General features: G+C 42.5%; 5 protein-coding genes across 6 annotated transcripts; 3 read left to right on the forward strand and 2 right to left on the reverse strand.

Moving 5' to 3' along the window:
- Positions 1-1,491: 1,491 nt before the first annotated feature.
- Positions 1,492-15,089, reverse strand: nid1a (nidogen 1a; the record flags this gene model as incomplete). The annotated part of the gene is made up of 20 exons (XM_079230209.1): positions 1,492-2,088; positions 2,709-2,821; positions 3,681-3,804; positions 3,883-4,040; positions 4,490-4,661; positions 4,774-4,900; positions 5,580-5,752; positions 5,941-6,168; positions 6,636-6,755; positions 8,352-8,495; positions 8,958-9,086; positions 9,604-9,741; positions 9,916-10,149; positions 10,328-10,528; positions 10,836-11,087; positions 12,095-12,235; positions 12,353-12,657; positions 12,748-12,977; positions 13,055-13,357; positions 14,886-15,089. The coding sequence occupies 20 exons, from the start codon at positions 15,087-15,089 to the stop codon at positions 1,958-1,960; spliced, it is 3,627 nt and encodes a 1,208-aa protein (XP_079086335.1). The 3' UTR covers positions 1,492-1,957.
- Positions 15,090-19,384: 4,295 nt separating this feature from the next.
- On the forward strand, positions 19,385-22,953 carry gpr137ba (G protein-coupled receptor 137Ba; the record flags this gene model as incomplete). Its single annotated transcript, XM_079229880.1, has 7 exons — positions 19,385-19,765; positions 20,700-20,749; positions 20,876-21,098; positions 21,509-21,655; positions 21,879-22,007; positions 22,259-22,380; positions 22,466-22,953. The coding sequence occupies 7 exons, from the start codon at positions 19,385-19,387 to the stop codon at positions 22,581-22,583; spliced, it is 1,170 nt and encodes a 389-aa protein (XP_079086006.1). The 3' UTR covers positions 22,584-22,953.
- A 1,154-nt stretch (positions 22,954-24,107) lies between these two features.
- egln1a (egl-9 family hypoxia-inducible factor 1a) lies at positions 24,108-41,943 on the reverse strand. Its single transcript, XM_079230180.1, has 5 exons — positions 41,084-41,943; positions 31,061-31,180; positions 24,979-25,115; positions 24,827-24,894; positions 24,108-24,708 (listed from the first exon to the last, which is right to left on the reverse strand). The coding sequence occupies exons 1-5, from the start codon at positions 41,786-41,788 to the stop codon at positions 24,632-24,634; spliced, it is 1,107 nt and encodes a 368-aa protein (XP_079086306.1). The 5' UTR covers positions 41,789-41,943; the 3' UTR covers positions 24,108-24,631.
- Positions 41,944-44,248: 2,305 nt separating this feature from the next.
- tsnax (translin-associated factor X) lies at positions 44,249-50,652 on the forward strand. Of its 2 annotated transcripts, XM_079229544.1 has the most exons (6): positions 44,249-44,336; positions 45,313-45,384; positions 45,498-45,612; positions 45,893-46,023; positions 49,550-49,671; positions 50,018-50,652. In XM_079229544.1, the coding sequence occupies exons 1-6, from the start codon at positions 44,321-44,323 to the stop codon at positions 50,393-50,395; spliced, it is 834 nt and encodes a 277-aa protein (XP_079085670.1). In that variant the 5' UTR covers positions 44,249-44,320; the 3' UTR covers positions 50,396-50,652. The 2 variants fall into 2 exon arrangements, with proteins under 2 accessions (XP_079085670.1, XP_079085671.1); XM_079229545.1 differs by lacking the exon at positions 45,498-45,612.
- A 4,979-nt stretch (positions 50,653-55,631) lies between these two features.
- On the forward strand, positions 55,632-94,573 carry disc1 (DISC1 scaffold protein; the record flags this gene model as incomplete). The annotated part of the gene is made up of 14 exons (XM_079229569.1): positions 55,632-55,701; positions 60,184-61,043; positions 62,163-62,232; positions 63,640-63,796; positions 65,001-65,085; positions 65,259-65,491; positions 68,024-68,078; positions 69,663-69,765; positions 69,942-70,130; positions 78,095-78,155; positions 84,290-84,524; positions 86,917-86,961; positions 92,315-92,434; positions 94,343-94,573. 14 exons carry the CDS (start codon positions 55,632-55,634, stop codon positions 94,571-94,573), a joined length of 2,514 nt encoding a protein of 837 aa, XP_079085695.1.
- Between the last annotated feature and the right edge of the window lie 27,783 nt (positions 94,574-122,356).

Below are 122,356 nucleotides of genomic sequence, written 5' to 3' on the forward strand. Positions count from 1 at the left end.
AATTTCCATACATACCTTCGTTTCCCATAAATTAAAGCCAGCTAACGCTAGCCTTCGTCCAGCAGAGATGGTTAATTTGCCCTCAGCTGTGACTGCGAGGCAGTCCCTCACAGTCCCGCCCCTTTCCCGTCGACGGCGAAGTGAGGGACTTCACTCTCGTAACGATGGTTAACATGCAGACATCTCACGTTCATTTCTATTGGTGACATGTTTTCCATTTGCAAAGTCTACAAGTAACTAACGTTGTACCTAGTCTATAAAACAACTCATCCAAAAGACTGATTTATCCGTTTCTATCTGTGTTGACCAGGGCATAAATAATCCTAGCAGACAAGTCACGGGGTTACACGGCACAACACAGCCGGTGACATGCCCACTGACTTCTATTGTGTCTCCTATTGGATAACAAACAAATAAATCCCCCATCAATCAGAGATTTTCTATCAGTAATGGTCGTGCGTTTGATACATTTCAGTAAATCCGCAAAGGGTAGGTTGTAAACACCAGCAGATTCTTGTTATGTCAAGTATAATTTGCCTAATTTACATAGATAAACCCCACCACACAATATTAATGGGTATTTAGAAATTCCCCTCGTGTAGCTAAAGTATAAGCAAGTTTCGACTTCCATCTGACAGATAAATAACTTTTTTGCTAATTGATTAATCATTTAAGGCATTTTTCATGGAAGTATTCCCTAAATCCACTCGTCAATAGTGAGGATGTACTGCTTTTATCTGTTTTACTTAATTGTATGACTTTGATCGAATATTATAGGCGAGAATAACAAGCAGAATGATAAATAATAATAATTTAAAAAACCCTAATATGAATATTGTGGTTTCAATAAGGTTGCAAAAGATTTGAGAAATATCCCATATTCCGAATTTATCAAAGGGTCCGTTAACGCACCATTGACGTAGGCATGTGTCTCCCTCTCTAGCACAGTTGGGGTGGCAGCATTTGGTTTCCTTTGTCAACAAAGCAGAAACGTCATCCCACTGCCACACTGCTTTTTGGAAATAGGCCGCAAGAGCACAACAACCCAAACGTCTCCTTTTCAGCACTTAAAAGGCAGGTTACAGGTTTCAGTATTCGTTGAAGAACGTGATCCCTTATTAGTCCCACAAGGAAATGTATTCTCTGCATTTAAACCCATCCTTAGTAATTGTAAAGCGCTGTCTCTTTTGCAAAGTTCAAGTAAACTTCCATTTAATGAATTAGAAATGCACGATAATGTGGGAAATGGATATACAATAAATACATTTTAAAAGTAATTCATGATAATTCTCAAGGCCAACATTACTACTGTAGGAATATTTTCAGAATAAACCACAAATGTGACATGTCATTTGTTCAACCACTGGACATGATATGGTTTACTCTGGCGCCACCTACTGCAGCACAACACCAACTGTGTATTTGTAATTAACCCGACCTAACACACGGTGTCACCATTCTTGCACTCGGACCTCACAAAGCAGCACAACATGTTAGAAAAATGTTTATTCTTTTGCTGCCCAGCATTTAAACTCATCCCACCAGCTTGTACAGACACTCGTCCTATTCCACAGTAACACTTCAAGGAGATAAACTAATCCGAGCATGCCACAGTGTAACACAGCCGACACGAGATGACGTCATGCATCGCTGTGATGAATTTCACATTAAATTATGTATCCCTTGAGCTTCATTCTCAATCTATGTGCACTCGGGAAAAGACAAAATAATAGTGTTTATATTTACAATTTTCAATTTTCCGCAGTAGTGATTTTGTAAAGGGAAATGTAAAAAAAAATGCAGATAAGCATAACACTGAGCAATAAAAGGCACAGTAAGTTCACCTCTGGTTTTCAGTGGCATTTTCAGCAGCTATAGTTTAGTAATGCTGAGTGGCTCCTAAATTTGCGGTCAAACATCCAAACAGTGTCAACGCTCAGAGCACAGCCGTCCCCTTTCAGTAACCGCTGTCTCTCTCCACGCAGCCCACGCCCACTGCGTTGCTTGGACATTTGCAGGAGCGGCCGCTCGGCGTCGCTAAACAGAGGTGGGTACAGCCCCCGTTGTTCACAGCACAGTAGTTTTGTCCTGGAGGAAAAGGAAAAAACATACAAACTCTTACTAATGTGGGACATTCCAGCGCATTTGTATAAATCATAAGCCAGCGTAGCGAGGAACGGCAGGAAACTGTGTCTTCACTGTTTGTTCAATAGATATACACACACTTCGAGGAAACACATAGCAAACTCCAGATGTTGGAGGCCCCTCTCCCTTGACTCCACATTCCCTGGCTTTACGCATGCAGCCTTATCTAGAAGAGACGAAGGGGGCCTGGTGCTGCACGGTAACATCCGTCATCCCTTCACTTCATGATGAAAACTAGCTGCAGAATGCCTCCCGTTTGCTTTCAGAAGCTGCAGTTCTTCCTTTTTTCCGTGTTCAGAGTCCTTTACAGAGGTCACAACACTGGGCTGGTATGTCCGAAAGAATGGAGGGAATGGATAACAAGGCCGACTCACAGGTAGCCCCCGAATGTACAAGGGTCAAACTATTTCTAGGAATGGCTCTTCATGGGACTGGGAGTGTTTTCTCACAAATTGCTAAGTAAATATTACAATCAGTAAACATTTTTTAAGGCGTCAAGAGCAAAACATTTTCAGGGGAATTCCCAGGGAGTCTGTGGCCCTGTTCCCAGCGGGAATGTTTACCTGACGGACACTGGGCGTAGGCTGTGGCGATCCCATATATCTTGGTCCGTTTCTGAGGCTGGAACTCGTCTGACTCCTTGCTGGAATGGCGATCCACTGCAACCACGGCATCCCTGTTGGAAACACAATAAGCGCCAGAGTTTAGCCATCCGGGCGAATCCCAGCATTGAGAAACGTGAGCATCCTTGCATCCCGGTGTTTCTTGTAAAGTCTGTCAAGAATGAGTAAGGGTTAGTGTAGCTTTCTTCGCCATAACCGGCATAGTTTGAGTGCCTCCCCCACCGCCACCTCTCAACCTTCTCCAGCGAGGTTACAGCCTTGCAAGATCAGAGGGAGGCCCTGGGCAGGTCACTCACAGACGCTGGAGGTGGAGAAATTGCAAGCAGCTGCCACTTTTTAGGATGCTTCCTCACCCTGCACACACACACACACACACACACACACACACACACACACACACACACACACACACACACACACACACACACACAAATAGACACCCCAACCCCCGCATTTTTGTGCAGTGGCCAACATACAGAATCAGCCGCATAGGAAGAAAGAAAGCTCCACAGTCTTCAGAGAGGTCTGGAAGAACATCAAGGGCCGGTGCTTGAAGGGTGGGGAGCTTTTTAACCTCTGACTTAACCTCTCCTTCCTCTACCTCGATAGATCTGAGTTCTTACATTGCACAGTGGGCCGTGGATGAAGGCTGGATTATTACCGTCATTCTATGAATTCCAATGTCTGCTAATTTAAAACTATCCACACTACATCAAGGTAGACGAGAACTGGCTAAACACCAACCACTAAATATGTGTGTAACAACCTTTCATTATAATGTCGGCTTTAACATACAAACATAAAGCATTGTAGGGTTGAATTCAGTGGAATACTTAAAGAAGTATATTTGAGTTACATACCATATTAGATAAAAAGCTAAACAAGTGTTCACGACTATAGAAAAAGTCAAACCTCCGCCAGTCAGTGTAGTAGATGTTCTTCCCGAATGACGTCATCCCGAAAGGGTACTGAAGCCCCTCCATAACCATTCTGCGGTCGCCGTGGCCCGGATGTGTGCACTCCATTTTATGTGTGCCTACGGGCGAGAGATTAATCCTGATGAGAAGCCAGACATCATTTCACAGATGAGTCATGTGTCTGAAATGTACAGTACCTGCGTCTGCCCAGCAAAGCAGAGAGCTCTGAGAGTCGTAAGTCAAGCCATTCGGCAGGCCGAGATCGTCTTTAACCAGCACCCTCCTGTTGGATCCGTCCATGTGAGAGGTCTCGATCTTGGGGGCGTCGCGGTTCCAATCGGCCCAGTAAAGATTTCTGTAAGGACAGGTGTTAAATTACTGTTTTAACGCATTACTAATCAAATCATTATGTTATTCTTCTGCTTGTAAATCAGTTTCTTTAATAGCAAAGTTGTTGCTCAGCTCCCCGGGAGTGTCAGTGTTTGATTAATGTAGTAATATTTAAAAAGGCATAGTTTAACCCTATGGGACGTATGCTTATTTGCTTTCTTCCTGTGAGTTAGATTAGGGGATCAAAACCGCTCTCACATTTGTCCTTTCGATATAAAACTACAGGCAGCAACCGGTTAGCTTAGTTTATAATAAAAACTACAAGCAGGGCTCTGTTCAGAGTTAACAACAACGCGTACCTCCAAATCGGAAAAGACAATTTGACTTTCAAAGGTTCCTCAGCGATTGGTATCTCACTTTTAGTTTGTTAACAAGCAGGTAAAGGGGAAAAGCTTTATGTGAAACAACACCCACCCATTGGGAGGGTCGGTGATAATAGCGCGAGGGTTGACGAGATCCGAATCTATAATGACACGACGCTGAGATCCGTCCAAAGAGGCCACCTCGATGTGATCCTTCACCGAGTCCGTCCAGAACATCGTTCGTCCCAAGTGGTCGATGGCGATGCCCTCTGGGCTGTCCAGGTCTGTTGAGAGGATACATTTTGCACATTGGTTTTTATTTGTCTTATGAAAACAGCCTCCTTGATTCCCAGCTGGCTGGAAGTGAAAGAGAGAAGTATAAAAGAGAAGCGTCACCTGATCTGATGACGGTGGTGGGCTCTCCCCCCTGGATGCTGGCCTTGCTGATTGAGGGGGATGTGATTTCAGTCCAGTAGACCATTTTCTCCACACAGTCATAGGCCACTCCGATGATTACCTTCCCCTGCGGAGGGGAGAGCAAGCAACGATTTTTGTGTGTTCAAACAAGAGCGGTCAGAGATAAAAACACAAAGCAGATGGGTTTGTAGTTTTTTTTTTTACGTTCATGTCTAGACAGAAATCCAAACAACCAGAGCCACACACACCGAGTGTGAGCAGCTCGTCCAGGCTTCAGACCAGCTGCTTTGGAAATGAGCGCAACAAGAAGTGCAGATTGCAATTCCAAAGATGTCAGACTGATGTTAGTAATTAGTGTGAATGTCACCATGTGCCTCCAACAAAGTGCAAGCAGCGAATGCATGAAGCAGATGGAGAAATGGCAACGCTCAGATTCACATGTTTTTACCACCAAGGGAGCGGCTTGTGTGAGAGGCTAAGCGAGAATGAGAAACCCAAACTTACTGTGGCTTTTTGGATTGTTTTCTCCAGTATCATACCAATGATGACTCGACATTGTGCCCAACTTAAGAGTCTCTATCCTCTTAAACGTACATATTCACTTTGAAAGATTTCCTTCATCGGAACTGCTGATTGTACAGCTGTGAGCTTCTCAGATTGAATCAACATTTGGTTGTCACGAACAGACATAAAGCCAGTAAAATAGATTGTCATAACACATTTTCATGAACAGAAAAGCCAATTAAAAAGTCTCCAAAAAAAGTTGGTAATTTAGAAACACTTACAGGGAGATGGAGGACGGCCTTGGCGTCGTCTTTTTTCATCTCATAACCTTCCAGCGGGATGTGCTCTATCCTGCCGCTCTGGGCGAACAGCAGGTGTGTTCCTTGAGGCACCGGGTGGACGTCAGGTCGGGTGGTGGGTCCAACGGGTGGTGACACACCGCCATGGTCGATGCCTACCGGAGAGACAAACGCGGAAAAATCAAGCTTTGTGGAAGAGGAACTAACCCCAAATCAGTTTAACAATCCTCTCCAAAAGTGTAGCTGTAGATAGTTTGTGGCTGCTCATTGGTCATGCATGTTTGGTCTTTCAATACACACTGTGGTCTCCTTGTTGTCAAGCGTTGACATGAGATGTACTCACACATTGGTCTGCTGCCAGCCCCAGAGCGAGTCCCAGGGATCTCCTGCCCGTTCCGGTCCACGCACCAGCAGTAGCCCGTGCTGCCGTGGCACTGCATGGGTTCATAGGCCCCGTTCTCGTCACACGTGGGGATGAACTGTCCGACGGGCGGTCGGGGGCCCCGCGGGCCAAACTCCGTCGTACCCTGGATGCTGTCTCTGTGGGTCACGCATCGCGTTTTCGTTCTCTCTGAAGTGGAAAAGACCTTCAGAGTGAGCACAGCTACACTGCAACAATGCCGCAAACTTATTCATAGGCTCATTTATATCTCCTTTTGTCTCCTGCAGCTACAATAATCCCTCGTAAGGCATGACATGTTTCCTTTGCTACCCAGGAGAAAATGAAAAACAGGTTCCAGCTGGCACCAATATACTCTGTGGGGGGGAGTAGCACTCCTCATGCCCAAATGGGAGGAATAAACAATGCTTTGAATGAAAATGATCCGTCTTTTACTATTATTGAGTCTGCAACTTATTTAAAGAAAACCATTACCAAAACCGTCTGAACTCCCACAATCGATTTCCCCAAAATAAACTAGCAGCAGCAGCAGCAGAGGCTGAATGTTAGCAGGCCGGATATGAAACCCAGTCGACCGATAACGATGCACTGTTTGAGGCAGACGTTGGGTTTGCTTAAGCGTACCAAAAAAAACGTACCTGGAGAGCAGGAGAAGCCGTCGCCATAGTAACCCGGCCTGCACTGGCAGGTAAATGATCCCTGGTTGTTGTAACACTCAGCGTCCTGATGACACCTTCCAGGCTGGCACTCATCTATGTCTTTAGGCAGGAGAGAGAGAGAAAGAGAGAGAGAGAGAGAGAGAGAGAGAGAGAGAGAGAGAGAGAGAGAGAGAGAGAGAGAGAGAGAGTCAGTCATAAACCGTATAAAATATGTTCCGCGTGTCCAATTGTGTCGTGTCCTTTTACAGTCAGGGGTCTGCATTATGATCTGGGTCAGTCTGTGCACAACAACTTAGAGAGGCAGAGGCATGGGAAGAATGGAAACTATGAATGAGTGCTCCTGAGGACCAGCCAAAAAAAACTACACGCCGACTCAGGACCGCCATCTGCTTTTCATGTTTCACTGCTCAAACGCTGCAGAAGTATTTTGTAAGCAATCTCACTTCCCCCAGTCCTGAGCAGATGGTTTAACAATTGTAGCCTCCAGGTGATGGATTTGAAATCTGGACTACTGGATTGGATTTTCCATTGAGCCTGTTGACTCCAAATCCTTCACATTATTAACGTGAACATTTTCAAAACAAGTCATATGATTTGGGAGTTTGAACCACACCGTGCAGGCAGCCTTAGGTTCCGTTAGATTCTTGTTTTTTGTTGGTCATCATCACATGATGGGCACCGAGGGGGAGAGTTTTCAAAAGTCTCCTTGTGAGCGTAACAGAAGATGCTCTGACACTCGATAACCTCAAGATGAATTTCCAACAACATTTTCATTGCCAGAAGCTACTATAATCTATGTACTACATCCTTGTCAGTTTATGTGTTATCTTCCTCTGCGATGATTCTCTGAGTGACAACATCGCTTATGATTGCAAAGCTTTTTGGCAGCAAACTCTGAAATCTCTGGATTAACATTTTCCTTGCAGACACCAACAAGTACAAAGCCTGTAGTGTCTCACAGGTTCAGTTACAGACTTTTACAGTTTAATTATAATCAGTTAATAATTCAGTTGTTAAATTAGCATTTTCAATCATCCATTAATAAACTGCAAGATCATTACATGAAGTAAATAATACTTTGATTATAATCCTTTGCTTAAATGATAACTCAATAATTAGATTTTTTAGAATGTCTGGCCAATCAGAGCTGCTGCTTTGTGCGTTGGATGTCATGTCATTTTTAGGCACACTGCTATCACATCTGTGTAAGTTTTAAGATCAGTCTAAAAACCTACATAGCTCAAAGTACTGTTATCTGTTTTGTCTGTGCACTTTATCTTAATTTTATATTCTATTGTAGATTTAATTGTACATTTCATGCTCCCATTTCTTGCACTCTGTTTATTGTTTAATGTTTAATGGTATGCACCTACCGCCAGGACAAATTCCTTGTATGTGAAAACATACATGGCAATAAATGGTTCTGATTCTGACGGCTACAACAATAAGTCATTGACAGGTTAAAATGTGCAAAACCATGTATACCGTTCTGTAGGTGTAATGTCATGATGATAGTTGCTAAAGCTATGTGCTACGATTAATTGGTTCTAATTTATCATCAGCACTGTAATTTACTGTGTTTGAATTAGATGCAATAATGAATCATTCATGTTGTGTATTCCGTAACATTGGAATGAGTCCCATTTTATAGATATTCTGTCACAAAAGCATACACCCAGTGTCGCTCTGCAGTACCTTGGCAGACTCTTCCATCTCCTATGAACCCGGGCAGGCAGGAGCAGATGTAGGCCGAGCCTCCGGTGTAGCTGCACTGAGCGCGCTCAGGAATGTCACAGTTATGGGTCCCTTCCTCACAGGCGTCCAAAGCTCGATAAACCTCTGAGGAGAAGAAGAAATACTCTGATATGTTACAGCATGTCACAAAATGACCAGACATCACATTCAACGCTGAACAGTTTAACGTTTGCTCGATTTAGCCACAATGCTTTTTTGTAATTGTCATCTTAGTAAAGTTATTTTAGGAATAGTTCAATATTTCGGCCTATATATAGGCCTATATTTCGGCCTGACGAACGCACACACACACAGACACACAGTGTGGACCTAAAACCCAAGCACACTTTCTCAGAGATAATCTCTGAAATGATATTGCCAGTTCAACGAGTTCAAAGCTGTATGTGTGTCATTGTGTTGACATGTGTTTTCTCTGGCTCACCCTGGCCTACTTGATATCTTCACGCATTGCATTACAGTTTATGTCTGAACCTGTACATCTACAAACTACCAGGTGAGATTTCTGAAATATGTAATTGTACCCGGCAGTGCACAAACAATACTTACCAACGCAGGTCTGGCCATCGTTGGCGAACTGATAACCTTCTTCACATTCACAGCGGAAGGTCCCGGGCTGGTTGTTGCAGTAAGCGTGGGAGCCACAGATCTGAGGATTCTCTCTGCACTCGTCGTTGTCTGATAAAGAGGAGAGTCAATTATCATTTGCTAATAACGGCAACCATGTTTGAGTTTGAGGCTCTGAAGTCTGGATCTATCAGTGTCCTTCATTATCAGATGGAGATCAGAGGAGAGAGCTTGATTAGGTTTCTTAATTACAAATGTTTCAAGATAACATCTGTCTGAGATACTTCCTCCCTCTTTTTATGTGCCTCAGAGCTCTTCCTGTCTGGTCTTGCATACACAAGACTCATGTTTGCATCGAGCATGGACTGCAGTATGTATATATGTTAACCTGATCTGGGAGTATGGGAGACTTAGTTTCCGATGTGACACTCCCTCTGCTAATTGCTTAGATTGCCCAGTTCCCCAGGAAGGAAGGCTTTACAAAGTCTGGGTTAATCAAATGATGGCACTGAACAGATGTGGAAACTGTTTGATTTACTTGAAAGCAGAAAATACATTAATGCTGAGAATCTGCATTGCCACAAACAATGGTCCTTTTTTTTCATGTGACATCATGTGTCATTCTTACCATAACATGTGCGGCCATCCCCATTGAAGCCACTAGCACACTCGCAGGTGAACCTGTTTCCCTCTCCAGGCCGGCACACAGCGTTGGTGTCACAGCCGTGTCTTCCAGTGAAACATGGGTTCTCCTCTGGTTGCCCTCCTGGGAATTAAGGGTGAATTATAGGCCAATCTTACCATTATAGTATCAACATGACGAAATAAGCCACAACTTATTGTAAAACCATTCCTTGGTCAGGATGTTATATGTCGCACTGCAGGAAGGAAGTGTGCGCAGACCAAAACAGGAAGACACAAATAATCTGCATGACCTCACCGTTGATATCCCCGATCTTGTTGCTCATGGCGAACCGGATGAGTGCACCGTTCTCATTGTACAGGACGAAGACTTGGTCCACGCTGAGCATCTGAGTTGGTTTCATGTCTCTCAAAGAATCGCCATGCTGGCAGCTCTGGAAGGTAATGGTCTGACGCCACTGGTACGTCCTGGTGGCGGTGGAGCCGTCGGGCAAGCTCACTTCGTAGTCCCGAGTGGAGGAGGAGGTGATCACTGGAAGGTGTGATAGGCAGGTAAGAAGCAAGTAGATGACTCATTAGTCTTCTACATGGTTTAGTTATGATTATGAAAGCAGAAAAGAGTGTTGGACAAGTGCAAAACAACAGGAGAAACAAGCCACTGACATTTTCATTAAAAAACAAAGTGAGTCTCTGTTCAAACTGTATCTCACAGTTGTTGCTGTACTGGTAGACCTCAGAATAAGGGCCGATCTTCACGGTGGAGCCACGAGGCACCTCAGGGACCCGGCCTTCCATGTTGGTGCTCACCACCAGGTGGTCGTGCTCATCGATGCCTTTGAACTCCTGCCTGATGGTCAGCTTCTCATTCCCTGGCAGAAAGGTCACTTCAGCCTGCCGTGTGAACTCCCCCCCTACAGACGGCAGAGAAGAGGAGGTTAACTTTAAGACCCTGGCCCTGGATGAACTTTGGCTCCCCGCCTTCCTTCACAGCTGAAGTAACCTGAGGGGAATTCAGCTGGACAGAGTGAGAAAAACTGCAGCTGTATGGCAAACTGCTTGTAACATAATTTACATTTGTTTACAGAGCTTTAGACTTCCTGCATATTCACTTTTGTCCTTTTCTAACCAAGTGAAGCATGAGAAAAACACACGAAAAGCTTCTACAGGCGTCACATTATCAGATACTATTTGGTCCAGTTGTAGAAATATTTCCCTCACCAATAATACTGAAGCCATTCCTGAAGCCAGGCTGCTCCAAAGCAAACGCCCACCCAATCACACCACCAAGGGCCGACAGGGGCAGCAGTGATGGCCCAATGGTGTTCGGGATGTCACTGATGGCCACGTAGGAGCGGCCGTCGTTTACCACAACGTATGAGTGGAGGTCGTTGCTGCTGAACTCCACTGGAGAAGCAGAGTCGCCCACATACACTTTTCCATACACTTTACCATTCATCCTCTGTGGCTTTCCTGCAAAAAACAAACCCAACACCAGAGATTAACATATCAAATGTTCCCAGTTTGCTGTAACGTTAATGTAATGGTCAATTATGGAACATTTCTGAACACAAGAAGAGAAATAGCTAAACTGCCAAAAGATGTTCCCCCATCACCTCCACATCTGCCAGCTACTAACAAGAACAATGGACACAACAAATGCTTTTTGGAAAATGTCTTTACAAATAGTTCATGCAGTTAGTTTTTAAAAGCGTGTTTTCAGACTAATGCTGTGAATATCCTGTGTTGAACACCAGCTAGTCCATGGCATAAATATGCTTTTATCATCGACAATTTAAAAAAAATCTGCTTCAGAGCAATGTTATTTTTGTAATGGTCTTAAGTGTAATTTAATTTGCAAGAAAAGCTAGAAGATTTTTTTATCTATGTTAGTTAGCCACACTAACTAATGGTTTTTCTTTAAATAACAAGCCACTTAGATTAGCTACCTGAGATGCAATTTCACAAAATAGGAGAAGCTTTGTTGGTACATTGGTAAATGTCCAGTGGACAAACAAGGGTCTCCACAATGTTCCCATGGTCCTCATTTTAAGATATTGGTCAGGGCTAGTTTCACAGTTAAAATGGCAAAAGGACAAAGGTAGATGGACTTGTCAAATGGTTGATCAAATAATCAGTGTAGGTTTTAAGGATCTGCCTATAGGCTAACATAAGTAGACAATAATAAGTTGTAGAAGATTTCAACATATTGATGCAGGGTAAAAAACATTGAACATTTAAATTAGGAACATAAAGCACAGCTGACAATATAAGATATTTTAAAGGTGTCTTAATCGTGTCACATAAATAGGATATTGCGCTGAGAACACAGACAATAACCGCATCGCAATGTGTCATAGTATTTTATGTTTACTGTTATCTCAGCTCATAATTCATAACATTAGCTCATTGAACCCATTTCTCTCCATTTTCTTGAAGCAGTAAAGAATGACAACACTCAAAATAAAAAGGGGCGTTACCCTCCGCCACACACTGTATCCCATTGCCATAGAAGCCAGGTCTGCAGTTGCAGCAGTATCCACTGGAGTGGTCCTTGCAGTCAGCAAACTGGGAGCACTTATTCCTTTTGCTTGCACACGCCCCCAGGTTGTATGAGAACACTGAAAACATGGAGAAACATGGTAAGAATGCGTCAGGAACGGCTAGTTGATTAAACACCTAGAATTTTCCAACTATGATCAGCGAAGAGCCTTAGAGTCTTTCTCCTGTTGACTCACCATCTACATTTATATCTGTGTCGTCCACCACCACGACCTCTGGGTTGTTGGGCTGATGTGGCTGGTACTGAATTTTGTGGACTTCGATCTGCTCCCCCTCTGGCTCATAAGGAGGGTCCTGCGATTCCTGTCCGTTAGTATACACAGTCCTCCTTGCGTCAGTGTCCTCGTCATCCCGCACAGTGGGCGTCTGTGGCGGGGCCTCCGAGGGCAGGTCGGTGACCTCACCTGGTGCCACATTGGTGAAATAGGGAGAAGTTCCAATCTCGTACACGAATAAACCCCGCACGCCAGAGTTGGTCTTTCTATAAGGAGAAAAGAGACGTATACACATTATCCAAACAGCAACACTACACTAGTGAGGAAATGGTTATTCCTGCTGTTGGTTGACTTACTCTGCTAAAGCCCTGATGGATGCCTCGTCATCAGTCGTGGTGCGGTAGTATGGCCCCGCACTGGAAAACCGGAAGAAACCCCGGACCAAACCCTTACTGAAGCCAGCGTGCATGACGGCGCTGCTGCCTTGTACGGACGTGGAGGAAAACTGTATCCCGTCCCTTGCATACAGGACAATAGCGTACGACGCAGTCTCCAGGGACGCAATAACCAGCTGGAAGGTGTTTCTCTGTGTGATGAAACATTGGAGAGCAAGTAAATGACAAGTTACAACACAGATCACTTGAATCACCATGTGATGCTCACCTTCTTGTCAACGCCATCTCCTCTGCTGGGAGGTTCATGGGTGGTGACATTAACCCAGGTGATCACCACAGCATTGGTGGGATTGACTTCGTCATCCTCGGGGAGGGCCCCGTTGATGAGCCGGGCCGCCCGAATTAGAACTTCAGGACTGGAGTCTTGACGGAAGAAAACCTTCCCCACACCATCACTTGTGTCCAGGTCTCCCTGCAGAGCTGCAATCATGCCGAATTTTGGGGGCATATTGCCAAGATATGTCGACTCGCCTGTTGGCTCTGCTGTGGCAACGAAACCATTGGTGTTGATCTGAAATTGAAAGCTCAAGTTGGTAATGGGGTTATCAAGGAATTGGATGACTGTTACACTCTTTATAGTAACTAGGATACCAACACATGAAGAACTGTTTCACATCAGAAGTGAACCCGGTCCAGTCTGACCCACTTTGATCTTTATTCTACACTCATTAGACTAATGATCCGAGTCAGCTGCCCTGTCCTACAAAAGCCATAATGAACAAAGAAGATGCCATTTAACACAGATTTCACACACTTAAGGTTTAACATGAACACATGCAGGGATTGTCAATAAAGAAAAGCTGGGCTCATGTGAAAAACACACACACTGCAAATGGGGCTCGGTTCCAGAGCAAAACAAGAGCACTATTGCTGGCCCGGGCCACACTGTTTCCTGTCCCTGCCCCTTGACGAGCCGCCCCAGAGAGCCCAAAGATTGCTCACTAATCTTCATTACAAAAACTTCCTGACAAAATGGAAGATCAAGCTGGGAAACTGATCAGTGAGTCTGATCTCGCAGACATGGTGCAGAGGGAGATCTTTAAGGTCAGTTACCGGCTTTGTGGGACATGAATCACACTCAGACGGCGACGGTGATTTTTTTTCTTCTATAACCATGTCTGGTGTTAAAGGCATTACTGTTCCCCTTTAGGGCATAGACAGTTCAGGGGCTGTCTCATAAATGAAAAGCAATAATATTTAGGCCACATTGCCACACAGTAGAAACATGTTGGGGGTGAATGATGTCTGGATAACTTATTAGTAGTCATCGGTGGGGAAACCAGACTGATTTACTCTCAACCTCAGGCTCACATATTAACCACAACTTCTCGCATCTACTCATCTCCTCTAATAAATCTGCTCCTCGGGTGAGATCACTGATCAAAGATGAAGTTGTTATCAAAACAGAAATAATGATTACTATGTCATCAAGTAGAGGCTAAAGTGACTTAATTAAAAATAAAACACCAACAAAGTTGAGGCAAATGTTGAGTTTCATGCCTTTCAAAGTAAACACCGTTTGTATATAATTAAAGCACTTTCTTTTACATTTTTCTTTTAGTCTGTTAACTAATGAATCCTCTAAGAATGAATTAGGGAACAGACTAACCTCCAACGTCACTCTTTTGCACAGTTTATTAACTAGATATTGCAGGATGTCAATATTTTAAACATAGATGTTTGCTTCATATAAGCATCTCTTAGTTATAAGAGATACTCACAGTTATGTGACATCGACAATACTCTGGTCATTGTGTCAACGGTGCCATTATTATCTCAGGAGAAGCTGTATAGATACAGCAGCCTCTGTGATCAGTCAATCAATATTAACAAATATGCCTGAGCATACTCCGCCCCAGATATATTTTGCAACTTCCATGTATTGTTTAAGGTTACTGAACCCTTTTCACCACAACCACCCGGGTTTTCTAGGATATGCGCAATTGCGCAAGATCGTCAGACAGTCCACCCTGACCACAGCTCCCGCGCGTTTGTGTTAAAATGACAATGCTGGTGTCCCAGACTGTGGTTTGACTTACGAAGATGCTGTCGAAAGTGCCATCATAAAACAACACTGGCGTATCCAGTGCAAGTCGGTGCGTCTGGTCATTCCCTGCGTCCAGTAACTGGTCCCGTGCGCTCGGACCAAAGGGGAAAAGCTCTGCCCGCGTTATGCTCTGCACCGACGCCACGAATCCGAGAAAACTCGCACAGACGAGCCATCCTTGCTGCTGCCAACCCATTGTTCGTGTTCCAGGAGCAGTTGAGCGGTCCTGTGGTCTGTCCGAGCCAGGGTTGTGTGAGAGTGACGCACGGGATCCTCGGAAGAAAGTTCAGTCAAAGTTTGGAGAAACGTGGGGCGGAGTTGAGAGGAGGGCTGAGAGCTGCTTTTATGAAACCACCAACACGGAGAGTGAGAGGCGAGAGGTAGCCTGTACTTTTCTTTTCATGCTGTTATTTACACAAATTCCTGAAGTGATGTGGTAATGAGTGTAGGCTCTGGGTCAGTGTATTGAGATATTTTACCCACTTTAAAAAGATGAAAATTAAAAACAATCATTGCTGTTATAAAGGTTGGTTGAGGACAGAAGTGGACAATGAGGTCACTTTCACATCACATCACTTGATATAAAACTCTGACTTTGAACCATCAGTGTTTCAGTATTGCCAAAACAGCAGAGTGCAGCCCTCAGTGTTTGGATGATAAGGTCTAAAACACAGGGGCCACTGAGTGGGAGGTCACAGTGTCTCCAGAGGGACAACACTGGACTGTATTAGCAGATCTGGACACAGGCCAAGGGGCCATCAGAGCATGGACCAGTTACCAGCAACAGAGCCCCATGGCCGGTTTGATTGAAACATTATGTAAAGGACAATATCACAGAGCACTGTACCATACGCTAATCATTTGAGGCACCCCGCTGTGGCTATCAGACTGGACTCCAGCTGGGATAATGAGGGGCATGCTGGTAATATGGTTCTGTTTCGGCCCCGCTAACGGATGCTCAGTCATCCGTCCAACACTTTGGTCCACACATCTGAACAACTGTTGGCCACATTGGCATCACATTTTAATACGGGCATTCATGGTTCCCATGATTCCTATTGATTTGTTGGGACCCTCTGACCTTTTGTTTGGCGCTATCATCAGCCGTAAATAGCTTTTGCCAACACATTGGGCCGTAACAATGTGCTTTGAAAATGAAATTAGGTAAAAAATGACCTCTGAATGAAAGACAATATTCCCCTCTAGATTGAGTATGGACAATCGTGATCCCCAGAATTAATAATAACGTTTTGACCAAGATTTAATTTCACAAGAGATATCAAAACTGAAAATACAGATTGTGCATCATGGATTCTTCCATTCTTCCAGTGAATAACATGATGTGTAAGATTGCCAAAGTGCCCCTATAAAGTTGTGAGAATGAAAATGTATTGAGTTTATAATTCATGTTTTTGCTTTTGAATAGTGGATATGTTAACCTCCGGCCTTGGAATTTTCTTTTGTGAAAGTTTTTATTAAGTGTTCTAAAATGAAGAGATTTAAATAAATCTCACAACCAGGCGGAAGACATAACTTGCAACAAAGGGTCCAGTAGACATTAGTTAGTTTTAGGGGATCACAAGGCAAATAGTTTGGAAACCACAAAGGATGATAGTTTCGTGTACACTTTTGTGGAGCTACTCTCTTGCACCCCCTTCAGGTCAAAGTATATGATGTCCATATTGCTGTGAAACGTATTGGGTACATTTATGTTTTTCTTTCGCATCACCCTCAGGGCAAAACTTCTGTTTTAAGCCTCTCTGCTAGTGGAGCTTTGAGATGAGCTTTTCAGCCACAAAGGCTGACATCATAAGTAATCTGAAGACATATCACTATAAACCAGTTCATTATTGAAAAGAGATCAGTTATATGCAGAAACATCCATCTGGATGCTGTTGATGGTATTTTAAATGCTAAGCTGGAAATCATAGTGTTTTGGAAAGAGACCATTCATAAGATAATTACACATTGCATATGTATTTGCATTGGTTTTCATTTATTTTGAATTGTCTCTTCTGATTCTATGTCACATTATTTCTCCCACTTTGAATCCCTCCCATCCTTTCCACCTTTAGATGGTTTAAAGGCGCCACCTTCTGATCATTTGTATGAAGTTTGCATTTGTGGCTTCTGAACATATTCTCCAGAGAATTAAAAGGTTTTTAGAGATTAATACAGATTGATTTACATACAGCAGGAACATCAACACCATATATGTATATGCATTTGTTTATTGTATTATTGAATAGCGAGGACCAATTTGTTTGAAACATTATGAGCACAGGAAACAGATTCATGACGGCAGAACTTGCCAACATCGCTTCGATGCACGAAACTAAATGTAGTCCCAAACCAGCAATACCTGTCTCCATATAAATACATCTGTCAATATCCACTGCACTGATGATGATGCACGTCGAGCCCTTGTTGGACACTTAGTGGCTGATGGGATATTTTCCTCGGGGCCAGTGATGTGTTTGAGTGAGTCTGTTTTCTCTGAGCGTGTTGCCTGGGAACCAGCAGTGCACTTGGATCTGATCGGCTTGATAATCAGGATGAAGTGCCATTTTGAACACCACTCTTATCTACTCTTTTTTTATACAGACAAAACTGGAGATGTGGGCGTTTTAAAGGGCTGGACCTGGGCTGAGGAAACTCTGGGAACAAACACATTAAATGTTTTGTATTTCTTTGCATTTTTTGACTAAATATTTTGCTTACATAGCCATTATTAAATAATGTGTGTTTACTGAAAAACAAAGATGTAAAAGGAAGTAATTTAAGGAATTTCTCCATATCACACATTAGAGGCCAACGTTTAAAAGGATATTTAATAATGTGGGAAGTGAAGAGGGAGGTGCTGGAGCCGGCAGCATCCTGCCTGGTGGTGGTGTCCCCGTGTGCAAAAAGATTAACGTTTCACTGCAGTCAAAGGTGAGCTGGAGTGACCTCCATCCGTGGCCTTCCTCATGTTCACATGCCCCAGCCCTGTGAAACAAAACAAAAACTACTACTAACCATAACAAGCTTCACTGAGGTTTAATGATTAAACTTCTTCTCTGATCATAAACCAAATTCTGCTTCTCTAAACAGTCCTGGAGTACTCTGGGTTTTAATTAAAGAGGAACTCTGGTGATTTTACACATTGGGATCAGTATATTTGTCATGAGGAGATCTCATGCTACTCACTGCTACAACTGGAGGAGTTTTCTAAAGTCCAAGAAAACAAACCCTGGTGTTTCACAGGCACAGAGGGGTCCAATTACAAATGCTACTGATTTGGATTTGTAGGATTTTTATCTGAATGTCTGAATGTGTTGACTTCTGCCGCATTAATGTGACCATCGTTTGACCATTTAACTGCTCCTTGTTCTGGTCGCTGCTCAGGCCGACCATGCTCGCTCCTTCTCAATCTATTCAAACACACTTTGACCCTCAGGACTCCGGGTTCACTTTGTGGCAATTACATTGTGAAAATGAGATGAATTAATCAATAAACTTCAACACAGTAATAAAAAGCTAGGTACAACTTTAATGTATACAATTGGATGATTATGGATATTGTATGAACTAATAATGTGAAAATAATACAAACACTTAATTAAATGTTCAATTCTGTCTATAATTTAATTTTACAGCTACCAGTGCTTTTTTGTTGTGCTTTTATGTCCAATTCTAATATAGTATTTCAGTATTTTGTTTCTTAGAACTTGAATATAATACGATTAATATTGATATAGTACTTGTATTATTTAACACTAACTGTATCTTTCGCAGCAATTTCTGCAACAATACATGCTATCTTCTTTTTAAAGGGATTTTAGTGTTCTTCACCAATTAAACGAATCAACTGTTTTACTGTATGCCTGCGCATACAGCTCGTGAATAAGTTATATAGATTGTTTATTAACTCACTCAGTGTTGAGTGATGATGATGATGATGATGATGATGATGATGATGAAGATGTGATATTCTTTCACGCACCTTGATAACATGAGATTAAACGTGAGAGGCTCTCGTGGGATCACAGCAGCGGTGGGAAGCCCCGCCACAGGGTTAAAGGTACAGGCGCGTGCGTCAGCTGATGCGTCGCGTCACGTAACGAGCGCGAGGAGGCGGAGGCTGGTCCTCCTCCTGTCCTCGCGCTGAGCTCCGGGCTGCAGGCGGCTCTCAGCAGCTTCCTGCCCGCTGCCGTGCTGACAAACGTCTCATTCTCATCCCTGATCATGTGCCTCGCTCTCTGGCTGTCCGCGGCTCCGCAGCAGGAAGTTCGCTTTGTTTTCTTCCCTTTGCGTTTCTCCTCTCCGTGCACTTGACAGCCACATTCACAGCATATATCACTTCCCTCTTTTTCTATCTTATTTGTTTTGTCTTCCTTTGGCCGCGGCTCTGCGAAGACAGAGACCGGCGGCCAACACCGGCAGAGGCCCCCGCTCCGCCGCGCTCCTCCCCCGGGCAGGGAGAGCAGGTCCTCGGAGGAGAGCAGGTCCATGGAGGCCCCGCTGGAGGAGAAGGAGCCGTCGCCGATGGAGAGGTCTCTGCCGCTGCCTACCTTGAGTCCGGCCGTGCCCCCCTACGTCACGTTGGGCCTGACGGTGGCCTACACCGTCTTCTACTCCCTCCTCTTCATCTTCGTCTACGTGCAGCTCTGGCTGGTGCTGCGCTACCGACACAAGCGCTTCAGCTACCAGACCGCGTTCCTGTCGCTGTGCCTGCTGTGGGCGGCCCTGCGCGCGGTGCTCTTCTCCTTCTACTTCGACAGCTTCGTGACGGCCAACAGCTTGGGCCCGTTCTCCTTCTGGCTGCTGTACTGCTTCCCCGTGTGCCTCCAGTTCTTCACGCTCAGTCTCATGAACCTCTACCTGGCACAGGTGAGTTACAGGTGGTGTAGCAGCAGAGTCAATGGACTAGTTTGGAAGTCACTATGCAATGTATGTATGTGTGTGTGTGGGAAACACAAGAGACGCCTTACATCCAGCAATTCAACTTTTTTAACTTTCTGTATTTTTCAACAAAGCCAAAAAGTAGAGTTAGTTAGCCCCTTTCAACAAGTTCATTATTATTTATAGTTAGACATTCCTTATTATCCCAGGGTGTTTTTAAAGGTCCTCATGTCTGAAGGGGGTCATTATACAAACGCTGACCTCATGTGAACCAGTGCCTGAAACCAAAGTATAAAATGGCTCCTGGTATATACAATACAATACAATCATCATTTAGAGTTACATTAAAAACCTTTAAACTAGGACTGAGCACTTTGTTTAAATTCATACCACAATATTAAGACAAGTTTATAACTAATGATTATTTCCTGCTATTGATAATTCTTTTTTTTATTATGTTTTTTAATTACATATCACAAGCTCACTGATATCAATGTAGTGCTTTCAAATGTCTGATTTCGTCCCGTCAACAGTCCATGCTTCTCTAACAAACCAGCAATTGTTTGCCTGATTATCAAGATTAATTTTCTGTTAATCAACTTAATAATTGTGTGAATACATAACTATTTAGGTATGTATGTATTGAATTATATAATGATCAACTTGTTGTTCAGAGCAATGAACTGTATCTCCATTCCTCTGCCTGCTGCAGTGAATACGTCTGACGTGACGCTCTAATAGTCACTGTGACAGCGCTCCTGTGCTGTGTGAACGCTGTGCATCCAATGACCAGAACTCTGCTGTTTTCAACTGCGAGGTTCCTGTTTCAGAAGAATATATTTTGTTGTTCTCTGAGCGAGAATACAGAAGTGAAAGTGGGCTGCCTACACAGCTTGACGCAGTAACTGATGTCTTTTCACAGGTTGTTTTCAAGGCAAAGTCAAAATATGCACCTGAGCTTTTGAGATATAGGTAAGATTAAATGCCTTACCATTCAATTATATTTGTGATTTTATTTTGACTAAGAATAAAAAACATCTTGGCTAAAGTACTTAAAAATAAACTTTGAAGGTTGATAGTGTTTTTCCTGATCCGCAGGCTGCCGCTGTACCTGCTCTTCCTGTTCATTAGCCTGGTGTTTCTAGTGGTGAACTTCGTGTGCGCCCTGCTGGTGAGGATGTCCTCTGCAGAAGCCCACACCATCGTGCTCGTGAGGGTCGCCATCAACGACTCGCTCTTTGTCCTGTGTGCCATCTCCCTCTCCTTGTGTCTCTACAAGCTCGCGAAGATGTCACTGGCCAACATTTACCTGGAATCCAAAGTAAGACACACATCCCTGTCCTGTGTGGCCCAGAGAGGAGCATTTGAAATGAAATACAAGTAGAGCTGTAGTTGCACCCTCTGGGATCAATGGAATAAAAGTGACTTGTGAGTTGTGTGTCGGGCACGGCTCATCCTCGTGTGAAGATGCACGACTCCATATCATTTATGCTCTGTACGTAGTGATTGTTTCCTAGCAACTCTGTATCGCTCTTGCGACGGACCGGTTGCACTTCACAAACCAGTAAAACGCTAATTAGCGCCTTGATTGCAAAATGTATCGCAGCTGCTCTCACCTTCAGTTTCCCTGTAGTTTAAAATAAAATATGATTTCATAAAATATTTGATAGGTTCTCATTTCCTCCTTAAGGTAGATGGTAATTTGTTATCAACTCCTCATTACTTGTGCAGGGGACGTCGGTGTGCCAGGTGACCGTCATTGGAGCCATCGTCATCCTCCTGTACTCCTCCAGGGCCTGCTACAATCTGGTCGTCCTGGGACTCTCAAACAAGAGCATCAACTCCTTTGACTACGACTGGTACAACGTTTCAGACCAGGTGAACCGCCACAGGTCCCAATGCCTTTTGATTTGTGAGCTCGTGTGGAAAAAGCAGGCTTTTGTTCTCTACGAGCATCAGTAGTAATAGTTTTTGTTGCCTTATTGATCGTGGTTTCCCTTGTGAGGACTTTGATTATACACTTTGAGATACAGTTGCTTCCGTCTCCGGCTCAAAGAGAGTTTCAATAGATGAACGTGTTGCATTCTGGGTTTTTTTCCAGGCAGATTTACGGTCGACTCTGGGCGACGCCGGCTACATCGTCTTCGGGGTGATCTTGTTCGTATGGGAGCTGCTCCCCACTTCGCTCATGGTCTTCTTCTTCAGAGTTCGGCAGCCAGACCAAGACAGGGTGAGCACCCAAACAGTGTTTTACAACTTGGGGGGAGGGAATACTCCCTGGGGTCACAAGATTGTTTATGGAAAGCAGATAAATCATACTGTAGTTCAGGCCCGTTTCTGCCTTGTTGCTTGAGGCCTTCAACATGTAGTCAAGTTAAAAAAGGAGGCAAACGGGTTGGGAACTGTCCTGCGCTACAAGTGAGTGCTGTGTAATACGGTTTTCTAATATAAGAAGATATCTTACCTTTATTGTTTCGTCAGAGCGGCTCGGGGCTTCCCGGTCACATCTTCTCCTCCAGGGCTTATTTCTTCGACAACCCGCGGCGATACGACAGCGACGACGACCTGGCGTGGAGCGTCATGCCTCAGAACATCCAAGCCAGGTAAACGCCGCGATCCGATCACCGAAATAATGTACATGAAGTGGGAACGAGAAGCCAAACGGCGTTGTTGAATTTGACCCTCCAGTCTGGCTGCCGACAATTACGATTGGGGGAGCGAGAGCAGCAGCAGCATCGGCGCCTACATCGGAGGAGACGACGGTCACCTCCTCCCGCCTCCTCCAGAGGAGCTCAGCCATTACTGACCGGCGCTCACGGCGGCTCCTGCCGACTTCTGGCTCTTATTCGTATACTCTGGCACAGTCTCTCTTGGTGTCGGAGGCACATGGGTCGCCCTCTACGCAATACATTTAGTCTTCTATTTTGTCTAGAGAAGAAGAATTAATCAGCATATGAAGGTCCACTGATGGGACATTAATTTTGCACACTCCTTGTACAAAGTGATCTAATTTCAAACTGCTTTTAAACATTTTCAGTGAATAGTTTGTATTGAATACTGTTTAATATATTTTCTGACTTTTGTAATATGAACTCTTACTATTTTATGTACCATGTTCTTTTTCATATATATTTGTTTATATAGAGGATGTATTCATTTAATTAATATTAAAACAGTTTAAATGCTGTGAAAGATGCAGTTCATTTCTCATAATACACCAACACTTTATAGATGAACTGACAGTAGGTCGCTCATGCTTTACTTTAAGTGTTTTTTTGGATCCTTATTTTTTCCCCCACAAGCCTTCTAGCCCAACCGTAAGAGCATTTTACTACACAGATTACTTCTGTACGTGAAATACATCTTTGAATCCAAGGTTTACATTTTATATGACATGATTACTCTGCTGATAACTGGATAGTAATAAAGACTTTGGCAAAATGAACATACAGGTATGAAATCACCGGTTCTAGCTGAGGACAGCTGAACCTGTGGCTCAGAGTTGTACATTAAAAGCTCAAATCTCCTTCTGATAAACTAAAGGAACATTTTTAGGATTAGTGGCAGAATATCAAGACAAGCAGGCCGGACACTTTCGCACCATAGGAACATTCTCACTGTATTTCTTAGGCTTAAGTTTAGATATCGTCTTAGAAAAGGTCTGTATTGGTTTTAAAATAATTAAAAGACTAATTAGATTAGAGACTAATTTTATTCAAGCTCTGATTTGTTTAACATCAAATGCATAAAGTATAAATATAAAGCAATGGATAAATTAAATGAAGGCTATTGCAGGACATTAAATAACCGTGGGAAATAAAATCTAAAAGCCTTTTATGCAATAGTTCACCGTTTGATATTTACCACTTGATCAATATACTAAAATATTATAATGGTCATTTGAATATTTAAATCACATTTTCAGATTTAGTGATAATCACAGACATGCTGTAGTTTACAGAGCAATAAAGGCAACGCTACAGATATTGATTTTTAAATAGAAGGGAGAGTTGAATTTGCTGATGGTTAAACCTGTTTCTCCTAAATAAAGTTATTCACATCTCAGTGTGAATAACTTTATTTCCATCATAGGTAATCATTAATGCTGCGGTCCAGAAAGTTAGAACAGCTAGGTGTGTACACTGTCGGCCTGCAGAGGGCAGCATGAAACCGCATATAGTGCAAGCAGGACTGCAGGAGAGAGGCCGTTATCCTGGCGTCAGGTGTGCTCCTGAAATCTGTGCATATTGATTTTGTTTGAATTACTGTGCTGCAAATGATTGGATTCAAACCAAGACCAAACAATTTCTGTCAGAAAAAGGATGTTTTTAATTCAGATCATTCCTCATATTATTGCAACCTCAAGTACATTTAGCAATACAGTAGCTTATAACAGCTGATTCCATGTGAAAAGCATAACACATTAAGCATATGCAGAACACTGTACCTTTAAGGAATTGACTGCAAAAACCAATATGCAAAAGCTGTAGATTCTCTGGGAGAAGTTTAATTCCTGGGGATTTTCTGAAAATGTCAGCTGTAACGTGAGTGCTTTCCACCGACGAGACTTTCATTTCACCCAAGAGGTGAAAGGGCAAAAAACAAGACACAATCCCTTTCAACAATGTACAATGTCATGACATTCAAGGTCCTCTGGGCTTCCCCGGTTTGCTGAAAACGAACAGATATCACTGTTTGTGTTTATTTTGTCTCCATAAGAATGGATCTTTCACCCACTCACGCAAAAAGTCTGCTGCTTTGCCATGTAAAACACACACGCACACACACACACACACACACGCGCACACGCACACGCACATGCTCTCTATAGGCCACGTTCTGAGGACAGAGCACTTAAAGGCTGTTTGCAGGGGACGCAGGCCGCCCACTATCTGATGCTTTGCCAAGTTCAACCTTTTCTCCTTTTTCTCCTGCACACAGACAAAAAACAAAAACACACAAGAGATGATATAGAAGAGCGTAAAACAAACACACGGAGGGCCTGAAACTATATAAACAGGTTTGTGTAGCTTTAACATCAAAACCTACCCGTTAAGTATTTTTCTTTAGCTCTGGCTCGCTCATCTGCGTCAAAATACCACACCGTTATAGCATACCTGGGGAGACAATCAGAGCACTGAGTCATTGCGCAACAAACCGGATCACCTGGGCGTATGCAGCGGACGGATTTGGATGCTGACCTGGTGGCGAAGGCGGGCTGAACCTCGTGAGGGTTCCGTCTGTCGGACCAGAACAGCAGCAGGCGGTCAAATCTGGGCTCTATGTCGGCAAACTGTGCCTTTCCTTCAGGGAAGATTCGAAGAAGGCCACCGTGTTCCTGGAAGAGCAGAACCAGAAGGAACAACCCCGTTATTGTATACAAATCAGGACAAAGCAATCGCAGGAAGGTAAGGAGAGACTGTAGGAAGCAAACACTAAGAGAAGGAGTGGACATTTTCGGATCCTGTCGCGTTCATCTGTATTTAAAATCGTAAACATTCAGGGAACGTGTCCTAAAACTGCATTTATTACTGTTACAGAAGATCTACTGTCAGGCTTTTTAAATTACAAACGTAGGAGGATAATGTTCAGGAAATTTGCTGTCCAACTCAGAGGGCTAGAGGAGGAAAGCTCCGGATCGGAAGCGGCGGCGGGGGGAAGGTTTTCCTGTGGAGGGATAGGAAGAATAACCCACAGGAAAACTGCTCCGGCTGGATAAAGGACCTGGAGAGTGAAAAAGCAGATTGCTGCAAGCGTGCCGCTGAAACTCTCACACAGCTGATATGATAGGCCCCTCTCTTCACACGCAAACTAGCAGGACAGAAAGGTTCACACCCTCCGCCCGAGAAGTAAAGCTATTCTCATTTACACTACTTTGAATGAAGGGGAATGCCGGTGGTGTGACTAAAATAAATAAAGCACAATAGGGTCAGAGAAGATAGGAGAAAGGTTTTCCCCCTTGAAACACGTAAGCAGCTAAAGCACCACTGATTTGAACTATTGTTTGACGGCATGATATATATATCCAAATTGTGGCCTGAAGAAAAAGTGAACACAGGATGACCCTCGCAGGACATCAGCTTCTGACCTATATCAAGCTGAGTAATCATTTTCATCTCCGGTGCAGCCTTTTAGGTGGGAACTGCTTTGGACATCACAGCAGGTTTTATTTTTGGAAAATACTGCTGTGCACTGGATACAGAGCACAATGACAGAGAGTTATACAATTCACAATACATCCCATTTCACTAAAATCCAATCTATGGATTTTTTTCCTGCAATGTATTTACATCTATTAATCAGAGTGTTTTCTGTAGTATAATAAAAAATGTTCGGATCAAGACAAACATATTGTACGTTATTCATGGAGAATTACTTCAGTACGAGTAGACCGTGAAGGTCCTACATAGTGCTAAGGCTACTATCAAACTAGCAATATGGCCTATTAATTAATCAGCTTAATTAATTGTTACAAATTGCAAAAGTCTCAATACTTTTTTAACGGTGAAATACGTGTCAAAATAACAATTTAAACTTTAGACAATCTTGCGATGTGATCCCACCGGCCATGATGTCAAATCAGTCCACAGGCATTAACTTCCAACCCTCAGACCACCCATCTTTGAACTCTTTGAGCTCAACTACACACCTGTAAACGTTGGTGACTGCATCGTATACGGTTGCAACGCTATTGCAGTGACAAAACCTGTTCACAGACAGACCGACCACACCGTACTGAAAACCGCCTCTCAAAGTGAAAACAATACTTTTTAAAAATGTATGTCTGACAACCTGCCAAAGATGATGAATGAAGGAATAAAATCTAGCCAAACCTGCCGCCCCCGTGCTCGCTGAGAGCATGTTACACAAAAGGAAGTCATGTGGTGTCCCCTCACATACCAGTATGACTAAGTTGGAGGCAACCAAATTCAAACCTTTACATGTGTGTGGTGTACAAGTGTTGGTGTAACTATGTAAGCATCTGTACTTTCAACAATGTGATTCATGTCAAGAGTGAGTGGGTAGGCGGAGTGGCTCTGGAAGAAATGACAGGAAGGACGGCGCTGTGTGTGACCCTGACTTGTTAACGCACGTCATAAAGAGCGCTGTGAACGTGTCGGCAAGTCTCTACAGTATGAGTTTATATTTATACATCTTGGCGCAGCAAAGCTGTTTAGCACTTTTGTATCTGAACATACACTATCTTATTACACGTATTTCACTCAGTGCAAAGTTCCTCAAAATAGAAGCAGTTACAGTCACTATGTCTTATCAGGCTTATTAACCGAATAGGATGTCTTTTTTTGGGGGGGGTGGGGGGGGGGGTTCAGTTAAAAGTATACCTTGCAGAGAATCTGCACTTACTTATACTGAAAGGTATTTCCAGTGGATGATTCATTCCCTCCCACGTTGACTTCCGCTTGCCTCTATCTTTTTCCTCCCACCAGAGTGGCTCGTTTCTTATATTTTTGTCACATAGGTGAACGGAGAACATTCAAAAGCAGCGACTGGTCATACATAACTGAAACATGATGTACCACGCTGGGATCTTCAGGAGAATTGAACAAATACTTCTGCACCGCAGACTTTAATGACTCTGAAATGTTGATACTTCATACAATGAGTAATCTGAGCAGAAATGTTTTTATAATGACTTTGTACCGACGTTAAGCAGTTGAAGGGACGCAACGTTGAAAATTGGGGGTAAATAACTGGAGCAACTGAACCTGAACATTCCGAAGCCATGTCATTCTCTCACGTAGCCCGAGTATCCAGGCAACCACATTCTATAAAACACAGCTAATCACATGCCAAATAAACAGCCAATCAGGGACAAGATTTGAATCATTCATGTGTCCACGGGGTCCCAGAATATGACTCGTTTGAGTAATTGAAGCATCATGAACATGACAATAGAAATCATGCAACAGCTTAGCCGATTAACAAACGAGCAGTCGGACCCACCTGACAAAAGATTTAGTGTACACATAAAAAACTGGGATTGTGTTGAGAGTGCTAGGGCAAACACGGGATGGATTATAAAACCCAAAACACAGCTGCAAAAGTGGGTCACAGGTTGGGTTGAATGCCAATTAATTGGCATCTGTTGGCTATAAATAGCTACGACGTGGTGACATGTTTTTATAGCAACACGAGACACCTAACGTGCTCCAAACTGTCATTTCTCCCCAATTTATAGGTACGGTGGTCAACAAAGGAGGTGTTCAGATATTATTTCTTCCTTCTCGAAAACGATTCCCGAACTTGCGTATCGGCCGATACAGAGCATTGATCCGATTCCAGTGAGTTCAAAACTAAAAAGAGTTTAACAAGTCATAATTACCTTTCTACTATCCGTTTAATATTTCTGTGAGAACATCTTTAAACTGTAATAATTAAAGTTTCTCGCTGGTTACATTTGAACATGTTATGTACACAACATGGTATAATTATAATTTAGCTTCGCCAAATATACATTTTTACTGAATGGAGCTTGAATGCATCATATGTGAAACTCAACACAACCTCAAACGGTTAGCCAATCTGGTGGGATGTACAGATTGGGTAGCGACTAGCAAGCGACACATGTTGTTGTTGTTGTTCTTGTGTCGCGTTAATTAGCTGATAAATGATATGATGACGTGATATTGTGTCGGTGCACAGAACTGCATACTCGCCAATACCCGTTCCAGCATTTTAGGATGGATCGTAGGCAGTTCCGATACCAGTATTGGAATGGCTCTACAAAAAAACAAACCCTGATGCAATATGTCAAGAATAGTCATAACAAATGTTAAACAAAGTTCATCAATAAATAGGAACAGCAGTCACATGCTTGAACGAGTCAACTGGGACATGGTTGACATGGACTGTAAATTAGGTGCTTGGTATCTTGTCTACCCTCTCAGAGCAGAAGACGGGTCCCTGGTACATATGTATTCAACTTGCCTTATTGCTTGTTTGAAGACTATTAATGGTCAGCTTCCGTCATAGCCAGAAGACGGACTTGTGCACGGCCAGCATTCTACCACTATTTAGCATTTCCTGTAATTACGTAATTTTCATATGCAGGTCAAGTATGTGAGGAATTCTGGAAGACAATCTCTTGTCTACTCATGTGTCTTAGTCAGTGAATCATGAAAGCCACCCTCTTGTTCTAAAGAGTGTTGTTCCTTCCTGGTGTGCAGCATCCTGTTTATCTGTCTCATATTTGAGAGGCGAGTAAACTCGTTGTTTAATGTCATTCACCGCTGAACACTTAAGCATGTTACAGTGGAGCCTGTGTCAGGGGTTCTCAACCTTTTGAAACTCAACGCCCACATCAGTTTGTTTTTGTAGAAGCAAAACATGACAAAACCAGAATTGCCGCCTAACAGTTGTACCATATCCACTGACATTTATGTGAACATTTCAGAATTAAAATAAATAGAATAAAAAATATAAGAAAAGATGGCCAAAAGGTTTTTTTGTGAGGTCAGTGACCTTTGACCTCCTCGACCTAATTAGTTCATCCTTGAGTCCAAGTGGATGTTTGTACTACATTTGTAGAAATTCCCTCCAGGCTTAGCTGTGATATCGAGGTTCACAAGAAAGGAACGAATGAATGAAAAACAAAGTCTTCCGTTGCGGGCGCCGAGGCTTTTAAGCGTGAAAAACAATCCTTTTGTGTTTTAGCTAGACAACAGTGGCAAATCACGTGTCTCTACTTGTACTCATTGTCTCTACTTCATGATGATGCCGTGGTTATATTCAAACGTAACGGCTGATTGATGTTGTAAATTGAATTACCCCCAAAAAATAATTTGTAATTTAATATGCATGAATTAAATCGCCTGCTGATTGAAACCGGAGGGTTTCAGCCGGTATGTGTCATAGGCGTTTTCCGCCGCCAGGTGATAGTTTTACGTCGGCACAGACCGCAACGTCTCAGCCACACAAACACAACTTGTGGCGGTGAGTGAAGATGACATTGAGCTCACAATTAGTCACAACAGAAAGGCCAAAATAAGCCTGGGAGGAACAACGTTAAAACTATTTAACTAACTTAATCAGACCTGTATTATATTGTAATTCATTCCCATGCACGTTGTTTGGAGTAATCACAGTAACTGGCCCGTCTGCCGGCAGTGGGGAGTCTCTCTCTAGCACGTTCCTGCTGATAACAGAGCAAACAGATAACGGTAATGGACGTTGCATAGACTTGTATTATGGTGTGTTCAAGATCTACTCAATAAGACTGAGTAGTGGATGAAGGTAAATTATAACGCTATCATCATGATTAAAATTAATCTTGTAAAATGTAGTTTTTGGTGGGAAACTGTTGTTTGAGGAGTTTTCACAGCAATAGAAAATTAGAGAAGGAATGATGACCTGCTTAACTTCCTCCAAGCATTTAATATACATCATTAAAATAACTAATGCCATACATTTTTTTTATTAAAAATACAATAATTTCTTTCCTATTAATTTGAAATGTGTGTTCTATGCAAATAACCAATATAGAGGACAATAACAATCTAAACGGAAATCATTTAGATGTTTTAAGGTTTACACTAAAGTTTGACGGTTGAAATTATTTTTTGGGAAAGTTATTCTGGAGCTTTGCTGTCAATCAACTGATTCATATAACTATATGAATTATATGAATGTTCCTTCAGCTAAACCAAACTCAAAACAATGTGCAAAACACCAGAATGGTTTGAAATGCTTGTTTGATCCATATGATGCAAGTAATAAACCACCGCAGTAATAAACGACTTCAGTAACTCCTCCGTCTCTTTCTTCCGTCTGCCTGTGCATCTACTCTCCTGCAGGAGTACCAGTGGAAAATAGCATGGGGGCGCTCTTCTCCCCGATCGGGTGTAGCTGGATTAGCAGGATCTCCGCATTTTAATGGGATTATAAACAGGGAGAGTGGCCGAACGGCACGTACCGACACGTAACCTCTACCACTGACTCTACTCGGGTGTCGAGAGGAAGAAAGCAGGACGGAGGGAGACGACCTCAGCATGAAAAAAAGAACTACGCTGACTTGTCATAAACTTGTCCAACAGGAAGTCCAACATGAATATGGACACCAGACACATGGCCTTTTTTGCTAATCATTTTAGTTTTGATTATTATTTCAGTGAAATTTGAAGTGATCATTTCAAATGACAATTGAATCAATGTTATAACAAAAAAAGCAAATGAGGAATAAGAATAAATTACGGCACAGTTTAGTTCATGATGAAGTCATCTGGTTCTCATTGACATTATTTCCTCCGTACATCTCTCACATACCTTGGCAGTCCAATCTTTATTAAGGTAATATATGCATGTGACACAGCGCCCATCGCCGTTGGGGTTATCCACATGGCGCACGTATCCTGTACCCTTTCCAGGGTAACACGCCACCATTGCCTGAAGACAGGACAGGAAGATGAAAAAGCGTGATTAGTAAAAGCAGATACACATTTAGCATAAACATATGCATTAGATCTCATGTGCAATTAAACAAGTCAGAGGTACTGCATGAATACAAAAGGAGGTTAAGCCTGCATTAAGCCAAATGACACTGGCCTTGCCTCACCTGCACTTTGACTCACACAAGCAGAGAACGATTACAACACAGCTGCCTCATTATAAACTTTAAACTCGCGAGAAAATAAACCGGAGATATCGTGCAGCACGTCAACTTCCCCTTGCCTTTTCCTGCTCTATTAAGAGTCGCATGATCTGCTTGGGTGTTGGCAGCGAACCCCTATGAGTTCTTGTAAACTTCTTGATGTAAACAGCGTAGAAAGTCCCTTGGAAATGAGATACGCACACAAGCGGTAACTCTCACACTGCCGGGAAGAACTGCGAATGAAACACTTGAATTTTCTTCAGACAGGACTTCCCATGGAAGACGCGAGACAAAAAACATCCATCTGACAGTTTTAAAACTGCCGGCAATATCAAACTGCATATAGTGTTTCAGATATCAGACCTTGAGTACTGGAAATTGCAGCCAACACTTTGGGACAACGTGCAACTGCGTGCTTTTTGACTTGAAAGGGGAGCCGAGTGGCGAACGTGCATAAACCCACAGGGAAGATTCAGCCCTCATGCACCGTGTCTAAGCAGTGATATGACAAACAAAAGGCAAGTTCTTCCATGCACTTGGGTCAACATAAACCATAACATTATTATAAACACTGACAGCAGACTAACCCTTCATTTGCTCTCGTAACAAGTGAAGTATTCATATGTTTCAATGTTTGACTCAAATCTTTCATGTCTGCCGGGGAATGATAAGATACTTTTCAAAAATATTTGGACTTTGAGGTGTTGAACTGAATCAATTAATTAAAAATATGGAAGTCTGTCGGTCCACGTACTTCTGGAAAGATACATTTTACTTTACTACGTCGTAACCGTATTTAAAAATCTGTGTGTGCAAATTCTTGTATGTGTGAGGTGCATCTACATCACACATAAGTCTGAATCTTGTTTTCCTACGCATCTGACCATAGTGGTTCACAGCGTGCTCACATCTACAGAGTGAATCATGTTACCACTGCAATGCACAGTTATCAGGGCCTTCAAAGCAAAAAAGCAACAAACTCCAACATAGCAAATGAAGGGGGTGGGGAGTCAAACTGACAAAGGGCTTCCTGTCGGTAAGATGCAATACAGTGAGCTTCTGTGTGTGTGTGTGTGTGTGTGTGTGTGTGTGTGTGTGTGTGTGTGTGTGTGTGTGAGTAAGAGAGGGAGGGGGGAATAAGGACACAGACAGAGAGAGCAGAGGGGTGGGGCTGGACCAGAAGAGAGGAGTGAACTGCTGTAAACTTTGACTCCTGGCCTCCCTCCAGAGGGAGCAGTATTTTAATGGTTGTGCTACGTGCAGAGCGTGAGGAAGGTTGGCTGATCCTCTGCTATGTCGCCCCTCCCACCCTTTACTGCATGCTGCAAGGCCGGAGATGGGTAAATAGTCTTGGCTAGGAAATGTGTGTTTGTGTGTATTCAAAAGTGTGAGAGTGGTGTGTATTTGTGTGTTGGCTGACTGAAGGTGCGAGAACCTTGACACGCCGCATTAACCCAGACACAGCAGTTTCGTCTTTCTTTTCCTTCGACTGGACAGCTATAGAAAGTCTATGAGAGGTTCATTTACAGTGTGAAAACTCAAAACCAGCTCAAGCTCAATTATGCACATGGGAAAACACAGAGAACGCATGAGACTGGAATGCAGAAAAGCCCGTATCTGCAAATGCCGACCTTGTATGAAGTGCTATCTAACTCCAATTTGACGTTCATGTGATCTGGTCATGAGGGCCCAGCAATCTGAGCTGCAGCACAAGAGACACGACCACTCGTGGTTAAATCTTTGGTCAGAGAACCACGGATGGCTTGTGGCTAGGACATTGATTTAAAAAAAAAAAAAAAAAAAAAATGCAATATGCAGCAGCTATACAGACAGAGTGCAGCAAATGTGGAGGGAAAGCGCAGACTCTGCGATAAATACATGGTTTACTACAAGACATGTGCATGGCATTCCCCAATATTTTCCTTTATTATATATTGATGGCAGAACCTGGCAGAACTTAATATCTTAATATGACCTGGTCTAAATGAACTACAAGTACCAGAAACTGTCATTATTTCCACATCCCAACATGGCAACTTATACACCGCTTCCTTCCTCGCCATCGTCACCTCTGACCTGAATCCCCATTAAACTTCACGTTGATCTCGGTCGCTTATGCTCCTGCATTACTCGGTGGCTGTCATTAGGAGGCTGACCTCACTTGCCATGTGGTTTGTATACATTCCTCAGGCACAGCTTCAGAGGCCTACTGGCATTCACAGGTAAGAGTGAACTGATGTACATTTCAGACAATTACTTTCATATCTATTTTTTTTAATAAGACAACGGCACAGCTGACAGACAGATTATGTGACAATGACATTCTGTTTCGTTAAGACTAATCTTTTGCACACAACTTGAGATGACGTTTATTTTTCTTCCTCATCCTCAATTAGTCTCAGACAACTGCAACTCAAAGCTCAAATAAATCAAGCATAAACTGCTTGGCGAAGGGTCAATTCTGACCTGATCACTTGGAGGGATACACTGATCTGCTATCAGCAATGAACTGGGGTGGAACGAAAAGGAAGCGCTACAAGGGGTCTGCTCACTTCACAGAAGAGATGCTTATCCAAACATGAGTACAAACAGTTGGGATGGAGACCTTGTAGACCAGGGGAGTGTGGGAAATGAGCCCGGGATAGCTCCTTGTTTTATCTGTCAGACAGTGGTGCTGCCTCAAGAGGAAATCCCCGTTTAAAGTAATGACCTAGTTTATTCTTTTCTTCTTTACTGTAGGCTGTAAACAATAGGACGTATACAGCAGCGGCGCTACCCTTCACCCTCGACATGTTGCAGCGGAAACACAAGCACAGTTTTTGGGATCATTACGCAAATACTCTGAAGGGGATATAGTTGGCCTTGTGGAATTCGGCACGCTCTGCTGGTGTCTCATTGACAAACAAAAGATAAACGCACGGGCTGAACTGTGAGCTGCTTAAAGCTTCAGGCCTCCTGCTTCTACTCTCACACAAGTCATGAAATCACATCGGATAAGGCAGCACGTTTCACAGAAACGGCGAGCAACAGCATATCTTTTTTTTTTTTAAATGCCAAGAGAGCCAATATCTACAGTATCTGTTTAGTGCAGTAACTGCTGAATGGCTCCATCGCGCCTGTGTGTGAGCCAAGCAAGCTCACTCGGTAATTGGATCAGTCACTGATACTTTCTCGTTGCCAGTGGTAAAAGACTGGGCACAGTCAGCAAATAATATAAAAATCCATCACAGTTGCAGTTAAAAAAAAAGTTGTGTAAGAAAGAAAAGAGGTGTGGGTTTGAATAAAGTACTAGAGGCAGGTAATTACATTTCTATATCAACAATCAGCATATAGTTCCCTCCTTCTGCAGGCAGGAGTGGCACGGGAATAATCGTACTTAGTAAAGTGACTTATGATTATTATTAAACTTAAAAAAAAAAAACTTTCCTTATAACCTTATACATAGTATTTTTTTAAAGCACAATATCTGCTCCATCCAACATAAATCCTCCCCATCCTCAACTCGACTGCTGCGAACAGTTAAAAACAGAAGACGTCTTTCTCGAAGCCCCACTTGGATCGCAGCCAGATGCTCCTTGGACAGTCTCGGCATAGCAAAAGGGAGAGATAAACATGTGCTCACCCAGGGGAGTGCTGTGTCGAATTCGGTGTAATTTAGACACGCGTCACATTCAGTATTAATAAACTTTGAATAAACAGCGCTCTGTCCAGCCGTGGGGGCGGGGCTTCATGGCTCTGCAGGCTCGAGGATGTCGTCGGCAGCGACCGTTAAAGTTACTGTGAGGAACTTTTAAGGTTATTGTGAAATTTAATGGTGACGCCTCTATATGACCACCTCTATATGACCAACCTAAGTAAATGAGAACATCAGAGAAGATTGTGACTATTTCTATTGTTCTTAATGTTTGTCAACGGTGCCACCCGGTCAGATTCTGCGTGAGATCAGATGCAATCTGTGCAGGTTCACCAGAAACTCCTTCAGCTCAGACTCCAGTGGGGCCTCCAGCAACGACAGCCCAGGGACGCATCCAGATACGTCCAGACTGCAACTGTGGACCTGCAGACAGCAGTGAATAGAAACTGTGCTGCGTCGCTCGCGGCTATTTAGGTGACAGAGTCATGGACATTATGTGTATTATTTGTTACATTTTTTCAAATAAAATCCCATAAAATAACTTGCAGGTTTTACACAATTTGTTTGTGTACATTGTATTTCTATCGAATGGTATATGAGAAATAAAAGGCAGCTTCATATGCAACAGGCCAGTAAAGTTATTCTTGAAGTCACTGAGAAATACTCAAACAAGTGTTGCAATTTTCAAGTTTAGCATGAATACACCGATCAAATCCTCATGACCCAAAGAATCTAAATCAAATTGAATCACAAGACACCGAAAGATTCACATCCCTAGTCAGACATTCATCCATTCTAAAGACAACATTTTAAACTTTTCTTTGGGTTAATGAACAGTAGACGAGGGCTGAAAACAATTTTGTCTCATAATGAACAACGATCTTGCCGTAAGGTAATAACGTTCCACCAATGCAAGGACCTCTACAGGTCAATAAAGACGAGATCAATGATTAAGACTCTGGATTTGAGGTGTAAAATACTTTTCAACATTATACCAACAACAGACGTACAGTTGCCAACTTTCCTATATCAACAAACTTGTGCTCAGTTTATAGTGTTTATACAACTATCTTAAAATATTTAATTTGGGAAATAAAGTTGTTGACATATCCAACTGCTAATGAAGCTGTAAATATGCCAGAGGGTCAGATGTGCTTTGGTTTTAGGGCCACGTCGGGAGATGTCAGCTCAACATTTACGCTTCCCATCTTGGTGAGACTCAACGAACTCTGGATGCAGTTCGCCCGTTATTACATATGTGAAGTTTTGAGCTTATGCACATTGCGTGAAACATTGATGCCACACACACGAACAACAAGATGCTAATCTTGTTGTCCGTGTTTTTATTTTATTTAAAAGGGTTCACTTTTGCTGTGAGCACCTGTTCATATTACAACCATACAGCATGTCACATCCAACAATGGCCTTCATTTAACATGAGATTAGCAAAAGGTGTTATGAGCATTATTAGAAAACCACAGATGATTACAAAGATATTTTCCCCCAAAGTAAAACAAAAAAAAAGGGGATCAAGTCCAAAATGGCCCAGTCCCCTCTTACAAGGGTCTGAGGGCAACCAAAAGCAAGTCCAATTAGCCCCACACAAAAAAAACTACGAAACACAAATAGTCTTAAAAACATTAAGGAATAAATCAAATGTAAAATCAATAACTACCAAATGAAACAATAACCTGGTTGACCCAGCTGACCTCGACAGCAACGAGTGGACGGGGGCTTGTTGTTATAGTGTATAAGTCTTATCAGTTGAATACTGAATACTATTAAGATAATGAATATTACTTTGATTGTATTCACTTATTTATTAATGTCCTTTCCTATGCTTTCCCATACTCAGACACGCACATCAACATCAGCCTGTTCTCTCGTCCACTGACTACATGTTAACTGGATTGTATTCATTGTTCTTGTCGTCCCACTGTTGTTCTGTTGGTGTATTGTCATCGTCTTACAATAAACAAAGGGGCTTTAAGAAAGGCCTGGTGGCAAGTTGGCTCAAACTTGACCATGGATGATGAGTGAGCCTGTGCTCCGACAAACTCGCTAACGATTACATGTATTGCTAACTGTGTGATGGCTAAACGATAAGCCAAAGGAGGCTGCATGCAGGTACGGTAGGCGGACGGAACGAGAGACTTGCACCGCCTCGATAGCTAACTGTAGAGCTGTACCGCCACATGACTTCCTCTAGCCTGCTTATTCTATAGAGCTTTAAGATTTAGGTCAACGGTCAACTTCCTTATGAAAGCACACATGTCCACAGTCGGTCTGTGACATTACAAATGACGCAACAAATAACTCAACATGCATTACAAAAGCCCAGTTGCTCATTATCAAACACAACGCTGGGGAGGAGACGGGATGGATTGTGTCCAGATTGATCTTGTTTACGTGGAACTGCTTCTTAACAGCTGTCAGCAGTTTTCCCTGAAAATGAGAGGCCTGGCTAGCTGTGAGTTTGGGTTGACTTACATGACAATATGCTTGTATACTGGGAGACAATAAAGATTTTGAGATACTGGTAGCGAGGCCATTGAGGGAAATGTTGCAAATCAGTGCAGGGCTGTTGTAAGGCAATAAAGGGTTTACAGTATTTTTCTCAGTAACAGCTTTTCCAATGGAATTTGCAAAACAAATACTTTTTCCTCAATCACTTCTTGCTATTGCAATATAAAAACTAAAGATCTTTGAAAGATGAAGCAACATATTTTAAAATCGACAGTCCACAAACGGAAATAACGAATTGAACGATCACGTAAGGCAAAGAAATACAGGAAATCTTCACATTTGAGAAACTAGCATAAGGGAATGTTGTTGCATTAAAAAATGTAACTTATTAATTATTTGATTATCAATATAGTTGCAGATTGATTTTCCGTTGATTGACTAATCGATTAATTTGGCTATGGTTCTAGTTTTCGTCTATAAACTCCAGAAACTGGTTTTCTATAATCACAGACTGTCATTTTCACTTCGGAAGGGATCGTGCAACATGGCACACAATACATGTGTCTTGTTATGCTTATTGGAGGAGAATATATTTTCATGAATGTTCTTCTGTGTTTCACACTGGAGAGACAGTGCGAGACAATTTTGCAGCTTTTACCAAATGTGTGAAATGCTGTCTTATAAGACTGGGTATACTTGCAAATGTACTGTGCATCAGGTGCACAAAATGAGGCAACATTTTGCTGTTTGATTGGATTCCAATATAGTTTGCGGTCCTGACCCTGAAGAACCAAACAACAGTATATCTAAATTAGGGCTGAAACTGAGAAATTTGAGTAACTCGATTACTAAAAGCAGGTTTCGTCTTAACCCCCCTGCCCACATCAACTCTGGGGGCGTGGGTTTGCGATGCTGCAGATTAAATTAAAACACCAAATCCGTGTTGAAATCATCAGGGGGAGAGCCGGTAACGTTAGCCGTTAGCAGCCGGTGGGCTTCACAGTCCTACTTGGCTAAATAACAGAGCAAACGGTTAATGTTAAGGAGGTTTCACTGTTTCTAAGTTTGATGCATTCAAGTTCTGTTGAGTAAAAATGTCTATTCGACTATGATAAATTATAACGTTATCATGAAGGGGATATGTGCTTTAGCTCAAAAGAGATAAACAAAATTTGGTGGAAACTGCAGAAATGCAGTAAAAAAAAAAGATGTTTTCACAGCTATATAAAATAGATATTAGAAAGGTAATTATGACCCCCTTAACTTCCCAACACTAGCACTAAGAAGTTTACAATAAAAATCAATCAATGAAATAATCGTTAGAATACTCGATGATTTAAATAGTCGATAGCTGCGACCTTTATCTAATCCCAGTATTTGAACTCTATACTGACCCACGAAATGGCATGCTAGTCAGAGTTATCATGTTTCACGTTCAACAACATAACCGCATAACACTGGCTTAGTACACATATTTATAATGCAGCCGTGGCTTAATAAAGATAGTTTAACATGCTGGACACTAACATTGAAGGGGGACAGTGCGTCAGTGACGGGACAATCGTGTTGTTGCTACGAACTTTTTAATGTTCCCCGATTATGCTACAAAGGCCTCAGCAAGCAGTCGACATGCTGGAGCTGCCGAGAAACAAACACGTCCCGCTGCCTGCGACTTCCCGCATTGTTATCAAGTGAAAAGGGGAAATGAGAACAATGACATTAAATAATTATTTGGGCAAAATCTTTTCCCCTCTATCTTTCCCAATGCGAACTGTGCTTACATTGTGTTATATCCTTTTGAGTCATTGATACTGGCGGACTTCCATTTGTGCAAGTCATGCTGATTTCCCCTGGTCACAGTCCAGGCGTGTGTTTGCCAGGGCAACTAGGGCAGTAGGTGTTTTGACTCAGCGGCCAGCTGCGTGGAGCTGTTTTAAGGCAATATGCGCTTTCTGAAAAACATTTCATGTCTACTCTACCAAGAACCAGCCAGAGATAAACGTAGCTTGACAGGAGACGCAGCCTAAAAATAACAGCGTTGTGCGATCAGAGCTCTGTGCAAGCACACACACAAAAAGTACCTGAAGCAGGTTCACTGCTAGATCCCTTAAATGTCAACCGAACCGATGGTAAAGTGACAAATATAAAACAGTGAATAGCTTAAGAAAGGTTAGTTCAGTGTTCAGGAGAATCATTTGTATGATCTGAACCTTACTTTGAACTGTGACCTTCTACACTGACCACGTCTAAGGGCTTCAACAACCACCTCTTACACTACAGTTGCAAAAATTGCGATAAATTTAGAAAGAAAAAGAAAAAAAAAAAAAACAAGGAGCGGCTCATCTCCTCATGAGTCATTCTCATGTCACGGTGACCAGATCTGGGCGAAAGGAGAGTCGCATGTCACACACTACCCAACATCTGGGCTGAGAAAAGAAGGACATTGATGCTTTTTAACTGCACAAGCAAACAGCAGTGAGAGGACAGTCACAGTTAGAAATGTCTACCAAAGTCTGAAAACAACTTTTGAACAAAAACTTGGTGCTGATCATTATTTCAGAGGAACCAGCCTTAAAAAAAGGAAAAGAAAGAAAACGCATGTCAGTGAGACAGACAGAAGCTGCCCACAGTTCTCTCCCCCACACTGCCAACCTTGAGAATGCAGGCCTTCCTCTTTCCCAGAACCCAAGATGACGTCCTCAAATGTCTTGTTTTGTCCACAACTCAATTATATAAGTCATATAGGAGAAAAGAAACAAGAAAATATTCACATTAAGAAGCTAGAATCTAGATCACTCAACCCGATTAATGGAACAGTTGACAACCAAAATCGATAAATTGTTGCAGCTCTACTTTGTTTGCCACCTCTTTACAGCGAGGTCAGGGGTCGGCTACAGAACAGCATCCCTGGAGACGATCCAGCAGCAGTTAGGCTTCATGCTGCCTCTGACATGGCGAGGATCGTCCCACTGTTTGCCAAATGGCTGCAGCTCCTTCACACACGTCTAATTATTTTTTACCATAAGCAACGATGACATAAATGTGATATGCACAATTTTGATTGGTCTCAGCAGGGTGTCCTCCTCGTTTCTGTGTGTGCATTTTGCAGCAGCACGTGTCTAATAGAGCTGCATGGGGAACATGTGCGTTGTGTTATACAGCCTCAAGTACATGAACAAATGTATTGGGCTAACAGTACAATACTATGTGTGTATGTATGTGTGGGGGGTGGGAGGGGATATATTGATATTGGAGAGAATATCTTTGGATTGTGTGCTGTTGTTGGGACAAAGCAAGCGATATGGAGATAAATAAACTGTACTTGTACAACGCAATGACAGAATTGATGCGTCGTATAGCTCCCAGCTCTACTTCTGCAACACAGTCAGATGCCTGCAAACCGTACATTTCATGTAGTCCTCTGGAGCCAGAGCCCTGCTGGTTTTAACCCACCTCGTTGCGACAGGTGTAACTCGGCAGACCAGCAGGGCTCTAGCTCCTGGGGGACGAGCTGCAAGCCGCTGTCTGACTTTCATGCACGACACACACCCGACATCCAGAGTGCCGGTCGTGTCTTACCACGTGCTGCAATACTTACTTTTGTCCTTCCATTTATTTTGTAGTTTCCCAGTTTGCCGTTACAATGTCTTATCAGATCGTCCATGCGACTCATTAAAATGCGGATCTCCTCGCAGCCGGCCTCCCTCCCCTCTATCCACGTGATTTTGTCCCCTCGTATGTCTTTAGTGGAGTCGCTTTTTTGACTGACCAACTGACCGTCTGTGAACTTGCCCGTTTTGTGCAGCGCTTGGACATTATCCAAAGTGCCGAGCCCGGTTTCGGCTCCTAAAAAGTTGTCCACCACACAGATGCCGTGCTTGTTCATGCACGGGACGATGTACTCCATGGCAAGTTTCTGAGGGGATGAGCTGGTCTGTCCGTTAGGTGTGGCGGTGTTGTTGGACCGGTCCTCTCGCGGCGCGTCATCGTCCCCCGACACGTCTGTGTTTGTAGTTTGTGGTAAAGATGGACCGTCCACCTGCTCGGGACTGGTCTTTTCCCGGCATTTCTCCGGTGCCTTGTCGGCGTCCCCCGACGGCGGAGGCTGCTGCTCGGGCTTCTGTTTGGGAAGCTGCGCCTTGTCCGTCTCCTTGCAAATGAGCTTGTGCTTCTTCCAGTGCTGTTTCTGGTGCTCCTTGCTGCAGTAAAAGGAGCTCCGGCACCTACCACACTTGAGGAGGTTCTCCATTTTCCCACAAAGTTCACAGTACTGCTGGTCCCGGTCCAAATCGCTCTGCTCCATGTTTGCGGCTACAACGGGTGCACTGCGCCTTTAAGTCCGATCCTTCACACGCGCCCTGCTAACCGACAACTTTGGAAACGATCCTCTGCCTCTGCCACGCTACCCCGAGCGAGACGGAAAAGTAAGACTCAAAACCCCGCCATTTTAACATTCCTTCTCCCTCTCCATACCTCGTATCAGTGAAATGATGCACCAACGTGCGCCCTGGACCGAGCATTTCGGGCTTGGTCGAGGACTTCTGCGGGCTAGCTGTCGGTCCAAGGGTAGTGCATGGCGCCTCTCCGTGTGTGCTCAGCCTGTCTGTGGGCCAGCCTGCTCTGACGTCACCACACAAGCACCGCCCCTCTCGCGCTGCCATCATGTACTGTCGGACAAATGAGTGTTCGGAAAGGGGGCTTGAAATCTGCGCGAAATACGTGGAAGTAGTTTATTTTAAGCGAATAGGGAGCATGTACATGATCTGGTCATTTAATAAAATAATACACACAATAATATAGTACTATATGTCATATTTACCGGAGCCCTCAGCTCCAACCTTATTGAGTATTCTCTTTATTAATCATGTTCACAAAAAAATGATGTAGCGTACTGTGCTTAAGTACAATTTTGAGGTATTTTTACTTTACTTAAATATTATGCTACTTACCCAACAGGAAATTACTTCACCGGTAGCCACCTCACTACTTTCAGATGAATGCAGCTGTCCAATAATATAAAGCAATATTCCTAATGTATATAATTATATGAAATGTAATATTCTGCATGATAAGTACTTTCATCTGAAGAAATAATTAATATATACTTATACTTAAGTTAACTTTTGAATACAACACTTTTACTTGTAATGAAGCATATTTACAATCTGGTGTTGCTACTTTTTACTGAGGTAAAATACTTCTTGAACCACCGCTGCATAGAAGTTAGAAGAAATAACATGAATGGCAAAATAAAGGAAGCACTTTTTTTATTTACACGTAATCCGTAGATACGTGCAGGAATATTGTTTGGGGTAAATATATAAAGTGTGTGCACAGCAGCTCAAGGATAACGGATGTAGGCTATTACCGTTTTGGCTTCGAGCATCACTGACAAGTGTTCTTCCTGCAGTAGCACAAATTAGCTACTAGTAGTATATATATATATATATATATATATATATATATATATATATATATATATATATATATATATATATATATATATTAAAACATCAATGTATTTTCAATAAGAGAGTAATTGGGAAAACCCAGCAGGTTAAAAGCTCAAATGTAAGAGCTTGCAGGGAGCCCCTGAAGGCATCGTGACTGAACGTCAGTGTTTTGCTCTCATTCCTGGCTTGCATGTGTGAAATTCCTTTCACACAACAAAAGAATATTTTGCATAAAGATGTAGCTGGTGTTTTGAAAGACTGATTCATGCGTTAGTGGGCGGTTATGGCGCTCATGATTGCGCTTCATAGGGATTTAAAATCAACCATCGGAATGCATATAGTAACACATTTTGATTAGATTTTTTATGAAGCACCCACGTACATTCATCTGAATACACCATTATTTACACTGGTGATGTCCATCCCTCGTCAAATAACAGAAACCGGTGTTTGAATGACAGGGAGTGTGCTGTGCAGAGGCAAGGCGCGAGCTGAAGTAGGCACCAGTCGTGTGGCACGTACACAGTCTGCAGGAGTCCCTGGAGGAGGGGTTACAGTAGAGAAGCGAGTAATCTGATCAAGAAAGGTTGGATGAAACATACTTTAATAGCAACAAATGACACAAGACAATCTAGGGTGGCAGTCTGGAGATGTCTGGCTGCTTAATCAGTTTTTTTTACTTGAAAACGAGAGTATTTAAGGAGCCAGGCTGGGCACGTGCCACTCTATTACATGCATTTTACATAGGAGCATGACAATAATGTGTAAATGTAGTATCTACAACAATCAATCACACCCTGAATGCTTCATAAAAAATAGTAACAAGCACAAACACATACTTGGTTATATTCCAGAACAACCAAAACTTAAAATGAACAATTAAGTGTGGTCGGCCAATAATTTCATTTATTTGTACCTACTTTGAATTATAAAAAATAAATAAAAAATCCTGCAAATATGATACGAGTGGTCATAAAAAGCAGTAATAAAATAAATAGCACATGCTGATGTGACTACATCTCCCACAATGCATTTTCCACTTCCTGCTACGTCTGCATACTGCGCAGAAGCCCCGCGAATAATGGCGACCACACGGATGCCTGTTGTTAAAAACAAGTAAACACGATTTCTTTCGTATTGTAGGATATTTAGACTTCATTCAGCGATTGTAACGTTCACGTGTAGACGCAGCTGTTTTGTGTGGTGATGTTTTATAATCCCTGCTGGACGTAAAGCACCACTTTACGTTGCTCTGCCTCGTTTCAGTTGGTCGGCAGCGCGCGGGCTTGTGTCGCTGAAACACTTCCAGTAAAATACTTAAAACCTTGGGCGAGCTTATAATTGTTCCGTTTATCTAAAGAAGACATTGCAACACCGCCGGCATGAACAGGCGAGAAGGTGAGTCCAGTTTTGAGACTCGACTAAGAGAAGCAACGTTTTCCAGCACGTTGTTGTTGGTTTGTTGTCATCGGGGATAACTGGAGTGAAGCGTTAAAGTCACGTTAACATTAAGTCTTACTGGAGGGACATCATTACTGTATCGCTCCTCTCTCTTTGCATCACTGCTTGCCGAGTGTCTTTGTGTGTTAGTATTGGTCATAGCACCATAGGGGCTGCAATTATCAATTATTTTCATTATTGATGAAACGGCCCGCTGTTTTCTCGTTTAATTCACTAATAAATTGGGCCACACAATTGTGAGATTAGAAGAAAATGCTGCAAACCCAAAGTTATGTCTCCAAATAGGGAAGTTAGATGGTCTCTTAATTACCATTAGAAAACTAATAAACTAGGCAGATGTAACGTTACATAGTTGAGAAGCTGGAACCAGTGATCTTTGGGGGGGAGGGGATTTTTGTTAATTTAAAACTGCATTAAATTATGAAACCATGATCAAAATGATTTCAATTATTACATTTGCTTCAGTTCTAGAGGTTTTCCAGTATCACCCATTGAAGTTGCAGATTTACAGAGGAGACAGCTTTAAAATGGTCCAAGTATCCTAATTTTAAGTCCCACAAATGGGTCAAGCTAAAAAAAAAAAGCCAGATTCTACACTTACCACCCACAACCTATCTCTATACTGGTGTCTTTTGTTAGTCGCCCATGCTGGATGCACCATATGCATTTCAAAGCTTCACATCCACAGTTTGTAACAAAGGCCATTAAATATGTAGTCCTTAAATCTACAGCTCAAGTCTAAATATTGCTGTTTAACATCAGGGTAAATGACTAAACTGATCTTCATGGACCAAATCGGTGGAGTGCCTCTTTGGTTTAGCCACGGCCAGTTTAGAAAAAGTGACAACAACCAGAGGCCTTTATTAATGAAGACGAGCTGAAGCATCGCCTGACTTTTTCTGCCCCGTGTCAGGCGAAGGATGTCCCCGGAGAAATGCCGATGCAGCGCAGGAGTCATCCTCACCTGTCATCGCTGCTTTCAAAGGTAACTGCATCCTCAACATTTTGACCGTATTCTCCACCTAAATATTTGCTGTATTTCTTTTGTGTGAAGGCACTATCCCTCAAAGTAAGCGGTGTTTTTTCTTGTCTGTTAAGCTTTCCAACATGAGCTCGACATCAAACACGACAAACATGAGCGCCTTGTTAAGATCAGTCGGGACGTCACCATTGAAAGCAAGAGGACCATTTTTCTTTTACATAGAGTGACCAGGTATTTACTATTGTAACACGGCGTCATGTTAGTTGGTGCAGTTGAGTTTGGAACGTGTTCTAGGATTTCTCGCTTTATTCAGATTGAATCTGAGCATACCGCTCCATTTGACGATTTACATGTTATTACAGTGGCTACGTTTTTTCCAGTTTCAAAAGAGTTGTTTGTCTTTGGAATAACACAATTTAACTTCTCCTTTAGGGAGTATTTTAAAGCAAAGTGTGTCTTGCAGACCTTGCATTTCTAATTTGTATTCTGTGTTTTCTCCCGGGGTTGGTAGTGTCCCTAATGCGGACGATATTCTGAACGAAGCAGAAGTGAAACTGGACGCAGTCCGGCAGAAAATTGGTCAAATTGCTGAAGAACTCCGAGGAGAGGACATCTTTCAGTTTCACAGAGCTTTCACAGCAGGTGAGTTTCTGTTGACCTTTTCTGTTTAGGAATCCCTGAAACAAAATGTACATGATTGTCATTATCTTTATGATATTGCAGTTTTTTTATGAGAGTGCATGTAAAAAAGGTTAAGTTTTCAGAAGAAAAAAAAAAACCTGTTGCGTATAGATACCACTCTGTCAACTTAAAAATGACCAGAAAATACGTTTGGTGCTTTCAAAAATCTTTGATAGGTTTATATCCAGTAAATGGGCATGAATTTGCAGCTAGTAGCAGGGATATAGAGCCATGTACACTTTTTTTTTTTTGCCGTTCTAGTGGTGTAGCTCTCGGGATGGGTGTGTGTCCACTTGAGTACAGACTGAAATATCTCAATGACATTTTGCAGTATGCAAGCCGGCATGCTTTCCTGGCTATTCTGACCCACAATCCTGTGCCAGCAATATATGAGCAAGAGGGTCAAAGGTCAAGATGCCATGTTATGAAGTAGCATGTCCAAATCCAATGTATACTGCATGCAACGGTTCGTACTTGGCAAGGGCAGCAGCAGAACTTACTAAAAGTAAAACGACAAAAGTATGTAAAGAGTGTCTTGTTTGCCTTTTGATTGAATGCCCCATATTATGCCATTTCTTTCAATATATATTTTGTGATTAGTTTTTTAAATGTTACTCTATGAAGTAACATAGAAACGATCGAGTAAGAAAATCATATGGTAACTATATAGCCAAAAACATAAACACACCATATATTATATGCATGCGTATTGTACGTTCTTGTGCCCATACTTAACTCCTCTCATTTACAAACCTAGACATAAACTTATATACAGTACATTTAGAGTTATTAACATTCAGTATAGTACACATGTATCCTCAAAGCTGCATACAAATATATCCTTCTTTCCATAAATCTGTCTGTTTTTTATACAGTAATTCTCATCTTATTTGCCTTCAGTGCAAATAGTCCTACAGTCGAATCTCCCATTGGCACATACTTTTATGATGATGACTTGATCACGTTGATTTACATTTGATCATTCAATCCTATCTCCAACAAGGATACCTTGTTTAGATTAAATTATTGTCATAGTACATACTTTTACATACATGAAATGTATTCTCTGCATTTGACCCATCGTTAGTAATTAAGGAGCTGTGGGCGGCCCTGATCGGAGCCCGGGGAGCAATTTAGGGTTGGGTGTCTTGCTCAGGGACACTTTGACATGTGACCCATGGGGAGGCAGGACGACCACTCATCCCCATGAGCTACAGCCGCCCGTTTAGCAGAGTAATGTATAAAGTCTGGCGATAATCTCTTTAAATATAATAATAAATTCCTTATTTAACAAACAAGCTCAACTAAAGGGCTGTAGTCCAAAACTGAAATGGGTTATACCAGCCCAGCAGACCTTAGTCGTCCTATTTGTGCTTTCGGTTTATTGCAAAGTCACTGATAGTGTGAGAGCGTGACCTTGATGCAGGCTTGGATATGACAGACACGCCCTGATAAAACTCTGATAAAGTTGTTTTCCCACTAGCATCAATGTCAGTTCTTGTTAGCGTAGCCAAAGTGTCTGCAGTGTTTGGAGAAAAGCATTACAGGGAGCGAGGGTGAGCTGTTATCTGGCAGCTAGGGAAGTCATTTTTAGATTGTGGTCACTCAAGAATCACCACTGCAACATCCGCGACGTGACTAGTGGCAGTTCCCACCAATTAGACGCTACGTTTTTTCCTCCCATTTTTATCGTTTTTATTAGATTGAGACTGGGCTCGCTGCTCGGCCTCTCCAGATAATCTGGGCTGGACCAGAAGTCTCCAGGCATGTGTAATGGGTCTGCTTTTGATCATCAACGTTGTTGTGGGCTCAATCTGAACTCCAGGGCAGCGCGCTCTGTGATGAGCGCTTTAGCTTGACACAAATGTACTGGCAGGGCTTCTTCCCAGAGTTCACCTGCAACTCGGTGGTCAAACATTGAACTCCATTAATCTGTACATAATCTGTGGCCATTCATAAATGTTTGTTGAATTATTATTATTGTTATTATTCTATTAAACCTACTAATCCAGTAAGGCCTCAACTTTTCCAACAGCTGTGCCAATGAAATCCCTCTGGTTTCCAGTTGGTTTTCCTTGAGTCATTGTTTATACGTCTACTTGTTTCGGGGTGTAGTGACCAAAAGGTAACCGCTGCTTCTGACTAAATAACACAAACCGCTCCTGGCAGGAAACTCAGGAACTGAACTCCGCCTGCCTGCCTCAAAGCCTGTGTCACCTTTTCATGTCATTTCCTGTCCCACTTTATTTACTCTCAGCACAGTGTCAAAGCTGTGAGGCCACTGGCAATGTTTAGATGTTTGTTTTTTGTTGATAAAGGTTGTCAGAAATGTGTCCAGACTGTTAGTACTTTCTACTTGAGAAATAAGATTTGGTCCCTAAATGAAGCGGTTTATTTAAAGCCCTTGACTACATCAATATTAACAAAGTACATATGAGTACAGTACTCATTGTACATATGAATGACTAAATAAGCAAAAACACAAAGTTCCCGAGAAAAAAAGAAGAAAAAAAAAAGATAATCAACATTTTAGAAGTTGGTTAATAACTTCATTCATAATAAAGTGCTGCTCAATTAGTATATGAAACTGGCACCACACAACGTAACGTTGTGATGTAAACATTGACACGCATATATTATGGTTCGTGAAATAATAAAACAACATACCTCACTCGACCTATCGAGGGCGCATCGGGTGCAGTGCAGTATTGCCCGAGCCAAAAATAGCACACGGATGCTGCGGATGTAAAACGCAGTCCGTTCACAGGCAGTCGGCAGGAATGTAAACACGCGTGTCCACACAATGTTGATTTGCATTGACAGAAATCTCCCGTTTGAAACAACCAAACTTTTCCAAGTTTGGCAGAAACTGTTTTTTAAGTAGGACTCCATTGATCAGAGTAAGACCCAGATTGAGATCAGTGTTTTTGTGGGTCCTTTAAACAACACAAAAAAGAAAGAATTCATCATGAGTAAACTACTGAAATCAAGTCAGGGCAAATGAAGTGGAGGTGAACCACATTCTCCTCTCGCCTCTCTGGAGCAAACTGAGGCTCGCCGTGCGGAGATGCGACGCCCTTTGAAGTTCAAGTGCCGTTCCAAAAGTAAACCTCTGACACAAAGTCTTCCGTCCTGTGATTATTTGATAGTTGTTTACACGGGGCTAGAAAACAAATAAGGGGTCATCTTAACTCGCGACAGAAATAAAGACCACAATCAAAAGACAGCGACAGGAAACAGGTTTTATTTGAGTCATTATCTACATCTAGGATCTCCAGTGTGCAGATACCATGGAGTGTTTATACACACTCTACGTGCTGTGCTCATCTGATACACAATTCACCCTCCTCTTCTTTTTCTTTTTGTAATGGGGATTATTTGTAAATCACAAACGCATTTAGATTCAACAGCTGGAGCAGTGAAATATCTGGATGAATCCCCCAATGTTGTGTGGCGGCTCATCTCATTGTCATTTTAATGCATTTAGGAATCCAGGAGTATGTGGAGGCCGTCTCCTTCCTGCACTATATCCGCCATCGCAGCCTCATCAGCCTGGAGGAGATCAACGCCAGCCTGGTGTTCATGAGAGCAGAGAAGGAAGAGCCGAAGGTAGGTGACATTGGGTGTTATAATGAGCCACAATTATAAGCATTATGTGTGTCTATGTCATTTTATCCACTCGGCCTGCTGTTTTTGAAGACCTGTCAATGGAGTCAAAATAGCTTAAACCTCAATATTTTGGAGTTAAAGAAGCATCATCGTCGCGCTTGAGATAAATTGGACTTTGCTTATTTGAAGCCTAGCGCTTCTTCTAGAAGCAGAGCTAGATAACATAATCACATTTGGCAAATATTGCTGCGGGGATAATAATTCCTCTGCACAGTCTGTCTAAAAGCCATCATCCCCAACAGTGTTCGTAATCTCTTGTCTTTTTTAAATATTCTTTTCATCTCAGGGTTTGGCCGAAGCGCCGCAGACGGGCGGTCAGGTCCTGACCTTTCAGGTGACGCCCTCCGACTACCTGCTGGGCATCGCCGACCTGACCGGAGAGCTGATGCGGATGTGCATCAGCAGCGTGGGCAACGGCGACATCGACACGCCCTTCCAGCTGAGTCAGTTCCTGCGACAGATCCACGACGGCTTCTCCTACATCGGCAACACGGGGCCGTACGAGGTGTCCAAGAAGCTGCACACGCTGCGACAGAGCCTGGGCAAAGTGGAGGACGCCTGCTACGCCCTGCGCGTCCGCGGCTCGGAAATCCCCAAACACATGTTGGCCGACGTGTTCTCCAGTAGGACCACACTCCCCGACCCCGAGGAAGGAATGGTTTAAGCCCCGACAACATTGTTCATGTCCTCTACGCCGTCATTGTCCGCTTTAGTTCCAGTTCCAGCTCCAGTTTGATGTTTGTATGTATTTTTAACAGGGTTTTGACGGATGTTTGATATGGTTCGTGACATGCTTGTTAATTCTGTTTTTATTATTAGAATAAAAGCGGTGTTTCAATAGACAATGGATTATTTTTCTTTTGATAAAGATTCGATGACTTCAGTTGTTTTGCATGAATAAAAAGTTCTGTGCCAAATATGCCAAGCGCTCCCAGTCTTTTAGCTGCTTTGATAATGTGTGTTTATTTTATTTTGCTTTCTGCCCTCCCCTCGCTCTATCACACACAGATAATCTAAGGTAGAACCATTGGCTGCTTGCACACACACTGCATACTCTGTGGAGGAGGATCATGTGACCTTTATACGTCGTACGTGCCTGTTCTCTGGCAGACACACACACACACACACACACACACACACACACACACACACACACACACAGAAAACAAACTCATTACTTCCTTATTCTACCCTCTCTTAACAGTCCTCAATACTGCAATGACATAAATGCATAATAAGGTTTTGAGCACGCTGAGAAATATCCTCCTGCTATTTTCGCATCCGCTCGTGGTAATTACTTCCATCCTGATAGACAATGCTGCTGTGTTCATAGCTGGCCTGGCATAGTCTATAAAGAGTCCAATTTAACTTAATAGAAAGTGTAATTAGTGAGTCAAAAGATTTTCCTTTCTATTCTGAAGCAGCTTTTGTGCTTCACGGCCTGCAATCGCTCATAACATGGAGCTTTAGGATGAAACATATCTTTCTCTTGATTATTTCTGCTGTATGTATAAAATGTAACTCATATTTGGTATTCATCCACACAAAAAGATCATCTGACATTTCTCTGCTCTTGGTGTTTTTTCTATAGACATTGAGAAAAAGGGTTTTAATTTAATTCAACTCTGCCACCCGGTGGCTATTATCAGTACTACATATGGGTGACGTCTCCATCCTCAACTGTTTCCTTTTCTGAACTGTTGCTGCTGGAACCCATTTCATTCCTGATGTTTCCAGTATTTCCCACAACTACTGGGTTCATCTGGCGTTTACGTGCATTATCTATTTCTGTGCATTATCTGGTGTTGGAGCAGAGGCATCTTGGCATTTTCTCCTTTGCGCGCGTGTCGCAAGTGGCTGTGGCTTCGAGAAAGGAAAGCCATCGACTCGGAGGGGTGAGGGGAGTCAGTCTGCTCAGTGATGATGGATCCTCAGGCGTATGACATACGCAAACAGATATATCAAATAAAACCAGAATTTACCCGAGATTTGACTCGATCGCGTGACATGTTGCAATAATCAAACATATCTGTTAATGTAATTAATCTTCAAAATGAGCTATATAGCACTTTAACAAGTGCTAAGTTATGTGCATCCTGTTATAGATTGCACATCATCTTTTCGTACCACATTAGCACACAGATGCTCTGGCCTATTACTGATGTCTGTATTAGACAATAAAGTGCTCATGCTCTGTGAGTATTCAAATGTATTCTATAATAAAAAAAAGTATTATAATCTATTGTCCTCAGACCTGCTTTATAAATGATGAGCACCTTTTCATCGTAGTAAACCAGTCTTCATGCTCGTGCTTTATACTTGAACAAGGAGTTGGTATTAAAGCTCATTTCAAAATTCTGAAATATGAATGAAAGGCAATGAATTTGAATGGAAGGCTTAGCAGGCAGGCCTGCTAAGGAGAGCTTTTTATCCAATCAGATTTCACCTCCTATGTCTCTATGGAAGCAGAGCGCCTAGCTGGTCTTCAGGCAGGCCTGCTAAGCCTTCCCTGCTAGCCTAAATAGAATCACAAAGTTATAGCTATTTTATAATTGAATTGTTTTTCAAAAATACACTAGTATTTTATAATATTCTATTATAAAATACTTCGTCTATTTTAGAATAGTTTTCTACCTATTAGCTTATTTTCTCATTGCACAGCTCCTGTCTTCCTCTGTTGCTCTGCTTCCAGCCTGCACCGCTGCTTCCAGTGCAGCTTGTTTTAAGGAGAGCTTTTTATCCAATCAGATTTCACCTCCTATGTCTCTATGGAAGCAGAGCGCCTAGCTGGTCTTTGACGATTAAAGTACACAGGGACGTTGTCGTGATTGTCATAGTCTTCAACCAATCAGATCTTTAGTTTGACATGCTGGGCGTATTCTTTGACGTAAAAGCGCCTGCGAGGTGGCGTCAGCATAACATGCGCTGTGATTGGTCAGTGGGCCAGCGTGACTTTAGTCAACAGAAAGCTACCTAGCTGAGGACGCTTTTCTCCCGGAAGGTTATGGACATGTTTGGCGGTGACAATCCTAATATCGACTGCCACTGTCGACTGTCAAAAATAAAATCCACATTTTATTTTGCAATCAGTAACTATTGTAACATATGATGCCCTACATCTTGCAGTGGACTCAACCACCACCACAAACACTCGTTTTCTGTTGGCCTTAGCCATACTATTTTTTTCAGGTCCAAGTCCACTCTCAAACATGGCCTCATGCAGTGGGATGTGACAACAAAGAAGGAGACTTGAATTATAGTGAATCCCCATTCATTGGACACCATTTCTAATCACAGCAACATGAGGACGGTGTTGTTTACGGTGCAAGATCGGGAGATTGGAAGCATTTTGACACGTCGACACCAAGCCAGCAGCTCGTAGTTCATGATGCTGACGCCGCTAACATCACAAACAATGGCAGAAGTTTGAAGAAAAGTTTACCTGAGGGAAAGCGGAGTTGTTTTTTTTACAATTCCGCGGCATTGGTGTCGGCACTAACATGCACTAAACGCATGCATGACCTGCCCTATGTCAACAAAGCAAGAAGAAGCTCAGATTACAACACAACTTTATTCACTGCTCAGGCAGACATTACTCCACTATATATTTACTTAGAGAGTAGTTGTTTGCGGCTGTATTGACGTTCAGCGTGTTATGCAGCTCCTGTAATTTACAAACACCAGATAAGTAATAACTTGTTGTAGCAGTAACATATTTATCCTCCATAATCACATTTGGGAAGGTCCTCTAAAAGTTAGTGTTAACCATTTTACTTAGACGAAACACAATTAAAACACCAAGCAACCAAATGAGCACACATTATAAACACAGATTTTACTGGTGGTTACTTACATCTCATCACCAAAATTCACTTTACCTGCAGCTGAACACAGCCTATGTCTCCATCTGGTGGATAAACGTGGTACTGCACTCATCCTAAAGAAACAAATGTATGCCTGAAACATGAACTTTAGATCTGTAAATGTCAATAAATGAAACGCCAGGCAGTCTTCAAAGGTATCTGTGAACTAAAGAGCTCAGAGAGATATTTTCTTTGCATATCTTATCTGTTCTTTGCTATCGAGGTGAGAAATAAATGACGGTGGCCACTAATTTCTAGCATTAAGTGTGTGTCATATGTGCCCAACAACGGAAATCACACAAAGTCACGTGACTGAATCCCTATTCCAGTTCATTTCAAAACTTGAAGTCAAAATGTCTACTACTGTGTAATAGTTTTGAAAAACCTCAAATTTGAGACATGCTGATTTATTTCCAATTATTAATACTGGACAGGTGGATGCACTAGATCGAACACATGCAACACATCTCTCTCACCCTCGACAGTGGAGCCTCACTCAGTATAAAGACTGCCCTCTTGTTGAGTCGGCTGAACTGAGCTCTTTATCGTGAGTCTTGTCCATCAGCAGCTGAATGAAAGGAGCATTTGGATGTGTGGGAAGGAGGATGAAAAGACTCGGCTCTATGTGGGGTCTCTTCTCAGTCATTCCCTCCTGGCATAAACAAAGGAAGACTGTTGTGTTTACGTCAGGGTGTTTAGGGCGTCTAAAAATTTGCAAAAATAACATGCATTTCTGTGGACACAAACAATTTCTTGACATACATATTTTAAATACACGTCTGTTAACATTGTGCCAACAGTGCAGGGACATTATGTTTCCAAATATATGTTGAGTTATTGCATTTAGACATAAGAGAAATACACATGAATTATATGTTGACATAATGATGCAGAACAACAAAAAGTCATTAAACAATCATTTGTAATGACTCTCCTTGCAAAACAACTTTGTGTTGTTATTTCTCACTACTGCTTTGTATTTCTTAAACTGCACTGCAACTTTTATTCAACTTTTTTATTTTTATTTTTGACTTTTAATGTTTTATTGTTTTCTTAACTGTTTTTAAATCCTGTTTTCTTCTGCATTATGTTTTGATGCTTTTAATGGTTTTATGTGAAGCACTTTGAAACGCCTTGTTGTTGAAATGTGCTATACAAATAAACGTGTCTTGCCTTTCTAGCCAATTTTAGATTTATTTAGATTTTTAGATGTTTTATTCAATTTAAATGTGAAAGCTCTAATAGCTACCTTTACACTTTTAACATGCTAAACAAAACACAGTAATGACAAAATAATAAGGGTCATTACAACATCCCAACTAGTTTGTGACTTTAACAGAGTTGGAGGTCGTATGACAGCATGTTTTTATATTTAAATACGATGTGTTCCTTCACCAGCTGTAGTTGTAATGTTGTTAAAACACATAAAGTGTGCATACACATGGAAACAGCAGCCCGCTGCCTTATAGGCTGACTGCTGTGTCTCTGAGGCGGGCTGAAGGATCTGGAGTCAGATTCCTGAACACGTAGGAGCTCCTCGCGGCTCCAGCACGACGCGCGGCGCAGCGGCGCAGCGGATAACGGATTACGGATCGCTCTTCGATAAGACACACATTCAATTAATGTGGAATTATCTGCCATTATGCTGCTGCAAACCGTGGGATGTCTTTTTGTTTTCCATTCCTCCACAAGAAACATGACATGAGGATCTTTTTGTTCTCTCCAGACCGTCTGTTCATGCGCAACCCACTTGTTTGCCGCAGAGAAGAACTGTAAGAATCTAAAGTACGAAGAGGCTGTCAATACTTTCGGGAGATGTTTGTTATGGACAAAGGAGCGCGTGTGAAAAGCCGGTTTCACACGTCATTCTAAAGTGGGGGAAAAAAAATTACAGCCCATGGGTTCATTTTTCCACAACGGAAATGAGATCAGTGCCATCGGCTGGCTCCACTTCTTCTCCAACATGGTCGGTGTAGCTCCATGTTCATCTGCTGCTCGCTGACTTCTGCCCACCAGCAGCGGGTTGTTCATGGGAAGATGTTTGCTGGACTGATGGGGCTGGAATGTCGGAGCAACTCTCTGCTTCACCACTGCGAAGTCATGGAAGGTAAAAGGGGCATTTTATCTGTGTGTGTGTGTGTGTGTGTGTGTGTGTGTGTGTGTGTGTGTGTGTGTGTGTGTGTGTGTGTGTGTGTGTCTAAACTATCAATATCAACAATCATCTGGCTTTCCTGCAGAAGGAACGACGATGAAGGCTGGTTTGAATTCCCACCAGGAGCTATACACATTACTTAAGAATACTATACAGACTTAATGATTAGGAAGTGAAATAAGGCACAAGTCACATACAATAAACTAAGCCAAGGCAAGTTTATTTGTATAGCACATTTTAAAAAAGTTCTTCACATAAAACCATTAAAAGCATCAAAATTTAATGTAGAAGAAAACAAGATTGAAACAAAATTAAGAACATTCATTGAAACATTAAAAACATTAAAAAAGCAAAAAAAATAGAATACAAGTTAAGAAATAAAATGCAGTAGTGAGATGCAGAAATTGATTAATATCCTTGAATCTGGTTCAATTAAAGGCAACAGCAAACAGAAAGAAAACTGAACTAGATACTACATAGACGAAATACATAGCAGAGTCCTTACATGAGAGCGTGCAGTGGGTCTACATATTGTAACAGTCCAAGTTCTCCAAAACAAGACTTTGTTATTTGCACTGTAAAGCTGAGTGTCACTGAGTCCTCCACTGACATTCAGTCAGGTCAGAAAAGATGAGGGATCCCATCAGTCCATATAGGTCTCTATCCTCGTGGAAGATTTGTTTTCCCTCTGAATATACAAACAATGTAGAGACAGATGATGACATTCCCTTGCATATGATCTATCTATATAATGAATCCATGTATGAAATGGTCAAAACTCTTAAGAAGCATTGGGTGATAAGGCCATCTCATGTGACAATTACTCAATCAGTATAATTGACGTGAACATGTCCGGTATGTTAGCATTTAACTGTACTACCAACAAATTAAGAAGTATTTTAGGTTTGTTGGGTGTATTCATTCTCACAGTGTCAGCCTCCCGCTGCTGTACTGTGTCTTCACTCTCAGCCCAAATATATTCAGCTGGTTTATAATCCTCGGGTGACCATACAGGAAGTGGGGAGCTGTTTTCCTATACAAGTATCACCAGAGCAACGACTCAAAATCTGGACTATCATACATTATAGTTCAGTTTCCTGTCAGCCATTAGAGGCGTTTTGTTTTTCCAGAAACATAGATTCACTTCTAGGTCACTATTGGTCAAAGAACTTTCATTTCCCTATTTCTGTTGCCGTGGTTGGTCACAAGTGGCGAGAAGTCGCACATCTGCCGAGCACTGCTGCTTCTCAGGAGGCCGCTGACATGCAGATCTGCTGGTGTGTGTGTGTGTGTGTGTGTGAATGTGTGTGTGTGTGTTCGAGGGTGCTGAGCTTGTTCCTCAAACGTTTGTGTTTTTAATGAGATCCTCTGCATTCCTCTGCTCTTTGGCCGAAGCACTTTCAGCAGCCAATGGGATGCAGCGTTTAACCTACGGCCTCCGAGGAGGGCCTGTTTTAATCTACAAAGGTAAATAATCGAGCCTCCTCTGGCTGAGACGCTTTTAGCTTTCCCACACTTTGTGCTGAGGCTCCTCAACGAGAAAGCTGTTATTGTCGCAGTGGGATCGTTCGGCCCACAGCGTTGAACCGCTGTAGGTCTCCTCTTTGCTTATTTGCCGTTTCTGACGGAATTCCTGGCAAACTATTTTAGCACAGAGCCTGGCAGGAAGCCGCAAATGACATACCTCGTAGGGGCTTCAACTGAGATGTCAATGACCCCCCCCCCCCCCCGACACACACACACACACACACACACACACACACACACACACACACACACACACACACACACACACACACACACAATGGGCCTTGAGGCATTTCCTTCCCCTTAACTGAGAAGAGCCGTCTTTGTGTAATCGAAGCATGACGAGGGTACAGTACCACTTTCTATCAACGAGTGCTTCCCCTTTCGTTCTCTGGCTCTCTTGAGGGGCTCCATACTGTATCTTGACCCCACCAGATGGTGGACGGTTGTGTTTGGTACCTGCGTAGAGTGTTGGGTTTCTTGAATAGGTTATGGAACAGTGGCCACGTCTGTAAAGAAACAGTAACGGAGTTGTATGCAACCTGAGCTTTAGTGCGGCGGTCCCAGTGGACAGAAGCCATGCAGCAGCTCAGGCGCAATGGGAACACCCTCTATGCTGCTCTCACTGCTAATCAACTGAATCTAACGTCCCAACGCTCCCTTAAAGTTGTGTCTCTCCCTCTCCAGTCACATGGGCGGCTTTAGTAATGACATCACTGTGGGATCACTGGGGGATAGTGGTCATGGTTTGTTTGATGCCCTGAATATAGCTCGGAACAGAATAACTGAGCTCCCATTGAGGAGAAAAGTGTCAATACAGTGTGATGTCCTGACAAGGTACATGTGTGTTTGATTGTAACTAATGCATAACTGTGTCATTAAGTGCAACAGAGTTTTACAATGACAGTAGTATGAATGCGCCCCAGTGTTCTCAGCACAAAAGTCTATGTGTCAGTGTGTCTCTCTCTCTCTCTCTCTCTGTGTACGTGTGTGTGTGTGTGTGTGTGTGTGTGGGAAGAGAAAATTGAGAGCCAGAAGTGAAAGAGGGCGCGACGCAGCTGTACACAAAGGGGCTGTTGATCCCCAACATTTCAGCCCGTCTCCATCTCTGCATCCTACACGTTCCATGTCTTGGTCACGTGGAGCTGCAGCAGGTGTCCAGTTTTAAACACAAACCTCATCATTCTGCTCTACCTTCAGAGCTGGTGCTGTTTACGCTGATGTTTGATCACTTCTTGGGTTGGTCACGTCTGTCTGCAGTGGTTCTCTAACTATTTGTGTCCATACAAACCCTTCAGTGTCTTTCGAGCAGTAACAATATGAGGTAAATCAGTAACCTTATTAGGGACGGGGGCTGCATGTTTCTTTTCACCTTTCTGTGTGTTTGTTGCAAACACACATGTTTTTACACACTAAAGATAAGGACTCTCCCACTACGTTGACAGTGGACCCGAGAGAAAGATAGGCTTATTGATTTCTGCTTGATCAGTTTTTCCTGGTCTTCCTTGTCACTACTCTGTCCACCTTTTATTTAAAGCTGCACTATGCAATATCAAATGAATGAATAATGAATCAAATGCCGACATGTACACATGTGGAAGGAGTTGCTTACCCAAACCCAAAGAGAAGTATCCCCTGACTAAGTTCTCTCTCGTTCCTCTCAGATCTATGAAGTGTTTTAGCATCTTTCAGCTCATTGTTCATATTGTACAGCCATGTTCTTTACGGTTTATATTTTTTTGGTTGATTCTGCCTGCTCTCATCAACTTTGTTTAAAAGCAACAAAAAGCTCCGGCACCGTACACTACTTTCTCAGCTACAGAGCCAGATATTTCCTTCAAGAGATCAGACTCATGATTTCATGAAGTGGACACTAACGCGACTTCAAATGAATGCTAATGTTGCTCCGTATCCACTGGATGTGGAGTAACGGATGGCTTATAATTAACCATATCAACTTCATAGGGTGATTCATCATTATGTCAATTATGTTAATAAAGCTTGTTTCATTATCCCAAGTGGCAAAAAATATAAAAAATATAATCTTGCTATAATCACATTGATATTACATGACGTGTTTTCGCAAGGCGTCTTTCCTTCCCTGTCAAAAATGTGTCCAACCTGTACTAAACACGTCAAACGGACTTGTGATTTTCTTATTTAAATCTTAGTAGCCTTGTTAGCATCTAAAGTTGTCCTTGACTTATTCTATTTGGTTGAATAATCGATTAGTTGACTTTAATTGACAGATCGGTAAAACTGTGTTTTCTCCACAAAGAATCACACAAAAGCACCACTTTAAATCTTGTGTTTACCAGAGATGCGCTCACAGATTTCTTGGAAATCACATTGTTCAGCATGAAAAAAAGAAATTCGACTCAGAGGGTCTGTAAGGCATCAGAGCAGTTGTGTTTGTTTTTTGTTCCAACATGAAACAGATTCATTCAGCTTTACTTCCACTCCACCTCTGCCGCACAGCCTGCCCCTCAGTTTGAGAAGCTGTCCTTCAACGTGGCTGTTTTCAAAGAGAAACCGATTCAAATGTAACAAGGTATTGTTCATGCAGTCCACTCCTTCGCTGAGAGGCGGGCCTGAACTCAAAATGACAGTGTGGCTTTGGTATTTCAAAACAGCTGGAGCAGAACTCTGGGAAATGTCTGACATCTGTTTGTCTTTCCGTTATAGCAACGCTAGCTCTGAGGGCAGAGGGGTGGGGAAAGTCATTGTGGTTCAGTTAGATCACAATCGAAACACTTACAATTTTAAAGTCTTGGGTAACTGGCACATTTAGCATAACATTTCCATGATGACTTCATGCATGCACAGCTAATCCTACCAGTTCTATGAGCTCACTTGTTATCTTCCTCATGACCGTGTGTCCATCTTAATGGTTGATCTCTGCATCGACAGGTGGCAGAGCATCAGGGACAGCTGGCGGCTCCGCTCGTAAGAGGCTTCACCGAAGACCGGGGTACATGAGAGGAGAGCAGTCCAGACTTCAGAGCACCACTTATGGGCGGGAAGAAGAGGAGGAGGAAGGGAGGTCCACTTGTATTAGGAACGGAAAAAACGGACGTCACACTGACACCACTGAGGGAACCAGCGCTCAGAATGAGCAACATCCTGATAAACTCGCATGTGGCTCCTGGAAGAGTTTTCTCCGCTCTGTTTCCCATCCTCTTCCTCATGTGGACTACAGTGCCTGTAATGGTGCATCCGGCCACCGGGGTCCGTCCTCTCTGCCTCAGAATGAACTCCGGTTAAGCCAGAGCTCGGCCTCTCGGTCCTCACCAGAGGACTCCTTTAGCTCCAGTTTTAGTTTTATCCGGAAGTCTCTTCACTCCAGTCAGAAGACTGACTGGGAACCAGAACCACTAAGTCAATCAACTGAAGCACTTCGTTCGCCTCGGACAAAACCGGCATCCTTATCCACTGTGCACAATGTCTCAAAACAGTCCGCTCTTGTCCAATCACTGCCCTCCTGCACCCCAAGCAGCCAGGCGGAGAGAGAGGAGCCGTCATCGGGCGGGAGGTCTTGGCGGGAGTGTCTGTGGGAGGTCAGGCCGGACCTGCCCGACTGTGACTCGCGATCTCTGGACATCGAGATCACCTCCTCGCTGTCTGTGGACTCGGACACCGCCTCCGCCTCCTCCGTCACCTCTGGCTACGAGAGCGCCACGCCCGCCTCCGACCAAGGCTGGGACAACCTGGTGAAGAAGTACGAGGGTGTGCTGCAAGACTGCCTCCAGAACAACCGCACTCACACCAAGGTGGGCACGACTGGCTTCTGATGAGGAGGAGAGGCGGGGCTGTTGTCACACTCGCCTTTATTGGGTTTAGGTCAATCCACAAATATGTTCTTTTTAAAAGGAATAGTTTGACATATTGGGAAACACATATATTTGCTGTCCTGCCAAGAGTTAGAGAAGATTGATACCTCTCATGAGAGCTCATCTAACTCTCAGCAAGAAACAAAATAAGCATGCTTCTGCAAAATGTCAGACTATTTCTTTAAGAGCAAGAGCAAAATAGAGCATCTGAGTGTTACCACACAGCTTTCTGAGCACCTAAAGATGAACATACATGTAGCTCCATCTGCCCTCTGCTATCTCACTGCGCTACACTATATATAGACTTTGACGTGACGGGGTCTCATTACAGGAACTTCCTCAGCCTCAAATCCTGTCTTATCTCAGTTTAGGATGACATTTAGGATTTTTGGCATTCCAGAAACATAATTTAAAAATAAATAATTTGGCAAAATATCCTATCTTATCTTAGAAAAGGAATATAGCTATCACAGAACCTTTCTAACGTCCTTAGGTCCTACGAGTTACCCCGTCCTAACTTAATAACTGCTAGAAATTGCAGGAGCTGCTGGGTCTGTCTGACAATGACGATGGAGGACAACATGAATATTAGGAAATATAATTATTAAAAGTAAATTAAAACAATGTGGTGACGTTTAAATTTCCCAGACCATGTATTATTGGGTATTTAATACTGCCAAGGCGATCCATTTTAAATTTGATCGAAAGTGAAAGTTTTTGTCCATGATGGCAAAGCCAGTGACTTGTGAGAGCCGATGATATTATGGCCTGTCCATCACGAGTAGCCTGCCGCTATATTCTAACTAGCTGCAGGCATGACAGGACGAGTGCCGACAGAAGAAGAATATAATTTACAGTTATAGTGTAGTAAGGTCAATGTTCTAAACTCCATATCCAGTCCTCAACTTGCTCACTCTGTGTCACTTTGGAATGACGGTCATTGCACCCACAATACTTTATATTTATTTTGGGCCTGTGGCGACTGTTTGAAGTGCGTTGCCCTCTGGACTGCTGGGTAATCATCAGCTGTGTCTTCTGCCTACCGTGTCTCCCTTTCAGATTGAATCCATGATGTTGAAGCTGCAGAGGCTCCAGCAGAAAGCCATTCTGGATGACGACTATGACGCAGGTGAGCCGCTGCTTTAACAACAAGTCGTCTCAGCTGCCACATACTGTGGATGGATTGGAGAACGCTTCATCTTTCTTTCTGACGTCTTATGCCTTAAAAAAAAAAAAATACTAGTCTAATTTTTTCATCTAGTATAATTTAAAGAGGGACAGAGATGCAGCCAGTGTAACATGCAGTAACTCTCTGAAGTTCAGTCAGGACCCAGACTCAGTTTGAGGTTTAGGATGCGGGAAGTGCCCCAGTTGTCTTTATTGTATCTCTTGCTAACTGAATTAGCTGTGGATGTTTGATAAAGCACGTGCGGCTGCGCATTAATTAGAGCTTAATGGTTTGTCGTTTACTGGCTCTGACATTTCAAATCAAACTTACTGGAGAGTTTAGTGACTTTTGCTGTGATTAATAAATAATTAAATGTTAATTTGTTTTATATTTAGTGTCTAAATGATACCTGTTGTGTTGATGATTAGTTTGTCAGTTGAGTTTCTTTTGGTATCACAAGTTTTTTCTGTTTTCTGCTGATGTCTTTTGTTGCACTCTCCATTTTGCTGCTGTAGTCCTGCACATTTTTACTATCTAATCTTATGTTATCTTATCAGATCAATCAGCCAAGTTCAACTAAAACCTGGACATTGTGAAACTATAGTGAAACTATTGAGAGGCAAAGCTGAAACAAAATCCACATTTAATTACGAACACTAGCTTTTGATGTTTTTAACTTTGAAGACTGCATGGGAAAGTCTTCAAACCAAACAAATGAAATCTGTAATTTTCAATCTGTCTCCAGAAAAATCGACCGCTTTCTGGCTGGTCTGAGAAGAGTGTATTTTCTTTATTCTGACCCATTTCTTGGACCTTGTGACAAGAATAAAGGCCAACATCTGCTGTAGACCTTGAAATATTTAAGTGGAGTGATTATTTGGGTCAATGTGTCTTTTCAGGTTTTGTGTTTGCTTTTTGATATTGTGCTTCACTCTCTCTCTCTCTCATTTTTAACTCTGACAGTTATTTTCCATCCATGTTAACGTCTGTTGCAGTGTTTATGTTAGCAGCTCTCTGTAAAATGCTGTAAACTAATAAGGTTTGATTTGATTTTCTTGTCGATGAACATCTAAATGAAGGATTCTTAACATTTAAATAATTGCGAATGTGTCTTTAACAGCAAGCTGAGAATTGTTCAGTATTGACAGAAGTTGTATCTCTCTGAGTTCCTTCTAATTAAAGTATAATTTGGTAATTGAATAAGGAGTGACGTCTGTTTCAGTGAATGTAGTCTACGTCGACATTATGACCTAGAAACCATCTGGTTTCTGTAAAGTTTCTTCATAACCGTAACTTTTCAGTAAATATGTGTGTGTGTGTGTGTGTGTGTGTGTGTGTGTGTGTGTGTGTGTGTGTGTGTGTTTTCAGCTGAGCGTTTTGGGAAAAAGCTGGAGGAGCTGTGCAGTGAGCGCTGTGCTCTGAAGCTGGGTTTGCCCTCCCGACAGCCCGGCGTGGCTCTGTTCCTGGAGCGGCTCATGCGGGTGGTGCACAGCGCCCTCCAGAGGGCAGACTGCGGTCAGTGCAGGTCAGTCACATCAGTGGATACACAACTCACACTCTGTTGAGGAAATAAGTAACACCATATCCTGTGATTACTGCCATGAGCCCTTTTTCCCCCTGATATATCAAATGAATACCACAGTAATCAAAAGCTATACTGTTTTAATAATGAAGTAGATTTTTTCTCCCTGATTGACATTTGGAGAACCAAATGTTTTAAACGTCAAGTGAAAAGATCAAATTAAATATAAAATGTATTTATAAAAATAAAAAGATGACCTATTTTGTTTCAGGTTTCATTTAATGGCATTATTTATATATAGTGTATTCATTTTGATAACAATATTTTACTAGCGTTAAATTGTTAATGATAATGTGATACTATTACATGGTGGTTGACAATATAAAAGTGTTGCTGCACTGCCCTCGTTGTATTATTGTAGTCAGACTGCTTTATGTGGTTAAATTGAGTTAATTAGCTTTGTCCTGTGATCGTGATCTATCCATCATTATAATGGATGGAACAAGTAGGAAAGGGTGATTAAAAATAGCTTTTGTAACAGGAAGGAAATCAGGTGGCGCTCCAGAGGGAATCCTGAAAAAATGCAGCAATGTGTTTTTTAAATGCTAAAAGAAAGTCTACTTATACATTTACCCGACAGAGGGATGTTAGCGGTTGTGTTGCAGATTCAGACGCAACTTACAAAATATTACAATTATAATATGATGAATTATTATTCATAAACTATCCAGCATCACAGCATTGAAAGCACCACCTTAAATAGGCGTTAAGTCAACTTTAGCAGGACTTTTTACTGTGGGGTACTGATTTAATTCTTAACTGTTAATAGTTTTACTTCAGATTTTTTTGTTTTGAGTAGCCTTCTTCTTCTACCACCACCAATACCAACATTCCCAGTAAGAGAAAGGGTAAAAAGTAAAGCTAGACGGCGTTTTCCTGCGGTCCCAAATCACTAAATCCACCCCTGAAAAACACACTCAGGGTGGAGTCACGCGCAGTCAGACACTTTGGTGAAATACACTGAACACACGTCATTTCCAAATAGAAATACTAGAAACCACTGTCCCAGTACACAGATTATTTGTACTGCTTCCTATATAAGCTTGATTGAAAGGGACCAAAAGGACCCTGCAATGTGAATGAACAAATAGAAACGCTTTAATTGAAGTACACCATTGCCGAGGCTTTTGATGTGACTGGTTGTCAGGGAGACTGTGGAGCCGGATGCACGGGAGCAGCTGGGCTCACTACAGCGAAGAGATCGTCTGATCCAAGAGAAACAGCTAGTGGAGGTAAATTCAGCTCACATGATGTAATCACAGCTTACAAAGGTAATTTCTGCCACTTTGGGTCACGTGTGTGTGTGTAATATAATAGTGACAAATATGAATTATTGAAAGAAAGACAGTCCTCTTCTTCGACACCCGATAATTAACGCAAAGATCATAAATATAAACCTGTGCAGGAGGAGATAGAAGAGCTGCAGCGGCGGCTGGCGGAGCTGAAGGACCACGGCCGATGCCTGGAGCAGCAGATCCAGGTGGAGGAGACGCAGGTGGAGGCCGAGGAGCTGGAGGGCTCCGTGCTGAGGAGCTGCTCCGTGGCCCAGCTCCGCGACATGAGCCGGACCCTGCAGGACCTCGTCACCTCGGAAAACCACGCGCAGATCTCCGTCTCTCCTTCGCCCTCCTTGCTCAGGTGGGCGCCACATACGTGCAGAATATTTAATGCCATCGCACGACAAGTGTACCATCTGGGGGGAAAAAGTGGCACAGGAATTGATTTGGGGAAATTTACTGATTTGTCGGGAGCAGGTGCATAAAGAGATCTTTGCACACACATTTGCACTTGTAGTATACTTTATAATTAATTGATTGATTTCATTATTATATTATGCTCTAAATATATACTCTATGCAATATGGATCCTGTGAGGCATAGAAGATGAACCTCAAATAGTTGCTCACAGTCCAGGTGAGAGTTCTTTTTACAATAAATGGCAGAAAACTCCCGGCTCTCACAGTTCCTGCAGTACTGTCAGTCACCAGGTGGGGCTGCTGGAGAGCTGTGAGAGGTCGTGACACTACAACGTCCAACATCAGTCCATGAATGTTTTCCCTGTATCAAGTCACGTATTTTCTTATCATTAAATGAGCTTGTTTAGAGGAGGATGTGTTGGAGCAGATTCTCTATTTCACGAAGTCTTTGCCTCCCAGCTTCATTCGTCCTCCGACAGACAAAGTGCCATTTTGCATAAATCTTGCAGCGGGACCATGTTGTCTCGTACTAAGAAAGTACAACCGAGTCAGAAGCACACCGTCATGTTTTCAACCCAATTAACATCTCAAGTAGTTGTAGTTTGACAATGCAGATATCGTATTCCCACATCCCCAAAAATTGCTTAAATTGTGCTAAAAAGCAATTATAGTGAGTCGCTTTGAACAAAAGCGGCAGCCAATTGCATGTAATGAAATGCAATAATTGTGCAAGACTTCACGAGGAAGGATTTGTTTATTTTCAGGTTCAGAGAGGACGCATCAAGCAGCCTCAACTACGTCTTTATTCCTCAAATCCCCCTGTGCTGTCAATCCTCTGCTCTCACACCTGCTTGAACCTGCTTTGAATTTTAATGGTTTTTCTCAGATGCAAATGATTACTTTGCATAGTATCCTCTGAAGTTAACAGCTTGCGACAGAGCACCGTGGAAAGCCTCTCTGTCTTGCCACTCATTAGAAAGACATGTAAATTGTACTTATCGCCTTCTCGGTGGCGTGACCCGCCATCACTGGGATAATTTGATACCTGACGTATTCTCACCCCGACTGGAACGCATTTATTCTCGCTGCTGATTGAAATTGCAACCTCAGATTGGATATTCAGCTGCACATCTCCAGGTGATGTGCTTTGGGTCATCATGATGATTGTGTTGCTAGCGGTTCCCTTCCCCAAATAACACAGGCCATTTCGTTCTCATCTCAAGATTTATTTCCTTACTGGAATATAGAAATACTGTTTCTGCGTCCCTTAAAAAAAAAAAGGGTGCAGTAAAATCAATTTTACCCGGACTAACCCTAAACATCAGATGGAATAGCATGAAAGGAGCTTACTGATTTTTGTGATATGAGACCATCTCAAGGTGACTGTGTTGTGCATAATGGATTTTATGCTCATTTTGTTTTCGTCTACTAATTGATTTATATCTCTGTCACTGAATAATGTGACCTTGTCCTTTTTGCATGTTTACATACATGCGCAGTAGTAACATTACTGACATCACCCTCGATATACGAAATTATCATCAAGACAGTGAAGTCTAATAAAAAACATTATTGTAAGAATAACGTGTAAGCAAACTAAATACTCTAGTAAAGTTTGAAAATGCCAGATTTGAGCTGCTACGAGGAAACAAATCATATCACAGCTCATGTTTTGAGCTCAGCTGCTTTTCCCACTTGCTTTCAAAATATAAACAACTGCCACTATTCATTTTCTTATATGACCATTTACATGAAAGAAATCCCCCCACCCCCAAAAAAAAATATTTTATGGATTTCTATAACACAGTGTTAAGTAGTGAGCTTCCGAGATGCTGGAGGACAGATTTTGGGAACAGCTTCCTCCCGTTTCCAGCCTTTATGCTAAGAAGCTTACTGGTAGCTGGATTTAGCTTCATAGTTAACGGAGATGTATGACAGTAGAATCAATCTTTTGAAGCGCATTTACCAAAATATTAAACTGTAATGGATTATCTGATCCTTGATTGCTATAATTGATAAATCGTTTGTAAAAACAATTTAAGCAAAAATGATTACAATCGCTGCTCAGAGTTTTGGTTCCAAATGTGAAATTCAAAATACAGGCCTCATGCATTCATAATGCACACAATATAGCATCATTGATATCAGTCTAAATCAACTTCACTAGGCAGTATGTAAACCTCTTAATCTGGTTGTGTAAGTATGTTTTTGCTGCGGATGCAATAATCTAGATTTACCAGGGAATGATAAGAGTCTACTGTTTTGCTCTCATTCCGTCATACAAGTTATAAACAATTTAGTAACTCTCTTCATACTTGAGAAAAACACTGTTTAGCAGCCAGATGGGTGGATTATAGTGAACTTGTGGATTTTTAATCCCGTCATTGACATCTATTGCTTTCACTCGAATCACCCAAAATAAATAAATTACCTTTTAGTACTGCACTGTAACGCGTGTATTTCCTTTTTTGCAGACTCCAGGAGCAGGAGCAGGCTTTGAATCTGTCCATCAAGGAAGCCACTGCTAAAGTAAGTCACTGTTACTCTGACCCGTTTAGTACAAAACAGCCCCGCTTCCCCTCAGCATGCCAGCAATGACTGAATGTGTGTAATTGTGTCAGAAGTCAAACTGGAACGCATGTCCTGTGAGCCAGCGTAGACATGCATCCCACATGTCACTGTCTGTATTCATGCTCTTGAGCGGGCAGTGAATTGTCCATGAGAAACGTACGTAAAAAATGCCCTTTTAGAAATCCAATATTGCTTTTTTTAGCAGCTCTTGGATAGATAGATATTTCACATAGTTCACATCTATGAATCTGTTTGGCCAGCGTGGCTTTGTTGGCTTTTCTATGCGTGTCAGTGTTGTATATTCCTGCGTGTGTACGGCTTTGCATGTTTCCCTTTGAATGTGTCGTGTCTCTGGAGTTGCCTTTTGCTTCTCAGCGGTTTGCTTTCCCGCTCACTGATCTCAATTCATTGATCTCTGCAGCTGAAAAAAGCCAAAAGCGGCAGAAATCCATAAAAAGTGGTGGTTTCAGGAAGGAGAGAGAAAATGCAGTGGAAAGGACCTCTTACTGTGTTCTTTAGAAAGCCAAAGGAATATGTGGGCTTTCCACAAGGACACACTTTTACCTCAATCACAAGATTGAAGACCATTGTTACGTTGAAATTAAGAAGTTTTGTTCCTAAACGAGGTAGCCACCATGTGGAAAATGGCACACCTGCTGTGACAAAATGATTGCTGGCGTGAAAGTAACTGATGCTTTCTCTGTTGATTTTTTTTTAAAGATTGAAGAACAGCCTGATGTTTTGAAATTCAATTGCCAATATCATATTTTCAGTTTTAAAGCACTCAAGAGCAGTTTCCAGTTTGTGTAATGCCAAATAAAGTGAAATAAAATTATGCAATCCTGTTTTCTGTATTTCTGTGGGAAGAGAGCTCCCTGGAGATGTTCTGCCTCAGAAATACCAACTTATTTGACAGCCTTTTCAAAGTGTTGCACAAAAATGCGTCAGATTCAAGACGAAAATGCGTCAGAAAATCCGTCTCCACATCCCTTTTGAGTGGTGAGAATGGTTCCTCAAAAGAAGGAGACGCATCATGGGTATTGCATCTGGCTGTTACTCAAAGTGAATACATTGGAAAGAACAGAGGTTTAAAGGGCAGAGTACGGGCAGATGAGGAGCTAGACAGGCAGTATCTGAACCATCGACTCCTCTGTGGATACAGCTAAGGCGCTGCATCCCCATCAGCCTCGTGACATTCTGGGCCATTTTCCTCCCTGACATTCTAATGGCATCTTTTATGGAGATTTCCTATTCCCCGTGTCTGTCCACGTGAAAGGAGGCACATTCTCTTTCTTTCCAAAGGTTATAGACAAGGTAACAGACCGGCGTTGATGCTCTGCTGTGTATTCAAAGCAGGGCGCGCACAGAGGGGCGGAAATGAATCTGTAAGGTCTTGTAAGAGTGAGTGTCAAAAAGAGGATGAAAGCGGAATTGGAAATGAGCTCTGCATCCTGTGGGATCCATGTGTCTGCAAAGGTTTTGTTAGTTACCCCCCCCCCCCTCGCTCTCTCCTCAGCCTCTTCTTGTCCTTCTTTTCCCCAGGTGGTCATGAGTCAGAGGCTGGGCAGCAGCCTGAGGAGGAAAGTCAGCGAGACTGAAACTCAGCTTTTGGCGCTGCATGAAGCCAAACTGGCAGCTATCTCGGGTAACTCTCCGCTCAACCACACCCCAGTTCAACACTTTCCACATTTCACGTCGTCTATTTACCTCATTGGCTTGGATCGCCCACCATTAGCCTCACTTAATTACGCTATTAATGATCGAGGCGCTCATTAATGGGCGGCGTAGGCCTTAATGTCTTCCTGTGGTGCACCGGTGCAGGTAATGACTTCAGCAGTGCCAAGGAGCTGAAGGCTGAGATGAAGGCGGTGTACCTGGAGCGGGACCGGCTGGACGCTCTGGCCAAGAGGCTGCACAGCCTCAGCTCGGGGAGCAGCCAGGAGCTGGGCAGGATGAAGGAGCAGCGGCAGCAGCTCAGGGAGGAGCTGGAGCAGCGGGAGGCCCAGCACGGTGAGTCACTGAGGCCGGTCCTCATCAAGAAAAGGAGAAACTATACGATCCCTTTCTTGCCCTAAATCTCAAAATATCTCAAATATGGAAGAACTAGATTTGTCTTTACAACTGGAGTGTTCCTATTTATCCTTACCAGGCAGCCGTAATGTTGAGTATTTGCCAACTTTCTAGCCATTTATGAGGCAATCAATTATTGATATTCGCCCCCTTTAAACCTGCATTGTCAGGTTTTTCGGCCACCTTTGGGCTTTGTAAACCAGCTGTAAACACAACACTGACATACAAGTTGATGTGGCTATGGCGGCGTTAACAAAAAACTGCCCGTTGACATGAAGCATCATCATTCATCTGAAGTCCAATACTGATTCTACTTTTAGCTCGGTTTTGGGATCAGCTGAGGAAAGGAAAATATGAAACTAGAAAAGGTGCACTCAGGAGAGTCAGATTTCCACCAGGTGTGTCTGCAATGACCACTGCTGTATTGTGAGAATAAATACATCCCACATTTGTCTAACGCTCCATCTATACTTTAATGCAGTGGTTCTCAACCTTTTTTCAGTGATCTACCCCGTGTGAAATATTTCTTTCAGCCAAGTACCCCCTAACTAGCGCAAAGCATTTTTGGTTGAAAAAAAGATGTAATACACAGCGCTGTGCCATCAGTGTCTGATATACAGAATATATACAATTAATAACAATTTTTAAAGGATTTTTGAATGGATGGTAATTTCAAATATATATATTTTTTAAATCTCACATACCCCCTGGAGTGCCTTCACGTACGCCATGGGGTACACGTACCCGCATTTGAGATCCACTGCTCTAATGGGCTCTAAGGCTTCGTAAAATTAGCTGTGGACAGGTGCAACAGTGTGTGTGCTGGTAGTTTCGGTAGCTGTTAGCCAAACACACCGTAAACCGGTATCCCCCCACCGTGGGGACTCGGTCACGGACACACACACACACACACACACACACACACACACACACACACACACACACGGCCGCTCGCATGATCCTCCCGGGGGGGATGGTGAAATAAACGCACCATTAGCGACTGGAAAGCGTTTGTTGTATTTCTGAAAGGTGCCTCTCTCTGTCTTTCAATACACCTTTTAAAATATCAATTTAAATGTGCACCGTGAGAGTTCTTTGAAAGAGAAGTCCTCTCTTGATGTCGCTCCATGCTGGGAGGACATCAATGGACGATGACTTTTCTCCCAAATGAAGGAGAAGTGATCTGCTGTCAGTGGGGAGTCGGCATCAAATGAGTTACCAGCAGGACTGGCAGTTGTTGAGAGGAAGGGGAGGGGGTGGTGTGTGTGTGTGTGTGTGTGTGTGTGTGTGTGTGTGTGTGTGTGTGTGTGTGTGTGTGTGTGTGTGTGCAGGGGAAATGAGCTTTAGATTGTGTGAAGTAGCCAATTACCTCCAAGCTACTCAGTGTAGACATGATGTATCAGCGCTGGCACACTCTCCAACTAGAGGAGATCCGAATGCTGCTGAAAGAAAGGACTCACTTTTTTTGGGTGTGTAGGGTTGGGTAGACTGGTTTGGCCTTCTGGCACTGGCAGAGACATAAATGGACTTTGACAGCACCACGAGAAGTGCTACTTTCTCAACTCCATCAGTCACAGAGGGATTTCTAAAAAAGAAAAAAGGTCACTTTGTTCTTTGAGGCACTAAGGCGTGAGTGCAGAGAGGGAAGAGAGCAGGTAGTGAAAGACCAGAGACCGGAGCCCTGGATCAGGCTCCTGCTGCGACCCCAAGGTGTGCAATCAGCCATCTAGCAAACACTGTTGTCTTCTTAAGGCCTGTAGCTGCACAGTCACCATTTGTGAGGACCCATTGTCTCGTCTGCTGGCACTAGGGGGCAGCCTTTCATTGTTGCAATCAGGCAGAGGTGCATCAAGTTTTTATGGGGGGGTTTGTTCATATTAAAAGGTCTCTGATTTCATGTAATTGCACTAGAAACCAAAGCCTTTTACTTGCCAATTACGTTTCTTTTCCTTTCACCTCTGGGCATGAAACTCAGTCACCTGTCTGATTTTTGTTGCTGAAATACAATCCTGAACACCTTGACTTGCTAAACAGCCGGCCGGGGACAGCATTAATCTCTCCCCTGACAGCCGCCAATGACACGTTCAAGTTCACCTCGGTATCCTAAATACACAGCGTGCCTCACACAGAATATCTCCCAGGGACATTGAGGCTGGGAAACCGATGACAAGCAAATGCTCGGGCTGAACAAAGGAAACGGGAATCAGGTGAGAAACGTCTCACAAATGTGGGAAGAGATGGCGAGTTAATGATTGGTTGTGTGGCTTGTTCAAATGCTCAAGTGGGCGCACGCAATATGGCATCAGGCGCAATCTCACAATGCATTGCTGACACCAAGCAAAGGGCTCATTAAACTGTCATCCTATTTGGTAATAAGGGGCTGGCGCATGCTATCTGGAAACTGATAGCCCACAAACAGCACATTAGCATTTCTTCAGCTGGAGGGGATTAGGAATTATAGTGTGCTTCAAGTCAAGATGGCCGTTCTTTTGGTTCCTGAGGCATCTCTAGCACATCCTCGTCCACACTAGTGTCATCTTATAACAATAAAATCTTGTTGAAAAGCCTTATTGGCATTGCGTGAGCTTTAAAGCAACACATAGATACCATGACCAGATCCATGCACATGCATTCACTCAAACGGCTTCAGCTTGTTGAGCGTCTATGGTGCTTTTTTTTTGGGCCTGGGAGCCATTACGTCCCTAATTGCCATTGGCGCGAGTGCTGATGAATACCAAACCCATTATAGCCGGAGGTTTGATTCCCTGCTGAGAGTATAATTTTGGCCCCAAGAGAGATCTGGAGTGAGACTAAATTTACAAATAAATAATTGAAGAGCTGAATAACATGAGTAAATGACCCCCAGGGGTGAGGACATTCAAACAGGGAGCCAGTGTCAGAGGGTGTTCCTCTTGATTTATCCAAGCATTCTGTCGATGCTTATTTAATGCTATTGTTAGTAGCCACGTGGTGCATTCTGTAGCAGTCAGGTTGTCTTCTCCACATGGCTGCACTGGGACACATTTAATTAGTATCTTTTGCTGCATCTCCACCATCTATTCTTTCTTTATACAGGTCCAGCGTCACCTGCAGTGTTTTATGGTCCTTGGTAGGATTTGGGGGCCCATTCAGACCAAACTCGACCATCCAGCACCTGAAGTGTACATCAAAATACTGTCTCTCTGTGTTATTAAACAAATGTAATTTCCTCTTAATGGAGTGCCAATAGTAAAGAGGGAGGACATGCATGATTTATTCATGACCCTGTCTCTTTCAGGGTGCTTCTGTTGAGAACATGATGGAGCATACGACGGCTCTTCTCCTAAAGAGCGTCTGAATGATTGAGAGTGGTGTAGTGGTTAAGTGGACCCGGGAGAATGTTTCCTGGTTTTTGTCTCTGAAGTTTTGGCAGTATTCATTTAGTTTTTCCTGTGATTCAGTGGAGGAATCACGCCATTGTGAGTTTCAAAGTGTCCATACCCATCGGAATTACTGCAAAAACAAAGGGAAGTTGACGGAGGTACTACTACAATAGCTCCCACAATTATTTCCGTTCCATAAGACTTAAAAAATGAGTTTTTAAAGGATTTTCATAATGTTGGTAACAAGTTTTTTAACCCAGCTGGCAACATGTCAGTCCACAACTTTGGTCCAGAATGAAATAGCTAAACAACATCTGAATGGATTATCGTTTGACTATCCATCTTGAGCCTTTTACTTGATGGTCAAATACTTTGGTTTATGACTAAATAGCTGCAAAACTAATGACAATCCCAACACTCTCAGATGTACTTTGTGTTTTAGTGCTTGTTGGAAATGCTAACACACAAAACTAAGATGGTAAACGTGGTGAACATTATAGCTGCTGTTCTCATTGTCACATTAGCATCGTCATTGTGATCATCTAAGCATGTCTACATTGGCGTTTGGGCTTGAAGCACCACTCTGTCTCTGAGTACAGCCTCACAGCAGCTAGCATGGCTAGTTCAGACAACTCATCAGAGGAGGGAGCCGTGCTTTTTTTTGTGGTCTGTATTAGCCCAGCGCTAATGGAGTTTCTCAAAGGGTGCAGAGGAAATAATAAGATGCCAGTTTAATGGCGCAGGGATGTGAGCAGGTGAGCTGTTGAGATAATGTTTTAGAGCTTTTATGGCTGCGCATTTTGAGAGAGTTCCCTTTTCGTTTAGTGCTTCCCAGATTCAACCATCAGAAAAATATATATATATTTATTTGGCAACCCACAGCAAAGTTCATTCAGAGTCTCCTCTGCTCTGAGAAAACGCTATAACTGAGTTTGACTTGAGTTATAATGACAGTGAGCATGTCTAACATTTTAGTCAGAGTAATTCAGGAGCCGAAACATGAAACATGAAATATATATATATATATACATGTATATATCCACCCAAGCATAGATTTTATACACATAAGGCACTTTTTTTGTCAAATGATTCCTTTTGTGACACCATGCCAGCTGCAATTTGTGTGCTGCTATGCTTTGTGATCCCACAGCCTTAAATCATCATGGGTTATTGAGTACCTCTTCCTTCATTAGCTATGCTGCTTGGCTGCTGTTACGTTCACATACACCCATACAATGTGAGAGTCTGCTTATGCTGACTGTGTGTTTGTGTTACCTGCAGTGCCGTTGCACTCAAACAGCTCGAGCCGAGCTAAAACACATTAATCACAGTCAGCGCCTTCAACTCAATTACAAAGACACACAATTTCTCTTCTGTTTTATTATGCGCAGGCTTGTATGACACTCATATCGGCGGTGCTGCGTTAGCACGGAGCCGCCTCTCATTTGTTTGACGACGCGGAGGCCTCACAGATGTTGGTTACTTTTATTCTTACGAGGCGATGAAGAAATGACTGCATTATTCACATTCAATTAGAGAGCTGTTCAAATGCTCATAATGCAGCAAACACCTTGCCGTCGTTAACTTTTGCAGACTCATTAAAGCTCAGAACTTCGTCGTCGAGAATCTTTCATCACTGTGCGATATGTCTGCCCCATTTGCTTTGTCTGTCTACTGATTGTAATCATTTGTTATCAACTTTACATCTATTTAGCTGAAGTAATTATTTCTTCATTAGAATAATGAACAAGCTTTTTGATCTCTATTAAGCAAGTTCTTTTTTTCCTCCAAACCCCCAGTAACACATTCTCATTATCTTTCAATAGTGTCTCAGTTCTGTTTGTGTTCTGAATGAATGGCCTCTTCGATTTTGGCCGAGGTCCTTGGCAGCAATCACTGATGTTTAGTGCCTGCTGAGATCACTGGTGCTAAGGGGACGCTGAGCTCATGAATTTGTTCCAGTGCCGGCTCTGTGAACGCCTTTGTGAGGTTCCTTCAACACCAAATATACTGCTGCATGTATTAGGGGCTAACAGACTGGCTTTCTTCTTTATGGGCTTTTTAGTGCAGATTTTATTCGCATGGCTTGCCAATGACAGCAGCCTCCCGCAGACTTACAGGAAGTGGCAATATCACCCAGTGCTGTGGTTCCACTCAGCGCAGGAGGAGGCTCTGCTGCTTGATGTCTTGTCCCATTCTATAAAGAAAAGATTATTTTCATCTGTCACGCACGAAGAGGCTCACTAGTTTTTGCCACCGGTTGGCATGGCGACAGGATGGCACGCTGCCTCTCAGTATTAGCATGGAAATAAATAACAGTTAATACACTCATGTCCTATCGCCCATCTTCATCTGCCTTTTGTATCGACTGTTTCTCTTCCTCACAGTGTATTATTTCTAAATCTGGCTCTGGCTCCAGCTGTAGCCTACTTAGTCATCTCACATCTGTACATGCCCTGTGCCATCCCAAGTCAGGCTTAATGCCTCCATGTATTATTCAATGGCTATCTGCTTGCACACTGCCGAATGGAGGCGGCGTGAATGGAAGTTGACATGGGAGACTCTGTCAGGTGGGATAGGATCTTGCATAGCAATTAGAGGGGTGGTAAGTGAGCTGTCTGGTCCACGTATACCAGATCTGCTCACCAGATATGTGATAGCTACGCCAGCGGCCTCCTCTTCCCTCTGATTGAGCAGAGGTGTGTGTGTGTGTGTGTGTGTGTGTGTGTGTGTGTGTGTGTGTGTGTGTGTGTGTGTGTGTGTGTGTGTCACAGCCACTTAAGTCGGAGACTTCTTCCTTTCCTCCCCGCTGTGCCAGCCCCCAGCTTGTCTCGTCCTGGAGCTGATGCTGTCTAATAACCACCATCAAGACAATGATACAAATTATATTTCAAACATCAAAGTGATTCAGAGCAGCCAATTAAGTAACTTTCTTTCTGTGTGAGCAAGCTAAGTGGCAATACAATACAGTAGCTTTCAACCATTGTTGCCTTTTTATTTTTTCCTTAAAATGAAGCAGTGTCTACTTGGGAGTTCATCATGTTTTTTAATGGGTATGTACTCTGTTATTGTCTCCATTAGACATTTTGGGAAATACTTTTATTTGCTTTCTTGCCAAGAGTTTACAAATGGGCAAATGGCTGCCACATTATAGTTTTACATTGGCTCGGGCGGCAACATCTCAGTCACAAAGACACACACACGTCTCTGGTGTGGAAGTTCTTCAGCGCGAGTGAAGAAGACATAAAACTTGCAATTTGTCACAACTACAAACTCAAAGTAAGCCGTGGAGGAAGAACCTAAAAAACAACTAACTTAATCACAAACTTATTACAATGTAATTCATTCCCATGCAAGTCGTGCTTATGACGGCTATATAAAACTGATATTAGAGAGGTAATTAACTAACACCAGCTGCGAGCAGCTTATAGTACATCATTTAAACTACTCATGTCAAGATGTTTTTTAATCAAATCTAAATAAAACATACTATCATTTATTTCATTTAATTTGAATTGTATTTTTTTTTAAAGTAAATAACCATAACAAAATAAAGGAAAACATTCAGTATTTTTGATGGTTCACACTGACTTTGGGACTGTTGAAATTATGTTTCGGGATGGTGGTGAAGAACATTTGTCTGGAGGCTTGCTGTCGATTATACAGTAGGTCTTAGAAAAACAAAACAAAAATCTGCAAAAATTGGAATCGGCCAACAAAGTTGCAATCGGTACATCTCCAGTCCAGACATGAGCGGAGCGTGGGAAAGCACGGGGTGTGGTTGTTGAGCTGTACAGACGCTGGGATGCACAGATCCATGAGTGGGGAGGAGGAGGGTTTTATTGAACATTATAGCTTGTGTGTGCAGATATATATGGGGCGCAATTTGTTATAAGTGCATCCTATTGTGTTCAAAGACCTGCTGCTGCGGGGGGCATATCCTCATGTTTCATACATGAGCTCATTAACGGCGCTCAGCTTGCCCTCCTCTCCATCCTGACTAGCACTCCGCCAGCCTGCGTCTGCCTCCTCAGGCACCGCTCACTGCTGGCAGAAGGGCACAGGAAGCAACATAAGCCATCCATCCAACGTTATGCCCCATAGAAAAGCTGGCACTGTAGGCGGACCTATCTACGCCATGTTAGAATCCCCTTTAATCCTCAGGCCGTCTCCACTATGATCCACTCTTCGAGCAGTGAGAATGATCTTTCCTCAACTGTGTGTTTGTCTTAAGAGAGAGACAGCTGGGCCTTTGTACTCAACCGTACTGTTGCAGTTTCTCAGCACAAGGCCATTGCCAACTGATGACGCTACCATATATATATATATATATACGTATATATATATATTCATATATATATATATATATATATGTATATATATATATATATATATATATACGTATATATATATATATATATAGCTTTATATATTGTAGCTCATGATAAGTGATTTGCTGCTAGGTTACCCCATCATGGCCGATCAAAGCAGTAAATGAAGTGCTTGTAACATGCTGTTCTCTCTGCTTTTCTCTCCATATAGAAAGCCGGCTTAAAGAGAACACTACCAAGTACATCAAGACATTGCAGGACAGATTGCACAGGTAAGAGCGCTTTGTGTCGTCTCTCGCTCTTTTTAGTACAGAAATGACGAAGACTCAATAAGGAGTAAAACAGAGAGAAATAAATGGAGCAACAGCCTCCAAGGAATTTCCCCTCACCTTTGTCGTCCTCTAAGCCGAGCACCGCCTCCCAAATGCGTCACCTCATCCACCTCATCATGCACTCACACCTTTTTCTCCTGTCGTTGTCTAGAGGCCCTATCTCACATTTCTCTCCATCTCTCACTGCAATTTGTCACCCTCTTCCCACATCCTCACATAGTTTCTGTACGTTTTATTTGTTATAACTCAGCTCAGTTGCCACGTTTACGCTCCTCTGTATGAACCATTTCAGTCTTTTCTACGGTGTCTATCTGCGTCTCTGAGGTCCTAAATAACGGAGCACAGGTCTGTTGTGTTGAGGGCGGCCGCCAAGCCCGCCTGACGGTCGCACAACAGGACTGCGATGTGCTGAGTGGCTGACTTTTCCGAGCAGAGGGTGTGCAACCCATACAAGTGTCGACACCATACGCGTGTTTATGCGTCCTTATGGAGATCAGAGCTGTTTAGCTCGTCTCCATCGACACAGACCGCATCGAGCAGCTGCAAAGCGATCGGCTCTTCTTCTGCAGCCATGTTTTACACATGGACGAATAGAGCTGGTATAGTGGTTGTGTACACCTTATGAGCTGTGCTAGCTACTCACACGGCAGGTGAGGCCACCGCAGCTTACTTTGTGTCTGCTTGACCCATGTCTTTGTGTGTGGAGTGAAAGAGCTTTCCGTGTTGCATCCTTGGAGAGGGAGGGTCAACTCTTTGGACGGACGCCAGGAGTCAGTCACATACAGCACGGCTTTTTGTTGAGGAGGGATGCGGCTCTGCGTGGTTAAGGAGCAGCATGGCTGCCACCTCAGTGCCCAGCAGGGGAGCAAGGCTCGGGACCTTTTCTGTCAATAGTGCAGATGGCCTTTGGCTTTGCGTTTTTTTTTTAGAGTGGTTTGAGAGCACCTGTCTGTATTGTGTATCTAATTAAAAAACAACCTGGCAATAGCTGGCTTACTGGAATAGGAATGTGACAGTGCATTAAAAAATGTGCAGCCTATACATATATACACTCTACAAGCCATAGCAAGCCTCCACCATAGACACTGCACAAATGGTATCATCTGGATCCTACAATTCCCATAATGCAACTCAATAGTGTAATTTGGTAGACCCTCTCTGCCAAGTAAATGTCTTTCAAACTCCACACCCTCTGTTGACTAAAAGACTCCAAGCCCAAACTGAGAAAATCCTTATCACATCATCTGGGTTATTTTGTTTCATATTTCAGAGCGCTCCTCCAAAGCCCCAGAAGACATTTTATGGAATACGTTATTCTGTTTTCACAGGCTGAGTAGTACTGCTTGTGACAGGTAAACTGAGCTTCATGTGTCAAATCACTGGAGTGCCCTTTTAAATAACTATTCAAATATCTATAAAAATATTTTATGTTAAAAGCTCCATTTATTCTCTCTTGAGGTGAACTTTTGAGATTTTAAATCCAGTTTTATTTTTAGTCCCAAACTACCAATATCAATAAAACAATAATACAGAATTGAATGCCTGGCTCCCAGAAAAGTCTGGCTACTTAGTGCTCTCTTAATAGAGCTGCTATTCAGTGATCCCGTCTTCAAGTTTCCCCAAAATACTTGATTATATAGATCACATGCATCTAATCACATCACTATTGGAAAAAATAAAAATAAAATCACATTACAGGAAACCTTCTTGGATACTGGGTACAGTAAATAAATATTCCTGCTCATCACATTCTATATTAATGTATAAGCCCCCCAACTTTTATCATCCTCCATAACCAGGCGGTCCAGATCAAATCACAGGTGCAGCTTTGCCTTCAGGCGAGGACCAGTAGCTTCCTCCAGCTCCAGTTTGGCACAGTGACACATATGTGGCACACACACACACACACACACACACACACACACACACACACACACACACACACACACACACACACACACACACACACACACTTAGATACACAGATGCACCCTTCCTCCACTGTAAATGTCCTCAGTCAGCTCTAATGTACATTGCTGTTGATGGAGTGCGGTGGTGATGGGAGGTGAGGGGAGGAAGAGGAGGGGGAGGAGAGAGGCAGATTAGTACTGGTGAGATGTCTGGTCTCCGTGGAGACGGGAGGTGTTGAAAAAACCAATTATCTCTTCCTTGCTAAAGACTAGAACAGGATGTTAGAGCAGCGCAGATGCTGTAAGTGTGTCACCAGAACAAAAAACATTTTTTATTCAGATTAGCAGCAGTGCACAGTTGTTTAATACATTATGTAGATGTTTCATTAGGAAATGCCTTTTGAATATTTTCGACATTAATGCATTCTTCTGTTAAGATGTGGATGTCGTTTATCATATTTAATGGATACAATGCAACTGGTGTAGAGGTCATTAAAATACGAGGACAGGACATGCTCTCTTAGTTAAAAGCGAGGAGTTGCTGAGAGACTAGTGAGACGAGTGAAAGAAAAACCTTCCATTATTACTTTTAATGTACACAATCATGAACGTATCAGACCAATGTAAAGTGTTTGTAACAAAGGGACCGGGTTGTCTGCTGTAAAAGGCTCCAGACATGAAGCCACCCACCTTCCTAACTGTTCAGTTCACCATCACACCTCATCCCCTTGTATTTTACCATATTATTAGCACCTCTCCTCAGCTGGTGTTATTTGAGATGCTCCTGCATGATTAAGGGGGAAACATTATCATCTTCTATTTGCTTTCTAATGGGTGAATTCTTACTGCGTTTATGGCTTTTGGCGGATCCTAAATATCAGAAGCGCTGACATGAGACTACAGCATTCATTTCATTTGATTCAGGATAATAATTTCTTGGGGAAAGCTTTAAAAACTCCAGCTGTGACTCAAGATAGGGGCTGTTTTTCACAGTCATTGGTATTCATGTGTGAGACCCGAGGATGCAGCTGAGCATATGAACCTGATGCTGGGTCGAGTTCAAACTGAACCTACTGGTCCCAGCTGGACCAGACCGCCGCTCCTTCCTTCAACAGTTATTTTTACAACCCTCCGTGTACGTAATGCCTGGAGGAGAACAAGTGGTCCTGTCAGTCAGCAGTCCCACAGGGTGTCTGAGAGACTGTAGAAGGGGTGTGCCTGCCTGCCTGTCTCTCCTTCTTATTACGGGGCCATCAGCGGAGCAGCGCACCCACACCCTGCCACCGTCAGACGGCAGGCCGAGTGGCTGCCACCAATTAACCCCCCGGGCGAGGCGTTCATACCGACGGGCACCAGGAGGCCGCCATCACAGGCACGCCGAGGAGCTGACTTGTTGTCTGAGTCCTCAGTACACACAGCTAATGCCAGGAACTTGTCATGACCTGTGGTTTTCTTTGACGAGAAGCGTTTGTGATGACTGAGGCCGGCTTTGACATTTTTGGGGGGAATTGCACGACACTGAATCCCCACAAGAGAATGATTTATGGGTTTGTGTGTGAGTTAACACGTGTGCGCAGCCATAACTGCGTGTGCGTGTGTCCCTCTCCACTTCAGAAGAGATAAATAACAATGGCATGGCTCACTGGGTGCGTCCCCACTAAAGCAGAATTCAGAAGCGGCGGCGTCGAGTAGAGAATTGGCGAGGGCGGGGGGGCTGGGCAGAGCAATTTTTCTATTGTCTGGGTGCCAAATGAAGGTTAGAGAACGTCTGAGAGGCGTGCGTTGGCAGGGTACAGAGGTTGGCAGCCTTTTCAGGCAGGAGATGGGCTGGAAAATGAGTGGCATTCAATTTTCAGGGGGCTTCATCACGGAGAGAATGGAAAGAACAGAGGGAGAGATTAAACAATATTGTCTGGGTGCATTTTGCCTTTGAGTTTGTTTACGTATGGTGACGAATGAGCAATTCCTCAAATCCTAACTGCACAGCATGGAGGCACTCTCTAGTAAAAATGCTGACTATATTATAGGGCTTTGTAAATAAATTAGGGCTTGGATGCATCTCTTAATGTATGTATAAAACCCACATATTTGTGCTTTAGTTTTCTATACTAGGCGGATTCCTGGAAACAAAGATGTTGTTATTAAAAACCGATGAATATTTATGCTCTTTATTGTGTGTTTCTTAAACCGTATTGAAAAGGTGGAATTTCTGATGGATGGATTTGGTTCCTAAAATGTCACCTGGGACCACAATTATTTGGGAATAATTTGTTTACTAAAGGTCACTGAAAGAATAAGGGGAATAAATATCAATATTTTTTAAAAAGGTCAGAGGTCTCAAATGTGAGCCGGTGGAGAGGAATTTCATTTGGAGGGAAAGCTGTTTAGGAATGCCAAAAAGACCTGCTTATAATTCAATATCAACACTCTCACATCCTTGGATAAACACATATATCATACATTAACGGGCCTGGTGTACTTCTGAGTATTTGCCGCCAGAGTGACCAGGTTAACATAAATAATTCTACAATGAGCAGAGAACCTCCGCTGGTCTGTCGTGTTGCTAATTTTCTGAATAATACATTAAATCGGCTGCTTTTAATGTCCTCCTCTGTTTGTACACAGGGAGCTGGAGTTTGTGTATGTTACCGGGGTCAGGGGCGAGCGAGAGTGAACAAGGATGACGGATGGTAACTCACTGAGTAGATAAACAAAAAGCAATCTTCTTGTCCTCCCGCTGAACTCCTGCTCAGTGACCCCAGCAGAGATGAACACAACCAGGCCCTGTCTCCTGTCTCTTTGAAGAGAAGGGCAGCCCACGAGGAGGCCATTCTCTCCCATTACATTTTGTCAATGGAATTACAATCTTTGAATGATTCCTCCTCCCCCGCTCTTTCTTTTGTCAGTGCTCTCTGATGTTATTAAAGATGTCCTTTACTGCGCCTTGACAACTACTGTGCTCAGTTATCATGCAGCAGTTCTCAGTCGTGACATGCGTACCGTGCCTCGCCGTGTTTTTTTGCACATCACCGTTCTGACATTAGTGTCATCATGACGTCGACATTCTTTCACAACATGCTATATGTTTAGCATCTTATTGCCTCATGAATGTGACTCGGTACCGCTCTCTGTTTGGTGCGGAGCTACAGCCTCCAAGTGGGAGCTGCCTGTCTCTCTCACTTTAGTTAAACAAACACACCCATCAACACCTCTAAAGGTCTCAAATGAACATGCTGCATGGGTCTTTTGAGTGGCTGCCTGCTTGGGTGTCCTTTATAGCTCGAAAGAGACACACGCCACTTCCCACGCAAACGTTGTGATCACTAAAACTTGACGGGAGAATTTGCACCTGTACGGAAACTCTGACCCATGCGCACGCACATTATAGAGACGGGGACGTTTGCAACACAGATGGTGAGGTGGTGAATTGAAGCCAGATTGCAAATGGTTGCTTCTCACACATTTAATTTCATGACAATAAATATATAAATAATGTAATCATGTGTTACATTTAGATCCATTTTGTTTTAAACATTCAAACCAGCAGTGTTATTTGTGCTCATGCTAAAGAGCCGTAAACGATTCTATGAGCACCTTTCAATTTAAAAAGCCAAGTCAAATCTCACACCCAAATCTCAATATTACTTCTCCAGTGCACTGAATTGGATGAACTTAACGTGATCGGGTGTAGAAATCCAAAATATCAAAAAGCGTGAAATGATTGCAGAACAGAGCATCAATAGTCTCTAATCGTCTCCCATCTCCAGGTCGATGCTTGACAGACAGGAGTGAAAGTACAATTCCCCAAATGTCTAAAGATTCCTTTAATACATGACATGTTAAATATGCATTTACTATAGTTTACTTTCTTGTGTCCAAATGTTTATAATAGATGATAGTTAAGTAAAAACATGACCATAAAAATACATATATGAATATATCTACTGCTATTAAGTATAGTTATAGTATCATATCTAACTGGATCTTATTTATAATTTTCTGGATTGTGCCATATCCCATGACATGCATCCTGCAGAAGCGTGTTGTGCCATGATTTGTGGCCTAATGTTTCATGTTATAGCATGTTTGATATTAGATAGTGTATCAAATCACGTTGCATCTGATATTGTGTGGTATAACATGCTGCTCTGTTCGTCTCTACAGCGGTGGCTGTCCGGGCTTGGAGCGGATTTGGGAAGCCGACCTGGAGGCGTGTCACCTGTTCTTGCGAGGCCTCCAGTTGCGGACTGCAGTTGGAGACATCGAAGACCTCCCCGCTGCAGCCGTTTATCCTCCAGCCCGGGCGTGCACCAAAGAAGAAGAAGATTCCGCCATGCTGACTGCGCTAGGCGGCCGCTGGGGTCCTGAGGCCAACTTGCAGAACTCAGAGTTCACAAAGGTAATGCAACAATGTCTGTTCTTCACAAACGCCATGTGCTTTCACACCGCATTGCGTGACAGTCTGATGCGTGCAAACAGACATTTAGAGTTGAATACACAAGATGCCCTTTTGAGGCTGTCCATCGCTGATGTCTTACACATTTTCTCCACATAACAACACATTTTTGCTGCTGAAAGGTCAAATGAGAACAGTCTATTTTAGGATTCACTTCTTTTTCCATTTTTTTTCTCACTCAGCTGTGAAACGTGAACTCTGAAGTGTGCCTGCTCGGCCAGTCTTACCACTTGACTGGAGAGGACTCTTTTTTTAGTTCATACGTTCAGCTGTTCGGAATATAAAAGTCTGTCGGCTTCAGCAAGATGAGCAGCAGGCCATTAGCACCTTTGCTCGAAGGTATTTTCAAACAAGGTAAATGTGGGCGTTAGAGAACCCACCGCTAGGACATATTTTGGCTTCCTTGAAGTTTCATTCTAGAGAGTGCAGATTTAAGAGCCTCTTTCTGCGTGATTACGTACGTTTAGTGGGAATGTGTGTGTGTGTGTGTGTGTGTGTGTGTGTGTGTGTGTGTGTGTGTGTGTGTGTGTGTGTGTGTGCGTGTGTGTGTGTGCGCGAGCGCTCTGTGCTGGTTTATGGTTTAATCCACAGTGAGTTGAGGTCCACTGCCTCAGGGCAGAGTCCAACTCATTCTCTCCTCACACTCCTCCGCCCACGCAGTCTGACAGACTTGTCTGAGATAGGAACAAAGCCAACAGAGCCAGCATTAATAAAAAAGAAATATCACATTTACTCGTGAGTTTTTGTGAGACTATACTTTGTTAGTTTGGCTCACAGACTGATTTCTATCATGTTTGCTGATTTTAAGCAGAAGTTGATCCTCTGAATTTCAAATGTATGGATTTACTGGATTGTGGCCATAAGCACATATTTGACTATGATTTTAATGGTGCTAGCAAAATTCCCACTTGCATGTAATAAAACTGGAAGCTGTGGATTTTTATCGTCATATTTAATTCTTCTACTGTTGCACCCTCTTAACCTTCTCTCACAGTTGTGCTCTGTGCATCCATGAATATAAACTTTGCATCGATGTCTTCTTTCCCTGCCCTGCCTGGCGGCATTTTTCAAACTGCATGGATCTATTTTCTGCTTTCCCTTTGTTTCCCTGTGTTGTTCTTGCTCCTCCCAAAGCCCGGCCCCTCCTAACATTTCTCCGAGAACTAAAAGGTGAGACAGCCAACCATTTCTCTCTTTTGTCTCCGTCCTGTGCACTCTATTTTCTGAAACCTACAAGCTAGAAACACTTGAGCTCAATGGAGCAAAAAAGGTCGATCACGTGTCTCTAAAAATACATTTGGGAGGTTTTAGAGTCGAGCATGAGTGCTGTTCAATTTAGAAATGTCCTTTAGAAATGAGTATCAACTTTGTTTTGAATTTGATTGCACGAAATACAATAAAATTAACTATGACGTTCATGTACAGCGATGCAAGAGCCCATCTCAAGCGCTTTTCAACATTTAACATGAATGATAACATATTGATGCCCCAACTAACCATCTAACATGTTTGACATTAGAACGAGCATCTTGTGAATCTCTCTTTAAAGAGAAAAGATGGAGAGCAGCACATTAAGTGTACCCTTTTTACCCTGCAGCTCAGGCTTTTTCTTTGGGGAAGCAAACACTATAGAAAAGAATAAGAAATATTGATATTATTATAATATTTTAGCCATTTAGTATCTTCCAGCATGAATCTTCAAGACCCCATGTATCACAAGGCTTTGCATCTGAAGGCAACAGACAATGGAGGAGTATTTTATCAGTTGGATGCCAGAGAACTGTTTTAATCTGTCTCTAGAAAACTGCGTGTGACAGATTTATATGTTGCTGTAAAATGGATGAAATTGTAGAGAGCAAAGAAAATCCAGTTTGTGTGGTGCAAAAAAATGTAGCGTCTAAACTAACTGATCTCATATAGTGTACGAAGAGTTGTGTTCACAGAAGAGCATGCAGTTATGTGTTCCATAATTTTTGATTAAAAAATAATTAAAATTTTGCTGATTAGTATTTGTTGTTACTCTGCCTTCTTATGTACTTACCCTAAAGCCACAAACAATATGTTAGCCTCCAATAGGTACAGTAATAATTACCGCCTTCCTTCGTGAAGAATGTACAATTACTCACTTTGAATACTAACAAAGGAAACCTGCAGTACAGATGAGCCCGTTAATCTATTTTCTCCTTGTCAGTTTTGGTGATGAATAATTACAACCTCCTCTCATTATGATGTTGTTGCACACATACAGTACACAGCCAACATAATTGCATTTTCAATAATTCATGAGCAGGTTTATGACTGTGTGGCCTCAACAAATGTTCTCCTTTTGTTGCAGAAATTGGAGGAGTTTTTGTTCTGCATGGAGGAGAATCCCCCAGAGGTTGGTAATGCTAACTATGTCACTGTATGGTGGAATGTTACCAGTGTAATTAAAGTGTCGGTTGCATTGACTGGTCATTGACTGGGATGCAGAGAAATCCATCGGTTGACCGTAACTTAAACGTGACCTTTGCCGCCTTTCTGACTGTCCGATCAATACTGATCTACATGAGAAGCGTTGGTTGTCGCTGACGGTCTGAGTTTACACAAAGACCTTTATTTATACAGGGGAGGGTTTTGCTGAGCATGTATTCTCCTTTCAGCGCCTCTGCTTTAAATTCATGCATTTATATTCATTCATACCTGGTAGCCAAATGGTGGTACCTGTACTTTTTTAGAGAGTGTCCAATGCAGGATTGTAAACAAGAGCACACTGATGTGAGTCTGATAATGGTGTAGGCATGTCTTATCCTGGATGCACAGCTGTTAAACGTGCATGTGCATGAGACTGTAGTAAGAATAATCTCTTGGGGACAGATAAGCCTCAAGGGGCAAGGATAAGGTCAAAATAATAATAATAATAATAATAATAATAGATTTAATAGTGGCAATACACCCTTTATTTCTGTGTTGTCTGCATAAACAAATAACTGGAGAGGATGCTAACTTTTTGCTTCGGACATGCAGCTTTAACCTCAGTCTGTTAGCACCAGGCACACCTCCATCAAGTATCAAAATGATTGCTTTTATACAAGTCAGTTGAAAAAATGTAAAAGTCAGACACAGACAGTGTTTTAACCCAACTCATGGAGCCTCTGTTACCTTAATTAGCGTGTTAGCTACAATACAACTGACGCAATCTGCTTGAGACAGTTGGGATATTTCAGCTGCCAAAATCTTTTGACTCCTACTAGAAATGAGAAGCTTTCGTCTCCCTCTGTCTGGACCCATTGTTTAAAAAACAAAATAAAATACACAAAGAATTTCAATGGTAAATTTGCCGCCAGTATTATGAACTGCTCACGTGTTGTGCGAGAACAGAAAGCTCAGCGACAGCAACTGCGGTTGGAATGGCCAGAATGCACGCGCTGTGTATGGCCCAGTGACCCGTTTGTGTGAACTACGCAACACTGAATCACAATGAATTATTGAAAACCAACTGACGGCACAATCGTTTGACGAGTCACCGAGTGAAATGCTGTGTCGGCTGCTAAATGGTGACGGTATCTCTGCCTGGATGGTGTTGCGATGGCGCTGTGGAGGAGCTGGGTTCTCTGCCCCGCAGAGCGCCTGACCTCTTTCTCCTTTCCATAATGACTTTAAGTAAATGATTTCCACTTAGCCGCTGCCAAGCTGCTGCCCTGCCGCCACAATGGAGATTGATTGGTGTGTGTGCAAGTGTGTCTTTACTCTTGTAATCTCTACTAATTGTTCTTTCATCCTCTCAAGGTCCTTACATCCGCTCCTTCATACTGACCCACTGTACCAAACACGTTTAGATGCTTTATCAAATTGAAATGTTGACTGCTTTGGATCAGATTTGTTAATCGGGTAGTTTTCACGACGAGGTCATGCAATTTTACACATGACCTCGTTGAAGGGATGATTTCTGTGTCGAAATTCCATACTGCGTATTAATTGTTGGCCATCTTCGTATATTGGTGTTGCCGTAACTAACAGGTAATTAGGTAAAGTACATGTGATGTCAATCAAACTGCAACAGCAGCATGTCGCTGCCAATCAACTTCACTAAAGGAAAGATTCATATTTTTCGAAATATTGTGAACAATGTGTCTAATTGTGCATTGTGGGACAGAAGTGTACATCACCAGAACACTCTAAAATGAAAGCGTTATCCCATTTCCACTTCACACTTATAGTGACAAAATGAAGTATACTCAAAACTGTCAGTACGCATAATAGAAAATAGTAGATTTTGGAGTGTTCAGTTAATGGATACTATTGTTTCACAATGAATGCAAAACATGAAAGCAAATTGTGAATAGTTATGAGGCAGAAACAAAAATTATATTAATTAAATGTGCCTGTGTTTGTAAAATAGATTTTGCATTCTCTTTGTGAAGTTACATTTTCAGTTGCTCTTTGATTTATTTCTAAAAGTTGCATCTATTGTATAACTTCCTGTTAGTATATAAAGCTTAAACAATAGGCCTGTACTATAAAGTCGGGCTGTAGGCTGCTCTCTCTTTGTCGATTAGTTGACTAATCATTCATTTATTTTACGTCTTAGGTCAATTAAGATCTCTCTAGTCAATCATTCTTGAACACAAGATTAAAGTAGTGCTTTTGTGTGATTCTTTGATGAGAAACTCAGTTTCACAGATCTGTCGATTAAATACTACTCCTACTAGTTTATACTCTACCTATAAACTAATATAGTAAGTATTCTGTATACAATATATGTCGTATGGAACAGAAAACAAATGCAGGTGGTGGTCAGACTTCAGAAAAAAAGCTTTGGAAAACAAAAAAGAAAGTAAAAGTGTTTTCTAGTCTGCATACTTACTTTTTAGAATATCCTCAACTTTGTCTCTTTTCCAGTGTGGAAACACTACATCCTCAAAACCGGCATTGCATTAGTGTATGTACTACAGAACTGGAACACGTCTACAGACAGTAACACCTCGTAATGTCACTGCACTTATTTGTAAACGACATACAGACGGTCTTGGAAACAGATTTCTAAATGTGGACCCAGTAACTTACTAATGAGGCATCAGTGATGACAAAGATAGTTAATAGTTAATCACAACCTCGCCAATTCTTTCTGAGTTAAACATTTATTCAAGTACTTCATTGTTTCGTACACGCAATCGTGACCTTGAGGGTAATACCAGTGGAATATAATTGCTTTGTATCGCCTCTTACATCACCCATGGGAACATGCACAATTACCTGCTGTCTCTCACTCATTGCTTAAATAACCATACCAGCGCACACACGAGTCTGAATATTGCATTTCTAAACAATCTGTTCATGCTTCTGCAGTCTGCTTTGTTTACCTTGGTTGTAATAACACCAGCACTAATGTGCATCAGGAATACACACGGCAATACATGTGTGCCGTAGATTCTATTATACAAATTGGCATGTTGTTGAAATCTCATTTCAGACGGTTTCTTATTTGTCAAAGGCAGATGTAGCAGGGGAAGTCATTTGTATTGTGTTGATCACCACCGGGAGCAAAATAACAGCTTTTGAATAGTTGTTTAAAAGGTTTGTGGGCTCATGGATGTTTTTCAGCATTGTCAGTCTGCACAGTGTTTTCTATCCTGTGGTTGTATTGATGTTGCGAACGCTGACTGGAGGCTGTAAAGTATAGAATCAATCAGCTGCACAAACACAGGACTCTTATCTGCTAAAGAAGCTCCTGACCTTGACAAACAAGCAGCCCAGTCAATCTTTAAGTTGACTGCCTTGCTTCTTGGTAAAGGAGGACAGGGATCTCACAAAAGAGACGCCTGAGGACCGATCTGTGTCAGTGATTGTTTGTTCATTTAAAAGCCTCGCACGCAAAAACATGACGTTAAATCTTTTGTCCTGTGGAGCAGTTCTCTCTTTAAATCATACTGAAGTCCTTAATTGCATCAGGGAAGACTTGTCGTCGTGCCTCGAGCCTTTTGTTGTTGTACATTTCTTTGGGGCTGTTGCATCATTTCGGAGAAGTAGTGCTATTCCAGGACCGAGACCAGAGACGTGACTTCCCAGTCATTGTTGTGACACCTCTGAGCTGCAGAGAGTTGATATTTTCTACCTGCAGCTATGAGTCAGATTAGACTTTCTATGTGTCGTTTGCCGAGAACACTGGGTCTGTGCGTGCGTGTCCCTGTGTCTATTTGCTTAAAGTGGATCAGTGTACTCCTGTGCGTGTGTTTGTGTTCTCTCCGCTTGATAAGTGTGAAGAAACTAGGACACAATGTCTGCAAAGGGGCCTGTTCTAATTATGGCCTGGATGCTCTGCCCTACTGCACTCTGCTCCTCCACCACCACCCCTGACATTTCCACCAGCATCTTCAGGTGATGGGCAGACCCACCGCTGAATGTTGTGCACATCGCCCCCGTGGAGTGTATTGTGTACATTGTGACCTTGGCGACTTACCAAACAGAAATGTTGGCAGCCTTGTATCTTTTGTCTGCCCAGCTATACTCCATCTTGTTGAAGCAGTGTCGAGAATGTAGTGTCAAACAAATGAAATGAAGTCTTGGAACAAAAAAGCTTCGTGTGAAGCTTTGACTTATGGTTATAAGAACACATATGCAATTTAACATTATTAAATTGATGAAAGAGAAAAACGACTCAAAAACGACTCAATGTACTTAACTGTCTTAATGCTTGTATAACAACAGTGTGACTGAAGTAGGCCTCAATACAATAACTTTAATCAGTAATCTATTACATTTGATATACTCCACTGTAATATTATAACATATGCCCACTGTTCTGGTGACCAACAGACGTTTATGCAGCACTTTAATGCCTCTGATGTGTATATTTATGGCTCGTGTCACAAAGCACTAGCAAAGAAATGATAAGCATTATTAGTATTATTAGACTGCATGTTATGAATTATGACTAACCGGGAGAGACAGGACTGTACAAAAGCACCTTTGCGTGCTCCCCGATGACACTCTAAAATTAACTTCAGGCCGTGCATAGTCACACGCTTGAGGCATCTTGGGCTTCTTAGCCTCCTGTGGTATCGCTTTCATGCGCCTTTTAATGGACCTGATGAACTAGCAAAGTACAGAGTCAGATAGAGAGCGTAGAGATATAACAGCTTCTTGCCTCTTACTTATACCCACACTGACATGCATTCATTATGTATATGTTATATAACGTTACATGGCCAAATGCAGATCAATTAAGATCACTTCCAGAACAGAAATTGTTCGTAGTTTGGCTACTGCCGTTTGCGTTCTCAACACAAGCGAACCACAAGTCTACATTTGAAACAGACCAAGAACTATGTTGATGTCTCGGTTTGTTTTTTTGTTCCGCACCAGGGTTTGCTTGACCGCTTTCACACCCGCTCAAACGAACCGTACTAACCAGGCAAACGGACCGGAGTTTGTTTTAACCAACTAAACGTGTTGCGTGTGAAATCACCCAGAAAGTCAGGATGTCTCTGCTTCGATTTAGACCACTCTCTTTCCAATTGCTGGCATAGCCCTTTAAAGGGTCCACCTTCAGCTTCATTTTCTTCCAATCCATTTTGCCAAATGATTTTCCAAACCTCTCAGTATTACTAAACCAACATTTTCTTTTAGGTTGCTTGTTGTTATTGTCAGATAGACTTGTGTTTATTTATTTTCAACATCAGACCCACATATTTGAACCGTTGTAATCTTCCCTTTCTTTTCTTAACCACCATTTCATTCCTTTTCCTTGCCAGGATGGGTGCAGCGAGGCTGCAGACCTGACGGAGCGCTGCGAGCTGATCAGTGACAGACTATTGACCTTGGAAGATGAATTGCAGACGGCCATACTGAACAGGGATCAGGCCCTCACCCATATCCTTTCACTGCTCTCTAAATATACATACATCATATACACTGACTGTATGCTATCTGTGTGTGTGTGTGCGTGTGTGTGTGTGTGTTTCTGTCCACCTTAAGGAACTAGTTTCCTCGAGGCCTTCCTACTCAAGGCTACCTTTAAGGACACTGATGTTCTGTGACTTCACCTTTCGAGGAAAAATCAACCTGTCTTATTTGACATTATGAGTCCATTCATGGAGGGAATTGAAGATAAACTGGGATTAGAGGGCGCTTGATGTGGGCTGCCAGTCACCATGGGCTGAGATTGAAGTCAGCCAACAGGAGCAGTGCCTCGACAGATAGAGGAATGTCACTGGAATGACTCTGCTCCCGTCATAGCTTAACGTCATCCTCCTGCTGACCCTCGCTTTCTCCCCTCCCCCGCCTCCCCTCCTCCGTCTGCTCACTTCCACTTGCCGGATCTGGCTTGGAGGAAATTACAATATCCATGATAATGACTCAAATGAAACCGTTGAAGCTGATTACAGGTCACAATACATAATTTTCCACGCTAATTAGAAAGCTGATTGGAAATAGATTAGTGTGTTTTTCTCGCTCAACTTTTCCCCTCTACACTGTCGGCTTAGAGAAAAGGTAATATTTTAACGCCAAGATTAGGAAACTTTTGCCATCTAACCTGACGTGTTTTTCAAAAAACTTTTTAAAATTTTATGTCACGCCTCGTTTCTCTTCTTTTGAAACGGGCTGCCACAAATACTTTCCTAATCTGATGAAGATATTCACTTCATTTTCAGGATCTCTAAAAGCTGTGCAGTACGTCCTTCACTCTCTGTTGAAGTATGGCCAGACTTTTTTTACCATCTGATTAGAGATTCACGTCCCCCGCTGTGCTGTCAGGGGTCAGTACAGACTCCACCAGCGTTTGCATGATATCGGTGCAGCCTGGCAGTCGGAGACAGACAGATGAGCCGCTTCTCTCCACCTCTCTGTTTCTGTGTCCTTACATGCCATTCATCTCAGTCTTTGGAAGTCAATGCACTCGTGCAAATGCACCCTGGACACTAGAGGACACTGAAGATATTGGAGGATATTGTTGTTTGGGTTGCAGAAATGGAACAAAGCATGGACTTGGGATGATGCTACTGTTGCCATAGTGATAGGGAGATCAAACCTCCTGTCTCCAAGGGTCCTAATTAAGTCCCTTCTCTTGATAAAGGCAAGAATGGACAACCACAGAGACTAAAACATAAAAATAAATGGATAGGCAAAACTCATATGTGGTTGGTTTCTAAGGTCTTCAACATGATTCTGAACTTCATCCTATTTGGACCCTGTTGCCTTAAAAGTGTTGCAAACTGTCTGCAGTTTTTATGAAAAGCTCTTTAACGGCTGGTTAATTAATAATGAGGACAATCTGTGTCCATTCAGACAGTAAAACGAGCCATCAGGCCCCATCTGTCATCAAAGCCATCCCTTTGATTTGCCACTTAAGATGGACACTCACACGATTAATTTGAGTTTCTAAGCAGGTTAAACAATCCCCATACCCCCCCACTGATGACAGCCTCTATCCCTTTGCATTGATGGTATATGAATAATTTAGCTGGGCAGTCTGTTTGCTTGGGTCCCCACACCGCCACCCAGCTCCACAGACGAGATGAGCTCATGAATATTGAATTGAATGGGGTTAAATTGGGTATGACTTGATGATCTGTCCCAGAAATCCGTTTGGTGGCCAAATTGGAGATTGATGACTTCATCAGGTTGCGGCTGTCCTCTGCTATTACCGTTAACCATCGCCGGCCACAAGTGTCACATTTGCCCTGGTTTTCGTCTGCTGGCAATGCTTTTTATTTCCATGTTAATGTGCTTGTCCGTTTGTGTCTGTAGCATCAGATTCTTCCTTAACGCACACTGCACAGTTGTTGGGAAAGGAGGTTCAGGAAGTAAAAGCCACTTTGCAAACCATGTTCGCACAGCTCGAAGAGGAAGAAGAGGAGGAAGAGGAAGTGAACGGGCTACATGACGACGACCTCATGAAGAACGGGACTGAGGAGGAAGAAGAAGACGACGATGATGATGATGATGATGATGAAGGGGAGGAGGAGGAGGAGGAAGAGGACCAGTACTTCAGTGACAGCTGGGGCATTTGAAATGGATTCGTAGGGTTTTATGACCACTCATACACAGACCCTCTCTCTGAGAGCCTGACCTCAGCTTTGCAGTTGGAGTGACCCCATATCCATTTACTGTAACGCCTCACCAGCAGCCTCTGTGGTGCTGCCGGAAGTTTCCAGTACAAACCGTTGGTGAGTCTGTATAACATTTCACCCATTTCATTTTCTAGAATGGAAAAACATGAAGGACTTTGTTATAAATGCAAAATATAAGCCACTTTAATCCAATTTTTAGAAGATCCTCAAATCTTGCCAGTTCAACCAGATAAAGAGCGCCTCGGCCCACAGAGCCAACAAAGCAATTGTTTTTTAAATTAGGATGTTTTTGATGCAGGTTAATGTCTTGCAAGCAATTGAGTAAAATGTGTTTTCTTTATTTACTGAAAAAACATTACTGTGATTAATACTGTTGATTATTTGGTTTATTGGTTTTTTTTTTCTCAGTAATGTCAGTGACATACACATATCTATCCAGGGGTTTTCAATTCAATGACAAAAACTGAAAAGTACATTATTTTTAAATACCAAGCCTGAAACCGAACTGAAGCCAACAAATCACTTAATCGCTCGCCACAACCACCTGTTTGAATTCTGGCCGAGGACCAAGTGGACAAACAACATTTTTTTTTTTACTGGGAACAGTCTTGCACACATAAACTAAAAAGTGTGTTTCATCTAGAGGTCAGCTAGGCACTTTGTGTGTTTTTTGTACAATTGGACTTCAGTTACGTGTGATTTTGTCCATGAAATAACTCATTTGTGGTGCTACAGAATGGGAGCTAACTTGAACACTTTATGGTTTTCTTCGAGTAGAAAAAGATAATATTTAGATTTTTAGCACTATATGCTTGGAGAGATGCTCTGTGTTTTATTTTATTAAAATACATGCGTCACAATAGTCAGATTGTATCCTATGCATGAAGGAAATATTGAAGAATAAAATATCAGTGGAGTAGTATTTGTTATTGTTTGTTTTTCGAAAGTCTTTGTATCTGCCACTGGTTATGCGTTATTTGTATTGTATAATGTCGGCGCAGAATCTTCATTCCACTGGGTGTCACATGACTTGCCAGAAACATGTTTGTACCTTTAATCAGTTTTGTTTTTGTATTCACTGTGCAGCTTGAACTCAATGTATCATGTTTCATATTTATTCCTTACAGCATCTCCCTAATTACAGCATGTACCATTCAGCCTCATGTTGTGTCCTGCTGTTTTCTTCTTGTGTTGAGTTACAGCCCCTCTGGTTATTTCCCCTCATATAAAATGTGCGGGCATGCAGCCAGGCAAGTGAGGGCAGTGGTGACATGTAGGAGACATCAATACGGTAATAAAAGGTCTTCTAGTGAGGTCTTTAGGGGATACATGGGCTTCCATTGTTATCTCGCCTCAGCAGCGGTGGTGTGGCTAATTGGGAGGCAGCCTCACAGAGGACGTGGTGGGGGAAATGGGATGATGTGGCTTTGTCTCCATCTGATTCTGCCCTGTGTTTTTTGGAGCAGGGGGCGGTTCAGGGATCCTCAGAGGCGTGTCTGCAGTCCCGCGCTCCGGGCCGTAAACACAACTGAGTGCTCAGGGTTTTTCCAGCAGCACAATGGGCCTCTCTCACTGGCAGGTTGCAAGCCACTTGCCAGGCCAGAAGTCTGCACATCTGTCAGCGTCAGGCGGCGCACAGACAGAGCCTGGCACACACACCTCCCTGACGAACACCGCCACCTCCTAATTCAATCTGTGCTTGCGCCATACTGTGCCCCGCACGGCAGCTTTGCTCATAAAATGGCTACGGGGAAAAGCCCAGATGGTTTTCGGCAGGCAGATATAGCGGGGTGAGATGTTTCCTGGTCTAAACGCAGGCGCCATGCAGTGCAAGGTCCTTTGTCTCTGCAATGTGGTTGCTATGATATTGCACAGCATCATTTTAATCTGTTTTCCTTGCATGCTTTTTTCCATACAGTCCAGCCCTGCCATTGGTTGCTGATGACAAAGGCAGATTTACCAAACAATGAGTCCTTGATTTTGATTAAAGGCAGACAAAAGCAGGCTGAAATTACCACGGCTGTGAGCAGAAATTGACCCAACGTGAGCTTAGTTGATTTAAGTTAATGATTTCAATTGTTATTTTAAAGCATCATCTCCGGATCATTTTCCACATGTTCCTGGCTGACTGAAAATGAGAGAATCTAAATATGCACTGCCATGATATTTACATGATATTGTGCTAAAGCTGCATGACCCAGGGAAAACGTCACCATCCCTGCAGCTCCACTTCACTTCACATGTGGAAAAAGCCAAAGATTGACAGACCTGCTGTGCCTAGTTACAGTTGCTAAGCTGTGATTGGACAATGGCTGTTCGGGGGAGCCGGTTGGCAAACGGGTTGGATGGTCTCCTGGCAGCTTTCTGTTCATGCAGCATGGAACTTTTCTACATTGAGTAAATCAATCAACTTAATGATATCAAATGTGCCAGCGAGGTGAGATGAATTGGTTTGTGTCCGACACTAATTGATACATTTTTAAGAATTTTCATTTGTCACTTTGGTTTTCTTATACTCTGTCTGAGTTAAGAGAGATGGATGAAATAAACTAATTTAGCATCTCAAAATGACGTGTGATGTTTCACCCTTTATCCACATTTTTCTCCGAATTTATGAATATCATTTCATGACTGAATATGACTGAATGGAGGATTTTAAGTGTGTGTCTGTATCGGGGGATTTGGGTCTGAGATTTGAATTTGTTTATTTGCTAGCCTGCTGAGTTGTTATGTTGTCTGACAGGTACATGTACAATCTCTCTGAACCATGGGAGAATCATATCGTGTTGCAGATTTTCCTCTTCCATATAGCGTCTCAGACACCACTAATGAATGCAAATTGAGTTTTTTTTGTGTTCATGCATTTCGCATCCTCAGAGATCCTCGTATGCTCCTCTGAAACTGACACCTCTGTTATGTGTGAGCGACTGCGTGTCAGTTCTGCTCATTGAGTCAGGGAAGTTAATTCTCCTGAGAGAGGCTTTTTGTACAGAGCAAAAACTGGACATTGAACTCGCCGCTGCCTTTTTATTCAAACTCTTTCCCGTGGTTGTAAGTGCTCATCCAAATCTGCACTTTACTCAACTGTTGAATAAATTCAACTGAGCGTTGAAACAGGGTGGATATTCCTGTGGAATTAATAAGCATTTTAATCTCGAGTCTTCCCAACTCAAAATCTGCATATTTCTCTGCACAAACGAGAAGCAGAGCAGACGGAGCAGAGACAACAGGAAATAGCCTGCCTTGTTCTTTTTCCTGTGGTCTGAGTCTGACGTTGAAAATCACACTTAATTATAAACACTGTGCCAGTGGGAGCTGCAGTCTCCATCACTTATGGCTGTATGAAAAATCACAGCATTGGAGGAAATGCAATCACATATGTACTTTCATCTTCTTTTGTATATCTAATTTACAACGCTTGCCCTTTCAGAAATTACACATGGAAAAACTGAGAGCCCTTTAGAAGGAACATAGGAGTTGGAGAGCAGAAGTGGAAGGTGTGCATGAAAGAGAGATTAACTGATTATGCAGGAACCTGATCAGAAATATTACTCCTTTCCGTATTTAATCATTCAGACTGAACTTGAAATAATTAGCCTGCATGTGTGATCAATCTGAGCAGGAAGACCCGGAGGAAAAAATAACAGAAAGCCACATTAAACAGATATTTAAATCACTGGTGATTCAAGCATCTGCTATCATATATTCTATAACTAATGAAAGAGTCTGAGGAGAAGTACTGTTCACCACTGGGACTGGACTGATGGTGGAAAGTGTATGATGATAATACAGCGTGGAGGAGAAGTTCATTGAAGAACAGGACTGTTCTACAGCACTATGTGCTAAGCCCTTACAGCCACTCCAGCTGCCATTCAAGAACACACTGTTCATGACAACATCAGGGATTGAACCACAGCATGTTTTATCTCTCATTTTCAACACATGATTGCATGTACCTTCTTATATTTCTAGAGTGTGCTTATAGAACTGGTATAACATTTAGGTTACTTATATTTTTTAATTGTTGTTTTCTTCCAGTCACTGTGAGCTGTAGTGCAGGTGACTTTGCTCAAGGCTGCGATACTGAAAAAGAGATTATTACAGAGTCTGTCTTCAAATCCCTTAAAGGTTCTCGATATATTATTCAGAACATTAATATAGCAGCAAATAAATAGTTGCTATATAAAGATATTGTAGAGTAATGTCGACCTGAGCAGAGAATGAAGCTGTTATCCGAGCTCCTCTGTGCTTTGTTGACTAAGCTGGGCCGGCTGTGCATGCTTTTAGTGCATATTAGTGCATGTGAGCATGCCCACTAGCTAGCTAATGACTGCCATTCTGCACTGCACTCATACGGCGGTTACAGCCGATAACGACATTACTTTAGTCATGCAACAAAAGGACATTATTGCTAATAATGTCCCATGATGTTTTTTCTTGTTTTTTTGCTGCCTGAACCTAACCGATCGTTTCACATCGTTAACCACACTCTGCAAGCACGCTACGAGGCATATTTTAGTTTCAGAAAACATCAGCATTCAACGTATATCGTGTTGTGCAGAAACGCACAATGTCCCAACTAAATCTGCCGACTGGGTTAAAAATGTTATTACGTAAAGACAACACGCCTCATATTAGTACATTTCTCTCAGTTTAACTCTGAGTGAACCTGAAGAAACGTACTGAACGCATTTTGGATTAAAAAACAAATACCTCTGAATAGTGTCACATGCTGTGTATTTAATCCCTGTTAGAAGTATAACAAGTGCTTGTGTCAGCCTGCCGGCTATCACTTTAAAAAGCTTAAGCTTGCTTCTCTGCCCAAAAACCATCAGAGCAACAAGATCAAAGTCAAGAGGAACTCTGTGTGACACAGCATCTAATCTCTTTCGAATATTACAATATCCACGTTTCTCTGCGAGACATCACTGTCAAACCTTAAACAACAGTGTTCACAGTGTTTTTTTAAATAAAGAGAGTTTGGTTTGTTTTGAGGAAAGAGATGTTTGTGCTGCCATCCCATGTGTGATATCAAAAGGAATGGGATGCCCGTTTTTAGCAAGCAGCGGAACCAGCGGCGGAAGCAACAGAGAATTGATTATTACTCCCGTGTCCTAGCAGGAAAAACATATTGTTAGTAATTCCTCCGAGGAGAGCTTCTTCATTTAGATCTACGGTGGAGCACTTCCTCCAAGAAGCCCAGACACTGGTTCACCTTGTAACATCCCTAGGGGACGTGGCTGTCACTGGAAAGCTGAAATATCATGCCAGCTCTGCCATCCTTCCCACTTAGTCTCAGAAACAGGCAGGTACCACACCAGGGGGAGACAGGATCGATAGATGTGATGGATGGAGCTGGCTGCCTTGAGGAGAGGGCCTGGGGGACGGAGGGAGAGGAGGAGAAGTAATGAAGGCTCCCGTGAGCGATGGGGGGGTTTCTGCCATGGGAGGCTGAGCGCATGGCCCGCGTTCCTTTCATTTGAGTTGCCAGTTCGGCCTAATGAGACTGAGAGGGGCTCCTGTCCTGGGGAGGGACGAGGTGATGTGAGGTGCTGATTCTCAGCAGCTGTCAGTCTGTTTCCACCGGCCTGCACATGCAGAGGACGAGGAACAGAAGAGATGACATCGCAGCACAGCATGGGAAGTTCACTGTTTGGGGGTGGTTCTGAACCCAGGACTGCTGGTTGTTTTTCACAGCTGATATCTGTAGCCACTTGGTGCTCCAAGTGCAAGACAGCCCTGATTAATGCTTAAAGCTGCACTAATCCATATTTTTATAATAACAATGGATCAAATGACTCCATGTGGTGTTGAACCCACACATAATTTCCACACAAAGGCCTATGCTAATGATGCTGGTTTTATGCTGAAGATGAAAATTAAATTAATAGTGTTTTATCCAGGATTTGTTTGCAATGAAACCCATTTCAGGTCAGGTAGCAGCTCCTTGCAGTGATGGTATGAAGCACTGAGCCCCTGTGGGCTTTAAGGTGGCTGTTAAAAGGAAGTGGCTTGCTCCTTCATGAATAACAGCAGCTCTGTTCATCTTGGATTCATGTCACTTGCTATTGATTCTCATCGGTGTTAAAATGTTCTTCTTCTTCAACCCTGCAGCATCCCCTCCTCCAGTGACATTGTGTACAGTATGCCGTGTGTAGTTATAGTCCTCGTTTTGCCAAAAAATTGCTAAATGCAGCGCACTCATCTCTATCCTCAAACGCTTACAGGAAGTCGATTTTCTAAAGTATCACTTAAAGGTCTAGTGTGAAGGATTGAATGGCATCTAGCAGGTGTGGTTGCAGATTGCGACCAACTGAAACGTCTCCCGTGTGCCAAGCTTGTAGCCAAGCATGTCCACAATCTAGAGCCAGGGTTTGGTTTGTATGTTCTGGGTTACAGCAGAAACACGGCGGTGTAAAATGGCGGACTCCGTGGAAGAGGACCCGATCCATATGTAGAAATAAACAGCTGATAATTGAACTCAACACCCAAACAAATATCCCCTTCAGACCCGCCTCTTGCTTTATACATCGATGGCTTTTCCTCTGTCCTGTGAATGAGCATCCCCTGTGATTGGTTAATGCTGGACCAATATATCATCAGTGTAAGGGTGATTTTCCATCTACTTTCAGTACATGTCACTATTCTGCCATATTTGCTGACCTGTGTGATCTGATATTAATGTTATTTATGTGAGGTATTTGTACATAATACTGTGTTGACCCTTGGTTGGCATCTGACTTATGCTTCCTATCCTGTTGAAAGGGGTCTCTGTCTGGGTCATGCTGATCTCATACTGGAGAATTTAAATATTCATAATAACACTTTTGGTGTGAGTGAAAGAATTACCTTAAAATATTCCCAACCAATTAGATTTGTTTTGTTTTAAGTGTCTGTGACCAACAGTCATCACACAGAATTGTGGGTTTATATTACTGTATGTTCACTGATGCCACACGTGTGCATACACATACAAACATGAGTATATTTAACAAAAGCCCAACACACTATTAGCAATTTAGCCTTGAGACGTGCAGCATTTTTAAAACATGTGTTAAGAGCAGCTATATGGGCCCTCTTAAACCTTCCCATCCTTTTCAGCGCTAAAACACAAATGCAACAAACACACGATGAAGAGCAGCCCAAGGACATTACTGCCATTTAGAATATAAAAAAGAGGCAGGGTGAAAAAAAGAGGAAAAAAAGAGAATGACAGAGAAAACAGATAGCGATGTGAGTATTCCTGTAGGGGAGGATGTATATCTATAAAAGATGCAGGCTGTAGCACACATCTGAGAATAGATGCCTGTTGGAATATGCAGCGCCTCACCAACAACAACACAAAGTCGTTCTGAAATGTTTTGCAGTTTCACAGAATGCTTGCCCCTAGATGTAATATTAATCATTTTTTACAGCTACAAATGTTTGAAATTACAGCCGCCTGCATCGGCTTGACAATCACCCGCATGAATTATCTAAAAGAAATGGAAGTGGTAAACCTAGATAAGCAGACTCACTTCTACAGGAGACAAGATACATTTAAATGGAGGCATCAATATGCATCACAGAGCTTGGATTAAAAGCTGCATATTGTGAGGGCAAAAAACATGTCTGTGTGTTTGCTGAGGGATTGTTCTGGACAGTGGATTTCATAAACTAACTTAGTATATGTTTGATGTTTGGAGATTGACGCTCACTGACTTGCAGGCTCGGTATATTTACACAGAAGCCTTGTTTTACTATCCCGCTCTGATTGGACCTGTCAAAACAATCTCAAGTGCTCAATGTGGGATACAAGACGAATGTGTAAATCTCAAATTGTGCGTCTCGTTAAAATCAATCGAGGACCTCAAACAAAAACAAAAAAAAACACGCCTATGGCTTCAAACCAACTTTAGAAGTCTAATTTAGTCAAGTTTAATTGAATCACCCTGACAGTGATTTTTGTCCTGCAGTGTTTCCTCTTCATATATTAGTTTGCTCCAATGACTTTCACAGCTGTATAAATAGCCACAGGGGCCCTGAAATGCAAGAAACGCTGACTGTTAGAATGTTTTGTTAAAAAACTGTGACAGGTGGAAGCCTCCTCAGTCAGAAACGTGCTACTTATGACAATTGATGAGAGTGGTGCTTAACATGTATAGATTAAGTCCAATGCATACATCCAACCCGTGTCAAATACCCAAATGCATATACTAAACCAGCTAAATCTCCATTAACCACAGTTTAACATCGTGATCACATACAGTATATCGTGTGTTGTAAGCTGGTCGCATGTCACACTAATAATCCATGTATTTATGGGTATTTCCATGTATTGCCAGGGCCTATCTACATATCTTTTAATCTCGTCATACTCAAAGAAAACGCAATCATGTATCATAACGTTCAATGTTAAACAGAATTCAATCAAAAAGAACAAAACAATGAATGAATGAAATTCCAAAACTAAACCCTCATATACTTTCAAGACAGAAATATCCCATATGAACATTTAATAAACATGTAACACCTGGAGGTATATAGTTTCCCTAAAGCATTAGAATAAGGACACTAACATGCGTTACTTTATCCAGTCTCTCCCCAATAAAACCTGTGATTTTAGACGCGATGATAAGCTTCCCTCTTGCGTGTTCTTGAATTCAGCAAGACCTCTAACCACGTTTTGAAGGTAGTTACATATGTTATTTTGCACCTGATTATTCATTTCATGCTTCAAGCTTAATATGAGGAAATTACCCCCACAAAACGTCCCTTGGTTTCTAGTCTATTGTAGTTATAATTACATTTTCTTTCATGATACAGTCTTTAATTTGCACGTGGGAGCTCAGTGTGGATATCAACACATAACCAATAAGCTGCTTAGCATTATAGTATGCGTATAGGAGACTGTGTGTATGTCTATATACCGCTACATGTGTCTAGATGTAATTAGGGGCATGGCCACAACTTTGGTCACAAAACCATCTGGATATAATTTCAATGTGTCCAACACTTTGGGACCAAATACCTACAATACTAATGACATTCCCATCAGCGTCAGCTGTGTTGCAGATGTTAGCATGCTAGCCCGATAAAGTAAGATGGTGTCCATAGTGAACATTAGACTTGATAAACATCTGCATGTTAACATTGTCTCTGTGGGCATGTTGGCATATGAGTCAGAGATACAGTACAGCTTGAATCAAATGCTAGTTTGCTACAAAAGCAAATTTCTGGGTCAAAATGACAAACCAGAAAACAGTATAAAATGTATCTCTATACATGAAAAAAATGAACAAAACTAGAACTGCTGAACTACTGTTGAAGAACTCTTCATGGCAGAAAACAAAACATCTTTAAAGTGACCTCAATGTGACCCCTCGAAAGAAACCAGCATGGAAAAATACAAACTGCATTTGTCCTTGTACCTTTCTGACCTTGTCCAGTCTGGAACATCACACATCATTATGAATTAAGACCACAGCAGTTTCAAGGGCAAAACGAGCAAACAGGAAACATCTAGTGGCACTAAGAGTTGAGGTCTTTGAGGTTTATTAATATACAGCTGGCAGATAAATATTATACAGCCGGCAGAGGGACAGAGAACAGAGGATGGAGGATGGAGCTGCCATCTCCTGCTCTGCAGTCGGTCCACTGCAGAGCTGTGAGGTCACTTTGTTGCGTCTCCCCCGAGAGGTTTCCAGAAGCAGCCATTCCTCCCGCAGCGTAGAAAGAGAGCTTGAGGAGCCCTTTGTAAACGCTCAGGGGAGTCTGTCTCGGTGACCCCCGAGGTCACGGACACACTGGGAACGTCTGCGACCGAACTCTACCTCTGTCTTTAAATAGGGCATATCACATCTTCTTGCCCCAATTCTGTTCTCTTAGTAAACTTTTTTCAACATCTTTTTGCTTCTTTTTCTTCCACCGGGCTTCATTTATTACAACGCGAGGAGAGGAAAGGCATTTTTTAATGGAAAAAGTGTAAAGACTATTTTATGGACACACACACACACACACACACACACACGCACGCACGCATGCACACACACACACACACACACACACACACACACACACACACACAGTTCATTATTCAGGCAGAATCTAATTAATTTAGCATCCAATTTAAGTTGTATCTGATTTGCAAATTATTACAATGGGAAAAATGGTCAAACAGCAGCTTCTGTGTTTTTTTTCCCTTTATTTTCTTACAGCGTATGTAGAAAATGTACAGTATAGAAATCAATAGAGCCCTCCAGCATTAATGAACTGTCGGCCCCTGTGAACATCTTGTTATTGGTGCTGAGGGAAATACAGAAAAAGAGCATGAACAGTCGCCCTGGGAGTCTTAGCTATGCCAACCTCCCTTTGTTTTTGTTGCCATGGCACTGGCTCATCTATTCCTCACATTTATCCCTAGCATTTCAGTCCAGATAGTTTTGCTATTACTCACCCTCTGCAAGACCCCCTCCCTCTCTGCACGTCCCTAAGCAGGCTCCTGTACACCAGAGTGTCCCATCAGCACTGCCGTGCCATCTGCAGGCACAGGACTCGGAGCAAACCCACTGGGTTTATCTATCATTGAGCAGATGAGCAGGTGAGGTGGCGAGCTGAAAAATAACCTTCTGGCTGGTTGCACTGAAGAACCAGAAAAAGAGGTAGCCCCATGAGTAATGAGAATGAAATGGGGGGGAGAAAAGAAGAAAAAGGTGCATCGTTTTTCTTCTCTTTGATGGGTGCTTTTCCTTTCAGCGGCCTGCTGTGTGTGTGTGTGTGTGTGTGTGTGTGTGTGTAAGTAATGTTTTTGACAAAACAATTGAGGAAGCTATAATAGCTCCTTGTGTGAAGGCTTCCTGTCTGGGTCACCAACAAGACTCTGTGATTTGTGATATTGATGCCGCACATACGGAGGAAACAACACAGTGAAACGGCACGTCTTCATTCTCTCTCTTTTCATGCATAAATGCATTAAAAACGGCATAATGAGGAAATTACATTTTGTGTTTGGCAGCACCTGTAAGGTGAAATTTGATGAGAAAACGGTTTGCTGCTAAAAAGGTGTCCCGTTACCGCCGTCCGCAGCCAGAAATAGTCTTGTCGTCTCCTTCCATCCATCAGCGATGTGGTTGACTGCCTCGCTATAAGCAATTACCGCTCCAATTGGGCTTAATGACACTGAGAGAGAGGCAGATCTGTCGCTCGGGGAGCAGCCATGTGCTATTTATAAATCTTTTGAAAAGACACCTGACGCTGCTCCATCAAAGCTGTAGGACGACAGCAAGAGTACCTTCATCCCGGTTGCCTGTCAGGGATTGGCTCAGGTGTTTCTCTACCACAACGTGGCCTCTTTCTGGAGATGGGGCACCTGAGCGTGCATGATGGAGTCAACCGACAGTGTTTTTTTATCTGCAGCATCCCTCTGAAAATCATTTCTGCGTCATTCAGATGAAACACCTTAAGAGATGGGCATTGGCCTTCCGTTCCTTTGAGCTTCATCAGGGTTTTTTTCCGCAGTACCAATGCTGAGTCCTGCTTGACTTGCATTCAGCTAATTATTCTCCTGTTAAGGATATCCCCTGAGTCGGGACGTGTCATCCATCTTTGTCCGTCACAGCTCTCTCCGGCTTGGTGGCACATGACAGCTTCAGCGCGAGTATCCACGAACTGATTGATATCTCCATTGGTGCTCCCACTCAGGGATAATGGAAATGAATGACAGCACATGCAGAGCGTCTCTCAAGCTCTACATGCTACATTAGCTACTACCAGTGGAGATTTTTGCCAGAAGCACAACTCCACTTCCTCTCTGTGCACGTTTTGGCAGCAACACTTTTACATGACCATACTTGCACTTGTATTTTTGGGGATACACTTTGTGGCAGATGTTGTGATGTTGTGATGAACCAGCTGGGGTCAAAGCAATGTGCCTATTGTGTTCTGCGTGAGTCCTTGTCATCCCACTTCTTCCATTCTTTCAGTAATGTAGAAACTGTGAACAAATAACCTGTATTGAGACCAGCTGGAGGAGAGCTAGTAACGTTGGTGCTAACAGCTTCCATTCAGTGCCTTGATGCTGTGATGCATTCAGTGAAAATTAGTACTGTGTGAAGCTCAATTTGAAAGTTGTCATGTGTTCAATGAAATGTAAAATGTCGTTTTTGACAAGAAACTTGAATAAATGCTGTTATTTGAGGGAGATGTTTTCACAGAAAAATAAAATAGATATTATGAAGTGAATAATGGCCTGTTTAACTTCCTAACACGATTTATAACAGCTCTAAGCAGCTTGTTATAAATCGTTAGAACTATTGCCAAGACTTTTTTTGTATCAATAAAAATATAATCTTTTTTTCTAATCCTTTAAAAGTGGGTGTTTTTATGCAAATTACCACAATAGATGACTATAGCAAAGATAACATATACTATTTTTGACGGTTTGCGCTGACTTCAGAGCAGTTGAATGATTTTTCGGGATGGTGGGGAAAAAAGAAACAGCTTAAACAAAACTAGTATTGGAAATTATGGCTAATCAATGATCGGCAAATGGTATTCGTGGCAAAGAAAGGTGAACGGGGCAATTTGACGAATTTGACGCGCGAGTAGATTACATGCAAAGTTAATGCACAGACTCGATAGGTTGCGAAAAAGCTTTTTTTTTCCGCCGGGCGGCGCGAATGATGCGTTTGAAAGTTGAAATTCTCCAAGTTGAAATTTTCCAACTCAACAGCGTTGAGAAGCTCCACCGCCGTCTTGCTGTTGCTGAATCAAACTGTTGCTGCTCCGCCTGAAGTAGTGTTGGTAACGGCCGTCATTCAGACGCTGTTGTGGGACTACAGATAATATTATGAACCCAGACACGATGGAGTTTGATGTTCCGACGTATGTGGAATTTACACAACAAGTATAAAGCAGAACTAGTGGTTATTTCCATGGTGGATGGCGGAAACGGTAACTGTTTTTACGGAGATGAGCCAGATGCAGTTCCTTGAGGAGTCGGTGAAATTCACCGAGCTGTGTGCGGCTACGGATGGTGTAATGAACCCAAACACGAGGGTGGTTGATGTTCCGACGTTTTTGGGACTTCCACAACAAGTATAAAGCAGAACTAGTGGTTATCTTTTCCATGGTCGATAGCGGAAATGATAGCTCTTTTACCAGAGCTAAGCAACGGCGATAAGCCACGCCCCTTTTGTTTGGTGTGCAGCTTTTATTCTCGAGCGAGTAAACTGACGTGGTAAACGCGGTGCGAATTTTCGTGCCGCGTTTGGTGTGAACGCAGCATAAAAGTTTCATTTGCTCCCCCTTTTGTGGATGTACATTTGTATTGTTATATTTACAATTATAGAATAGAATTTTGACTTTTGTACTATCATCGAGCCAATTGCGTAAACGATAGTCTCCATGGAGGCAAGACAAACATCTCATAATGCAGTCGGAATTAATACAACATTAATACAACATCTTTTAAAAGAGGCTGTAAACTTTACAGCTCTTCCCAGAGGCCTGGAGTAATCTACTTCTCTCCAGTTTGAAAAGGCCAAGCTGTCAACAGTCTGTAATCCTTTGAATATCTGTAATTAGCTTTTAAGTGTGAAAAACTGCAGAAATACCGATAAGAAAGGGCCGCATTGTCACGGTTCAGCGCCACACTTTTCTTTAAGTTATTTTCATCCTGTCTGCCTGTCTGTGTACTAACTGTCCTGTCATTTCAGATCCTGCTGCACGCCCCCTTCATCAGTCACTCCCTCCTCGTCAGTCCTCATTCCTTGCACCTGGCCCATCCCTGTCTCACCTGTAGCACATCCCCTCATTAGTCTTCACTACTTAGGTCCCCTCACTTGCACTTGTCCCCTGCCAGATTGTCTTGTGTTTTTGAACCTAGCTCTCCCTGTGTGTTACCTGTTCAGTAAAATACTTATATTCTTTATCTCTGTCTTCCGGAGTCGTGCTTTTGGGTCCTTGCGTAATCGGACCGTTACACGCATCATCTATCATTGCACGATAACGATTATAGAAACATGTCCGAAGGACCTGTCTCATTTGAATACCCTGACAGATTCAGATTCCTGCCTGACCATTAAAACCACAACAGATTACAGATTTTCCAATATGCTCAGAGGACTGTTGCTTGTCTTTCACACTTCCAGTTCACACACTCCAAATCTCTCTGCCAATTACACATTGCATTTCACCCACACACTTTATCAGGAACCAACTGCCAAACCGGTCACACGGCTACATTATTATAAGTCCAGCGTATTTCTTCAAAATGCAGAGAGTGGCATGAGACATGTGCTTTGGTCGAGCTGCTGTGGGAAATACCAACGCGATGACACTGTGGCATTTAGATGGAGAGATGAACACATCTCTGGACGGCTTCTTGCGGCACGTCGAGCTGGCCGCAAGCCCACAGCCGTCAGTAGAAGGAGCCGTATCTGATTGGTCATAAAGACATCAAACCGAAGGAATAGGAAGTAAAGTGACTGTTTACAAATGTCAGGCTGGTCTCGTCGCACTTGTAAAAGATAACATTACAAAGCTCAAAGAACACCCGACTCATACAATTGGAAGATAATGGAAGGTGACTTTTACAAATGTGAAGAGGTGGCCTTTTCAGAAGGTGTTTCATCAAGTGCGGCCGCGGCTATACTGATTGCCGGAGCCACTAGTGCATGCTCGATGAAAAGATCTGACGACCAACCAGCTCTACCAGCAATCAGTCCAGATACACAAAAGACTGATATTTATTACATGATGATTAGCTCCCTGTGCCAAAATCAATGTTTGGAAATATGGACAAACTAAATAGTTCACATTTAGCAGAGGCATATATAATACCGCCAGGCTTGGAGTTGACTGAAGCAATATCAAAAACATAAATGAACAGCATATTTTTGATCATTTTAATCAAACTATATATTTTTTACAAATCATTTTTTGTATATTACTACTATAGCATGGGTAGGCTAATTATACATTTCAGAGTGAGGACCTAACTGGGCTGGTGAATTAGTCCTGAGGCAGGAACTGTACTGTAAGCCGATGTTGTCGACGAGCCCGACTTGGATCACACTGGAGTCTGAACCCGGCTTTGTTCGTTGAAAAAAGGCTGAAAACGACGCTGATGAAATCGTACATGTAATTACTCCAAACTGAGTGCATCTTATTAAATGTTGCTAAATAAATTGTGGGGTTTTTAAGCTCAAAAAGTCTGCTCCCTCCAACATGACAGCTCCTCGTTCTAGCTTTACTGCTGGCTCCCTCTGTGTTGCAGACTCACAGAATAACAGCTACTAATGCACTGACCCCTCGACATGTGCTTCAGCAGAGTATTGAGAGAGTAAGCCCGATGCCCCCGGATAGAGCGGAGCATGGAACAAACCTCCATACAGATGGGGAAAAAAGGCTTTTCTTCATAGCGGAGGAACATGACTACACATAAGAGAGCTCACTTCTTCTTCGGGCTGAGTGAATCATTTTTTCATTTCCTCTGTGAGATGGTCATTCTGGTGAGTGTGCAGTCTGAAGTTCATTGAATCAAGATTAACATAAATAGGTAGTTAGCGCAACACCAGGTGCTAAAAACTGCTATAATTGGTGAAAAGGCAATTTTTTTGATTGACGTGAATGCTTGATATGTTCTTCCCGTCTCCTGGCGTCAGGTTGTTGGTGACTTCGTCCTGAGGCAGGAACTGTACTCCATGTGACCTGTTTCGCACTGCAGAAGGTCAATGCACCACTGGTGGCAATGGCAACACTTATGTATTGTTGCTTGACACTCTCCCTGGGGCAGGTAGGCGAGAAGAAAGCAGCCTGCATGATATATAGGCTATGCTGGTTCTGCTGACAACTCTGGATGTTTGTCCCATAATACAGTATATTCTCTATTTCAGTTTGGTGTCGAGCAGTTATTACACAAACTCTCCTGGGTGAGCTGCACTGTGTGGATTTAAAGCTGCCATGTACAAAAATATATAAAGTCTCCAGTTATATTTCTAATTTGATAGACAACGGCTAAATAAGAACCCATACAAGCCACTTATATTCTGAATTGGAACGACTAAAGCACATCATAATCCATATAATCCATACTCATTGCAGTAACTAAAAGACATTTTAAGACAAAATTAAAGTGACAGACAGCTCAAATGAACCAGCAAAATGTCATGTCTTTTCCAGACAGGCAGAAGATTCCAGCAGATGGTCTCTTTATGTTCCGTATGTGCACAGTTACCGTGACATCCTTTTTTGCTCGGTGCTCGACATCCAGAACAAAATTTGCCTGATTTTAACATCGGGAAGCAAATGTGCAGCATTCAAACTCATCTGTGACGCCGGTGGTTTGGAGACGAGGTCAGTTCAATGGCAATTTACTCCAATCAAGAAGTCAATTTTCTTCGCATTTCAAAAACTGGAAGCTTTTTGGGACCAAAAAAAAAAGCTGTTTTAATTTAGGCTTTGAACTGAATGAATAAATGGAAAGCAATTTAACCTGTACTCTGTTTAAAGACCTCCTCATAATTACAGCATTTAGCACTTGACTGTTACAGGTGGCCAAAATGCCAAACAGACAAAAAAACACTGATAGATTTAAGTTATATGTTATTGAAAAGCTATTTTTCATACTTTGCTGAATCTTCTTGAACATTCAGTAAATGCACTTTGACTAGAATACCACAAATACTGTGTAGGCCAGGGGTCCCCAAACTTTTTCCTGTGAGGGCCACATAACTTTTCCCTTCTCTGATGGGGGCCGGGGTCAGTTTGTAACAGAAAAAGTGTGACGATCGCAGGGGTGCCTAAATGTAAACATTTATTGTTTTCCAGAAAGCCACACATAACCAAATATGAATAACCCTTTCCGGGATCTTCACAGAAAAAAAAGTCAGGAAATAAATAACACTATTTATGAAATAAATAATAACACTATTTATTTATGAAATAAATAATAAGCAAATACCCCTCTCTGGGTTATTCACAGAAAAAATAGTCGGGAAATATATAATAACACTATTTATAAAATAAATAGTGTTATTATATAATGTGTCTCTGGTATTGTTCAGGGGGCCGGGCCAAGTGTGGAGGCGGGCCTTAATTTGGGGACCACTGGTGTAGGCTATGTTAGCGGCTCAATGTGTGAGGAGTCAAATGAATATGGTACAAAGTGTGGGGCGCCTCTCTTTGGTGGATGTAATGAAGAGATTTATAATGCCAGTAACCTTTGTGGAGACAATATGTTTACACTAGCAGTGGGCCTAACATATTTGTGTCTTTTCTGCACAATATATTCCCAGCATGTGCAAACAAGTGAAGAAAAGTGTTGAACTAGAGAAGAAAGTGTTGAAACACAAAACCTGAATGGAAGCAGGTGCAGGTGAAGAAAACACAACAAAGAGTGTTGGAGTGCAATTAAAAGGAAAAAACGGCTGACAGAGTTTATTTAGTTCCATCGTGCTCAGTCAGGGTTTTTCTCGCTAAGGTAGGGGCCCGGTCTTCTGGGTTTGGGGGCAGCCGTGTTTCTGGCTGAGGGGATGGCGATGGAGGAAAGCAGATGGAGGATTATCGCTGCCCTAATTGCCTCTGCCCTGCTAACACACCCCCATCTGCTGAAAGGGGATCCTTGAGGCTCTCTTCTCCTCGGCAGAAGCCGGCACTCTCCAGTGCTGCCATTGTCTGGATATGACGGATGTGCCCATCTCCGACCTCCATCTCTTACACAACCAGCCAGAGCCTCTTGATTCCAAACCATAGATTTGCTCAGCATGGCAGAATAATTGATCGTGATATCATAATGGAGCGCAAGACATACAAAGTCAATATATATCTGTTAATATTTAATATCAATTCAGCTTCCGTGCAATAAGGCACATTATCAAAAGGTAGACTTAGAGGCTGGATTTCTTGGTGTTGCATTTTTCGACGAGGTAACATCTTCAGTCTTCTCATTGTTGATTATTGGCTGCCTACTCTGCTGAGCTGAGACATTCAGAGTGACAGCAGATCCCCTCCGCTATAACTGCCACAACACATCAACATTTTAACCCAATGTTGCTGGTAGCAGCCACAGCTTTAACCATAGAGAGTTGTCCTTTACACTGCACCTTAGTTAAAACCCTCTCCTTCCCAATAGTAACATGACAACATGGATACCACTCATGTCTGTAGGTTACATAAAGCTACAGCCAGTTAGCTTAGCGTCAAGACTGGAAACAGGGGGAAACAGCTAGCTTGGCTCCGTCCAAGCTACAAAATGCACCTCTAAAGCTCACGAGTCCACACGTTCATCTCATTGTTTAATCCGTACAAAATAGTGTAACAAGGACTATTTCTTGGCTGAGTGGAGTCACTTCCTGGAATATCAGCAACAATCCGTCATTTTCATGGTGACGACAGGAATTCAGAAGAGCGAGTAGTCTGTTTATTTCCCAAGATGTCATACTCTTAATTTAAATAACTTATGTTAGATATTCTGTTAATGTTCGGCGTCTAAGCTCTGAAATTGTCCTCACAAGGAAACAAACTGAGAACAAAAGAGAGTGGGCAGCGATCATATAACTCCTCCCCACCTAGGCAAGGTCGACCCGGAGCCTACAGGTGGCTGCTGGGGGGAGGGTTGCCTTTTGAATTGATATATGAACAACAGTGGCGGCAGCGGCCATAGTCTATCATAATCAAATGAGTGCGTTGGATATACGTGGCAGTAAGAGGAGCATGCCATGTGAGCGTAGTGCCAACTTGAGCCTGAACTGTCTCGCAGGCTTATATGAGTTGAAAATTTGTTAGTACAAGCATTATTTTGTGGGTTTGTCTACAAAAGAACCATATTTGCAGATTAATTAATTCTGGATTTATTAGATTTTTTTTAGATGGAGTGGATGCGATTTTTAACAAGCTAATTTAACCTTTTTGTGTTCAAACCACTAGACGCAGATTATTATTCCAAGCAGAGTAGTGATGCATCTTCTTAAAACATGACTGCAGGGGATCATTAAAATATTCTTCAGAAAAAAATGGAAAAATTATAAAACAAACCTCAGCTGAAGTTGACTTGAGTTGGTGAGGAAACCTCATTTAGAGGAGCTTCAAAGAGAGCACCACACCTGCACCATAAACACCAAGCTGTGTGTGTGTGTTTGTGTGTGTGTGTGTGTGTGTGTGTGTGTGCTGACCCAAGACTACTGTATGTCTTCTGTGTGCATGTGACAATAACACTTCTTTCATCAGCAAAGCCTACCTGGTGAGAAAATCTCCCCCTTCTCTTCCTGTTTGTGTATGTGCTCATATCAGGGAAACTATTATTAAAAAAAAAACATATGGTGCTCCAATTTTGCGAAAGAGATACCTCCCGCTCTTGTTCCGTATGGTGATTTGCCTCGGGGTTTGTCAGTGGCAACACTATTGTCCTGTGAAAACTGCTGAAGGCATCTGATTTAGAGGTGATTAGAGGTGCCCATGGAGAGGGGGATTGCATGTGTTCTACCCCGTGGACATACAGGTTGCATGGGGGGAAATAGCCTCGATGGAGGATTAGGAGCCACATCTCATTCAGTTTGAGTTTAAGGCAACTGTGACCAAGACAGGACATTTTGGAGCCCTAAAGCTTCCTGAGGACCGAAATCTAAACACAAAGGCAATTTTAAATGATTTACTGTATTGAATTAAAAAGCCACCGATCAAGGACAAATTAGTCTTAACTGTGCCGTTGCTCCAGTTTGGACAGTCGATTTCCTCGGGGCACAGAGGGTTCATGAGCTCACAGACTGAAGCACAATGGACCACTTCACTAAAGGCCAAAACACAAAGAAGCACTCACACGCATGTGGATGATGACAGACGAGGAGAGGAAAGGAGGAGGAGAAACAAGGGAGCTGAAAGCATCCCTCTGCGACACACTCGTACCCCCGTAGTCTCCCTGCTGCTGCATTTTCAAATGAGACAGCGCTCGGCCAAAACCGTACAAGGACAACTAGACACAGACTGACCTACATACAAGAACCATTCTTATCTGAGCTTTAATCAAGTCTTGTAAAGCAAATGAGCTCCGGTCCCCGATACACTGATTGCCTCTGAGTGCTTCGAATGACAGAAGTGAATGACCAGTGGAAGAACATTTTAATAAAATGGCTGACACAACCATGAGAGCCCACATGTGATACTGATTCTGAGTCCTGGGGCGCAGAACAATTTGTCCATCAGCTCCATACACGGTGTCTGCCCATGTGGGTCCCTAAAGGGGCCACGGTGGACTACATGAGAGCAGCCAGCCTCAACCCCCACACAGCCCCCCACCCCTTCCCACGTCTTTGGTTACAACTAGATAGCTTCAAACCTGTGATTTAATCAACTGGGTTCCTCGATTTTAAAATGTGCCACTGTCCAATCAAAAACTATTAGCTATGTAAACAGGAAGTTGCTGTAGAACAAATAGATTTAAGGATAGTTTTTTAAATCACAGTTTTCCCATTGTTCCCGGCATTGGCCCGGTTTCAAGCTGGGTGTCCAGAGTGACTGAGTCCCACAAGATATTTGTATTGTCATATGCACATTTAACAGACAGTTACTCTTTCAATGAAAAGCTTATTTTGCTGGGTCCTCCTAACACACAGTATTACAATAAACTTAAGGTAAAAAAGAAATAAAAATAAGGCACAACATCTAGTAACGGTATTGCACAAAAATATGATAACAGTATTTGCTCAGAGTATAAAGTGCACTATGCATTGCTTCAACGCTTACAATGATATTTATCATGTTCTGTCCCTGTCATTATTACCTAACCCATTATAAAAACATGTAACAACAACACACCACGTGTTATTTGGTCTGTATTTGTGTCTATCAATCAATATGTCGTTGTCAAGGCTATGAAGCTCTTTCTGACAGAACCCGTCAACACGCTGAGGGTTAGCTGATATGTCAAAGACAAAGTCCATTTTCTTCTCAAGAGTAAGCTACATTTTCTTTTACTCATTGAAACGGCGATATATAAAATAATTTTACTTAACTAAAACTTAACAAACTTCAAGTGTACCGGTTTGGGGGTCGAACATTTGGCCACTGTAGCCACTATTAAAAACGTAATGCATATCAAAGTTTCAGATTTAGTAGTATTCAAGAAGATTAGGACGGGTGGGAAATATCCAATTATGCCAACCTACTCGATACTACTTGTCATTTTGGGCAACGTTTTGTAATTTAAGTTTGTTAAATGTATTTCTGTAACATTTGATCTTCCTAGTTCATTAACCATGGTATTATGTTTCAGGTAAGATGTGTTGATCATATTCAACAATAATGTTTTTACTCGTCACAGGGGCCATATTATTATATTAGCTGTGCTTTGAGTTCTGTGAGCTGCACAACCGATACATCTGATAGTTAGTGTAAATATTTAGTGACAACTAAACTCTACATTTGTGTGGTGCAACCAATCTTAATGTCGTGGTGTGGAAATCCTCCACTTACTGTACATCGTAACGCGGCAACATTTTAAATTATGCAGGAATTGGACTCCTGTACTTAACTTGGCGGCATGTGGACAAATAATTTAGCCAACAGGGTTCTTTTTTTTTTTATATGTGTACTATTTATATAATAATAGCAAGTGCGTAATGGTTTCCCTTAAACTCACCTCCTGACATTTGGGCAATAAATTGGGCCCAATTTGGGTTGCCAAAGTGTCAGGGGGCTGTTGTCCACTGTCAGCCCCTTACTAACCAATGCAGTGCCAAACATAGCATTAATTTGGCTGAGACAGCATTGCTCAAAAAAGCACTTCTCGCTCATCATATTTTTTTCCTTTGTGTTTCAGAACATGGTGTCTGCATCGCAGCCCAGTTCATTAGAGCTCTGGTAGCTGCGGCTCATATGGCAGCACTGACAGCAGGCATCATCAGAGAGAAAGCTGCTGGACTCTGACACACAGACACGAGCCTGTTAATCCTCATGTGTCGGATGCATCAAAAGGAGACCGTCCAAGGTTATTCTCACAGAGCTGCACTTGACGTGGGCTAAAGGCTACGGTTTATCTGAGGTGCTCTCCGCGATGACATAGCGTGTTATGAAAGTGAGATGAAAAGGATTTGTCAAACTGAAGTGTCACTATTGTCCTCGGAGGATTAGTGTCTCACAAAGTTAACACAATGTATTATACCTCGTCCGCCACAGACACACAACCATCAGCCACAGATGTTCAGTGGTGAAACTAGACGGGTCAGTCCTTGTTAATGAAATGGAGAGGATCGCATGGTGAATTTGAAAAGTATAATGTGATGGAAAGATCAATAGAGCTCTGCACAGAAACATGTGTATTCCATTAAGACTGAAAGACAAAACCCAGTATAGAGTTTAAATCAATAAAGACATTTTACAAATTGATTACTTACTCAATATCGAGGCTGAAGTATCAGATATCAAGTGTCACTAAAAGTAATGGACTACATGATTTCTGTGATGCAACACAAATCATAATAAAAACTGCATTCAAAGGGAATTTAAGAAACTGGTGCTCATCAAATATTCTTTTTGTAAATTGCCTTTTGAAATATAAGCCACACGCTGTTAAATGCGAACTGATATCACAGACAACTCACATTAAGAAAGAACCAAGACTGGAAACTAAAAGACAGCCGTGCAAAGACTCCTGAAGATGATGATCTAGTTGCTACATGAATGGTTTTGTCAAGGTCTTCTTGTTCAGTAACACTGCACCAGCAGAACAAACAGTCAGTCAGACTGGGAGCACTGGGTAGAGCAGACACACCAGAAGGGGTCACTCTGCCACCATCACTGCTCTCACTGCCCTCTTCGTGTGGCCCGATATGACAACAATAACAAGCCTACAGTCCCGCTGAGTCACATGAATACAGAGTGGATTCTGAGTGGCGTTTACATTTTTTTTTAATCGTTGCGCTGCAGCGAGCGAGCTTTGATCAAAATGACAGTTGTTGAAGATTTAAAAACATCTGTCCAATACAGCTCTTTATTAACACATGTGTCAACAGCAAAACTGGAATTTCCTCAAGTCTTTGTGATAATAGTTTTTCATCTCTCTCTCTCTCTCTCTCTCTCTCTCTCTCTCTCTCTCTCTCTCTCTCTCTCTCTCTCTCTCTCTCTCTCACACACATACATTGTCTCTCAAGCACAAAAGCACTCACTCACTGATATTCCAATCATTTCTCTTTCGATTGCTCTGCACTTGGCTGCACCTGCTCCATCGTCCTCTCTCCTTCTTCCTACCTGGGGGAAGGTGAGCGGCGAGGAGACGGCAGAGGAGAGAGCTCTGATTTGTATTAATTTGTGACCGATCTCTGGGGAGAGAGCAAGAGAGCGAGTGCAACCGTGTGCCCCCCCTTATTTCCACCATCACAACCACTGCATCTATACAGAAACAGGAAACATCCAATCAATCCAGCTCTCCCCAAAGGCTTGTCCAATCAGCCCAAGACCTGACACACAAATTAATCACTTCACCATCTCTGACAATTGATGGCACCAAGCCGTGCATGGACCTCTCACAGGAAGCACATGAAGAGAGGCGCATTCACGAGTGCAAAAGGCCTCTTCACCCTTCAGCCACACACACACACACACACACACACACACACACACACACACACACACACACACACACACACACACACACACACACACAGAGTTCATTATTCAGGCAGAATCTAATTAATTTAGCATCCAATTTAAGTTGTATCTGATTTGCGAATTATTACAATGGGGAAAATGGTCAAACAGCAGCTTCTGGGTTTTTTTTCCCCTTTATTTTCTTACAGCGTATGTAGAAAATGTACAGTATAGAAATCAATTGAGTCGTCCAGCATTAATGAACTGTCGGCCCCTATGAACATCTTGTTATTGGTGCTGAGGGAAATACAGAAAAAGAGACACACACACACACACACACACACACACACACACACACACCCACACACACACACACACACACACACACTCTTACCTGACTGTTTTAACCGTTCTATTATTTACCTTTATCCACTTTTTATTATCTTTGTGTGCACATTACTGATGAGTTTTTCTCAAAAATTGCATTGTGCAAATATTATGTGAACGTGTGAATGGTCAACCCTACAATATCATCTCAATATTGTGATATTTGCTTTTCTCCATATCGCCCAGCCTTACTTTGGCCACCCTTCCTCTGTTTCGATATCATGTTACTTGCCAAATGAAATGCCAAGATCGCTCATCACAGAGACTACAAATCGCTACAAATAAACGTGACAGATTGAAATAACTTCAGATGATCAGATGAGATGATAATCCCATCAAATCAACATTTTTTCCAGATCATCTCAAACACTTTATTATCAGTTAAAAAATCTCAGTGAAAGCTAAAAACTACAAAGAAAAACTACAGCAAGCACCGTCGATAAAATCTCCAAACAGCACTTAACACAAAGTACAGCTGAGGTTGTCAGGGAGATAGATAACACACCGATTTCCAAGAAAAAAAATCACTAAAGTGGAGTTTCCATTTTACCTCCATAAATACAGATCTTCAAAGAGACTTTGATCACAGTATGGTCTTTCGAACCAGGAGACAGGATAAAGGGTAGTGTTACTAACTCAACACTCCTCCTCACCCCTACAAACACACACACACACACACACACACACACACACACACACACACACACACACACACACACACACACACACACACAGAGGCCATCATTGACCATTCCCTACATTATTGCAATACCATGTGTTGCTCTGCTAAGGAGCAAAAGGTAATTGTGCTTGGGAACAGCTTAAAGGGTAATTGCGCGTGGTGTGCAGGGAGTCCACAGACGGCCCCGCAGGCACCAAAGGAGATTTAAGGGGTTTGGTGTGGGGGGATGGGGCGGGGTGACTGATCTTTGAGGCTGCTTCAGATCTCCTCTTCATCGCCGCCCCGCTGGCATTTGACAGTGTGTGAATCTGGAAGTTGACCTGCTCCAAATCTTCCCGATGCTCTTGGGTGGCAAAGAAGGTTCCTCCTGCGAGATCTCGACTCCTAAATCTATCAGTGGTCTATCTCCTGTGACGGCGGCATCAGCCTCAACGTGTAGCTGCCGAGCAGGTGTGAGGCTGTTTGCTCTTAACATAACTCAGTTAGCGAGCTCGATGACATCAGCTCTGGACCTGAGATGAAAGCTCGATGAGACGCGGCAGCTAAATCGGTCCCTGTTAGGGATTAGCCTTCTGACAGCGGGACTCAGTTACACCTTCTCAGCATCAGCATGGAGATGGAGCCGGGTGGAGGTGTCCCTGTCCATAATGCCAGCGGCATGCTGTTGCTGGTGTTTTTGACCTACATGCATGCATAAGTCTACAACCTGCATTCATTCTAGTGTGACTGCGTTCGCCCTTGCTGCTGCTGACTGACATACTGATTATAAATGCAGTTCTTGTGTGGGTGGACAGAAGTCATTTTGATGTGAAATAACTGCCTTTCTACCTGCTTTCTGTTCTCTTGCACCTCATGAGAACGTCTCTTGGCTTTAAGAAATGTGCATTTCCAAACCTCCCTTAGCTAGATCAAGAGAGGATCCTTTTAAAGGAAGCCATTTATCATGTCTTGTTTAAAAAGATGGAGATATATTATAGGCAGAAACTTAGTCACTGTTGACATAGACGAAACCCATACACAGCATTTTACAAAACTTATATAAAAATATCAATGACAGATGGCTATAAAAAAAGAGTTGTTGGGTGCTGAAACAATAAAGACGCACAATATATCTTGTGCATTCTGTGTCTGTTCGTAGTTCATATACTGTGCAAACACCAATAATTCATCATACAAAGATAATACAAAAAATAGCCTAATAATTGTAGATAACAAGCATTTTTACATTTGGTGTGTAAACCACTTGGTCACCAGTGATTGGCGGGGGAAAGAGGACAATAAAGGTCAAACTGTTTGATTGACAGGTGATCTCTGGGAGGCACGAAGTAGAACATTCAACTGTATGATATTACCACATCAACTGTGACAGTTGCTAAAAAAGCAAAGAGCAACCATACATGTTATTACATTTTGTTATAATAGTATTGTTACATTACATGATGTTTGTTTTGCAGGTACTTTTATCAAAAGCAATTTTGAATAAGTGCATTTTGATAGATGTCAACAAAAATTGGAAGTGCATCTCCTTCAAACGAACAACTAAAAGCCTTCTTTCCTGTAGTCAAGACTCAAACTAAAAGGCATACAATCTAATCTAAAATAAGAATCGACTTAAAACTGTTTTGCTGAATTATATAAAAGACAGATGCGTAGAGGTTATAATTTTTAAATCAATCATTTCTTGAGAATTTGTAACTTCGAGAGCTAAATGTGTGAAACTTTTTTCAGCTGCTTTTTCTCACGCTGCAGTATCAGGTCATATCAGACAGTTATTGAAGAGGCGAGTCAGCCTGGTAGGACTAAAATATCCTCTCCCTTGATACCTCAAACTTTCTTAATTGCCTCAGAAACAAAGTCTTTGGTGAAATGAAAGTAGTGCTCGCTTCAGAGAGTAAGAGAAGGTGATGCCGAGAAATGCAACCTGCTCCACCTCCGTGCCCACAACACCCTGTGGTAAAATGTTGTCGCTCTGATCACAGCAGTGAGCATGCTTTGACCCCGTCCCTTTCACTGTCGCCCAATACACCGTCACCTCAACAGCAAATGTTCAAGTACGTCATGTGGATGATGACACTTTTTAAGTGTCCCGTGGGCCGTGTGCAGTAGTGCAGCACATTTGTCAGGTGCTAAATTGTTTGGTGGAAATCAAACCCACACCTCTGACTCGGCACCGTGGCTCATATCTGACCCAACAGGGCACGATCGAAACATTCCCTCCACCCTCCTCTCTCTTTGGAACGCCACACTTCTGAGCATGTCATTTGTCTGGTGGGAAAAGACATTGTTTAACATACCGTTTGATATAGACCGGGCAAGAAGACTTTTGGGAAGGTTGATGTGGTTCATCACTTCACATCATTAAAGTGACCCCATGCCTTCAACTGAGCCGATAAACAGCTGGCCTGCCGTGTTACAAGTGCTGCTGCTAACAGCTACCTGTGCTGCTGCTAACCGCTACCTGTGCTGCTGCTAACCGCTACCTGTGCTGCTGCTAACCGCTACCTGTGTTGCTGCTAACAGCTACCTGTGCTGCTGCTAACCGCTACCTGTGCTGCTGCTAACCGCTACCTGTGCTGCTGCTAACCGCTACCTGTGCTGCTGCAAACTGCTACCTGCTCAGCACCAAACAGCAAAGCAACAGTTAGCGACTAGGTGGTGAACATAGTGGCGCATTCAGCAAAGACAGAGACGAATATTTCCCTCAATAATTAATGCAGATCAAAACCAGAGCTGAAAAAAAGCAAATATTAGACACGGGTGGCCAGAAACACGACTCCATATTAATGAAAATGACAATGGGAACTGCTGGATGTATGAAAAAGCAACTGTTTGCTTACAAGTCTACCGTATCAACTTAGTAAGTGATGAAATGTTAATGTTGTGTTCACTTTGGATGACTCCACACCTCACGATTTACGTCCATTGCAAGTGGTCAGTGCCAATGCAGGAGGTAGTGTGCCCTTTATGGTGAGGCATAAAAGGCCGCGTTGAGACAGAGTTCAGCCCTCCGTTTACACGGTGGGGGTGCTATAGCAGAGGTTTTTAATGCAAAAAAGTTTAACCAGGCTTTTGCTTCAACGACTTTGTACGTGTTA

This window comes from Taurulus bubalis, assembly GCF_910589615.1.
Source record: "Taurulus bubalis genome assembly, chromosome: 14".
In the NCBI taxonomy this organism is placed as follows: Eukaryota; Metazoa; Chordata; class Actinopteri; order Perciformes; family Cottidae; genus Taurulus; species Taurulus bubalis.

Coding starts and splice junctions, on each gene's coding strand:
- egln1a (XM_079230180.1), bottom strand. CDS start 41,788: ATGGAGCAGAGCGATTTGGACCGGGACCAGCAGTACTGTGAACTTTGT. Junction 31,181..41,083: donor AAATAAATGGAAGGACAAAA/GTAAGTATTGCA, acceptor TCCTGTCTTCAG/GCAATGGTGGCGTGTTACCC. Junction 24,895..24,978: donor CAGCCCGCCTTCGCCACCAG/GTCAGCATCCAA, acceptor TTGTCTCCCCAG/GTATGCTATAACGGTGTGGT.
- tsnax (XM_079229544.1), top strand. Junction 45,613..45,892: donor CTTTTACATAGAGTGACCAG/GTATTTACTATT, acceptor CGGGGTTGGTAG/TGTCCCTAATGCGGACGATA. Junction 49,672..50,017: donor CAGAGAAGGAAGAGCCGAAG/GTAGGTGACATT, acceptor TTTTCATCTCAG/GGTTTGGCCGAAGCGCCGCA.